Raw genomic sequence first — 109,152 nt, forward strand, 5'->3', positions numbered from 1 at the left:
TGTGTGACTTGGGGCAAGTCACTTAACTTCTCAGTGCCTCAGTGAGCTCATCGGTAAGACTGTGAGCCCCCCATGGGACAACCTGATCACCTTGTAACCTCCCCAGCGCTTAGAACAATGCTTTGCACATAGTAAGCGCTTAATAAATGCCATTATTATTTGCACACAGTAAGTGCTCAGTAAATACAATTGAATGCCTGAATGCTCTCTGATTTCCTGTAACCCAACACTCCAGGTTGACTTCCCCATCCTCTGTGGATGGGGGTAGGTGCGGGGAGCTTCCATGGATTCTCCTGATTTTCCACCAGCATAGGAATACTGCTCAGCACTTAGAACAGTGCTCAGCACATAGTAAGCGCTTAACAAATGCTATTATTATTATTATAATATTATTACCGGGCATAGATGAGGGGGAAGCTCCCTTGTAGTGATCCCGCCTACCCCCATTTTCCCATCCACCCTTTTCAGCACAAGCAACTTCTCCTCTGCCTGTCCCAGATTTGCTGTTTCATCTCTTCCCCACTGTGTCTGTTTATTATCACACTGTACTCTCCCAATCAGTTAGTACAGTTTTTTGCCCATACTAAGTGCTCAGTAAATGTGATTGAATGACCTCAGAAGGATTAAGGGAAACTGAGGGAGCTGGCTGGGCAGCTATTTATTCTATTTATTTTATTTTGTTAATATGTTTTGTTTGGTTGTCTGTCTCCCCCTTCTAGACCGTGAGCCCGCTGTTGGGTAGGGACTGTCTCTGTATGTTGCCAATTTGTACTTCCCAAGAGCTTAGTACAGTGCTCTGCACATAGTAAGCGCTCAATAAATACGATTGATGATGATATGTTGCCAACTTGTACTTCCCAAGTGCTTAGTAAACGCTCAATAAATACGATTGAATGAATGAATGGCAGGAGGGTTAGGGAAGGAGGATGAAGCGGGGTCTCAACTCCATTCATTCAATCGTATTTATTGAGCGCTTACCGTGTGCAGAGCACTGTACTAAGTGCTTGGTCCTAACTCTAGTCCAGGTGCTTCAGGCTGGTGGAGAAGTGCGGCGGGGAATCTCTCTACTCCTCCATTCTTGTCAAGCTGGAGGGTTTGGGGTTGTACTTCACTGTGGCTTTGTAAGGATAACGCTCCCCTCCCTCCTTCTCCGTCACCCACTTCGACTTACCACACAACAGCTGCTCGGGCCTCCCGCTCTCGTCTGTTCCCTTCAAACGAACCACTCGGTGACGATGCTGTGCGGCTTCGGCGCTGGCGGGGTGACTGAGGCCTGGGGACCAGGCCTGCGGGCTGGCATTTGGGCTAATCGACGGGTCCAGTGGGCAGTTTGACGAGTCGGATGGGGCTCCTGGGGTGGGTTCAAGTTTCCCTCGGGTTGAAGGTTGGCACTGAAAAGCACTGGCACTCCATTCCTCTGCCGCTAACCTCCTCACCGTGCCTCGTTCTCGCCCGTCCCGCCGTCGACCCCCGGCCCACGTCCTCCCCCTGGCCCGAAATGCCCTCCCTCCGCACATCCGCCAAGCTAGCTCTCTTCCTCCCTTCAAAGCCCTACTGAGAGCTCACCTCCTCCAGGAGGCCTTCCCACACTGAGCCCCCTCCCCATCCCCCCTCCTTACCTCCTTCACCTCCCCACAGCACCTATATATATGTATATATGTTTGCACGCATTACTCTATTTATTTTACTTGTACATATTTACTCTATTTTATTTTGTTAATATGTTTTGCTTTGTTGTCCGTCTCCCCCTTCTAGACTGTGAACCCTCTGTTGGGTAGGGACCGTCTCTATATGTTGCCAACTTGTACCTTCATTCATTCATTCAATCGCATTTATTGAGCACTTACTGTGTGCAGAGCACTGGACTAAGCGCTTGGGAAGTACAAGTTGGCAACAAATAGAGATGGTTCAATCAATCAATCGCATTTATTGAGCGCTTACTGTGTGCAGAGCACTGGACTAAGCGCTTGGGAAGTACAAGGTGGCAACATATAGAGCCGGGCCCTACCCAACAACGGGCTCACAGTCTAGAAGGGGGAGACTGAGAACAAAACAAAATATAGTAACAAAATAAAATAAATAGAATAGTAAATATGCACAAGTAAAATAAATTCATTCATTCATTCATTCAATCGTATTTATTGAGCCCTTACTGTGTGCAGAGCACTGGACTAGGCGCATGGGAAGTACAAGCTGGCAACATTTAGAGACGGTCCCTACCCAACAGTGGGCTCACAGTCTAGAAGGGGGAGACAGACAACAAAACAAAACATATTAACAAAATAAAATAAATAGAATAGTAAATATGTACAAATAAAATAAATTCATTCATTCAATCGTATTTATTGAGCGCTTACTGTGTGCAGAGCACTGCACTAAGCGCTTGGGAAGTCCAAGTTGGAACATAGAGAGACGGTCCCTACCCAACAGCGGGCTCACAGTCTAGAAGGGGGAGACAGACTACAAAACAAAATATATTAACAAAATAAAATAAACAGAATAGTAAATATGTACAAGTAAAATAAATTCATTCATTCACGCAATCGTATTTATTGAGCGCTTACTGTGTGCAGAGCACTGAACTAAGCGCTTGGGAAGTCCAAGTCGGCAACATCTAGAGACGGGCCCAACCCAACAGCAGGCTCACAGTCTAGAAGGGGGAGACAGAGAACAAAACAAAACATATTAACAAAATAAAATAAATAGAATAAATATGTACAAACAAAATAGAGTAATAAATACGTACCAACATATATACATATATACAGGTGCTGTGGGGAGGGGAAAGAGGTAAGGGGGGGGTGGATGGGGAGGGGGAGAGGAAGGAGGGGGCTCAGTCTGGGATTCCCAAGCGCTTAGTACAGTGCTCTGCACACAGTAAGCGCTCAATAAATACAACTGAATGGATGAATGGAAAGGCTGTACAGACCAAGATCAGTTTGGTGTAAGCCGGAAGCCAGATGGCCTGACACACACTCTGTCCTCCTCCTCCTCCGCCCCCAGCTTCCTTCATTCTGCTTTCTTCTTTTCTTCCATATTTTTCCCCTCCCATCCCCTCCTCTCCCCTCCTCTCCCTTGACCCCTGACCCCTGACCCCTGACCCCTAATCCTGCCCCATGTCCAACTCCCCCAGACGCCCTTGCGCGCCTCGTCCGGCGGAGCGAAGCGGTTGGGCAGAGCCGGCGCCAGGCGCTAGGTGGCGCTCGAGGCCCGGGATGCGAGCGCCCCTCCACGGGGAGAATCTGCCCAGCATCGGGTGACGTCACTGGGACCCGCGCTGTCTGATTGGTCGCCTCCGAGAGCTGCAGGGAGAGGAGGGGGACCCCTCCCGGAGCCTGGGGTCATTCATTCATTCATTCCATCGTATTTATTGAGCGCTTACTGTGTGCAGAGCACTGGACTAAGCGCTTGGGAAGTGCAAGTGGGCAACATATAGAGGCGGTCCCTACCCAACAACGGGCTCACAGTCTAGAAGGGGGAGACGGACAACAAAACAAAATATATTAGCAAAATAAAATAAATAGAATAGTAAATATGTACAAGTAAAATAAATTCTTTCATTCATTCAGTTGTATTTATTCATTCATTCATTCAATCGTATTTATTGAGCGCTTACTGTGTGCAGAGCACTGGACTAAGCGCTTGGGAAGTCCAAGTTGGCAACATATAGAGCCAGTCTCTACCCAACAGCAGGCTCACAGTCTAGAAGGGGGAGACGGACAGCAAAACAAAATATATTAACAAAATAAAATAAATAGAATAGTACATATGGTACAAGTAAAATAAATTCATTCATTCATTCATTCAATTGTATTCATTCATTCATTCATTCAATCGTATTTATTGAGCACTTACTGTGTGCAGAGCACTGGACTAAGCGCTTGGGAAGTACAAGTTGGCAACATAGAGAGGCGGTCCCTACCCGACAACGGGCTCACAGTCTAGAAGGGGGAGACAGACAACTAAACAAAATATATTAACAAAATAAAATAAATAGAATAGTAAATATGTACAAGTAAAATAAATTCATTCATTCATTCAATCGTATTTATTGAGTGCTTACTGTGTGCAGAGCGCTGGGCTAAGCGCTCGGAAAGTACAATTTGGCAACAGATAGATCTGGGTGACCTATTTTGTTAATGATGTGCGTAGAGCTTTAATTCTATTTGTTCTGACGATTTTGACACCCGTTTCCATGTTTTGTTTTGTTGTCTGTCTCCCCCTTCTAGGCTGTGAGCCCGTTGATGGGTAGGGACCGTCTCTATATGTTGCCGACTTGTACTTCCCAAGCGCTTAGTACAGTGCTCTGCACACAGTAAGCGTTCAGTAAATACGATTGAATGAATGAATGAATGATGGCCCGGACAGCGGGGAAAGGGAATTGGCGGGAGACAGTGGTGTCTTCGAACCTCTTTCCCCTGGTGCAATGAGTCCGAGGATGGGGACTGTTAGACACAAAACCCTAGCAGAAAATCAATTTTTTAAAATGCCATTCCATTCATGCAAGTCATTCATTCAATCGTATTTTTGATTGAATATTCATTCATTCATTCAATCGTATTTATTGAGCACTTACGGTGTGCAGAGCACTGTACTAAGCGCTTGGGAAGTACAAGTTGGCAACATATAGAGACGGTCCCTACCCAACAGTGGGCTCACAGTCTAGAAGGGGGAGACAGAGAACAAATACATATTTATGAGCAGGAATGTGCCTGTTTGTTATATTGCATTCTCCCAAGCGCTTGATAGAGTGCTTTGTACACAGTAAGTGCTCAATAAATACGATTGAATGAATGAGCGCTTACTGTGTATAGAGCACTGTACTAAGAGATCGGGAAAGCACAACGCAACAAGAAACAGTGACATTCCCTGCCTACAACGAGCTTACAGTCTAGAGTTGGGGGAGACAGGCAGCAATGCAAATAAATGAAATTACAGATTTGTACATAAGTGCTGTGAGGCTGGGAGGGGGGAAGAGCACGAAGAGCAAGTCGGAGTGATGCAGAAGGGAAGGGGAGATGAGGAAAAGTGGGAGATTCATTCATTCAGTCGTATTTATTGAGCACTTACTGCGTGCAGAGCACTGTACTAAGCACTTGGGAAGTACAAATCGGCAACAGAGACGGTCCCTACCCAACAATGGGCTCACAGTCTGGAAGGGGGAGAAAGCAAAACAAAACACGGGATTGTCTGGAAGGCTTCTTGGAGGAGGTGTGCCTTCAGTAAGGCTTTGAAAGTGGAAAGGGAAGTAATTGTCTGGCGGAATTGAGGAGGGAGGGCTTTCCAGGCCAGAGGCAGGACGTGGGTGAGGTGTCAGGGGCGAGACAGGTGAGATGGAGGCATGGTGAGAAGGTTCGCACTAAAGGACCAAAGCGTGAGGGCTAGGTTGTAAAAGGAGAGAAGCGAGGTGAGGTAGGAGGGGGCACGGTGATGGAGTGTTTTAAGCAATTACTATATGCCAGGCACTGGGGTAGATGCAAGCTAATCAGCTCGGACGCAGTCCGTGTCCCACACGGGGCTAGCAGATTTAATCCCTATTTTGCAGATGAGGTAACTGAGGCACGGAACAGTGAAGTGACTTGTCCAAGGTGGCAAGGTACTTCTGACTCCCAGGCAACGCTGAACCCACTGTCTTTATCCCTGCCTCGTTTCATTTTACCTTTCAGCCCGATTTCCCTTAGCCTTGTCACTGTCACCAGGTTTCCTTCCATCCCTCCGGCCAATTTCCTTTAAATCCCAGTTATGCGATATTGTCAGGAAGAGAAGCCATACTGAAGTCCTGGTAGATACAGCTATCGCATCCTGCTCGCCTCCACTGCCTGTCACTCATTCATAGAAGGAAATTACATTGGTTTGGCTCAATTTTTCCTCTTCACGAAGCCATGTTGTCGGCTTCCTAGTATTTTATGTTCCTCTGGGTGGTAGCAAATTGATTGTTGGATGATTTATTCTAAGCACCGATGTTGAGCTAGTTACTCCATAATTATAAGCTCTGTCCTTTTCAGCCCTTTAAAAAGATAACTCGCCATTTGCCCTTTCCGGTCATCAGAGGCGTTTCGGGTTCTCTGCGGTTTCTCAAAAATGACAGCTACTGGCTCAGGTTGTGAGGACGTAGGGGATCCAGCCTTGTTTGTTGAAATACATCCTTCTTTTTTTTTTTTTTTAGACACTCCGTTCCCTTTTCTCTCTCGTAGATCAGTTTTCTGACCTTTCATCACAAGGCAGGGGAGTGTGAGTGGTTGGGGCAGTGGGCTTGCACGGGTCAAGTTGCTGCATTTGATCTTTTTTGGTAGAGGGAGAAGCACAAAAAAGAAAATTAAAAGGCTTCAGCCGTTTCCCTCTGATCTATTATCTACCTCCCCGAACTATCTATCAGAGGGTGACATTTCTCTGGTCTTCTTTTCCCAAACATAATTGAATTTTTTTTGGTTATCTTTTCTATCTCTCGCTACTTATATCTCTTGCCCAACTTTAGCTGTTCTATCATGCCTGTTCACAGTTGTGCTGTGCCTTTTTATTCCTCTTTCGCTGCCTAACGAGTTTCGGTAGCTTTCCCACTAGTCTTTCGGTTCTCTGCAATTGAGAGTGCTAACCAACTTGACCCCCCTACTTTGATCCTTGATCTTTGGGCCCGGGCCTGCAGGGTTGAATTTCAAAAGAGCAGCATGGCCTGTGAGTCAGGAGGACCTGGGTTCTAATCCCAGCTCTGTCACTCGTCTGCTGCGTGACCTTGGACAAGTCACTTCACTTTCTGTGCCTCAGTTCATCTGTAAAATGGGGATTAAGACTGTGAGCCCCATGGGGGACATGGACTGTGTCTAACCTCTCAACACATTCGGTCGTATTTATTGAGCGCTTATTGTGTGCAGAGCACTGTACTAAGTGCTTGGGAAGTACAAAGCTAACCTGATTAGCTTATAGCTACCCCAGGATTTAGTACAGTGCCTGGCACAGAGTAAGTGCTTAACAAATACCATAATAAAAAAAGAGAGAGCACTCTGCTTTCTTTGGTCTTGTTTGCCTCGGATTTTCTTTTCTTTGGATCCCTCCCTTGAGGATCCCGAAATTTGCTCCGTTAAAATTAATTCTCTTACCTTGGTCACATCTCCCCACCTTTTCTTCAGCACCTTAAATTTTATCATCTGTGATTGCTTCCAACGAAGTGTCTTCCTAACTTCCCTGGGAGTAAGAATCAAGGAAAGAAGAGATTCCTCTACTTCGTGTTACCAAAAAATTGTCCCCAATATCTTCTGAGCATGTGTCACTCTTCTTAATGGACAGGGCGACACAATCTTCATTTTTATCTGGGGGGCTGGAAAAGCCTTTGGGAAATCTCAACTCCTCCAGGAAGAGTTAATTTCTAAACTCTCCAAGTTATGTACCCCAATATTTCGGCACTACCTAATCACCACGTCTTCTCCCAAGGCAAAAATGTCCCTAACTTGTGTTTACCCCAGTAGTTTGCACAGTGCTTGTAATGTGATCTAGTTGATCTTGCCTCTCTAGTTACTTGCTGGGTGATCTTGGGCAAGTCACTATACTTCTCTGTGCCTCAGTTTCCTCTACTATATAATGGGGATTAAACAACCTATTCTCCTTCCTACTTAGACTGTGAGCCCAGTGTGGGACAGGAACAAGCAAATTAAGAGCTTGACACATAGTAAGCGCTTTACAAATACCATAATAATAATACTAGCAATAATAATAATAGCACATGCTTAATAAATAACTGTTATTATTATTAAGAGAAGCAGTGTGGCTCCGTGGAAAGAGCACGGGCTTGGGAGTCAGAGGTCATGGGTCCAAATCCCGGCTCCGCCACTTGTCAGCTGTGTGACTTTGGGCAAGTCACTTCACTTCTCTGTGCCTCAGTTACCTCATCTGTAAAATGGGGATGAAGACTGTGAGCCCCACGTGGGACAAACCTGATCACCTTGTATCTTCCCCAGCGCTTAGAACAGTGCTTTGCACATAGTAAGCACTCAACAAATGCCATCATTATTGTTATTATATTATTTCTCTCTTACCTATCTGATTATTTAAGCACAAACTTATCTATAAACCACATTTTCCCTCTTTCTCTTGTCAACCAATCAGTGGTACTTATTTTGTGCCGACTGCATGCAGAGCACTGTACTAACCTCTTGGGAGATTTCAATACAACAGAGTTGGTAGTTGGCAGCGTTTCCTGCCCACAAGGATCTTACAGTCTAGAGGGCGAGACAGATATTAAAATAAATTACAGTTATGTACGTAAATGCTGTGGGGCTGATTGTGGGGTTAATATCAAGTGTCCGAAGGTTACGGATCCAAGATCACAGGTGCGTCGGCACAGTACTCACCTGTTCCATTGCGACCCCACCTCCTCTCCAACATAATCTGTCTCTGTGAGGTCTCAGTAGCTCTCTGCCTCCTCTCCTCTTGCTCTGCTCCATCTCCCTCCTGCTCAGCCCTGCCTTCTGGGTGAAGCGATGGAAAAAGCATGAGCCTGGGGGTCAGAAGGTCATGGGTTCTAATCCTGGCTCCGCCACTTGTCTGCCGTGTGACCTTAGGCGAGTCACTTCACTTCTCTGGGCCTCAGTTCCCTCATCTGGAAAACGGGGATGAAGACTGTGAGCCCCCCGTGGGACAGCCTGATCACCTTGTAACCTCCCCAGCGCTTAGAACAGTGCTTTGCACATAGTAAGCGCTTAATAAATGCCATTATTATTATTCTCTGGGCCTCAGTTACCTCATCTGGAAAACGAGGGTTGAGACTGTGAGCCCCATCACCATCATCATCATCAATCGTATTTATTGAGCGCTTACTATGTGCAGAGCACTGGACTAAGCGCTTGGGAAGTACAAATTGGCAACATATAGAGACAGTCCCTACCCAACAGTGGGCTCGCAGTCTAAAAGGGGGAGACAGAGAACAAAACCAAACATACTACCAAAATAAAATAAATAGAATAGATATGTACAAGTAAAATAAATAAATACAGTAACAAATATGTACAAACAGCCCCACGTGGGACAGGGACTGAGTCCAACTTGATTTGCTTGTATCCACCCCAGCACTTAGTGCAGTGCCTGGCGCATAGTAAGTGCTTAACAAATACTAGGATTATGATTATTATTATTATTGTTCTTATGAAAGCATCTGTTATTATGAAAGCATTGTTATGTTATTATATGTTATTATCTGTTATTATGAAAGCATTATGAAAGCATATTTATTACTCTATTTATTTATTTATTTATTTATTTATTTATTTATTTATTTTGCTTGTGCATTTCTATCCTATTTATTTTATTTTGTTGGTATGTTTGGTTCTGTTCTCTGTCTCCCCCTTTTAGACTGTGAGCCCACTGTTGGGTAGGGACTGTCTCTATGTGTTGCCGATTTGTACTTCCCAAGCGCTTAGTACAGTGCTCTGCACATAGTAAGCGCTCAATAAATACGATTGATTGATTGATTGATTGATCCAGTGATCCCCTGTCTTCAGCAGATAGGAGAGTGGGGGCCCTGGGTGTGGAGGGCGGGGAGGACCGTTGAGTACCCAGGATGTGGGTACCGGCTTCCTCTGTGCCTGTTGCAAACTCTGGTGGTATTGTTTCTTATCAGAAACTTTCTCAGAAGGAACCATCTGTCCCCCTCCTCCCCCTCTCCATTCCCCCCGCCTTACCTCCTTCCCTTCCCCACAGCACCTGTTTATATGTATATATGTTTGTACGTATTTATTACTCTATTCATTAATTTTTAGACTGTGAGCCCACTGTTGGGTAGGGACTGTCTCTATATGTTGCCAATTTGTACTTCCCAAGCGCTTAGTACAGTGCTCTGCACATAGTAAGCGCTCAATAAATACGATTGATGATGATGATGACGATTTATTTCACTTGTACATATTTATTCTATTCTGTTAATATGTTTTGTTTTGTTCTCTGTCTCCCCCTTCTAGACTGTGAGCCCACTGTTGGGTAGGGACCGTCTCTAGACGTCGCCAACTTGGACTTCCCAAGCGCTTAGTCCAGTGCTCTGCACACAGTAAGCGGTCAATAAATATGATTGAATGAATCTGATGTCATCTCAGTACCCACGTCACGTGGGTCGAGAGTCTTGGGGGAAGTAGCAGCCTCCTCCACTTCAACAACGGAGACCCACAGCTCTCCAGCTTCCCAGAGGGCCTAATCTGAGGGGAGGGCCTGACATTGCAGCAGGAAGAAAGGCGGTCAGACCTCAGAGGAGACTTCGTGACGGGGTTGGGGGGTGGCGGGATAATAATAATAATAATAATGATGGCATTTGTGAAGCGCTTACTATGTGCAAAGCACTGTTCTAAGCGCTAGAGCACTGTTCTAAGTGCGGGACCAGAAGTCTCCCTTTCCCTGAAGATTTCCTAGGAGAGGCCCCATTGTCCAAGGTGGTGGTTGGGGCTTTCTCATTCAAAGGCCACTGTAGAGGGGAAAAGACTGAGGCCCAGTGGGTAGAGGGCCCAGTATAGTGGTCAAACTAGGTGCTCTGGCCCCCAGCTCATTCATTCATTCATTCATTCAATCATATTTATTGAGCGCTTACTGTGTGCAGAGCACTGTACTAAGCGCTTGGGAAGTACAAGTTGGCAACATCTAGAGACGGTCCCTACCCAACAGTGGGCTCACAGTCTAGCAGTCTAGAAGCTCCCAGAGTCTCCTCAAGCATCCTCCCCTCCAGAACCCAGGTGGCCGCGACCTCCAGCCCCGCTCCCCTATCTTTCTGCATCACCCCTTATTCATTCATTCAATCGTAGTTATTGAGCGCTTACTGTGTGCAGAGCACTGTACTAAGCGTTTGGGAAGTACAAGTTGACAACACAGAATGACGGTCCCTACCCAACAACGGGCTCCCTTATCTTGGTCCTCTTCCTGCCGCACTCAGTGTATTCTTTCATTCATGTATTCGTTCATTCAATCGTGTTTATTGAGTGCTTCCTGTGGGCAGAGTGCTGTACTAAGCGCTCGGTAGCAGCAGGAAGCAGTGGAGCCTAGTGGAAAGAACCTGAGCCTGGGAATCAGAGGACCCTGGGTTCTAATCCCTGCTCTACCTCTCGTCTGTCCCTCCATTTCTCCGTCCGTTCCTCTGTCCCTCCATTTCTCCGTCCATTCCTCCTTCCTTTCCTCTGTCCCTCCACTTCTCCATCGTCTGAGCCCCCTCCTTCCTCTTCCCCTCCTTCCCCTCCCCACAGCACCTGTATATATGTTTGTACGTATTTTTTACTCTATTTTACTTGCACATATTTATTCTATTTATTTTATTTTGTTAACATGTTTTGTTCTGTTGTCTGTCTCCCCCTTCTAGACTGTGAGCCTGCTGTTGGGTAGGGACCGTCTCTATATGTTGCCACCTTGTACTTCCCAAGTGCTTAGTACAGTGCTCTGCACACAGTAAGAAGCGTGGCTCAGTGGAAAGAGCACGGGCTTGGGAGTCAGAGGTCATGGGTCCGAATCCAGCTCCACCACTTAGCTATGTGACCTTGGGCAAGCCACTTAACTTCTCTGTGCCTCAGTTCCCTCATCTGGAAAATGGGGATGAAGACTGTGAGCCCCCTGAGGGACAACCTGATCACCTTGTAACCTCCCCAGCACTTAGAACAGTGCTTTGCGCATAGTAAGCGCTTAACAAATACCATCATCATTATTAGTAGTAGTAGTAGTAAGCGCGAAATAAATACTATTGAATGAATGAATGAATGCTGTGTGACCTTGAGCAAGTCATTTCACTTCTCTGTGCCTCCGTTACCTCATCTGTAAAATGGGGATTAAATCCTCCTTCTTTTCACTTAGACTGTGAGTCCCAGGTGCGACAGGGACTATTGTCCCCACTCCCCAAGTCAGTTCATACTTCACTCCTCTGCCTGGATCAGTTTTCTACAGAAATGTTTAGTCCATGTTTCCCTCCTCCTCAAGAACCACCCGGGGTTGCCCATTCCACCTCCGCCTCGGAGACTCCAAACCATCAGCTTGAAAGTATTCAATCGCCTTGCCCCCTCCTACCTTTCCACTCTGCTTCTCTATTACAACCCAGCCCACGCACTTCTTTCCTCTTTTGCAAATCTACTCACTGTACCTCAATCTCATCTATTTCGCTGCCGACCCCTCACCCCCGTCCTGCCTCTGACCTGAAACACCCTCCCTCTTCGTATCTGTCAGACGATCACCCTCCCCATATTCAAAATCTTATAAAAAGCACATCTTCTCCAAAAAACCTTCCCTGACTAATCCCTCATTTCCTCCTCTTCCACTCCCTTCTGCGTCACCCTTGCACATGGATTTGCACGCTTATTCACCCCCTCTCAGCACCACAGGATATATGTACAACTCTGTAATTTATTTATATTTACTACTGTTTATGTTCCCCCTCTAAATTGTAAGCTCATTATGGGCAGAGAGTGTGTCTACCAACTCTGTTATATTGTACTTTTCCAAGGACTTAGTGTGGTGCTCTGCGCCCTGGAAGCGCTCAAAAAAATAAATAATAATGGCATTTATTAAGCACTTACTATGTGCAAAGCACTGCTTTAAGCGCTGGGGAGGTTACAAGGTGATCAGGTTGTCCCACGGAGGGCTCAAAGTCTTTATCCACATTTTACAGATGAGGTAACTGAGGCCCAGAGAAGTTAAGTGACTTGCCCAAAGTCACACAGCTGCCAATTGGCGGAGCCGGGATTTGAACCCATGAACTCTGACTCCAAAGCCAAGGCTCTTTCCACTGAACCGTGCTGGGGGGATACAAACAATCAATCAATCAATCAATTGTATTTATTGAGCGCTTACTGTGTGCAGAGCACTGTACTAAGCGCTTGGGAAGTACAAGTTGGCAACATATAGAGACAGTCCCTACCCAACAGTGGGCTCACAGTCTAAAAGACTAAAAAAAATACAACGGATTGACCGATTCTCCAACCTGATGATCTTGTATTCATCTCAGCTCTTACTGCAATTCCTGGCACGAAGTAAGTTCTTAACAAATACCATTTAAAAAACCAAAAAAAAAACATGGCAAGTGCTCTCCGTCCCGAGAGAAGCAGATGACACAACCAACTGCTCAAGGGCGATGGAAGATGTTACGTAAGAAGGGAGGAAGAGAAGACTTGGAAAGCCGAAGGGGCTGTCTCCTGAACCAGATCCAGAAAACTTTTTGCAAGAATTCTCTGGCAGAAACTAGAATGTTGCTTATTTGGCTTATTTGGTGAAAGGCGAGGGAAGGGATCCGTCAGGATATGGCCAGGTTATTCCCCCTGCCCTCAGCCCCCCAGCTCTTGTGCCCGCCTCCGTACTTTATTTTTATGTCTGCCTCCTTGTCTAATAATCATAATAATAATGGTATTATTATTATTATTATTATTAGCACTGGGGAGGCTACAAAGTGATCAGATTGCCCCACGTGGGGCTCACAGTCTTAATCCCCATTTTACAGACGAGGTGAGGCACAGAAAAGTTAAGTGACTTGCCCAAAGTCACACAGCTGACAATTGGAGGAGCCGGGATTTGAACCCATGACCACTGACTCCAAAGCCCATGCTCTTTCCACCCAGCCACGCTGCTTCTCTGGCTTCTGCTTCTCTAGGCTTTAATAATAATAATAATAATAATGGTATTTGTTAAGCGCTTACTATGTGCAAAGCACTGTTCTAAGCGCTGGGGAGATACAAAGTGATCAAGTTGTCCCACGTGGAGCTCACAATCTTAATCCCCATTTTGCAGATGAGGTAACTGAGGCCCAGAGAAGTGAAGTGACTTGCCCAAAGTCACACAGCTGACAAGTGGCGGAGCCAGGATTTGAACCCATGACCTCTGACTCCAAAGCCCGGGCTCTTTCCATTGAGCCACGCCGCTTCTCCTTGTGGGTGGAAAGCAGCGTGGCCTAATGGAAAAAGCCTGGGTTTAGGAGTCAGAAGATCTGGATTCTAATCCTGCTCCACCACTTTCATTTATTCTTTCATGGCATTTGTTGAGAACTTACTGTGCACAAAGCACTGTACTAAGCTCTTGGAAGAGTCCAATACAGCAATAAACAGACACAATCCCTGCACACAACAATCTTACAGTCTAGAGGGGGAAAACATTAATATAAATAAGTAAATTAAAGATATGGACATAAGTGTTGTGGGGTGGGGGGATGAATAAAGGGAGAAAGTCAGGGTGGTGCAGAAAGAAGTGGGAGATGAGGAAAGGAGGGCTTAATCAAGGAAGGCCTCCTGGAGGAGATGGGCCTTCAATAAGGCTCTGAAGTGGGGGAGAGTCATTGCCCATTGTGTTTGAGGAGGAAGGGCCAGGCCAGAGCGAGGATGTGGGCGAGGGGTTGGTGGTGAGAAGATTAATCTGGGCCTGGGAATCCGAAGGACCTGGGTTCTAATCCTGGCTCTGCCACTTGTCTGCTGTGTGACCTTGGACAATTCACTTCACATCTCTGTGCCATAGTTTCCTCATCTGTACAATGGGGATTAAGGCCGTGAGCACCACGTGGGACATGGACCATATCCGGTCTGATTAGCTTGTATTGTCCCCAGCGCTTATAATAATAATAAAAATGATAATAATACAGTGCTGGGACATAATAATAATAATAATGATGGCATTTGTTAAGCGCTATGTGCAAAGCTGTTCTAAGCACTTGGGGGATACAAGGTGATCAGGTTGTACCATGTGGGGCTCACAGTCTTCATCCCCATTTTACAGATGAGGTAACTGAGGCTCAGAGACATTAAGTGACTTGCCCGAGGTCACACAGCAGACACGGTGGCGGAGCTGGGATTAAAACCCATGCCCTCTGGCTCCCAAGCCCGGGCTCTTTCCACTGAGCCACACTGCTTCTCTAACGAATACCATTAAAAACAAAGAAAACACGTCCACCAACTGTATTGTACTGTACTCTCCCAAGCGCTTAATACAGTGCTCTGCACACACACAGGAAGCACTTAATAAATGCAACTGACTGAATGAATGAATAGGAAGAGGTTAAAGGGCTTGAAAGGCCTTGGGGCTCTTCCATGCAGGGGCCTCTGTTTCTGAGACCCTCACTCCGAGGACTCCCACATCACCATCAAACATCTCTGGCTCCTCCCTTCCAAGGAACGCTTCCCACCCTATCCAACCCCCAAATCTCCCTCATTCCACCCCACCCCTCCCTGAGGGGAAGTGGGCCCCAGGATCTGTATCCCACTTGGGGAAACTCAGCCACCTGCCCACCCCATCCCTGAGATCCATGAATGAGATAATAATAATAATAATGGCATTTATTAAGCACATACTACGTGCAAAGCACTGTTCTAAGCGCTGGGGAGGTTACAAGGTGATCAGGTTGCCCCACGGGGGCGGGGGGCTCACAGTCTTCATCCCCATTTTACAGATGAGGGAACTGAGGCACAGAGAAGTGAAGTGACTTGCCCAAAGTCACACAGCTGACAGTTGGCGGAGCCTGGATTTGAATCCATGACCTCTGACTCCCAAGCCCGGGCTCTTTCCACTGAGCCACACTGCTTCTCTAACGAATACCATTAAAAACAAAGGAAACACGTCCACCAACTCTATTGTACTGTACTCTCCCAAGCGCTTAATACAGTGCTCTGCACACACACAGGAAGCACTTAATAAATGCAACTGACTGAATGAATGAATGAACAGGAAGAGGTTAAAGGGCTTGAAAGGAGAGGCCTTAGGGCTCTTCCATTCAGGGGCTTCTGTTTCTAAGACCCTCACTCCCGAGGACTCCCACATCACCATCAACATCTCTGGCTCCTCCCTTCCAAGGAAGGCCTCCCACCCTATCCGACCCCCAAATCTCCCTCATTCCACCCCACCCCTCCCTGAGGGGAAGTGGGCCCCAGGATCTGTATCCCCCTTGGGGAAACTCAGCCACCTGCCCACCCCATCCCTGAGATCCATGAATGAGATAGTAATAATAATAATAATGGCATTTATTAAGCGCATACTATGTGCAAAGCACTGTTCTAAGCGCTGGGGAGGTTACAAGGTGATCAGGTTGCCCCACGGCGGGGGGGGGGGCTCACAGTCTTCATCCCCATTTTACAGATGAGGGAACTGAGGCACAGAGAAGTGAAGTGACTTGCCCAAAGTCACACAGTTGACAGTTGGCGGAGCCTGGATTTGAACCCATGACCACTGACTCCAAAGCCCGGGCTCTTTCCACTGAGCCACGCTGCTTCTCAGCGTGGGGAGGAGGTGGGGGCAGGGGGCTGATGGGGGATGAGGGGGAGCTGGGAAGGCAGGCACGGCCCACGGGGAGAGGGGCGAGTGACTTTATTAGAGTAGGTGAGGCCCAGGACCGAATCCTTGAGCGGGCAACCATCTTCCCCGGTGGGCTGCTCTCCCCACCGAACCTAGGGTACTTGTCCCCCAGCATCTGGCTTTTCTCTTGACCACCAGTCCCCTCAAAGAGGTTCCACATGCTCCCCAAAGCTGGGACCCTCCCCCTGAGTTCTGAGTGTGCTGGCAACCCCTCACTGCCCAGCAATGACGGCATATAGGCTGGGCTCGGGAGGAGGGGCCGGGGTGCCCGCCGCCCTTGTCCTGAGGGTGTGTGGGTTCAGCTGGGCGTAGGTCACATCCTGGGGGTCTTCAGCCTCGGGATCCGGCGGGTCTGAGGTCTGGAAGGGTGTAATGGTTAGCACTCTGGACTCTGAATCCAGCCCTCCGAGTTCAAATCCCCTCCCCACTGTTGGGTAGGGACTGTCTCTATATGTTGCCAATTTGTACTTCCCAAGCACGTAGTACAGTGCTCTGCACACAGTAAGCGCTCAATAAATACGATTGATGATGAAGAGGCCTTCCTGACCGAGCCCCACTTTCCTCTTCTCCCACTCTCTTCTGCGTCATCCTGACTTGCTCCCTTTATTCATCCCCCCTCCCAGCCCCGCAGCACATAGGTACCTATCTGTCATTTATTGATTTCTATTAATGTCTGTCTCCCCCTCTAGACTGCAAGCTCCTTGTGGGCAGGGAATGTGTGTGTTTATTGTTATATTGTCCTCTCCCAAGTGTTTAGTACAGTCATTATCATCATCATCATCAATCTTATTTATTGAGCGCTTACTGTGTGCAGAGCACTGTACTAAGCGCTTGGGAAGTACAAATTGGCAACATATAGAGACAGTCCCTACCCAGTGGGCTCACAGTCTAAAAGGGGGAGACAAAACCAAACATACTAACAAAATAAAATAAATAGAATAGATATGTACAAGTAAAATAAATAAATAAATAGAGTAATAAATATGTACAGACATATATACATTTATACAGGTGCTGTGGGGAAGGGAAGGAGGTAAGATGGGGGGGATGGAGAGGGGGACGAGGGGGAGAGGAAGGAAGGGGCTCAGTCTGGGAAGGCCTCCTGGAGGAGGTGAGCTCTCAGTAGGGCCTTGAAGGGAGGAAGAGAGCTAGCTTGGCGGATGGGCAGAGGGAGGGCATTCCAGGCCCGGGGGATGACGTGGGCCGGGGGTCGATGGCGGGACAGGCGAGAACGAGGTACAGTGAGGAGATTAGCGGCAGAGCAGCAGAGGGTACGGGCTGGGCTGGACAAGGAGAGAAGGGAGGTGAGGTAGGAGGGGGCGAGGTGATGGACAGCCTTGAAGCCCAGGGTGAGGAATTTCTGCCTAATGCACAGATTGATTGGTAGCCACTGGAGATTTTCTTAGTAAGCTCTCAATATGATTGACTGACTGACTGAAAGACCTTAGTGAGCCCACGGTGAGGAGGCTAGAAGCGCTTCCTGGAGGAGAGGATTGCCGGTGGGGGGGGCGGTCCCCAGGAGCTGGGGCGAGGCAGGGGAGGGTAAGTGAAGCCAACTCACCGGCCTTTCCTGCCTTTCCTGGGCACCCACAGTGGATACTGTAGATGGAACAGGTCAAAGGTCAGTCAACCCAGAGGTCCCTCAGTCAGGCCCAGGCCTGCCCGCTCCCAGTTTCCACCCTCACAACCTCCAAATTTCCCAGCCTCCACCTTCCTCCCCTTCCAGCCTCCAGCTTCCCACCCTCAAGCTTCCCAGCCTCCACTCTCCCACCTTCCCAACCTTCCAGCCTCCACCCTCCACACCTCCAACTTCTCAACCTCCCAGCCTTCCAACCTCCAACCCTCCCACCCTCGCAGCCTCCACACTCCAAACCTCCACCTTCCCAACCTCTCAGCCTCCACTCTCCCACCCTCCAACCTCCCAACCGTCCAAGTTCTACTCAACCAGCCTCCAGCCTCCCAACCTCCCAGCTTCCACTCTCCCGGCCATCAGCTTCCCCAAATTCCAGCCTCCACCCAATGAGTCTCCAGCCTCCCAACCTCCCAGCCAGGCTCCTCTCCACACCCAATCCCCGTCACTCACTCCCGGTCTCCTCCATGGGTTTCCTGGCATCCCTGGAGCGTCGAGAGCTGAGGCAGAGACAGCTGAGGCCGGGGTTCAGGAGAGCATACAGAAATGAGAAGGAGAGAGGCACAGCCTCCTCCTCTGCCTCCCCCACTGGGATCTGGAGCTGCTGGGGGTCTCCGGGGGTGGCTGGGGAACGTGTGAGGTGGGTGGGGGCAGGAGGAAGAGTTAAGGAAAGGAGCAGAAGAGCTGGGAGAATCCAGGGAATTTCCCTACCTCCTCAGGTCCTCTGCCTGGGCTGCCCCTGCTGCCGGAAGGGAGAGACTATTGGCTCCTAAAGAGAAGCAGAAAGGATCAATCTATCTCTCTTCCTCAATCCCTGCCTTTCCTGACCCTCCCCGCCTCTCCCCCCACAACTCACCAGTCCTCCCCATTCTCCCCCACTGGCCTTCCCTGTACCCCCGACTCCCCTCACTTCTCCGGCCCTCCCCGGTCTCCCCCACTAGCCCTCCCTGATCCCCCCGATGCTTTTCAGCCCTCCCTGGCCCTTCCTTTTCCCCCCCACTGGCCTTCCTTGGTCCTCCCAGACTCTCCCCGGCCTTCCCTGACTCTTTGGCCCTCCCCTGTCTCCTCCACTGGCCCTCCCATCTCAGTCCAGCCCGGCCAGTTGGTTTGACCTTCCCTGTCCCTGAACTCACTGGACTGTTTATGTCGGTAGCAGAGGAAGGCTGTGAGGAGGAGGAGGAAGGCTAGGAGGAGGAAGAAGGCACTGCTCAGGGCTGTGAAGAGGAGGTTCCTGTTCCCTGGGTCTGAGGGAAGGAGGTTAGATGGGTCAACAAGCCGTTCTATCAGCGCCCTGCCCCTCCCCTGCTTTCTGGCCACCCCTAATGATGATCTCTTTCTTCCCCTTCTTTTCCCTCCCAACCCCATGACCCAGGCTACTGCTTCCCCTTTACCCTGTCCAACTCCATAATAACAATCATTGCGGAATTTATTACGCACTGACTCGGTGCACTGCACTGTGCTAAGCACTGGTACAGACACAATATAAGCAGTTCAGACACAGTCCCCAGCCCACATGGGACTCACCGCCCAAGGGGTGGAGAGATTTTCTGTCCACTTGGAAACAGGCTGAGGGACTGTGGGGGTAAGCTCTGCCAATTGTATGCTGTGTGACCTTGGGCAAGTCACTTAACCTCTCTGTCCTCAGTTTCCTCAACTGTCAAATGGGGATTCAATACCCGTTCTCGCCTCCTACTTCAGACTGTGAGCCCCATTTGGGACAGGGATTGGGTCTGACCTAATTGGCGGCACATCTCTTCCAAGAAGCCTTCCCTGACTAAGCCCTCCTTTCCTCTCCTCCCTCTCCCTTCTGTGCTGCCCTGACTCGCTCCCTTTATTTATCCCTCCTCCCAGCCCCATGGCACTTATGTCCATAGCTGTCATTTATTTACTTATATTCATGTCTTTCTCCTCCTCTACACTGTAAGCTCATTGTGGGCAGGAATGTCTGCTATATTGTTGCACTATACTCTCCCAAGCGCTTAGTATAGTGCTCTGCACGCAGTAAGTGCTCAACAAATTAACTGACTCATTGTGGGCAGGAATGTCTGCTATATTGTTACATTGTACTCTCCCAAGCGCTTAGTATAGTGCTCTGCACTCAGTAGGCGCTCAATAAATTGACTGACTCACTAAGGGGGAATGGTGGGAAGGAAAGGCAGAGAAGACTCCAGTGCATGTATGTGTGTTTGTGTATGAGAGAGGGAGAGAGCTCATCTTTTTTTCTCTTGTTCTCATTCATTCATTCATTGATTCAGTTGTACTTACTGAGCGCTTACTGTGTGCTGAGCACTGTACTAATAATGATGGCATTTTGTTAAGCGCTTACTATGTGCAGAGCACTGTTCTAAGCGCTGGGGGGGATACAAGGTGATCAGGTTGCCCCTCGTGGGGCTCACAATCAATCCCCATTTTACAGATGAGGTAACTGAGGCTCAGAGAAGTTAAGTGACTTGCCCAAGGTCACACAGCCGTCATGTGGTGGAGTCGGGATTCGAACCCATGACCTCTGACTCCAAAGCCCGTGCTCTTTTCACTGAGCCACGCTGAAGCGCTTGGGCAAGTACAATATAACAATAAACGGACACATTCCCTGCTCACATCAAACTTACAGTCTAGAGAGGGAGCTTGTGTGACCTTGGGCAAGTCATATCACTTCTCTGGGCCTCAGTGACCTCATCTGTAAAATGGGAATTGAGGCTGTGAGTCCCACGTGGGACAGGGACCGTGCCCAACTCGATTTGCTTGTATCCACTCCAACATGTAGTACAGTGCCTGGCACAAAGTAAGGGCTTAACGAATACCATTATTATTATTAGCATTATTAGTTACTGAGTGCTTATTGTGTACAGAGCACTGTACTATGCTCTTGGGAGATTACAGTATAACACTAAAGGGTCACATTTCCTGCCCACAACGAGCTTAGAGACCAGAGCTCTGCCTCCCCACCTTTATTTCATGTGCTGGCAAGGATGGAGGGAGCCAACTCTGACCTCACAGCTCTCCAGATCAGATCCGGCTCCCCGGGGGAGTAGGTGAGTCTGGGCCGGGGGGCGGTCACCGGGAGGGTAAAGTGTGTCAGGGTCACCCGGGAGGTGCGAAGGGGGACGGGAGTGGGGAGGGTTGTCCCTGGGGCATCTCCCCCTCACCTGCCACCACCAGTTGCAGCCAGTCGCTGGGCTCGGCCGGGATGAGGCCGTCGGAGTCCATGTGGTAGCGGCAGCTGTAACGTCCGGCGTGGGCGGCGGTCACTTTGGCGATGGGGAATTGGACCCCATCCGGGCCGGGATACTGGATCTGCAGGGGTCCGGCTTCTCCCTCCCGGAACAGGGCCAAGCCGACGGCCCGCAGCGGCCCCCAGCACCTCAGGGTCACGTTCCCCTCCAAGGCCAACTCGGGGCCCGGCCAGGCCGTCAGGGTCGGTTTGGGGAGAGACTCTGGAACCCAGCCCCGGGCCCGAGTCACTGACCGCCACGTGGACCCTCCCACTCCCTCCGCGGTTCTGTGTTCTATCGTACTCTCCCAAGCGCTCAGTACAGTGCTTTACACGCAGTAAGCGCTCAACAAACAGGACCGACTGAAGGAATGAATGGACTGCCGACTGACAGCAGAGGAGAAGGAGCTTCACTTCTCTGGGCCTCAATCCCCATTTTACAGATGAGGCAGATGAGACTGTGAGCCCCCCGTGGGACAACCTGATCACCTTGTAACCTCCCCAGCCGTTAGAACAGTGCTTTGCACATAGTAGGCGCTTAATAAATGCCATCATCATCATCATATAGCTCTAATTCTATTTGTTCTGATGATTTTGACACCCGTCTCCCTGTTTCGTTTTGTTGTCTGTCTCCCCCTTCTAGACTGTGAGCCCGTTGTTGGGTAGGGACCGGCTCTATAGGTTACCAACTTGTACTTCCCAAGCGCTTAGTACAGTGCTCTGCACACAGTAAGCGCTCAATAAATACGATTGAATGAATGAATGAATCAATGGGCGAGGGCCGGGGATGTACAGAAATGCGGATATTTAAGAGGTGAGAGGGGATTAGGGTCCAAACCTCAGGCTTAGATTTTGGTCATTCTTGCGGAGAGATGGAGAAGGGGTGGGAGAGGTGGGGGACTGGAGATGAAACAGCGGGGCCTGGTGTCTACAGCCCAGGGCCCGAGAGTCAGAAGGACCTGGGTTCTAATGCCGGTGTCACCACTTGGCTGCTGTGTGTCCTTGGGCAAGTCACTTCCCGTCTCTCTGCCTCAGTCCCCTCAGCGGTAAAATGGGGGTGAAGACTGTGGACCTCGTGTGGGACGTGGATTATATCCAATCTAATTAGCTTGTATCTACCTCAGCACTTAGTACAGTGCCCGGCACACAGTAAGTGCTTAATGAATACCACCACTAAAAAATACCATTAAAACAAAATAAAACAGGAATCCTGCAGATCCTTATCCCCCCAGTGGTCTCCCCTCCAGGGCAGCTCCCCGGCCCCCCACCCCAATTCACCATTCCATCCCCTCCCTCAATCCCTTTCCCCCTCTCACCCATCACCCAGATCTCCAGGGCCTCGCTGATCTGTGAGAGCTCCGAGGAAGTCACGTAGTAAGCGCAGCTGTAGTTTCCGGTCTCGTTACCTTTCCCGGTAGAGAGTTTGAAGAGAACCCAGTTCTGGTTCCACCGTGATGGCTTCTGCTGCTGAAGGGGCTCCAGGGTTCTGGCTTTGAGCAGGGCGAATGGGACCCCCTGGAGTGGCCCCTGGCACCGGAGGGTGACGGTCCTGCCCGGAGCCACCACGGGACTGGGCAGGGCTGAGAGGGACGGCTTGAGGTGGGATCCTGGGAGAGACCGAGACCCTGGAGTTACCTGGAGTTTAAGGCCCTACTGAGAGCTCACCTCCTCCAGGAGGCCTTCCCAGACTGAGCCCCTTCCTTCCTCTCCCCCTCGTCCCCCTCTCCATCCCCCCATCTTACCTCCTTCCCTTCCCCACAGCACCTGTATAAATGTCTGTACGTATTTATTACTCTATTTATTTATTTTACTTGTACATATCTATTCTATTTATTTTATTTTATTAGTCTGTTTGGTTTTGTTCTCTGTCTCCCCCTTTTAGACTGTGAGCCCACTGTTGGGTAGGGACTATCTCTATATGTTGCCAACTTGTACTTCCCAAGCGCTTAGTCCAGTGCTCCGCACACAGTAAGCGCTCAATAAATACGATTGATTGATTGATTGATTTGTACATATTTATTCTATTTATTTAATTTTGTTAATATGTTTTTTTTGTTCTCTGTCTCCCCCTTTTAGACTGTGAGCCCACTGTTGGGTAGGGACTGTCTCTATATGTTGCCAACCTGTACTTCCCAAGCGCTTAGTACAGTGCTCTGCACACAGTAAGCGCTCAATAAATACGATTGATTGATTGATTGATTTGTACATATTTATTCTATTTATTTAATTTTGTTGATATGTTTTGTTTTGTTCTCTGTCTCCCCCTTCCAGACTGTGAGCCCACTGTTGGGTAGGGACCGTCTCTATATGTTGCCAACTTGTACTTCCCAAGCGCTTAGTCCAGTGCTCCACACACAGTAAGTGCTCAATAAATACGATTGATTGATTGATTGATTGATTTGTACATATTTATTCTATTTATTTAATTTTGTTAATATGTTTTGTTTTGTTCTCTGTCTCCCCCTTCTAGACTGTGAGCCCACTGTTGGGTAGGGACCGTCTCTATATGTTGCCAACTTGTACTTCCCAGCGCTTAGTACAGTGCTCTGCACACAGTAAGCGCTCAATAAATACGATTGATTGATTGATTGATTGGGGAGGTGGCTCCTCCTCAAACCCCGGGCCCCTGGGTTTCCGCAAGGGGACAGGGAGAGGCAGCCGAGGAGCAGGCCCCATTCCCTGTCCTGGGGGATTAGCCGGCCTGTGACCCCTGCTTTCCTTCCCTTAATAATAATAATGATGGTATTTGTTAAGTGCTTACTATGTGCCAAGCACTGTTCTAAATGCCGGGGAAGATAAAAGTAATCAGGTTGGACGTAGTCCCTGTCTCACATGCGGTTCACACTCTTAATCTCCATTTTAAAGATGAGGGAACTGAGGCACAGAAATGTAAAGTGACTTGTCCAAGGTCACACAGCAGACAAGTGGTGAAGGGATTAGAACCCATATCCTGTGACTCCCAAGCCCACACTCTTGCCACTAGGCCTTGCTGCTTCAAGGGGTCCTTGAAGGGACCCCCACGCCCATATTGCAGCTGAGAGATCTCATGATCTTGTCTTCCCCGCCCACCCCCGGAGTCTCTCCTATTCCCCAAGGTTCCTCTCTGAGGGTTCCCCAGCTCCGGGGAGATTATAATTATATATTATTATTATTATTATGGCATTTGCTAGGAGCTTACTATGTGCCAGGCACCGTTCAAAGCACTGGGGTAGATACAAGTGCTTAGAACTGTGCTTTGCACATAGTAAGCGCTTAATAAATGCCATCATTAATTCCAAGGTAATGGATTGGACACAGTCCTTGTCCCACACAGGGCTCACAGTCTTAATCCCTATTTTACAGATGAGGGAACTGAGGCACAGAGAAGTTAAGTAATTTATTTCACTTGTCCATATCTATTCTATTTATTTTATTTTGTTAATATGTTTGGTTTTGTTCTCTGTCTCCCCCTTCTAGACTGTGAGCCCACTGTTGGGTAGGGACCATGTCTATATGTTGCCAACTTGTACTTCCCAAGCGCTTTAGTCCAGTGCTCTGCACACAGTAAGCGCTCAGTCAATACGATTGATTGATTGATTGATTAATAAATGCCATCATTAATTCCAAGGTAATGGATTGGACACAGTCCCTGTCCCACACAGGGCTCACAGTCTTAATCCCTATTTTACAGATGAGGGAACTGAGGCACAGAGAAGTTGAGTGATTTGACCAAAGGCACGCTGCAGGCAAGTAGCAGAGCCGGGACTTTTAGACTGTGAGCCCACTGTTGGGTAGGGACTGTCTCTATATGTTGCCAACTTGTACTTCCCAAGCGCTTAGTACAGTGCTCTGCACACAGTAAGCGCTCAATAAATACGATCGATGATGATGATGACTAGGACTCATGACTTTCTGACTCTCGGGCCCGTGCTCTATTAATTAATTAATAATGGCATTCGTTAAGCGCTTACTATGTGCAAAGCACTGTTCTAAGCGCTGGGGAGGGGAAACAAGGTAATGAGGTTGTCCCATGTGGGGCTCACAGTCTTCACCCCCCATTTTACAGAGGAGGGAACTGAGGCTCAGAGAAGTGAAGTGACATGACAGCAGACACGTGGCAGAGCCGGGATTCGAACCTATGATCTCTGACTCCAAAGCCCGGGCTCTTTCCACTGAGTCACACTGCTAGCTGGGGTTAGAGGGGCCCTCTCGTCCTCACCTATCAGCACGAGGTGCAGGACATCACTGGGCGTGGACCAGGTGTTCGGAGCCATTGGATGGAAGCAGACACAGCGGTAGCCGTGGGGTTCCCAGGCGCCCGCGGCCGGGAGCAGGAAGTCGGCCCGGTCCCCCGCCGGAGCCTGGCGCTGGAGGAGGTCCCACGTCCGAGCCCGGAGCAGGGAGAAAGTCAGGCCGCCCACCTGCCCCTGGCACTGGAGCGTCACGTTCATCCCAGGACTCAACAGGCGGCCGGGCCGGGCCTGGAAGGAGGGCTTGGCGTAGAATCCTGGAGGAGAACGAGACCCCCACGCAGATCTGAAGGGGAGATGCCCACTCCCCCGACCCTCCGTCACGCCCAACAGGCCCTGCAGCGCAAAGAGCACGGGCTTCGGAGTCAGAGGTCATGGGTTCAAATTGAAGTGACAAGTCACTTCATCATCATCATCATCATCACCATCAATCGTATTTATTGAGCGCTTACTCTGTGCGGAGCACTGTACTAAGCGCTTGGGAAGTACAAATTGGCAACACATAGAGACAGTCCCTACCCAACAGTGGGCTCACAGTCTAAAAGGGGGAGACGGAGAACAAAACCAAACATACCAACAAAACAAAATAAATAGAATAGATATGTACAAGAAAAATAAATAAATAAATAAATCACTTCTCTGGGCCTCGGTTCCCTCCTCCGTAAAATGGGGATTAAGACTGGGAGCCCCCCATGGGACAACCTCATCACCTTGTATCCCCCCAGCACTTAGAACACCATCGTTATTATTATTATTATGGCATTTATAAAAATGGCATTTATTAAATGCTTACTATGTGCAAAGCACTGTTCTAAGCGCTGGGGAGGTTACAAGGTGATCAGGTTGTCCCACAGGGGGCTCACAGTCTTCATCCCCATTTGACAGATGAGGGAACCGAGGCACAGAGAAGTGAAGTGGCTTGCCCAAAATCACACAGCTGACAATTGGCTGGGCTGGGATCTGGATTATTACACAATCCAGCTCCCACACGGGGCTCACAGTCTTCATCCCCATTTTACAGATGAGGGACTGAGGCCCAGGGAAGGGAAGTGGCTTGCTCAAGGTCAACCGGCAGACGAGTGGGATTAGAACCTAGGTCCTTCTGGTTCCCAGGTCATGTTGCTTCCCCACTCAGGCTGACGCTGTCACTTGGGAGTTTGGCTAGAGTCTGGCTCTCCCCTGGGACAACTTACAAACCCCTCCCAGGCAGAGACAAGATAATAATAACACTAGTAACTGTGGTATTTGTTAAGCGCTAACTATTTTACTTGTACCTATCTATTCTATTTATTTTATTTTGTTAGCATGTTTGGTTTTGTTCTCTGTCTCCCCCTTTTAGACTGTGAGCCCACTGTTGGGCAGGGACTGTCTCTACATGTTGCCAATTTGTACTTCCCAAGCGCTTAGTACAGTGCTCTGCGCACAGTAAGCGCTCAATAAATACGATTGATGATGATGATGATGATGTGCCAGGCACTGTATTAAGGCCCTGCTGAGAGCTCACCTCCTCCAGGAGGCCTTCCCAGACTGAGCCCCTTCCCTCCTCTCCCCCTCGTCCCCTCTCCATCCCCCCATCTTACCTCCTTCCCTTCCCCACAGCACCTGTGTATATGTATATATGGTTGTACATATTTATTACTCTATTTATTTATTTATTTATTTTACTTGTACATTTCTATCCTATTTATTTTATTTTGTTGGTATGTTTGGTTCTGTTCTCTGTCTCCCCCTTTTAGACTGTGAGCCCACTGTTGGGTAGGGACTGTCTCTATGTGTTGCCAATTTGTACTTCCCAAGCGCTTAATACAGTGCTCTGCACATAGTAAGCGCCCAATAAATACGATTGATTGATTGATTAAGCACTGGGGTAGATATAAGCAAATCAGGTTGGACACTGTCCCTGTCCCACAGGGGTCTCACAATCTCAATCCCCATTTTACAGGTGAAGTAACTGAGGCCCAGGGAAGTGAAGTGACTTGCCCGAGGTCACACAGCAGACGGGTAGCGGAGCCGGGATTAGAACCCATGACCTTCTGACCCTCAGGCCCGGGGTCTTCCACTGTTCCGTGCTGCTTCTCTGCTGCTTCAGGATAAGCGGATCCGAGAGTCCAGGGCAGTCCCCTGCTTCAGGCCCCCCCGGCTGGAGCCAGCCCTGGTCACGGCTGCGGGCCCGGGCCCACCTTGAGACCTTGACTCTCAGCCCTCTCAGGCTCAAATCCTCCCCTCCAGCCTCTTGTCAGTCAGCCAACTGTATGGACTGAGCGCTTACTGTGTGCAGAGCATTACACTAAGCATTTGGGAGAGTAATAATAATAATAATAATAATAATGATGGCATTTATTAAGCCCTGACTGTGTGCAAAGCACTGGGAAGGTTACAAGGTGACCAGGTTGTCCTATGGGGGGCTCACAGTCTTCATCCCCATTTTACAGATGAGGTAGAGAAGCGGCGTGGCTCAGTGGAAAGAGCCCGGGTCATGGGTTCGAATCCCGGCTCCGCCACGTGTCTGCTGTGTGACCTTGGGCAAGTCACTTAACTTCTCGGAGCCTCAGTTCCCTCATCTGTAAAATGGGGATGATGACTGTGAGCCCCACACGGGACAACCTGATCACCTTGTATCCCCCCCAGCGCTTAGAACAGTGCTTTGCACATAGTAAGCGCTTAACAAATGCCACCATTTTTTTTTCATCCCCATTTTACAGATGAGGTAACTGAGGCCCAGAGAACAAAATCACACAGCTGACAACTGGCGGAGCCGGGATTTCAACCCATGACCTCTGACTCCAAAGCCCGGGCTCTTTCCACTGAGCCACGCTGCTTCACACTATATACTATAGTACACTATAACAATAAATAGACACATTCCCGGACCACAGTCTAGACTGGAAGCCTGTTGCGGCTCCATCCCCTTCACAGACTCTTTACACTGCCGTGCCTCCTCCGCCTGGGAAATGCCTGTCAAGCTCAGATTGCGGGCCCAACCTTCCTCGGTTTGTTGGGTTTTTTTTGATGGCATTTATTAAGCACTATGTGCAAAGCACTGTTCTAAGTCCTGGGGAGGTTACAAGGTGATCAGGTTGTCCCACAGGAGGGCTCACAGTCTTCATCCCCATTTTACAGATGAAGTAACTGAGGCCCAGAGAACAATGTCACACAGCTGACAACTGGCCGGGATTTGAACTCATGACCTCTGACTCCAAAGCCCGGGCTCTTTCCACTGAGCCACGCTGCTTCACACTAGACACTATAGTACACTATAACGATAAATAGACACATTCCCAGACCACAGTCTAGACTGGAAGCCTGTTGCGGCTCCGTCCCCTTCACAGACTCTTTACACTGCGGTGCCTCCTCCGCCCGGGGAAACCCCTGTCAAGCTCATATTGCGGGCCCAACCTTCCTCGGTTTGTTTTTTTTGTTTTTTGATGGGATTTATTCAGCACTTACTATGTGCAAAGCACTGTTCTAAGCCCTGGGGAGGTTACAAGGTGATCAGGTTGCCCCACAGGGGGGCTCACAGTCTTCATCCCCATTTTACAGATGAGGGAACTGAGGCACAGAGAAGTGAAGTGGCTTGCCCAAAGTCATCCAGCTGACAATTGGGGGAGCCGGGATTTGAACCCAGGACCTCTGACTCCAAAGCCACGGTTCTTTTCCACTGAGCCATGCTGCTTCTCATGGCTGAACCCCACAGCCGTCCCTCAGGGAGCCTCCCGACACCCGGAGCGTCGTGGCCCCGGACACAGGCCTCTCCCTCAGCGTCAAGCAGGGGCCAGGAAATAAGGTCACACTGCGGCATCGCCTCCTCACCTGTCACCACCAGCTCCAGGGAATTGCTAGGATAGGATCGCCTGTAACTCATCCCTGCGTAGTAAATGCAGCTGAAGTTCCCAGCATCGCTGGCTCTCACAGAGGAGAGGGAGAAGTAGAGGATGTTTCCGGACTGATGTCGGGTCCAGCGCTCTAAGGGTTCCCAGTTTTCACCCTTACGCAACGCATACTCCATGTCCCCGTATGGGGCCCAACAAGAGAGGGTCACGGTCTGCCCTAGGGCCACCACACGTTCAGGATGGGCTGAGAGAGTGGGTTGAGGGAAATATTCTAGAAGAAAGTAAGATTTCGGAGTTAAAGGGAATGTGTCTGTTTCTTGTACTCTCCCAAGCACTTAGTACCGTCCTCTGCACACAGTAAGCGCTCAATAAATACAATTGAATGAATGACTGGATGAATCCCCCTGCCTCCGTTCCTTAATCTACCAATCAGAACTGACAGTCCAGGGGTTGGGCTGTGGGTTTGCGGCATCCCCCCTCCCCTGTCTCCAACAGTCCCAGAGGGTCGCTGGGCTCTGACTGGTTTTTGCAGTGGCAGCAGGGAATCCCTTCAGTGAAGTCCACCCGACTCCTACCCCCTCTCCCGCCCCTGCCCTCCTCCCCATTCAGTCACAGCCTCTCGGGAACCCTCAGTTCATTCATTCAATCGTATTTATTGAGCACTTACTCTGTGCAGAACACTGCACTAAGCTCTTAGGGGTGTTAATATGTTTTGTTTTGTTGTCTGTCTCCCCCTTCTAGACAGTGAGCCCGCTGTTGGGTAGGGACCGTCTCTATAGGTTGCCAACTTGGACTTCCCAAGCACTTAGTACAGTGCTCTGCACACAGTAAGTACTCAATAAATACGATTGAATGAATGAACGAATAGACAACAGACACATCCCCTGCCCACAGCGCGCTTTAGTTCCTTGTCCAGCACTGTTTCTCCCCTCTAATTGTCCATTTTCCAAAATTCAAAGGTCCCATCTCGGGTGCCCAAAGAGGCTGACGGCACCAGAGTCAGGACAATCCCTGCAGGGACCACCCAGCTGGGCAGAGCTGGGCGGGATACTGGAGAGGGGAGGTGCCCGGTGGGGGGATGGGACTCAGACTCTGGAGTTACAGGGCCCCCCAACACCCTGCTGTCCCCCCCCAGATCTTGCCCTTGAGCCCCCCGGCTCCCTCCTTGGTTATGGTGGGGGCACAGAGAAGGGATGAGGGGGCAAAGGTCAGGAGAAAAGGAGGACTGGACTCACCATTCTGTGCCATGATCCTCTGGCCCAGACAGAGCCCTGGAAGAGAGAGGCCCCTGTTACACAGAGCTCCCTCTACCTGAACTCTCCCCACCATCCCACCCCTGCCCAGCTCTGCCCCCACTGCCCCCAGAGCCAGGCACTGACCCCTCATTGCCAACGGGAACAGTGGCTACTGGCCCCATCTCCCACAGACCCCATGGTCATTGGCCCCTGACGCCGCCCACAAAACCACCCACGACACTATCACCCATATCACCACGGCCCACCCTACTACCCACTGTATTGCCCCCAGAACTGCTTCTGACGCTGTCCACAACACTACCCACGATACTGCCCACAATTCTCACAGGGCAACCGCCCATGACGCTGTTCCTGACACCGCCGCCATGACACTGTTCCTGCCCCTTTCCCTGCTCCTACCTGTACCCCTTCCCCATCCCCTGCCACCGCCTCTGCCCTGTCCCTGTTCCCGTCCTTGCCCCTCTTCCTGCCCCTGACTATGCCCCCGTATCTGCCCCTGTCCCTCACTCTACCCCCACTCAGCTCCCACGCCTCCAGTCCTCCCAGCCTTCTTCCAGCTTCCCAACTCCTATCCTAATTCCTCCCCATCCACCTCTTCCCTTTCACACACACTCCAGCCACACCGCCCTCCTGGACCCCACTGACTGGGGAAGAGCTGGACAGCAGGACATCTGAGTTCATCGCCGGGTTCAGCCCCCAACCTCTGTGGGGCTTCAGAGACTGCTCGCCCCGGCCACAGCCTCTATTATCTCTGCTCCACCTCAACCCCGTCTCCCATCAACACACATCCAACTCCTCCCCGCCAACCCCTTCTTCTCCCCCAACCCCACCCCCAAACCCCACCAGCTCCAGGCCTCACCCAGCCAGAGCACAGCTGGGAGCGTAAGGGACATGGCGACCCCTCAGCCCTGTCCCGAGTTGTCCGGCCTGTGTGGTCAGTGGGAAGGGATGGGGCTAGGAAATCCCCCAGGGTGTGGCCAACACCAGCCTCTTCTGCAGCTTCCTCCCTCTTCCCCGCTCACCCCATTACCCCCGAGCTCTTGACTTCCTGGACGTTGTAATTCCCCCAAATGGGGAACTTCTCCTCAGCTTGCTGCCTCAGTAAGCAATCTTTAGGGAGGCTCCACGGGGAGAGGGCAGGCCCTCCCCGCCGGGTCCCTTCCTCTCTCACCCTGACTCGGGCCCCCCCAGGTATGAGTTTTTGTCCTAAGATGAAACAGAAAGGGAGTTGGGCAGGGAGATAGTAGGTAGTGGGAAAAATAGAACTCTGCCAAGGAATTTTAGAAAATCAGGCCAAAGATCTCATGGAAATCAGGAGGCGGGAAAAGGCCATTCAGGTGGGTGGGCTAAAAAAAGTCTGGCTGTGGGGTTAAGAATGGAGAATTTTCCCTCCGGGCCCTCTTTCCCTCTGAGCCTGGGAGCGGGTTTGCTGTTGCAAGGAGGGGCTAGAGAGGTTTCTGAGCCCAGGGAACTGGAATAATAATAATAATGACACTTATTAAAGCGCTTACTATGTGCAAAGCACTGTTCTAAGCACAGGGGAGGTTACAAGGTGATCAGGTAGTCCCACGGGGCGCTCACAGTCTTAGTCCCCATTTTACAGATGAGATCACTGAGGCACAGAGAAGTCAAGTGACTTGCCCAAAGTCACACAGCTGACAATTGGCGGAGCCGGGATTTGAACCCATGACCTCTGACTCCAAAGCCCGTGCTCTTTTCCACTGAGCCAGGCTGCTTCTCTGTCAGTTATTTACATATCTGTCGTTTATTTATTTGGTAGGGACCGTCTCTATAAGTTGCCAACTTGTACTTCCCAAGCGCTTAGTACAGTGCTCTGCACACAGTAAGCGCTCAATAAATACGATTGACTGATTGATTGATTATTTATTTATATTAATGTGTGTCTCCCCCGCTCTAGATTGTACATTCGTTGTGGGCAAGGAATGTGTCTCCCAAGTGCTTAGTCCAGCGTGTATAGCTTAGCACTGAACTAAGCTATACACACAGTAAGCGCTCAATCAATCATCATCATCAATCGTATTTATTTATTCAATATGACTGAATGAATAAAAAGGGTTGCAAGAAGTCAGACTGCAGGGAAAAGACATAAGAACTCTCCTTACCTGTCTCTGTCCTCTCTCTCTTCCACTCTGGGCCTGGGGGCTGGTGGGAGTGGGTGGGTTAACTGCAGGGAAGGGCTGGGGATGTCTCAGCCCAGGGAATTTGAGAGGCAGAGCTGGGGCTAAAGGTGGGTCAGGGAGCAGGGGTGGGACCTCTGTAGATTAGGCCGTGGCAGTGCATTTTTTTTTACATATTTAATTGTATTTATTAAGCACTTATTATGTGTCCAGCACTGTTTCAAACCATTTGGGTAGACACAAGTTTATCAGTCCCTGATCCGGGTCCTGGCTGTCCACCCCAACACGTACACCCAGGAAACTTCCTTATTTTCTCGTTGCTACAATCCCACCCCCACCTCTCTGCCCCCTCCGGCCTGGGCACCCGGGCACCCAGGCGGGCTGCCCCCAGCCCCCTCGTTGGATAAACCTGCCAAATCCGGCCTGGTCCCCAGGGCTGGCATCTCCCCTCCTTCAATGTCCTACTGAAGGCACAACTCTTCCAAGAGGCCTTCCCTGACTAAACCCCGGTTTCCTCTTTCCCACTCCCTTCTGTGTCCGCCCTGACTTGCTCCCTTTATTCATCACCCCCGTCCCAGCCCCACAGCAGTTATGTTTATATCTGTAATCTATTTATTTATATTAACGTCTGTCTCCCCCTGAAGACCGTAAGCTCATATGGGCAGAGATTGTGCCTTGTTATATCGTTCTATTGTACTCTCCCAAGCGCTTGGTACAGTTCTGCACAAAGTGCTTAATAAATACGACTGACCGGCTGACCGACTGACTGAGGGAGAACGCTAGGAGTGGCGGGAACATAAAAGGAGGACCACACGTTCCTGTCCTTCCTCAGGCCCCCGTGGACATGTTCCTGCTCCCCATCACCTTTGGAGGGGCCTGCTCCCCGGCTCAGGACCGACCTATCACCCACGAGCTGGGGACGCCCAAGGGTCATCTTGCTCTTCTCCCACCCTTCCGCCACACACCGTGGGGTGGTCCGGTCATTTCTCCCCGTCCTTTGCCCCGAACTCCAGCAGTGTGGAGTTCTGGCTGTTTAGGCTTTTCCCCTTCAGCCCATCTCCTCCCCCAGCTATGACCCAGACCCCAGATTTGATCAGGCCAACGTCCAGTGTGGGGGGGCCCTAGAAGCCACTGGCTCCCATACCCTCCCCGCTCGTTGCCCCGGAGGAATAGGATGAGACGGGAATGTCACCTGCCCCCCTCCCCTGGGACCTCCCACCCTTCTCCCAAAAGCGTCCCTCATCAGTCTCCCCCACCCCCACCCCGGATCCTTCCCGCCTTCCCCACAGCCAGAAATGAGCTCAGTCAGATGCGATGGTTTCATTTCCCGAGATTTAACATCAAAATCCCATGCGCGAAGTGCGAGCGGGGGTTGACGGACCAGAAGGCCAGGATCCCTGGGGCCGACGTATCAGCCACGGAAAGCTCTCGACCCCAGATAAATAATCCAGGAGGAAAGTGGGAGGTGAGAGGCCCAGACTGACCTCACCCTGTTAGCCCATCTGCGCTCCAGGAGAGTCTGGGGACCCTCAATCCCCCACCCCGCCCAAATCCAGGAGCTGGAAATCTTATTTCCAAGGGGAAGGGAAGGGGGCGGTCTGGATGAAATAGGGGTGGGGTACCCCAGGGAGAGGAGATATTTCTCCTAGGGAGAGGGGGATTTGGACGAAAGACTCGCGGAGAAGAAGGAGGAAGAAGAAGAAGGGGCAGTTTCTGGGGGACGCTGCCCCGGGACCATGGGTGGGGAAGAGTTAGGTGTCCCCATCCCCCCGCTGAAGGCACGGGGCCTTCCAGGGCCGGGGGGGGCAGGGCGAGGAGCAGGAAGCAGCCGCCCCCCAGGAGCAGCACAGTCCCGGCTGCCAGGGCACAGGCCACAGACCACGAGTACTCATACTCCAGGGCCGGCGCCGCGGTGGGGGTCGCCCCCTCCAGCAGTCCCCTAACTGCGTGCCGGAACACTTCCAGGCTCACGAGCAGCAGCACACCTGAGGAGCAGAGACGGGAGGGGAGGGGATGAGCCGGGGGCCTAGATCTCGCCCTCCCTGCCAGCCCTCCGCCTCATATCCCGAGAGCCGTGATCCCCCGGGCCCGTAAATCCCAGCATGCAAAGGTCCTCGGAAATGTCAAAGCCCAACATGCGAAGGTCTCTGGGGACCACAAGTCCCAGCATGCGATTGTCCCGTGGCTCCTCTGTGCCCAGCCCTCCCCTCTTCTGGCCTGAGACCCTCAGCGGGGTCACCCCGGCACCCTGGATGGGGAGAGGGCTGGGCTGCAGACTCCTCAGGGAGAGGACGGGCGGAAGGGTTGTCTCACCGGCAAGACTGAAGCAGACGGCCGCGGGTTTGAGGAGGAACTCGTCCCCCTTGCTGAGCACCATGATGACACAGAGGCAGCCCAATGTCATCACCCCCAGCCCCAGCACTGCCAGCACTGCCGCTGCCAGGTTCAGCTCTGGGAGGGGCAGCGGGTCAGGGTTTGGGCAAGTCCCCCAGGGACTCCCCCAAGTGCGGATCGACCCTCACAGAGACCACTTAAACCGTCTCTCCCGAGACGCACTTTTCCCCCACCCCTGACCCCTGGACCAACGCCCCCCCATCTCCCGCCTCAACCCCCACAGTTTCTGTGCGCAGACTCACGGATGCCCCCCTCCCCGGGCTCCCATCTCCTCTGGAAGGACAGAGAAGGGGACAAGGTCGGGGAAACCTAGCCTGAGACTCCAAGAACCTCCGGGCCTAGAGGAAGGGTTGACTAAGTCTCCAGCGGAGGTAGTCAGTGAAGATGAAGACAGATCCACAGAAGCAAGGCACAGGGCCCCTCAGCTTCCAGACCCCTGCTCACCTTTCTTGGTTGTCCTCTGGAAGATGTGAGCATTCTCCCCAGTGGTGAAGAACTTGAAATAGGAGCAGTTGGCTTCTGTGGACAGGGAGAGAGAGAGGAAGGTAGAGATGGAGACTGTAAAAGCCCTCTAGACTGTAAGTTCCTTACCAACCAACTCTGTTCAATTGGACTCTCCCAAGAGCTTAGTCCAGTGCTCTGCGCACAGTAGGCTTTCAATAAATACGATTGATTGATTGATTGATTGATGGAGGGATGTGAGCCCTAGCCCCCTCTCCCAGGGGATAAAGGAGACAAGGAAGCCTCATGAATTTCTGCATTCTCGAGGATTCTTCCCCTCTCCGCCCCAGCTTCTCCTCCTCCTCACAACCCCGCCTCCGGGGGTGAATCCACAGCTGGGATGAGAGACAGAGAAAGAGAGAGAGAGAGAGACTGGCAAAAAGCCAGACAGGAAGAGGAGAGGAGGAGAGAGATGGGGAAAGGCAGCGGGACCGACCTCAGAGAGAGGCACGGCGACAGAGACGCGGAGGTAGACACCGAAGCCGAGGGAAACTGCCACTGAAACCGGAGGCAGAGGCCGACTGCCAATCTCCCAACCCCAAAAGACTCCTCCTTGGGTCATCCCACTTCTCCCCGGGTCTCTGCACCAGGGAGACGCTCCCAAGTCCAGCCGGAATGACGAAGGAGGGGGTGTCTCAACTCCCCTGAGAGATTTCCAGGGAAGGAGAGACCCCAGACTTCCTCACTCTCCTCCCTGCCCACATCTGCTCTCCACCCCCTTTCAGGAAGTTCTTTCCGAAGTCTAATTTCCCTCCCTTCCACTGCATTGTCAGCCAAGCCTCCCTAGGACTTGCAGCCTGTTCATTCCAGGCAGGTGTAGAGACAAAGAGAGTGAGTCAGAGGGAGACAGAGGGGGACAGAGACAAAGGCAAATAAATTGAGACAGAGCCATCGACACAGCTCCAGATGGACAGAGAGGCATTTGGGGATAGAGGCGGAAGCAGAGAGAGACAGATAGTGGGAGAGAGGAAAGGGGGTAGACAGGCGGAGAGAGTAGTGGAGCAGAAGGAGGGGGCAGATGGGGGCTGGGGAGGGATCTCCCGTACCTGTATATATATTTATATATATATTTACCTGTATATATGTATATGTTTGTACATATTTATTTCTCTATTTATTTATTTTACTTGTACATATCTATTCTACTTATTTTATTTTCTTGGTATGTTTGGTTTTTCTCTCTGTCTCCCCCTTTTAGACTGTGAGCCCACTATTGGGTAGGGACCGTCTCTATATGTTGCCAACTTGTACTTCCCAAGCACTTAGTACAGTGCTCTGCACACAGTAAGCGCTCAATAAATACGATTGATGATGATGATGATGATCTGTGGGGCAGTGGGCTCCTCTTGGTTGAGGGGGATTGGAGGTCTGAGGGGGGAAGAACTGGCTAAGGGGGAGGTGTCGGAGGGTGAGGTGATTATGAGGCCCATGAAGCCTCCTTGGATTAAGGGAGGGGGTGAAAGAGAGATCTGGGTCCCTGGGAGGAAAGTTCCTGGGGGTGTGGGGGTGTCGGACTTTAGGGCAGGTGGTCTCATCTCCAAGTAGCCATTTGGGTGGAAAAGGAGAGGGTAAGGCTTGGGGAGCAGAGTGGAGATGGGGAGGGTCAAGGGAAGTATCAGCTCAGAGGGGTTTGGGGGCGGTCCGAGGGGCTTGAGGAATTCTCCCCATCAAGGAGGAGCCTGGAGAAGTTGGGGGGTGGGAGGCTTATGGAAGGACGCGGGTTAGGTCTATATGGGAAGGGTTGAAGGGTACAGAGAGTACTGCTTTGTGGGAATGACATACTATACTACTACTACTATGTGGGTTCGTGAGGTGCTATGGGGGAGAGGGGAAAGGCTGCAGGATAATTAGGGAGGAGCAGCATGGCTCGATGGAAAGAGCCCGGACTTGGGAGTCAGAGGTCGTGGGTTCTAATCCCGGCTCCGCCACTTGTTAGGTGGGTGACTTTGGGCAAGTCGCTTCGCACTTCCCCTCAGTTCCTTCATCCGTAAAATGGGGATTACGATTGAGAGCCCCACGTGGGACATCCTGATGACTTTGTATCCCCCCTGGTGCTTAAAACAGTGCTTGGCACATAGTAAGTGCTTAACAAATACCATCATTATTACAGGGAGCTTCAGAGATGAGTGGAGGGTTTCTACTGAGGTTTGGAGAGGAGGCTGGGGGGTGGGTAGGAGGCGAGTCTGAGGATGCCAAGCAAGAGGGCTGGTGGTCAGCGGTGGATGAAGCCCCAGAGTGGGGTCATAGGACAACAGGGGGAGGGGCTTACAGAAAGGGCCCGGATCAGCGTAGCTTAGTGGAAAGAACCCGGGCTTTGGAGTCAGAGGTCGTGGGTTCAAATCCCCGCTCCACCAACTGTCAGCTGTGTGACTCTGGGCAAGTCACTTAACTTCTCTAGGCCTCAGTTCCCTCATCTGTGAAATGGGGATTAAAACTGTGAGCCCCCGTGGGACAACCTGATCACCGTGTAACCTCCCCAGCGCTTAGAACAGTACTTTGCACATAGTAAGCGCTTAACAAATACCATCATTATTCAGCGCTTAAAACAGTGCTTTGCACAGAGTAAGAGCTTAATAAATGCCATTATTATTATTATTATTATCGGTGAGGGCCAGGGCCTGGATTTGAGATCGGGTTTTCTCAGGGGCAATCTGGAAGGGAGGAGAAGTGCTTCCACATAGAACAGTGAACATAGAACAGTGCTCTGTACAGAGTAAGTGCTATATAAATGCCATCATCATTATTATTATTATTATCATCAGTGAGGGCCGGGGCCTGGGTTTGAGATCAGGGTTTCTCAGGGGCAATCTGGAAGGGAAGAGAAGTGCTTCCACATAGAACAGTGGACATAGAACAGTGCTTTGCACATTGTAAGCGCTAAATAAATGCCATCATCATTATTATTATTATTATCAGTGAGGGCCGGGGCCTGGGTTTGAGGTCGGGGTTTCTCAGGGGCAATCTGGAGGGGATGAGAAGTGCTTCCACATAGAACAGTGCTTTGCACATAGTAAGTGCTAAATAAATGCCATCATCATTATTATTATCATTATTATCAGCGAGGGCCGGGGCCTGAGTTTGGGATGGGGGTTTCTCAGGGGTAATCTGGAAGGGAAGAGAAGTGCTTCCACATAGAACAGTGCTTTGCACACAGTAAGCGCTAAGTAAATGCCGCCATCATCATCATCATCATTATTATTATTATTATCAGCGAGGGCCGGGGCCTGAGTTTGGGATGGGGGTTTCTCAGGGGCAGTCTGGAAGGGAAGAGAAGTGCTTCCAGATAGAACAGTGCTTTGCACACAGTAAGCGCTAAGTAAATGCCATCATCATCATCATTATTATTATTATTATTATTATCAACGAGGGCCGGGGCCTGAGTTTGGGATTGGGGTTTCTCAGGGGCAATCTGGAAGGGAATAGAAGTGCTTCCATATAGAACAGTGAACATAGAACAGTGCTTTGCACATTATAAGTGCTTCTAGACTGTGAGCACACTGTTAGGTAGGGACCCTCTCTGTGTGTTGCCAACTTGTACTTCCCAAGTGCTTTAGTACAGTGCTCTGCACACAGTAATCAATCATTTGATTGATTGATTGATTGATTAATTAATAAACGCCATCATTATTATTATTATTATTCGTATTGTCAGCGAGGGCCGGGGCCTGGGTTTGAGACTGGGGTTTCTCAGGGGCAATCTGGAAGGGAAGAGAAGTGCTTCCATATAGAACAGTGAACATAGAACAGTGCTTTGCAAATTGTAAGAACTTCTAGACTGTGAGCCCACTGTTGGGTAGGGACCGCCTCTATGTGTTGCCAACTTGTACTTCCCAAGCGCTTAGTACAGTGCTCTGCACACAGTAAGCGCTCAATAAATACGATTGATTGATTGATTGATTAATAAATGCCATCATCATCATTATTATTATTATCAGTGAGGGCCAGGGCCTGGGTTTGAGACCGGTGTTTCTCAGGGGCAATCTGGAAGGGAAGAGAAGTGCTTCCAGATAGAACAGTGCTTTGTACATTGTAAGCGCCAAATAAATGCCATCATCATTCTTATCATTATTATCAGCGAGGGCCGGGGCCTGAGTTTGGGATGGGGGTTTCTCAGGGGCAATCTGGAAGGGAAGAGAAGTGCTTCCACATAGAACAGTGAGCATAGAACAGTGCTTTGCACACTGTAAGCACTAAATAACTGCCCTCATCATTATTATTATCATTATTATCAGCGAGGGCCGGGGCCTGGGTTTGAGACCGGGGTTTCTCAGGGGCAACCTGGAAGGGAAGAGAAGGGCTTCCAGATAGAACGGTGCTTTGCACAGAGTAAGCGCTTAATAAATGCTATTATTATTATTATTATTATTATTATTATTATTAGCGAGGGCCGGGGCCTGGGTTTGAGATCGGGGTTTCTCAGAGGCAATCTGGAAGGGAAGAGAAGGGCTTCCACATAGAACAGTGAGTATAGAACAGTGCTTTGCACACTGTAAGCGCTAAATAACTGCCATCATCATTATTATCAGCGAGGGCCGGGGCCTGGGTTTGAGACCCGGGTTTCTCAGGGGCAATCTGGAAGGGAAGAGAAGGGCTTCCAGATAGAACACTGCTTTGCATGTTGTAAGCGCTTCTAGACTGTGAGCCCACTGTTGGGTAGGGACCGTCTCTGTGTGTTGCCAACTTGTACTTCCCAAGCACTTAGTACAGTGCTCTGCATGCAGTAAGCGCTCAATAAATATGATTGATTGATTAATTAATACATGCTATCATCATTATTATTATTATTATCAGCGAGGGCCGGGGCCTGAGTTTGGGATGAGGGTTTCTCAGGGGCAATCTGGAAGGGAAGAGAAGTGCTTCCAGATAGAACGGTGCCTTGCACATTGTAAGTGCTAAATAACTGCCATCATCGTTATTATTAGCATTATTATCAGCGAGGGCCGGGGCCTGAGTTTAGGATGGGGGTTTCTCAGGGGCAATCTGGAAGGGAAGACAAGTGCTTCCACATAGAACAGTGCTTTGCACACTGTAAGCGCTAAATAACTGCCATCATCATTATTATTATCATTATTATCAGCGAGGGCCGGGGCCTGGGTTTGAGACTGGGGTTTCTCAGGGGCAATCTGGAAGGGAAGAGAATCAATCAATCAATCAATCAATTGTATTTATTGAGCGCTTACTGTGTGCAGAGCACTGTACTAAGTGCTTGGGAAGTACAAGTTGGCAACATATAGAGACAGTCCCAACCCAACAGTGGGCTCACAGTCTAGAAGGGGGAGACAGAGAACAAAACCAAACACGTTAACAAAATAAAATAAATAGAATAGGTATGTACAAGTAAAATAAACAAATAGAGTAATACATATGTACAAACATATATACATATATACAGGTGAATGTGAATAAATAAATTACAGTTATGTAAGAAGCTGGGAGGGTGGGGTAACGCATCTGTGATGGGGGCCTTTTAGACTGTGAGCCCACTGTTGGGTAGGGACTGTCTCTATATGTTGCCAATTTGTACTTCCCAAGCGCTTAGTCCAGTGCTCTGCACATAGTAAGCGCTCAATAAATACGATTGATGAGGATATAAAGTCCCTACCCAACAGTGGGCTCACAGTCTAAAAGGGGGAGAAGTGCTTCCAATCAATCAATCAATCAATCGTATTTATTGAGCGCTTACTATGTGCAGAGCACTGCACTAAGCGCTTGGGAGGTACAAGTTGGCAACATATAGAGACAGTCCCTACCCAACAGTGGGCTCACAGTCTAAAAGGGGGAGAAGTGCTTCCAATCAATCAATCAATCAATCGTATTTATTGAGTGCTTACTATGTGCAGAGCACTGTACTAAGCGCTTGGGAAGCACAAATTGGCAACATCTAGAGACAGTCCCTACCCAACAGTGGGCTCACAGTCTAAAAGGGGGAGATGTGCTTCCAATCAATCAATCAGTTGTATTTATTGAGCGCTTACTATGTGCAGAGCACTGCACTAAGTGCTTGGGAGGTACAAGTTGGCAACATATAGAGCCAGTCCCTACCCAACAGTGGGCTCACAGTCTAAAAGGGGGAGAAGTGCTTCCAATCAATCAATCAATCAATCAATCGTATATATTGAGCGCTTACTATGTGCAGAGCACTGTACTAAGCGCTTGGGAAGCACAAATTGGCAACATCTAGAGCCAGTCCCTACCCAACAGTGGGCTCCCAGTCTAAAAGGGGGAGAAGTGCTTCCAGATAGTCTTTTAGACTGTGAGCCCGCTGTTGGGTAGGGACTGTCTCTATGTGTTGCCAATTTGTACCTCCCAAGCGCTTAGTCCAGTGCTCTGCACATAGTAAGTCATCAATAAATACGATCGATTGATTGATTCCAGATAGAACAGTGCTTTGCACATTGTAAGCGCTGAATGGATGCCATGATTATTGTTACTACAAGGGAGGCGGGGGTCCAGGGGTGGCGGGGCGGTGTCCAGGCGGGGGACGGGGGGCTTGGTGGGGGGATGGGGGTGGGGGGGTCTCACCTCCAGGCAGCTGGGCAGGGCCGCAGGTGGGCCGGCCGGGGGGCACGTCCTGCAGCCACAGCCGCTTGGCACAGACCTTCCAGAGCCCGAGGTGCGCGGCCTGGCAGACGGAGCTGCCGTTGGGCCGGGGGGGGCTCAGCTCCACCCAGAACTCGGTGCCCACGGCCAGCACGGCCAGGGTGGTCCCCACGGCCGCCAGCAGCAGGGCCAGCTGGAGCGGGCCCCGGCGGGCCGGGCCCAGGCCCGGGCCCCGCTTCCACCGCGCCCCCCGGAGCCCCCCACCGCTGCCCCGCCGCCGCCGCCGCCGCCTCTCCTCCTCCTGAAGGAAGAAGTTGGACCACATCATCGCGCCGGGCCCGTCGGGGGGCAACGGGAGGGAGGACGGGGGAGCCCGGAGGATGGGGCCACGGAGGCCTAGGAGGCTCCGGGGGGCCCACAAGGGGGTCCCTGGGGGGGGGGGGAGGACCGGCCGCCCCCCCTGACCCGGGTGACCTCCACCCACCCCTCGCCCTCCCCTCCTGCTGCTTAGGGGGTCCGGCCCCGGCCCTGCTCGCCCTCTCCGACCCCCCCCCCACCACCACCACCACCACCGCGGTCGAGGCCCCGGGGCTATTTCGGGCGCCACCCGTAAATAACACCCTGCACCTGTCGCCCCGGCCCGTCCCCATGGAGACCGCGGGGCTTTGGAGGGGACCCGGAGACAGAGGCCCCGAAGGAAGGGGGGCTAGGAGCGGCTATGTGATAAAGATGGCATTTGTTAAGCGCTTACTATGTGCAAAGCGCTGGGGGGGGGATGCAAGGTGATCTGCTTGTCCCACGTGGGGCTCGCAGTCTCCATCCCCATTTGACAGATGAGGGAACTGAGGCGCGCAGAAGTGAAGTGACTTCCCCGAGGTCACACAAGCTGACATGTGGAGGAGCTGGGATTCGAACCCGTGATCTCTGACTCCAAAGCCCTATATGTTGCTTAGGGGGCTAGAAGAGGAGCAGCGTGGCTCGGTGGAAAGAGCCCGGGCTTTGGAGTCATCATCATCATCATCATCATCAATCGTATTTATTGAGCGCTTACTATGTACAGAGCACTGTACTAAGCGCTTGGGAAGTACAAATTGGCAACGTATAGAGACTGTCCCTACCCAACAGTGGGCTCACAGTCTAAAAGGAGTCAGAGGTCACGGGTTCGAATTCCGACTCCACCACGTGTCTGCTGTGTGACCCTGGGCAAGGCACTTCACTTCTCTGAGCCTAAGTTACCTCATCTGGAAAATGAGGATTAAGACTGTGAGCCTCACGTGGGACAGCCTGAGGTTACAAGTACAAGTACATATACTTATGTATATATGTTTGTACATATTTATTACTCTATTTATTTATTTTACCTGTACATATCTATTCTATTTATTTTGTTAATATGTTTGGTTTTGTTCTCTGTCTCCCCCTTCTAGACTGTGAGCCCACTGTTGGGTAGGGCCCGTCTCTATATGTTGCCAACTTGTACTTCCCAAGCGCTTAGTACAGTGCTCTGCACACAGTAAGCGCTCAATAAATACGATTGATGATGATGATGATGATACAAGTTGGCAACATATAGAGACAGTCCCTACTCAACAGTGGGCTCACAGTCTAACAGTCACACAGTCACACCTTCACTTCTCTGGGCCTCATCTCTGAAATGGGGATGAAGACTGCGAGCCCCAACGTGCGACCACCTGATGACCTTGGACCTCCCCCGGCGCTTGGAACAGTGCTTGGCACAGAGTAAGCGCCTACAGATACCATCATTATTATTAGGGAGGGACCATCCCTCTATGTTGCCGACTTGGACTCCCAAGCGTGTAGTCCAGTGCTTGACACAGAGTAAGCGCCTAACAGATACCATAATTATTATTAGGGAGGGACCGTCCCTCTATGTTGTCGACTTGGACTTCCCAAGCACGTAGTCCAGTGCTTGGCACAGAGTAAGCACCTAACAGATACCATCATTATTATTAGGGAGGGACTGTCCCTCTATGTTGCCGACTTGGACTTCCCAAGCGCGTAGTCCAGTGCTTGACACAGAGTAAGCGCCTAACAGATACCATCATTATTATTAGATAGGGACCATCCCTCTATGTTGCCGACTTGGACTTCCCAAGCGCGTAGTCCAGTGCTTGACACAGAGTAAGCGCCTAACAGATACCATCATTATTATTGGGGGGGGACCGTCCCTCTATGTTGCCGACTTGGACTTCCCAAGCGCGTAGTCCAGTACTTGACACAGAGTAAGTGCCTAACAGATCCCACCATTATTATTAGATAGGGACCGTCCCTCTATGTTGCCAACTTGGACTTCCCAAGCGCTTAGTCCAGTACTTGGCACAGAGTAAGCGCCTAACAGATACCATCATTATTATTAGGGAGGGACCATCCCTCTACGTTGCCGACTTGGACTTCCCAAGCGCGTAGTCCAGTACTTGGCACAGAGTAAGCGCCTAACAGATACCATCATTATTATTAGATAGGGACCGTCCCTCTATGTTGCCGACTTGGACTTCCCAAGCGCGTAGTCCAGTGCTTGACACAGAGTAAGCGCCTAACAGATACCATCATTATTAGTAGGTAGGGATCGTCCCTCTATGTTGCCCACTTGGACTTCCCAAGCACGTAGTCCAGTGCTTGACACAGAGTAAGCGCCTAACAGATACCACCATTATTATTAGATAGGGACCGTCCCTCTATGTTGCCGACTTGGACTTCCCAAGCGCGTAGTCCAGTGTCCTGCACCATAGTAAGCGCTCAATAAATACGATTGAATGAATGAAGCAAGCAAGGGCCTGGGGCACCGGACGCCTGGGTCCCCGAGGGAGCGATGGTTTGGGCGGCCCGGAGGTGGGGGCCGGTGCACGTGGCGGGGAGGGAAATCGAGCCGTGGCCCGGGGGATGGACTGGACGGCTGGACTCGGGGGCGGGCGGAATGACGGCTCGGCATTCTCTTCATGGACTTTATTAGACAGGCCGCCCCGGGTGCCCTCCATGCAGTTCCAGCCCCCGGGCCTCGGACACGGACAGCAGCACGACACTGGAGGGTGGGGTGGGGATGGGGGCGCGAAGGACAGAGGGAGAGGAGGGGGCCGGCCCCGAGACCCCCGACCCACGAAGGTCCCGCCAGTTTGTGTGTATGTGTGTGTGTGGTTTGTTTTTTTGCAAATAAAATCCCTGGAGCCTGGGGAAGTGGGGGACAGATAGAGGGGGAGGGAAGGGGGTCCTGGAGTCGGGGGGTGAGGGGACGACAACTCCGGGGGGTGTCTTTATTCTGGAGGTCGGAGGGCAGGAGTCCCGGTGGATCATGGCTCATTAGTCTTCTGTGTTGAGACACCGGCAAAGCTCACCGAACGGGATCCCAAGGCCTGGGTGGTCTCCCTTCCCTTCCAGCTCCCCTTCTTTCCGTCCCTCGGTACCTTTCCATCCCTTCTGCTCGTTCCCGTCCCCTCCTCCAGCTATTGGTGCCTCTATCTCTCCCATTCCCGCTCCCGGGGTGTCTCCCTGAGTCTCTGTTTAGGTCCCCTGTCGTTTCTGGCTCCTTCTGCCCTTCGGAGTCTCGCCCCATCTCCCTCTTCTCTCCTTGAGCGTGCGGGTGGGTATCCACCCCCGCATCTCAGCACGGAGCTGGGCTCTCTGGACTTCCCCCGTCCCGGCTTCAAGCCCTCTCCGACCGCGGGCCTCTCTGTTTCTGCGTCTCTCCATCTTCTCCTCACTTCACTTTCTCTGGGCCTCTGATACCTCATCTGTAAAATGGGGTTTGAGACCGTGAGACCCACATGGGACAGGGACTGTGTCCAACCTGATTTGCTGGGCTCCACCCCAGCGCTTAGTACAGTGCATGGCACATGGTAAACGCTGAACAAAAACCACAGTTATTCTTCCAGCGCTTAGCCCAGGGCCTGATACACAGTAAGTGCTGAACAAATACCACAGTTACTCTTCCAACGCCTAGTCCGGGGCTTGGCACACAGTAAGCGCTGAACAAATACCACAGTTACTCTTCCAACGCCTAGTCCGGGGCTTGGCACACAGTAAGCGCTGAACAAATACCACAGTTAGTCTTCCAACGGTTAGTCCAGGGCTTGGCACACAGTAAGCACTGAACAAATACCACAGTTACTCTTCCAACGCTTAGTCCAGGGCTTGGCACACGGTAAGCACTGAACAAATACCACAGTTACTCTTCCAACGCTTAGTCCACGTCCTGGCACACAGTAAGCGCTGAGCAAATACCACTGTTATTCTTCCAGCGCTTAGTTTAGGTCCTGGCACACAGTAAGCACTGAACAAATACCACGGTTATTCTTCCAGCACTTAGACTAGGTCCTGGCACATAGTAAGCGCTGAACAAATACCGCAGTTATTCTTCCAGCGCTTAGTCTAGGTCCTGGCACACAGTAAGCGCTGAACAAATACCACACTTATTCTTCCAGCGCTTAGTCTAGGTCCTGGCACACAGTAAGCGCTGAACAAATACCACGGTTATTCTTCCAGCGCTTAGTCTAGGTCCTGGCACACAGTAAGCGCTGAACAAATACCGCAGTTATCCTTCCAGCGCTTAAGCCAGGGCCTGCTCGTAGCAAGCGCTTACCAAACTACCCCAATGATCCTTCCAGCGCTTCCTGCAGTGCCTGGCAGTGGACTACGCGCTTAAACAAACACCACGGTTATTCTTCCAGCGCTTAGTCTAGGTCCCGGCACACAGTAAGCGCTGAACAAAAACCACGGTTATTCCTCCAGCGCTTAGTCTAGGTCCCGGCACACAGTAAGCGCTGAGCAAATACCACGGTTATCCTTCCAGCGCTTAAGCCAGGGCCCGCTCATAGCAAGCGCTTACCAAACTACCTCAATCTTTTAGACTGCGAGCCCACTGTTGGGTAGGGACTGTCTCTACATGTTGCCAATCTGTACTTCCCAAGCGCTTAGTCCAGTGCTCTGCACATAGTAAGCGCTCAATAAACACGATTGATGATGATGATCCTTCCAGCGCTCACCGCAGTGCCTGGCGGTGGACTAAGCGCTCAACAAACACCACCGTTATTCTTCCAGCGCTTAGTCCAGGGCCCGGCAGTTAGGAAGCGCTCGGCAAACGCCACCACGGCCTTCGTTTTTCTTCTGAGCCTGTCCCCCCCCGCACTCGTTAGAAGCGGGGAGGGAGGGGGGAAAGGAGAAGACCCTCAAAGCGGGAGAGGCCCAGCCGTGTCCCTCGTCCCCGGGCCGTGGTGCGCCCGCGCCCCCGGCCCGTCCCTCCCCCTGCCCGTCGGACGGGCCCGGCCCCGGCGTCCTGGGGGTCCCGGGCTCCTAGACGGGGGTGGTCTTCCTGTTGAGCGTGTTGGTGTTGGAGGCCCCGGCCGCCTCCTTGCCCAGGGTGCCGGTGGCGGGGGGCGCGGGGGCACTGGGGGCACTGGGGGCAGTGGGGGGCCCCGTGACGGTGACCGTGACGGCCCCCTCCTTGGGGAAGGCGTTGTGGAGGGTGAGGAAGCCGCCCCGCTCCCTCTCGGCCGGGCTGAAGGCCGCTCCCCCGGGGCCGGGGCCGGGGCCGGGGCCGGGGCCTTGGCCGGGGCCCGCCCCCTCCCCGCCGGCCGTGGCCCCGACGCTGCCCTTGGACGGGTCCCGGGACAGCGTGTACATGGAGATGTCCGTGGCCGAGAAGCCCTTGCCGCCCGCGGGGGACGCGTCCCGGGACTGCGACGGCTCGGTGGAGCGGGAGCTGGAGCGCGAGCGGCGGCGGGCGCGGAACCGGTAGCTGGGGAGGCGCAGGATGGCGGCCGGCCCCCCGCCCGGCCCGGAGCCCCCGGCCCGCCCGCGCCCGCCCCCGCCGCGGCCCCCGGCCCCGGGGGCCTTCAGCAGGTCCGAGCGCGACTGGCAGTGCGCCTCCCGGTTCTTCTCGATGTAGATGTTGACGGCCAGCACGCCGATCATCTCGGCCAGGATGAAGGACAGGCCGCCGAAGTAGAAGGACCAGCCGTACGAGTAGTGCCACTTCTTCTCGTCGTCGCGCTTCGCCCCCGGGTCCCCCGCGTTGGCCGAGATGTACACGATCACGCCGATGATGTTGCTCAGGCCTGGGGAGGGGGTGGGGGGTGGGGGGCGGCGGCGGGACGGGGGAGGGACCCGCCGCCCCCACCCCTCTCTCCCTTCTCTTCAATCGCCTCCACCCCAGGGCCCTCCTCCTTTTCCCCCCCAGACTGGCCTCCATTCCCCCTCCCAGTTCCTCCCTCTTCCCCCCAGGTCCTCTGTCCCCTCGCAGACCCTCCCCCTCCCCCCCAGACCCCCTCTCCTTTTCCTCCCAGACTCTCCTCCTCCTTTCCCCCTAGATCTTCCTTCCTCCCTCCCCCGGGTGCCCCCGTCCTTCCCCCCCAGGCCTTCCCTCTTCCTTCCCTCTCAGACGCTCCCCCTTCCCCCCCCAGGGCCTCCTCTTTCCCTCCCCCAAGCCCCCTTCCCCTCCTCCCTCTTTCCCCTCAGACCCTGCCGGTCACCATCCTCCCAGCCCCCCCTCCTTCCTCTCCCCAGGCTCTTCTCTCTCCCCCCAACCGGTCCTCCTTCCCTCTCAGACGCTCCCCCTTTCCCCCCCCAGGCCCTCCTCTTTTCCTCCCCCAAGCCCCCTTCCCCTCCTCCCTCTTTCCCCTCAGACCCTGCCGGTCATCATCCTCCCAGACCCCCTCCTTCCCCTCCCCAGGCTCTTCTCTCTCCCGTCTTCCTTCCCTCTCAGACGCTCCCCCTTTCCCCCCCAGGCCCTCCTCTTTTCCTCCCCCAAACCCCCTTCTCCTCCTCCCTCTTTCCCCTCGGACCCTGCCGGTCATCATCCTCCCAGGCTCTTCTCTCTCCCTCCTCCTCTTCCCTCACCCCCAGTCCCGCCTCTCTCTCTCTCTCCCCCCGAAGCTCTCACCTGCAGCCACGAAGAGGATCCCGGCCCCCAGGATGATGTTCCTCTTGGACTTGTAGAAGCGGGAGGCCGCCACGCACACGCCTCCGAGCAACAGCAGGATGGCGCTGAGGATCGGGAAGATGCTGGAGGCCCGGACCACACCTGAGGTGGAGGACGGGAGAAAGGGAGGCGTCGGGTGGGCTCATCACCAGGCAAAGGGTGGAGACGGTGAGGAGGGCGGAGATGGGGACAGTCAGAGCCCCATTCCTTGCCACGCACCCACGACACCCTTCTCCATTCCATCCCTCACCGCCCACAGCTCCCTTGGTCAACCAGCTCTGGACATTTCCCCAAACCGCCTAAACCCGGTGGCCGATCAGGAGAAAGGATTCCCCCAAATTCTAAAGGCCTCCCCTTCCCGCCCATCAGTGCTCTGCGCACAGTAAGCGCTCAATAAATACGATTGATTGATTGATTGATCTTCCAAGTCTACAGGTCAGACGGATTCCAGGATGGCAGCCGGTTCCAGGTTGCCCTCTAGGAGAGCCCCGGTAGCCAATGGAAAACCCCAGGGGATCCAGCTGGTTGGGTGGAGTTGACAGCACGGCAGGGAGGACGAGGAGGGGAACGGGATTGGCTGAAGAGCCAAGCCCTCCCTCCCTCCCACTGAGGCATAGCCCTTCTGGGACCTCCCCCACAATCACCCAGCCCCCGGACCTTCAGCTCCTCAGTTCTCCAGCTCTTCTGGCCCTGCCTCTCTCCAATCTCGCCACCCCTCAATCTTCTGTTCAAGTCTCCCCCCATCCCCCCAACCGGTCTCTCCCCACCGGGTCCCAGTCCCCCCAGCCTCCCACCCAGGCCCCCTCCCGCCACGTACGTAGCAGATACTCTGCACTGTCATGGTCGTAGTCTGTGTCCTCGGGAAAGTGATTGATTTTCACACAGATACCTCTCTTCAGGCCTGGAAAATTGGAGGCGGAGTGGGGACAAGAGTTGGGAGCGAGGGTAAGCGGGGTGGGAGAGAAGGCGGCCAAGAAACTACGTCTCTCATCCGCTCTGGGAGGCACTGCGTGCCACCGGACAGCCCCTGGAATAGAGGTTCGGGTAGAGCCCAACGGGATTCTTCGGCCCTCCTACACTGCTACGAGGAAGCTAGGGAGATCTGAAAGGATGGCGGAGGGAAGGGAGGGGGAAGAAAGAGGAAAGTCCCTGCTCCCAGCGGTATGCGCTTAGTGGGGTGCTCTGCACAGAGCGCTCAATAAACACCACTGATGATGGTGCCTGGTCTTCCTCACTTTTTACCTTCGCTTCCCTTCCCGAGATATATTTTACGGAGGAAGGGGAGACTCTGCCAGCCTTTAGTTCTCCCGTTTCCCCCCACCACCACAACCCCTGACTAGGAAGGTCACCCTCGCTCTGCAGGGTGCCCTTCCGTTCGATGGCCAATCGGAAGGTAAGAGGAGAAGGGTGATGAGTACGGGGTCAAGAGAAGGGAAAAGATGGGGAAGGGGTGAGAGAAGGGTCAGGAGGAAAGAGAGGGGAAGGGATGTAAGGTCTGGAAGAGATGAAGGCCGTAGTTCGAATGCGCCTTACGGTCAGGGATCACGGCGACCAACTGTACCGTATAATGTTCTTCCAAGGGCTCAGTAAGAATAAAAAAAATAGCGGCATTTGTTAAGCACTTTACTACGTGCCTAGCGCTGTTCTAAGCACTGAGGTAGATGACAAGACAATCGGGCTCCACGTGGGACCCACAGTCAAAGCAGGGGGGAGAACAGGTATGAAATCCTCATTTTGCAGATGAGGGAACTGTGGCCCGGAGAAGCAAAGCGACTGGCCCGAGGTCACGCAGCGGACAAGCGGCGGAGCGGAGATTCAGACCCCGGGTCCAACTCCCAGGCCCGCGTTCTAGGTACTGTCGACGGGCCGACTGATGGGGAAGCGTGGAGAGGACCTGGGGGCGGTCGGGGTGGGGGTAGGGGGCCCCGGTACCTTCCAAGCAGCAGATCCTCCAGAGCCCTGAGTGGGTGAGGCCACCGGGATCCTTCTTGTCTCTGTGTGGGGAGGAGGCCTCCTCGCCTCCGCCGGGCCCGGTCAGGTTGGTGGTGTTACAGATGAAGGCACGCGTGTAGAGCCAGTAGTCGGTGCTGATGGCGATGGTCATTAGGCCGAAGGCGGCGAAGGCCCCCACCGTGGTCAGCAACACCTGAACGCCCCGCTCACACCAGGCCACCCGTTCCTCTTGCCACCGCTTCAGTGACTCCAGCTTGCCGGGCCCGGGCAGCCGGGGGGCCGAAGGCCACCACCGGGGGAAGGGGGGGGCCGTGCCGGCGGCCGGTGGGGGGGTCAGCCGCAGAGAAGGGGGCGGGGGAGCTGGGGGAGTGGGTTCCCCCCTGGGGGGAGGGGGGGAGAGGAGGCGAGACGGTGGTAGAGGTGCCAAAGGGGCAGGGGAGGGGTCAGAGGTCAGTCATGGTGAGGGGCTGGGAAGGGGGAGAGAAGAGGGGTTAGCAAAAGGGTTGGGGGGGGGGTCCCTCCTATAGTCCCCAAATGCCGCCGGACCTCTCCGCTCAGGTTCCCCAAACTCTCCACTCGCTCCCTCTCCCGCCCCCCCAACCCCTTCCCCCTCTCTCCCCCTGGCCCATCCCCCCTTCCCTCCTCCCCCCCACCGCCATCCTCATCCCCTCTCCCCTTCTCTCTCCCCACCCAACCCCCTTTCCCTGGTCTCTCCCCCTCATGTTCCCCCTTCTATAGATCCCTCCCCCCTCCCCCCTCCCCCAGTTCGTCCTCTTCCCCCGCTTCCTCTCCGACCCTCAGCCCTTACTCCAGGAGGCGTGCGGGTCACCTGGGTTCTCAGCCGGGTGACCTTGTCTCCCTGCCTCAGTTTCCCCTTCTCCCCATTCTCCACTCCCCGGTCCTCTTTCCCAGAGTCGGGGCTGAGGGGGGAGGGAAGGGGAGGAGAAGGGGGCAGGCCGAGGGCTCTGAATATTGAAAGTGGTGGTGGTGGGGGGGGGTCCTTCCATGGCAACGGAGCCTAATTCTACCCTGTCCTCTGTCCTCCCCCTCACTGGCCCCTCCCCAAACCCTGGGGGAGGGGGATTTGGGCTCAGGCCCCACTCTCATCTTCCTCTATCAATGTTCTCTCCTTGCCCCCCCCCCCGACTCCCCTCCCCACCTCCTCGATTTTTCCGCTTGATCTCTTGATCTTTTGATTCTCCTCCCCCTTCCTCCCCACCACAGTAATCGGTCTCTGGGTGGGGGGTTGATGAGGGGGTCCCGAGGGTCTCCGGAGCTTAGAGAGGGGTTGGGAGGGAATTCTGGAGCCCCGGCCAGCTTCTGCAACCCCCCCCCCCAAATACTAGGGGGGCAGGCCCCCCGACCCCTGGTTCTCTCACCTCTGTCTCCTTTTGAGCGGTCCCTGGTCTGGGGGTGTAGAAAGAAGAGGGGAGATTCCTGGATGCCTCTCTCCCTCTGTTCTCTCAGGCTCTCGGGGCCGTCAGAGACCCAGACATCCACGCTGGATCCAGGGGGTAAGGAACTGGCAGGGAGAGATGCAGCTGGTCGTTCGCCCCGACCAAAAAAAAAAAAAAAAAAAAAAGAACGAGGCAACTGGGTTCGTTATGATTTGGTTCCTTATGTCACTGGAATAAACCACAGCACTGGAGAGGAGAGAGGGAAGGAAGGAGGAGGGGAGGGAGAGAGGAAGCGGGGGAGAGAGGGGAGGGGAGGGGGAGAAAGGAGGGAGGTGGGGAGGAGGGCGATTTTGGAGGGATGGGGGAGCCGGGGATCGGGGGGGGGGGGGGAGGCGGTGGAGGAGAGAGGCGGGGGGGAGGGGAGAGGAGGTCTGGAACTGGGGGATGGGAGTGCTGGGTCTGGATCGGGGAAACGGTGAGGAGGGAGGGAGGGAGGGAGGGAGAGGGAGCCAGAGGGAGAGGGGAGCCGGAAGGGGTCCAGTGGGGGAGGCTGAGTATGGGGTCTTCTGGCCCTTCCTCCCCGCACCTTCTGACTCAGAGTCCTACGACCCTGATGCCCTCCCCTACCCCTCCGTCCCTTTCCCCAGCCTCCACCCGCGCCCCTTCAGCGCCTCCCTTCCCCCGAGCCATTCCAACCTCCTCCCTGCCCCTCTCCCCCAAACCCCAGCCCCCCTAAGTCCACCCGTGTCAACCTCAGCACCCTAGTTCCTTGGCAGGCCTCGCCATTCACTCCGCTCTTGCCTTCCCGCACCCCCCCACCCTCGGGGGTCCCCACCCTGCTCTCCCCTCAGTCTTCCAGGCTCACCCAGTGCCCCCCAGTTTCTCTCCCCACACCCCCTTCTTCCCCCCTCCCATTCCAGCATCTCCGCAGCCACCGCCGCCTCCTCCCGTCTCCATGGCAACCAGCTCTGGGCCCCGCGGAGCAGCCGGGAGAAGAAGAGGCCACAGCCGGAAACACGCCGCGGGTCCTTTAAGAGCGACCCTCGGGTCCCCGCCCCTTCCCCAAATCCGGGGGAACCCCTACCCTGCCCCTTTCAGCCTAGAGTACTGGGGAAGGGGATGAAGGCCCTCCAAGAATTCCCCACCACCACCACCACCGAGCATCCCCTACCCATCCCTGGGGTATGTGGGGAGGCGGGCTGGAAAAGAGGGAACCAGGTTGGAAAAGCAGTGTGGCTGCGTGGAAAGAGCAACTGGCCCGAGAGCCAGAGGATCTGGGTCCTGATCCCGGCTCTGCCAATTGCTTGCTGTGTGACCTTGGGGAAGTCACTCAACTTTTCTGTGCCTAGGCTGTCCTGTTCTCCCTCCCACTTAGACTGTGAGCCCCAAGCGGGACAGGGACTGGGTCCAATCTAACTGACTCGTATCTGCCCCAGCACTTAACAGTGTTTGACACACAGTAAGCGCTTAACAAATATCCTAAAACGAACGAAGCAAGCCAAGGTGTGAAAGTGTGGGTTAGGGGAGTTGGGAGAGGGGATCAGGAGACCTGGAGACATCGGCCTTCCCAGACTGAGCCCCTTCCTTCCTCTCCCCTTCGTCCCCCTCTCCATCCCCCCATCTTACCTCCTTCCCTTCCCCACAGCACCTGTATATATGTATATATGTTTGTACATATTTATTACTCTATTTATTTATTTATTTTACCTGTACATATCTATTCTATTTATTTTATTTTGTTAGTATGTTTGGTTTTGTTCTCTGTCTCCCCCTTTTAGACTGTGAGCCCACTGTTGGGTAGGGACTGTCTCTATATGTTGCCAACTTGTACTTCCCAAGCGCTTAGTACAGTGCTCTGCACACAGTAAGCGCTCAGTCAATACGATTGATTGATTGATTGATCGGGGATGGAGGGAGGTTTCTGGAGAAAGTGTGGGTGAAAGAGAAGTGGAAATATCGAGGGTTCAGGGAGACATTTCATCAGGGTGGAGGCAGAAGTTTCAGAAGCCTTTGAAGGGGCCAGGTTCACCTTAAAGGTTCCAGGCTCATTTTCGAGACAGTTCTAAGGGTATGTATGTTTTTTTTATGGGGCGGCAGCATCCCTCACATACACACACACACACAAATGCCTCAGTGGTCTCAAACAAGGACAAAAAACTGGACTAGTGTTGTCTCCAGTGACAGCTAATTTTGATTTTCCTGAAAGTCATTTTGGAATACCCCACTCCACCCCCAACGTGTTCTAGATCAGTGATTCCCCAAATCTTGCTGCAGCCCCACTTTGGCCAGTATCGGAAAGCCAATCCATCCATCAATCATATTTATTGAACACTTACTGGCCGTAGAGCACTGTACTAAGCGCTTGGGAGAGTACAGTACAAGAAGAATTGGTAGACACATTCCCAGCCCACAGCTGCGAAATATTCTCTTGCCTTCTGTGTTTCGGTTTTCCCCCGTCTCTCTCTAGGTCTCAGGAGGCTAAGTGTCTCTAGAGTCCTTCTCCTTGAAGAGTTCTAGAGCTTCAGCTCTCCTCTCTAATAGAAATTTGGAAACGTTCTAGAGAGGAAACTATTGTTTTGTTTTTTAAGGATCTTATAGGTGTCATCGCTGTAATTTATTTGTAATTTATTTATTTGTTCATCTCCCCCCAGACTTGCCCAGACTGTTCTTCCCACTTCACTTCTCTGTGCCTCAGTTACCTCACCTGTAAAATGGGGATTAAGACACGAGCCCCTTTGGGGACAACCTGATTACCTTGTATCTATCCCAGTGCTGAGAACATTGCTTGGCACACAGTAAGGGCTTAACAAATATCATTATTATTATTATTATTATTCCCTCTTTATCCTTGTTCTTCCTCAGGCATCTCTCTCAGAATCATTCTTTTCTGTTTCCCCGACTAAATTGTAAGTTTCTCGAGGGCAGGGATTATGTCTACTAACTCTATGGTACTCTTCCATGTATTTAGCATAGTGCTCTGCACAGAGTAAGCACTCAAGAAATACAACTGATTGAATAATTGATTGCACTACAGTAGGCATTTAATAAATTCATTCATTTGTTCATTCAATAGTATTTATTGAGCGCTTACTGTGTGCAGAGCACTGTACTGAGCACTTGGGAAGTACAAGTCGGCCACCTATAGAGACGGTCCTACCCAACATCGGGCTCACAGTGTAGAAGGGGGAGACGGACAACAAAACATGTAGACAGGTGTCAAAATCGTCAGAACAAATAGAATTAAAGCTATATGCACATCATTAACAAAATGAATAGAATAGTAAATATGTACAAGTAAAATAGAGTAATAGTAATAGAGTAATAAATCTGTACAAATATATATATATACATACAATATATATATATATATATATAATATATATATATACAAGTGCTGTGGGGAGGGGAAGGAGGTAGGGTGGGGGGGATGGGGAGGAGGAGAGGAAAAAGGGGGCTCAGTCTGGGAAGGCCTCCTGGAGGAGGTGAGCTCTCAGTAGGGCTTTGAAGGGAGGAAGAGGAGCTAGTTTGGTGGATGTGTGGAGGGAGGGTATTCCAGGCCAGGGGAAAGACAGTAAGCGCTCAATAAATACGACTGAATGAATGAATGAATGACATGGGCCTGTAAATACCAGTGATTGGTTGACAGGGACTATTATTTCTGAATCACAAAGGAATGTCTGTGGTATTCCTAAGTGCTGTCAGTGACCACCCTAAATAGAAGTTATTACCATTATTGTATTTATTAAGTGCTCACTATATTCATTCATTCATTCAATCGTATTTATTGAGCACTTACTGTGTGCAGAGCACTGTACTAAGAACTTGGGAAGTACAAGTCGGCAACATGTAGAGATGGTCCCTACCCAACAACAGGATCACAAGCACTGTTCTAAGCACTGGGATGTCATAATAATAACAATAATAATAATAATAATTGTGGCATTTGTTAAGCACTTACTCTATGCCAGATGTTGCACTAAGTGCTGGGGAGATACAAGCAAATTGGGTTGGACACAGTTCCTGTCCCACCTGGGACTCACAGTATAAGTAGGAGGGAAAACAGGGATTGAACCCCTGTTCTATAGATGAGGAAACTGAGGCACAGAGATGCTGAGTGACTTGCCCAAGGTCACCTGGCAAACAAGTGGCGGAGCCAGGATTACCAGTGGGGTCCTCTGATCCCCCAGGCCCGTGCTCTTTCCTCCAGGCCACGCTGCTTCTTCCAGAAGTAAAAAATGTGGTCCCCACCCTTGAGGTGTTTTACATCCAGTAAATAAATAACTAGGTTTTGATGAGCCAAACACTGACCAGTGGAGGGCCAAATAAAAAGAAATTGTTCTTTCAATGAAGTTACAAGTAATAACAGTAGCAGTAACAGTAATAATAGTAGTGGTAGTAATAGCAATAGTAGCCGGGCCCACGTCCTCCCCCTGGCCTGGAATGCCCTCCCCCCACACATCCGCCAAGTGAGCTCTCTTCCTCCCTTCAAAGCCCTACTGAGACCTCACCTCCTCCAAGAGGCCTTCCCAGATTGAGCCCCCTTTTTCCTCTCCTCCTTCTCCTCCCCATCCCCCATCCCTACCTCCTTCCCCTCCCCACAGTACAGATTTATTACTCTATTTATTTTACTTGTACATATTTACTATTCTATTTATTTTGTTAATGATGTGCATTTCGCTTTAATTCTATTTATTCTGACGACTTGACGCCTGTCCACATGTTTTGTTTTGTTGTCTGTCTCCCCTTTCCAGACTGTGAGCCCGTTGTCGGGTAGGGACCGTCTCTATAAGTCGCCAACTTGTACTTCCCAGGCACTTAGTACAGTGCTCTGCACACAGTAAGCGCTCAATAAATTCATTCATTCATTCATTCATATTTATTGAGCGCTTACTGTGTGCAGAGCACTGTACTAAGCGCTTGGGAAGTCCAAGTTGGCAACATCTAGAGACGGTCCCTACCCAACAGTGGGCTCACAGTCTAGAAGGGGGAGACAGATTGAATGAATGAATAGTAATAATAGGAGGAGGAGGAGTAATAGTAGAAATAGTAGTAAGTGCTAATACAGTGCAGTGCACCCAGTTGGTGATGATGATGGCATTTGCTAAGCGCATACCGTGTGCAAAGCACTGTTCTAAGCGCTGGGGGGCATACAAGGTGATCAGGTTGTCCCACGTGGGGCTCACAGTCTTAATCCCCATTTTACAGATGAGGGAACTGAGGCTCAGAGAAGTTAAGTGACTTGCCCAAGGTCACACAGCAGACAATGTGGCAGAGTTGGTCTTCAATAGCTACTACTATTACTACTACTACCACCACCACCCAGCTGCTCTGTCTCTTTCTGCCTCCCTCTATGTCTCAATATCTTTCCTACACACACACTCTCACCCTCTCTCTCTCTCTCTCTGTCTCTCTCTCTCTCTGTCTTCTCTCTTCCTCTTCCAAGTTAACTTGACAGGGCACACAAACCATTTTGTTCTCCCCTTGATCCAGCCAGAGTTCTAGCCCACATAGTGACTATTTCATCCAACATTAGTATTTACTAGAATCCCTTCCATTTACCTGACCTCGCCACAGATCTCTCGCCCACGTCCTGCCTCTGACCTGGAACGCCCTCCCTCTTCATATCCGACAGTCAATTACTCTCCCCGGCTTCAAAGCCTTACTAAAGGCACGTCTCCTCCAAGAAGCCTTCCCTGACTAAGCCCTCCTTTCCTCTTCTCCCACTCCCTTCTGTGTTGCCCTGACTTACTCCCTTTATTCATCGCCCCTCCCAGCCCCTCAGCACTTTTCTGTAATTTTATTTATTCATATTAATGCCCGTCTCCCCCTCTAGACTGAAACCTTGTTGCGGTCGGAGAACGTGTCTGTTATATTGTTATGTTGTACTTTCCCAAGCGCTTAGTACAGTGCTTTGCCCACAGTAAGCGCTCAATAAGTACGATTGGCTGACTGACTGACCTGGGAGATGTGGAGAGGTTCTCTTTTCCATAAATTCATCAAAACGAATGCAAAAATAAAAAGAAATAAATGTCATCTCAAATTCATAGCACAAGATTTCTCAAACGGTTTCATATTAATGATTGATTTCTCTCCATTTCAGTGATGGGGAAACGAGGCCAGCAGGGAACATGACTACCAACTCTGTTGTACTCTCCCAAGTGCTCAGTACAGTGATCTGCACACAATAAGCGTTCAGTATATAATCAATTGTATTTATTGAGTGCTTACCGTGTGCAGAGCACTGTAAAAATGCTTGGGAGAGTACAATATAACAATACAACAGACACATTCCCACAGTGAGCTTACAGTCTGGAGTCTATAGTCTACAATCAATGAATACCATTGATTGATCGATTGATTGATTGTGGGCAGGGAATATTTTTACCAGCTCTGTTGTATTGTACTTTCCCAAGTGCTTAGTACAGTGCTGTGCACACAGTAAGTACTTAATAAATGCCAGTGATTGATTGATGGATTCAGAAAGTGACTTGCCCACAGTCTCTGGAAGCCAGCCATGTGGACTCTTATACCCTCACACCCAACAGCGTCCTTTCAGAAGGGTGCAGAGTGCACCACACAAAGTGGGTGCTCAATACATGTTACTACTGCTGTTACTACTAGGTAGCCACTGATGGCATTCGAGAATTCCGGACAAGGAGGGACACATCCTCTCAGCCCCACAGGACTTATGTCCATATCTGTAATTCGTGTATTTATATTAACGTCTACCTCCCGCTCTAGACGGTAAGCTTGTTGTGGGCAGGGAATGTGTCTAATTATTGCTATATTGTACTCTCTCAAGCGCTTAGTACAGTGCCCTGCACACAGGAAGCTCTCAACAAATACGATTGAATGAATGAATGCGTGAATGTGAAATCACACGCGTCACACTCAGCACACGGCGTAATATGATGATGTCTGATATTTTGACGTCTGTCTCCGCCTCTTGACTGCAAGCTTCTTGTGAGCAGGGAATGTGTCTACCAACTCTGTTTTATTGTAATAATTAGAATAATAATCACTGTGGTATTAGTTAAGCGCTTATTGTGTGCCAGATACTGTACTAAGCACTGGGATGGAGACAAGGTAATCGGTTTGGACACAATCTCTGTCCCACATGGGGCTCACGGTCTTAATTCCCAATCTACAGATGAGGTAACTGAGGCCCAGAGAACTGAAGTGACTTGTCCAAGGCCACACAGCAGACAAGTGTCAGAGCCGGGATTAGAACCCAGGTCCTTCTGACTCCCGGGCCCACGTGCTTATCCACTAGGTCATGCTGCTTCTCAAGCACTTAGTACAGAGCTCTGCAAGCAATGAGCGCTCAATAAATACCATTGATTGATGGTCAATTGATGTCACAAGTACCATTTTGCAGAAGTTTGTCAATGTCACACTATCCTAAAGTATTTCCTCGGGAAATACCTAGTCCTCCAACTTCTTCTCGGGACAGGTAACTTGTGTCTTGGTGTGTTTAAACTCTCCCAAGCGCCTAATACACTGTTAGACATTCTGGAGGTCCTCAGTAAATGCCACTGCTTAAGCAATAGATGTTTATCCGAAAGTCGCCTCTAAATCTCTACAAAAGACCAGTTAAAAATGGAAGGAACTGTTTCTGAAAAAGCTTTCCCCCAGGGTTGCCTTTTCCTTGTAATCTGTGACTTGGAATATAATTATCTGATTCTATTCTTTGCTTTAAAGTTCAGATTTAAAATATTATAGCGACAGCCAGAAATTGACCCTTTAGTACTCACTGAACTATACTTGAATCATTAACAATAATGCCTGTCCACCTACCTGTTCACACCCGGAGGCAGAGGCAGAAAAGTCAGAGAGACAAAGGCAATAGAGAGGAGAGACAGGAAGAGTCAGAGCTCAAGAGAGTAAAATAGAGGAGTCTGTGACTTTGCTGGGTGAAAGTGAGGGAGTGAGCAGACAGGCGGGTGGGAGGAGAGTGGGAGAAAGCGGGTGGGAAACATGATTTACGTTCGTTCTGTAACGTTAATATTTTGTGAGCTCCTGCTGGCATATTCAAAATCCGCCTCATCGGAAAAGAATTTGGTATAACAGAACCAATAGAAAGGAGTATCTGGGAAATAATTCTGAAGTGCCCTGAGTCCTAAGGCTAATGATAACAGTAACAATCGTATTTATTGAGTGTATACGATGTGCCAAGCACTGTAGTAAGCGTTGAGGTAAATAAAGGGAATCGCATCATACAGAGTCCCTGTCCCTCGTGGGGCTCAGAATCTGAAAGGGAAGGAGAAAGGGCATCTTATCCCCATTTGACAGGTGAGGAAATTGAGGCCACACATCAGGCATTGGGAATCACCATTCCTGAGGACCCCTCGGTTCTCCCATTAGGCGTGTTTTCACTAAGGCAACGTGGACTATAGAATGGGGATTAAATACCCGTTCTCCCTCCCCCTTAGACTGAGAGCTCCTCTGAACTGATTATATCTAGCCCAGTGCTCAGCACAGTGCTTGGTATATAGTAAGCGCTTAACAAGTACCACAATTATTATTACAAATAGAACATTTCCTCCATCTCCAGCCCTCAGACACCAAGATGGCAGCTTCTAACTCTGCCCTTCTCCCTCTCCCCTCGGAAGCCCAAACCACTTGCCCTCCTTCTTGTCCGCCCCCCTTACCCCCCGGCCCCAAGAGTCTCCTTTCCTCTAGCAGTATTCATTCATTCAATCGTATCTATTGAGCGCTTACTGTGTGCAAAGCACTGTGGACACTTGTTTGAAATAAAGTTTATTGAAGTTTCTGTCAGTATTTACATATGATACACAGTAGATAACAGAGTCCAGATCCCCCTCCCACCCTTCCCCTTCCCGCCCCCTCCCCCCCAGCTTATTAAAAACCGATGCTTAACAATGCAATTACTGCTGCTGCCCCCGCCCCAGCCCACCCACCCACCCCTCCCCAGGCCTAAGATGCGAACTAAAAGCCCTAACTCCCCCCTTTCCCCAGCCAACACCACCGTCTGTCCCCCTCCCCGGACTTTCCCACCCCAGCCTCCGACTGAGGTCGGCAGGGGTTGGGGGACAGAGGGGCGACGTCGGGGAGAGCTGGTTTGGTTATGGGATGTCAGTGCCAGGGTCAAAGGGCAAGGGCAGAGAGGAAGGGAACTGCTGTTAGAGCTATCCCAGGTGGTTTTCGAAAAGAGGCCGGAGCGGGGAAGGGGACACGGGGGGCACCCCTCCTCCTCTTCTCTTTCCCCCACCTGGGGTTGGCAAATGGAAGACTTCAAGGATTTGGGGGGGTCTGGACCCCCGCTACCAAACCCCCACCCGGGAGGGCGGGGGGAACACACAGATATACCAAGAGAACCCAGGCATCTTGCCCCCAATCCCCTCTCCCCCCAGAGTCCCAGGAGCCCTGGTCCCCCTTAACTCCAGATTCAGGAGCCCCACTGTCTGTGAACCCCGCTTACCCCACCCTTGCCCCATCTCTCCACCACCCATGAGCACCTATCTCCCTCCCAGATGTGACTCTGCCAGGAGGCCAGAAGGCAGGGAGATAGAGGCAGAGCAACTGAGGCGAAGAGAGACAAAAGAGTCCCAGACCGAACGTAAGAAATGAACACTCGAAGGGAAAGAAGAGAAAAGAGAACAATGGCAAGATAGGCGGTGATCAGGCAGAGGTTGGCAGACAGACATCAGCCCCAGAGAGAAACTGAAACGGAGAGAGAGAGAAAGAGAGAGAGAGAAAAAATGCCAGTCAGGGAGAGAAAGACAAGAGAGCCAGAAAACAGACAGACAATGAGAGGGCAGAGACAAGAAACACACACAGAATGAGAAAGACAGAAATAGAGAGAGAGAGAGAAATGAGGGAGAAGGGAAGTATAGGAGAGGGGTAAAAGCAGAGATGTCCCCCCAACACGCATTCCTTCCTTCGTGCCTTGGCCCTGCCTTCCCTGCCACCCAAAATGGTGATCAGGTCACTTCTTGTCTGAGGTCCCAGTATGGCAGAGGGTGCAGGTCCTGTTACAGGGGCTGATGAGGAAAACAAGACTTTTAAGGAGACAGTATGGTGGTAAGAAAGGGGCTGGGGAGTGTTCTGTGCGAGGTGGAAGGAAACTTGGATATAGGGGCACATGCCCAAAGCTGGAAACACGGAAGGGAGACCGAATGGTCACCAGATACGCAGCCCGGGGAAACCAAGTCCCCAGGTAATCGCTGAACCACATTCTGTCACCTGGCAAGACGGGAGCAGACTCCAAGACGGCCTCCCAACCTCTTCCGGCCCGGCCACCAGTGGAACCCAAGGAAGACTGAGGGCCGAATGGCCGCCAAGCCAACTCTGGGGAAATCTGTGAGAAGAAGAGCTGCCCACAAAATGGCCACCTGGTCACATTCTGTAGGGGACCCAAGGTGGCAAAAATATTTTCTCTGAGAAGGGTGAGATAGAGAGAGAGAGAGAGAGAGAGAGAGAGAGAGAGAGAGAGAGAGAGAGAGAGAGAGAGATGGAGAGAGGAAGACCCAGAGAGACAGAGAGAGGGAGACTCAAAGAGAGAGACAGAGAGAAAGGGAGTCATAGGGGGAAAGAACAGCCCCAAATCCAAAGGTTATGGTGATTGATGGGGGAGCTGATTTTCAAGGAGTGAAGAGAACTATGAAGGAAGAAGGGGGGTGAGTCTCGGGGTGTCCTTGTGAGGGGCCTAGCAGGGGGAGGTGGAGATGTGGATGTGGTCAGGATACTTGATGGCCGGTGGGTAGTTCTGGGTCATCTGGATGGAGACGTCGGAGGATATGTCCGAGGGGCTGCGGCCTCGGTGCCAGGCCTCGGGCTGCAGAAACTGGCCAGAGTAGTCAGAACAATCGCTGAGGCGGGGCCGGTAGAAGGCCGGGTGCGGCCGGTACATCTCTTCCTCAGCGTAACGCTTCGTGAACAGGTACACGGACATCACCCCGGCACCCTGCGGGAAGGAGAGGAGGTGGCAAGGCCGGCGGGGCAACCGGCAGGAAGGAATTGGGAGGAGACAAACAATCTATCATAATTGTGGTATCTGTTAGATGCTTACTATGCTTAAGCACTGTACTAAGCACTGGGGCGGGACAAGATAATCAGGTCCCATGTGGGGCTCACAGTATAAATAAGAAGGACAACAGGACGGCCTAGTGGAAAGAGCCTGGGTACCAGGGGTCCTGAATTCTAATCCCAGCTCTGCCACCTGTCTGTTGTGTGACCTTGAGCAAGTCACTTCCTCTCCCCCTCGTCCCCCTCTCCGCCCCCCACATTTTACCTCCTTCCCTTCCCCACGGCACCTGTATATAAGTATATATGTTTGTACATATTTATTACTCTATTTATTTATTTATTTATTTTACTTGTACATATCTATTCTATTTATTTTATTTTGTTAGTATGTTTGGTTCTGTTCTCCGTCTCCCCCTTTTAGACTGTGAGCCCACTGTTGGGTAGGGACTGTCTCTAGATGTTGCCAACTTGGACTTCCCAAGCGCTTAGTCCAGTGCTCTGCACACAGTAAGCGCTCAGTAAATACGATTGATTGATTGATTGATTGATTGATTAACTTCTCTGTGCCTCAGTTCCTTCATCTATAAAGTGGGAATTAAGACTGTGAGCCCCATGTGGAACAGGGACTGTGTCCAACCTGTTTACCTTGTATCTACCCCAGTGCTTAGAACAGTGCTTGTCATGTAGTAAGTGGTTAATAAATACCATAATTATTATTATCATCATCATCGATGGTATTTATGAGTGCTTACTAGGTGAGGAGCACTGTACTAAGCGCTTGGGAGAGTACAGTATGACAGCGTTGGCTAACCACAGCAAGGTCACAGTCGGGAGGATGCTTTCTCGTTGCTCACTGTTTCTGTTTGGCCTTCTCCACTGGGCCCAGAAGGGGAACAAAGCCCCCAGGAACAGATCCTGGCAGAAGCCCCCCATCTCCACGGTTGAGCCACTGAAGACCACATGGGCCCCCTCCCACTCTCCCAAGGGGTCACCTGAGCCCCACCCATCTGCAAGCGTGAAGGCCGGTAGCATTGATCGGTAGCATCGAGCGGTTTGGGAAGGGATTTAGAAGGCCGGGACATGCCTCTTTCTGGACTGGGGAGGAGAGAGAAGGCTAAGATGGGTCCTGAGGTGTAAAAGTCAGTCATTTTTAGGTCTCCTTTAGGTTAGCAAGCCCTTCGTGGACAGTGTGGACAACACAACTCACTTGTACTTTCCCAACCGCTTAGAAACAGACAGTAAGCGCTCAATAAATACCACTGATGGACTAAGGGACTGGAGTGTCTTCAATTTATGTACTTTTTAAAATCGTTCTAATCACCTAGCACAGCGCTATGCAGAAAATAAGAAAATACAGAAAATAACACAGAATAACACATAATAATAATACACAATAACACATAATAATAATACATAATAATAATAATACAGAATAACACATAATAATAATCACAGAAAATAAGTGTTCAACAAATAATAGTGATTCTCCCCCTCTAGACTGTAAACTTGTTGTGGGCAGGGAATGTGTCTGTTTATTATTACACTCTCTGAAGTGCTTAGTACAGTGCTCTGCACAAAGTAAGCACTCAATAAATACAATTTGCTGGCTGACTACTACTACCACTAATAACAGTAGGGTCCAGAGCACTGGAAGACTCCAGCCCTCCCTATTAATCATAGTAATGATTATGGTACTTGTTAAGTGCTTATCTCCATCCCCTGCATCTTACCACCTTCCCTTCCCCATAGCACCTGTATATATGTAGATATGTTTGTACATATTTATTACTCTATTTATTTATTTTACTTGTACCGATCTACTCTATTTTATTTTGTTAGTATGTTTGTTTTTGTTCTCTGTCTCCCCCTTCTAGACTGTGAGCCCACTGTTGGGTAGGGACTGTCTCTATATGTTGCCAGCTTGTACTTCCCAAGCGCTTAGTACAGTGCTCTGCACACAGTAAGCGCTCAATAAATACGACTGATTGATTGATTGATTACTATGTGCCACGCACTGTTCTAAGAGCTGGGGAAGATACAAGTTGTTTGGATACAGTCTCTGTCCCACATGGGACTCACAGTCTTAATCCCCATTTTACAGATGAGGCCCAGAGAAGTTAAGGGACTTACCCAAGGTCTCACAGCAGACATGGGGCAGAGCCCTGAGTCTCCACACACACCCCCCATTAAAAAAATCCCCCTTGAGGACCCCTCCACGGGTTACTGACCAGAGGAGGGGGGAGTCATCTGTGGGGTGTTGCTGACCCCCGGCCCTTTTGGCGCTCACCCTGAGGCTGCTGCTCTGATCTCTAGATGTTGCCAACTTGTACTTCCCAAGCGCTTAGTACAGTGCTCTGCACACAGTAAGCGTTCAATAAATACGATTGAATGAATGAATGAATCTCCCACAGCTCCTGCTCCGGTCAGGGGTCAGAGAGGTCTGAGGCAGATCAACCTGCCCCCCTCAATAACTCTCCTCCTCAGGGAGTCTACCCCCCAACCCCAGGCTCCTCCAGGGGCTGCTCTGCCCCCCTGTCTGGTGAGAAGCAGTGGTGTGGCCTGGAGGAAACAGCACAGGCCTGGGTGTCAAAGGACCTGGGTTCTAATCCCGGCTCTGGGGCTTGCCTGCTGGGTGACCTTGGGCAAATCGCTTCACTTCTCTGGACCTCACTTTCCTCATCCGAAAAATGGGCATAAGATACCCAGAAGTCATACATCACTTAACTTCCCTGTGCCTTAGTTACCTCATCTGTAAAATGGGGATTAAGACTGTGAGGGCTGTATGTATCCCAGCTCCTAGAATAGGGCTTGGCACTTAGTAAGCGCTTAACAAGTACCACAGTTATTATTATTACTATTACCCATTCTCCCTACCAATTAGACTATGAACACCATACGGGGCAGGGACAAGCCTTCCCGATTATTTTTTATCTAACCCCAAGTTTGACAGGGCGCTTAACTCATGGGAAGCACCTAACAAATGCCATTCTGATAACAGACCCTCCCCACCCCAACTTCTCACAACCCCCCTTCCTCACCTCTTTGAGAAGGAACGAGGAGGCCGCAAAGGCAAAGGACCAACCGTAGCGATAGTGGAAATACTGCTCAGAGCTGCTGGGCCGGTTCATGACCTCGTCGTTGATGCTAGAGATGTAGAGCACCAGGCCAACAACCAGAGACAGACCTGGGGGACACAAAGGGGTGGATGGAGGGGCCGGGGGGGTGGTCGGACCCAGGGGGCATGGGGATCCTCAAACATCTGGCCCCAGGAAGAGGTGACTGTGAGCTAGACACAAGGGCAACCCTCCCCGGTGAGAAAGAGGAACAGAAGGGAGGAGCTCCGAGTTGGATTTTTCCCCCGTGCTCCATGACCCTCTGTCCAGAGTCCGCAAAACTTCCCCCCGACTCCCTCTATGGCTCCCTCGGGCCCTCCCTGCCGCTCCCCCTCACCCCGGCGAGCGCCTCACCCGAGAGGATGAAGAAGATGCCGGAGACAAAGGCCAGGATGGTCCTCTGAGGGCGGATGTGACCTATGTTGCTGATGACGAAGGCCGTAAAGACGAGGAAGAGGCTGACCATGGGGAAGGGGGTGGCGGTCCGCACCGTCTCTGGTGAGGGGGAAGGGGGTGATGAGTCAAGGGTCTCCCTCCCAAGACCCTCTCCTCCCTCTTCCTCCAAAGCACGCCCTTCCCATCCTCCAGGCTCTACCCCCGGCCTCACTCAGAATGTTCTCCGTATTCTCCGTCACCAGGTTGATCTCGGGCTCCAGGAAATACTCGGAGGCGACACAGCGGCCTTTCTCCCGGCCTGGGGGTAACGAGAAGGGTCAGGGTCAGTCCAGGAGATTTGCCAGGGCCTAGACATCTTCCCTGACTAAGCCCTCCTTTCCTCTTCTCCCTCTCCCTTCTGTGTCACCCTGACTTTTTTTTTATGGGATTTATTAAGCGCTTACTATGTGCAAAGCACTGTTCTAAGCGCTGGGGAGGTTACAAGGTGATCAGGTTGGCCCACGGGGGGCTTACAGTCTTAATCCCCATTTTACAGATGAGGTAACTGAGACCCAGAGAAGTGAAGTGACTTGCCCAAAGTCACACAGCTGACAATTGGCAGAGCTGGGATTTGAACCCATGACCTCTGACTCCAAAGCCTGGGCTCTTTTCCACTGAGCCACGCTGCTTCTTGACTTGCTCCCTTCATTCATGCACCCCCTCTCAGCACTTATGTCCATCTCTAAAATTTATTTATTTATCAATGTCGATCTGCCCCTCTAGATTGTAAGCTCCTTGTGATCAGGGAATGTGCTTGTTATAAAGCTATCCTGTACTCTCCCAAGTGCTCAATAAATGCAATTGAGTGAGTGAATGAATGAACAAATACGATTGATTGACGAGGGTCAGGGGTCAGGGGTGGGGGCTGGTTGGAAGGGAAGGGGCCAGAGTTTAGGGGGAGGGGGTCAGGCACTGAATGGAGGGGCCGGGGTGAAGGGAGAAGGGATGGGGTGGAAGGGGAGGGTTCATAGGCAGGTACAGAGGGAGGAAATGGTGTGAAAGGGGCAGGGGAAGAAGGGCAGGTCACAGCTGACAATACAGCTGAGTTGGTAGACACATTCCCTGCCCATAACAAGCTTACAGTCTAGTGATTCTGCACCCAGTAAGCGCTTAATAAATACTATTACTACTAGTATTACTCCTCCTCCTATCCCTACTGCTACTACTGCAATTCAATTATACTCTCTGGGCCTCAGTCTCCTCATCTATAAAATGTGGGTAAGCTAGTTCTCATAATCTCACTGCATAGTAAGCTTTTAGGAGATGCCATAATTATTAAGTGAGCCCCCCCCCACCGGACAATCTGTAACCTCCCCAGGGCTTAGAACAGTGCTTTGCACATAGTAAGTGCTTAATAAATGCCATCATTATTATTATTATAATGATTATATAATATAATTATATAATATAATTATAATGGAGAAGCAGCGTGGCTCAGTGGAAAGAGCACGGGCTTTGGAGTCAGAGGTCGTGGGTTCGAATCCCGCTCCACCACATGTCTGCTGTGTGACCTTGGGCAAGGCACTTCACTTCTCTGAGCCTCAGTTACCTCATCTGTAAAATGGGGATTAAGACGGTGAGCCCCACGTGAGACAACTTGATCACCTTGTATTCCTCCTCAGCGCTTAGAATAGTGCTCTGCACATAGTAAGCGCTTAACAAATGCCATTATTATTATTATTATTATTAGAAGGGGGAGACAGAGAACAAAACAACACATATTAACAAAATTAAGTAAATAGAATAAATATGTACAGAAGCAGCATGGCTCAGCGGAAAGAGCCCGGGCTTTGGAGTCAGAGGTCATGGGTTCGAATCCCGGCTCCACCACATGTCTGCTGTTGCTGTGTGACCTTGGGCAAGTCACCTAACTTCTCTGTGCCTCAGTTACCTCAGCTGTCAAATGGGGATTAAGACTGTGAGCCCCACGTGGGGCAACCTGATCACCTTGTATCCTCCCCAGCACTTAGAACAGTGCTTTGCACATAGTAAGCGCTTAACAAATGCCATCATTATTTCTAGACTGTGAGCCCGCCGTTGGGTAGGGACCGTCTCTATATGTTGCCAACTTGTACTTCCCAAGCGTTTGGTCCAGTGCTCTGCATGCAGTAAGCGCTCAATAAATACGATTGAATGACTGAAAAGTCTCTATATGTTGCCAACTTGTACTTCCCAAGCGCTTAGCGTGTTCTGCACGCAGTAAGTGCTCAATAAATACGATTGAATGACTGAAAAGTCTCTATACGTTGCCAACTTGTACTTCCCAAGTGCTTAGCGTGCTCTGCACGCAGTAAGCGCTCAATAAATACGATTGAATGAATGAAAATGAATAAAATCAAATAAACGAAGGGGGACAGTGGGGCTGGCCGGGGGCAGGAGCTGGTCCCTTACCGGCGAAGAAGCAGACCCGCCAGAGCCCGGCGTGCAAGGCCATCTTGACCTCGGTGGTCTGGTTCTGGGGCAGGACGGTGCCCTCCTCCATGTAGAGCCAGTAGTCCGTGCTGACGGCGATGCCCACCAAGAGCAGCCCGCAGGCCCCAAACACGCTGCTCAGCAGGGTCAGCGCCCGGCTGCTGCAGTTACTCATTCTGGGCGGCGGGGGACGCCCTGCTGGACCTGGGGGGTGGGGACCGACACGGGGGGCAGAGAACCCAGGCCGCCCAGCCCCCCAGAACCTCTCCCCTCACCCAGACTCTTCAAAGCCCTACTGAGAGCTCACCTCCTCCAGAAGGCCTTCCCACACTGCGCCCCCTTTTTCCTCTCCTCCTCCCCATCCCCCCGCCCCACCTCCTTCCCCTCCCCACAGCACCTGTATATATATATATATATATATGTTTGTAATAATAATAATAATAATGATGGCATTTGTTAAGCGCTTCCTATGTGCAAAGCACTGTTCTAAGCGCTGGGGAGGTTACAAGGTGATCAGGTTGTCCCACGGGGGGCTCCCAGTCAATCCGCCCCACCTCCTTCCCCTCCCCACAGCACCTGTATATATATATTTGTAATAATAATAATAATGATGGCATTTGTTAAGCGCTTCCTATGTGCAAAGCACTGTTCTAAGCGCTGGGGAGGTTACAAGGTGATCAGGTTGTCCCACGGGGGGCTCCCAGTCAATCCGCCCCACCTCCTTCCCCTCCCCACAGCACCTGTATATATATATTTGTAATAATAATAATAATGATGGCATTTGTTAAGCGCTTCCTATGTGCAAAGCACTGTTCTAAGCGCTGGGGAGGTTACAAGGTGATCAGGTTGTCCCACGGGGGGCTCCCAGTCAATCCGCCCCACCTCCTTCCCCTCCCCACAGCACCTGTATATATATATTTGTAATAATAATAATAATAATAATGATGGCATTTATTAAGCGCTTCCTATGTGCAAAGCACTGCTCTAAGCGCTGGGGAGGTTACAAGGTGATCAGGTTGTCCCACGGGGGGCTCCCAGTCAATCCTCATTTTCCAGATGAGGCAACTGAGGTGCAGAGAAGCTAAGTGACTTGCCCAAAGTCACACAGCTGATTTATTACTCTATTTTACTTGTACGTATTTACTATTCTATTTATATTGTGAATGATGTTCCCAGAGCTTTAATTCTATTTGTTCTGACGATTTTGACACCTATCTACATATTTTGCTTTGTTGTCTGTCTCCCCCCTTCTAGACTGTGGGCCCGTTGTTGGGTAGGGACCGTCTCTATATGTTGCCAACTTGTACTTCCCAAGCTCTTAGTACAGTGCTCCGCACACAGTAAGCGCTCAATAAATACGATTGAATGAATGAATATAGCTTTAATTCTATTTGTTCTGACGATTTTGACACCTATCTACATGTTTTGCTTTGCTGTCTGTCTCTCCCCTTCTGTCTCTCCCCTTCTAGACTGTGAGCCCGTTGTTGGGTAGGGACCGTCTCCATATGTTACCGAGTTGTACTTCCCAAGCGCTTAGTACAGTGCTCCGCACACAGTAAGCGCTCAATAAATACGAGTGAATGAATGAATATAGCTTTAATTCTATTTGTTCTGACGATTTTGACACCTATCTACATGTTTTGCTTTGTCGTCTGTCTTCCCCCCTTCTAGACTGTGAGCCCGTTGTTGGGTACGGACAGTTGTACTTCCCAAGCGCTTAGTACAGTGCTGTGCACACAGTAAGCGCTCAATCAATACGATTGAATGAATGAATGAATATAGCTTTAATTCTATTTGCTCTGACGATTTTGACACCGGTCTACATGTTTTGTTTTGTTGTCTGTCTCCCCCTTCCAGACTGAGCCCGTTGGTGGGTAGGGACCGTCTCTATCTGTTGCCGACTTGGACTTCCCAAGCGCTTAGTACAGCGCTCAGCACACAGTTATTGCTCAATAAATACGAGTGAATGAATGAATTTGCTTGTCTCCCCCCCCAGCGCTTAGCACAGCGTCTGGCACATAGTGAGCGCTGAACGAATACCCGAATTATTAGTATCGTTCTTATTATGGCCCCGCGGTCCCCCGTGCCCCGGTGAGCCCACTCTTTTAGACTGTGAGCCCACTGTTGGGTAGGGACTGTCTCTATATGTTGCCAATTTGTACTTCCCAAGCGCTTAGTACAGTGCTCTGCATATAGTAAGCGCTCAATAAATACGATTGATGAGGATCTTGGGCCCGGCCCCTGGCCCCGTCGTCGTTTCCTCCTCCGTCCCCCCACCCCGGGAAAGACCTGGACGCCCCCTCCCAGCCTTTTCCCGGGACCCAGGAATCCCCGGCCTCCCATCCCCGCACCGGAGCCGAGGATTGGGGCCCCCCTCTCCCCCCGCGGCCTCCGACCATCGGCTCCTCCTCCTCCTCCTCCTCCTCCTCCGGGCTTCCCTCCGTCGTCCTCGGCCTCTCCATCCCCTGACCCCCGGAGCCCCGGCCTCCACCTCCCCCGCCTCCGGGCCTGGGCCTCCGTCCCCCCTCCCCCCCCCCCCCAAGTCCCCAGCGGGCCCCGGCCTCCAGACGCCCCTTACCCGTCCCCCTCCCCCCGGCCCGGGCCTCCAGGATCCTGGACCAAAGCATCCCGGCCTCCCCCTTCCCCCCTCTCCCAGCCCCCCTCCCCCCGGGCCGGGCCTCCAGGATCCTGGACCAAAGCATCCCGGCCTCCCCCTTCCCCCCTCTCCCAGCCCCCCTCCTCGCATCTCCTTCCCTCTCCCAGCCTCGCCCCCTTCTCCCAGGACCCCAGCGTTCCCGCATCCCAGCCCCCTCCCTCTCCCGCCATCCCTGGGACCCAGGCGTCCGGCCCCCCCAACCCCCAGCCCCCCGGGATCCCGACCCGGCCAAGCCTCCCACTTTCTCCCGCCATCCATCCCGGCCCTCCATCCATCCATCCATCCATCCATCCATCCATCCATCCCGGCCCTCCATCATCCATCCCTCCCTCCCTCCATCCCTCCATCCCTCCCTCCCTCCATCCATCCATCCCTCCCTCCCTCCATCTCTCCATCTCTCCATCCCTCCCTCCCTCCCTCCCTCCCTCCCTCCATCCCGGCTCACCTTGCTCAGCGCTGGGTGGGCGCTCCGGACTCCTGGCTCCGCAGCCTCATGTCCGGCCTCTCGGCCCCCCCCGGCCCCCCCGGGCCCCCTCCCCCCGCGATGCCCGCGCCGCCGGACCGGACCCAGGCGTCCCCGGGTCCCCCTCGGCCCCCCCCCAGCCCCTTGCCCCCCGCCGCGGTCCGGGCCTCACTCGGCGGACGGAGACGAGAGCAGCCCCGGCCCCGCGCTCATTGGCTGGGCCGGGATGGGGTGGGGGGGCAGAGGGAGGGAGGGAGGAGAGAGAAAATGGGAGGGGGCGGGGAAGGAGGGAAGTGGAAAAGTGAGGGGGGGGGAGGCGGGGAGAGGAAGGTGGGAGAGGGACCAGAAAGGGGAGAGATGGAGAGAGGAGGATGGAAAGATGCTGACAGCAGGAGGGAAGAGGAGAGGGAGGAGGAGGCCGCTCCAAGAGACAGGTCTGGGACGATGGGAATTGGGGCTGGGGGCAGCGGGAAGAGATGGGGGGTGGGGGTGGGGGGGAGATGGGGGAGTGGGAGCCGGCCTAGGAGGTGGTCGGTCCTCGGATAGAGGAGGGGGATCCGGAATCTAAAGGCGTCGGGATTTCGGATTTTGTGGCCCGGGGTGCAGGCTTTTGGGGAGGGGGCGTTGGGGGGTGGGGGGTGGGGGGTCCCGGAGCGGCTCGGTGCAGAGACCCGGTGCCCGCAACCGCCGCGGAGCCAGGAGCCGGGCCAGCCCGCCACCCCGTGATGTCAGCGAGGCCCCTCTTAAAGGCGCAGCCCGGCCGGTTTGTGGAGGGGCTTTTGGAAGGCCCCCGAGATCATCATCATCATCATCATCATACTGGTATTCGGTAAGCGCTTACTACGCGCCGAGCGCTGCTCTCAGCGCTGGGGTGGATCCAAGGTTGTCCCACGTGGGGCTCACAGGCTTCACCCCCATTTCACAGATGAGATCACTGAGGCCCAAGGTCACACAGCAGACGAGCGGCGGAGTCGGGATTAGAACCCACGTCCTCTGACTCGCGGGCCCGGGCTCTTCCCACTAAGCCACGCTGCTTCTCGTTAGTCCCCGGCCTGGTCCCGGGTTAGGACCGGGAGGTGGGTGGAGTGGGAGGAGGCGGAGCAGCTAAATCCCTTCAAAGGGAAGGGAAGGGTGAGGGAGGATGGGAGAGCCCAGGATAAACGGGGAATTCATGTTTCCCCCAATTCCACGACACCTGGAATAGAGGGCACCCGTGGAAGCTTGAAGGTGGTAGGGTCGAGTCTGGCAAAAAGGAAACGCTCCTTCACACAGAGGTGGAAAGAATATCTTGGGGGGTGTAGGCGGGATTCGTGGAGCAGAAGTCCACAGCGAAGGCACAGCGTTCCTTCTTTGGCTGCTTCGGTCCTCCGGGGCTGAACGGACTGCAGGTTAGACCCCCGAGGGGCGTTACTTAAGTACCTAAGGGCCTAGGGAGGTGGGAGGGGGTGTGAGCGCTAAGATCCCCGAGGGCAGTAGAGCCTGGGAGGAGGAGATTCCCGAGTCTCCCATCAGAGTCTCTTCAGTCTCCTGAGTCTCTGAAGTAAATTGGTGTGGAAGGGGAGACTAGGAGGCTGGGAGACAGGATGTGGAGACCGTCTGGGCAGACTAGACTGGCGGGGAATATATCTACCAACCCTTTCGTACTTTCCCAGGCGCTTAATACGGTGCTCTGCACACAGGAAGCACTCAATAAATATGATTAATTGGGAAAATGAGAGAAGCAATGTGGCTCAGTGGAAAGAGCCCGGGCTTGGGAGTTAGAGGTCATGGGTTCAAATCCCGGCTCTGCCAATTGTCAGCTGTGTGACTTTGGGCAAGTCACTTAGCTTCTCTGTGCCTCAGATACCTCATTTGTAAAATGGGGATGAAGACTGTGAGCCCCCAGCGGGACAACCTGATCTCCTTATAACCTCCCCAGCGCTTAGAACAGTGCTTGCACATAGTAAGTGCATAGTAAATGCCATCATTGTTATTAAAGGAGGCCTAGAGAGACCAGAAGCAGTGCAGCCTAGCAGCAAGAGCAAGGGCCTGGGAATCACGCCTGGGTTCTAATCCCATCTAGGCCATTTGCCTGCAGCTGGTCTTGGGGAAAATACTTCTCTTGGCCTCAGTTTCCTTCTCTGTAAAAATGGGGATTGACTCTGCGCTCTCCGCCTTAGACCATGAGTCCCTCGTGGGACAGAGACTGCTTCTGAGCTACCTCTTTATCTACCTCAGGACTTGGCACATAGCGTTTAACCAATGCCACTATTTTTATTATCATAGACCCAGAGCTGATGAGAGGGTCTAAGGGAGGCGACACACTAGAGTTTCCAGCATCAAAATCCCAATTTTATTTCCAGCTGTGCACGGGGGAAGGGGGCCAAAGCCACGTGAAGTCAGGAGGGAGCATGTCTCCGGTGTGATATGACACATGTTCCTGACCTGACTGGAGCCATGCACATGGGAAGCTGGGGGGCAGTGAAGCCAGGGTCTCTGCTGTTGCCGTGAGATAAGCCACAGTGTCCCGGCCCTCCTGAGGGAGAAGGGTGGATGTTCCCCCCCCCCCCCCCAATCCCTGGTGGGCTGCTTCTGGTCCCAGAGGCCATGGCCACTTAGCCCGGAGGAAGGGACTCCCTGAGCATCTCCCTGGGCTCTCTCGGGGTAACGGGGGCAAATCCAGGCAAACTGGGGAGAGTGATGCCGGCCTAGAGTCTGAGGCTGTGTGAAACCCAACAGCTCTAGAACATGCAGAAGAATATAGAACCCGAAGCACAACTTAAGCGCTTGGTTCTGGGTTGGGATCTAGAGCAGGAAGGGGGGAGTTTCTAGAACGCAGACCGCTACAGTGGGCCAGTCGGGCGTCTGGGGGAGAGGAAGATCTAAGCTCCTGAGGCAAATGGAAGCCCAGAGGGGCCACAGAAGGGGAAGATCCCTGACCCAAAGGAGAGACCTGAATCCCAAAAGGGCCCCGGGGAGGGGTTGGAACGTCAGGGGATGGGAACCCAACCCGGAAGAGCTCCTAGAATTGCTAAGGCCAACTTAAAACTGGGAGAAAGAACCCGCTCCCAGTAGAAGAACCATCAGCTGATAAGTGGGTACCCTTGGAACGGGTTGGGGGCGGAACCCCGAAGTCATAAGGGGACCTAATATCAATGAGGAGAACAAAGCTGGCAGGAATCACAATTGGGGGGTGAGGGAGGGGTGCTTGGAGCTGTCAAGGATACCTAAGACAGGGAAGGAAGCCGAGAATGGCCAGGGGCACCTAGAACTAGGAGATATATAGGATCTGTTGGGTACCTAAGACTGGCAGAGGGAGCGGAACCAGGAGATACGGAGAACTGACAGGGACAACTAGTACCAGGAGAGATATGGAACCAGGAGGGACAATCTAGAACTGGAAGAAGCCAGTATGAGGAGGAGGGGGTCTCAGGACCACGGAGGGTGGGGGTCAAATGGCAGGTAGGGGGCTGCTGGGGTGGAGATGTTCAGGATGCAAGAAGTCGGGATTGACGTAGGTGAAACCCTGGAAGTCAGACTGATCGATGCTGGCTAGGACGAGTCGGTCCGGCGGCGTCAGTGCCGGTGCTGCCCGAGTGAAGAACTTGTCAAAATTCTCGCCACTCCGACCGCACTGGGGAGGACAGGAAGTTGAGGTCAGTTCAGGGCTCTCCTTCTCCCCACCGCCATTCCTCCTACAATCTCACTTCCTTTCCCAGTTCATTCCCCAACCCCAAATCATATCAACCCAACCGTCACCGCTAACACTTTCATACTTATTTAAACTCATCTTTACCACTTGTATATATTCAATTATTTATTATTCAATATTTATTCTGATGTGTCTGTTTAATGTTACATTGTACTCTCCCAAGCTCTTAGTACAGTGCTCCACACACAATAAGGGCTTAATAAATACGATTGAATGAATAAATCATTTCTCCTGATTCCACTAATGCTAGCTGGTTCTCTTAATAATATAGTAACTCTCTTGTAGAAAATATTTTTGTGTCTGTCTTTCTCCCCTTGAGAGGAAGCTGTTTTCAGGCAGGGAATTTAGTTCGTGCTTCTATTGTACCTTCCCAAGTCCTTAGTACAGTGCACTACACCCAATAAATACTACATTGCTAGTACTACTGCAACTATTACTGCTACTACTACTATTACTACCTGCAATTTCATTCACACTTGTCTCTCCCATATCCCCTACCCCCAGTGCTCCCCACTGGGGTTGGGGGGGGGATCATGAGCTGGAACCTCCTGGGGTCAGAATGGGGAGGGGGCTTTGGAAAGATAGGGAGTCTGGGGTCATTTCGTATGCTTGGAGGGCTAGGGAGAAGGGACAGGAAAGGGCAAGTGGCTAGAAATCAGTCAGCAGGGAGGTAAAAGGGGATAAGAAGGAATGGGTGGGGGACATATGTGGGGTAAAGGGGGAGTGGACTTGTGGAGAAGTCAACGTGAGGGGGTCAGGAACTACTGACCGGGCGAGGGCGGAAGGGTGGAACCACCTCCAGTCGCTCCAGCCGCTCCCAGTCAATCCAGCGGAAGAAGCCATGACTGCGGATCGTGGCCTCACCTTCTGGACCCGAGCCCAGCCGCTTCACTGGATGCTTGGTCAGGAACTGGGGGAGGGGGCAAAGAGGGATCAGAGATTAGGGGGGGAGAGAGAGAGAGAGAGAGAGAGAGAGAGAGAGAGAGAGAGAGAGAGAGAGAGAGAGAGAGAGAGAGAAGAGACATGAGAAGAAACCAAAACAGGCAGAGGAATTAGTGGTCCAGAGGGACTCAGGTGACTTGCAGACCTCAGAGGTAAAGGGATTGGGCTTGAATCCCCCTCACCTCAGGGGCAGGAGACCCCACCCCTCAACCATATCATTGTTCCCCCCGACCCATCAACCCAGCTTCCAGGGGCAGGGCTGGGGCTCCCTGAATTTCGGTGCCTGTCGGGGGAAGAGGGGTCCAGACAGCTAGGTTTCTTGGTGCAGGGCATTATGGGGGTGTTTCTGGGCTGGGGGGCAGGTAGATTTTAGGGTCCTTGGAGGGTGGTGGTTCCAGTCTCACCCCCTTGCAGACAGCCACGGCTTCCCGACTCAGGGCTTTGGGGTAGGAGACCGTCTGCTCCACAATGGCCTGGAAAAGCTCTTCCTCATCCTCCCCATCAAATGGGGGCTGTGGGGGGGGAACGGAAAGATATGAGGGAGACCAGGGGATTGTGAGGTCCCCTCAAACCCCCACCAATATTCTCCCTAACCCTCAGACCACCCCTCCCCATCCCCTAGCTCTCTCTACCCCCAGCCTTCATTTCCCCCTTCTCACCCAGAAGCCCCATCTTTTCTCCATTCCCCATCCGTCAGCTCCCCTCCGTCTCTTCTGACTGCCCCAGTCTCCCATCTTTGTCCCCTGGTTCCTCAGCTCCCTCTTCGCAACCTCTCCTCTGCCTTCTGCCCATGTGGCCCTAGTGGAACGAACCCAGGAGTCAGAAGACCTGGGCTCGAATCCTGGCTCCGCCACTTGCCTGACACATAACCTCGGTCAAATCACTTAATTTCTCTGTGTCTCAGTTTCCTCATCATCAAATGGGGATTCAATGCCTGTTCTCCCTCCGACTTGGGCTGTGACCCCCAAGTAGGACAGGGTTTCATCCAAGTGTATTGTTTCTACCCCTGGTGCTTAACAAATACCACTATCTTTGCTAACATTGTTATTATTATTATTACCAGCCCTCCGACTATCCTTCCTTTCCCATGTTATCCTGACTCCCCCCCCGTCATCCTTCCTCTTCCCCGTTCCCCCCACCCTTTCAAATGTCCCACCCCATTTTTAGGCCTCTACCTGTCCAGCCAACATCTCATACAGCAGGACTCCAAATGACCACCAGTCCACAGACTTGCCATACGGCTGATACGCAATAATCTGGAGAGGCAGGAAGGAGGAAGGTGATTGGTCACGAGGTTCGGGGAAGATGGAAGCTCCTTTCATCCCCCCAAACACACAGGTCCTAGCTGTTGCTTCGAGTGTGGGTGGGGGGCAAAACCAGGGCAGGGGAGACCTGAACCCTTAAGGGGAGTGGGATGGTGGTTGTGGAGGTTGCAGGGGACCGGTTGGATGAGCCCCTGAGGGAAGTGGCCCTGAGTCAAAGGCTAGAGGCAGGACGCCTGGGTCCTGGGAGAGGAGACCTCCGGGGCAATGTAGTCCGGGGTGCCACAGAAGGTGCGGGTGGTGGTCCCGGGGAAGACGTTCTCCTTGCACATCCCGAAATCCGTGATCTTGATGTGGCCATCGGCATCCAGCATCACGTTATCTAGCTTGAGGTCCCTGTTGTGGGGCGGGGTGGGTCAGGGGAGTGGGGTGGGGGCAGAGAGAAGAAAAGACACAGAGAAAGAGAAAGGAAGAGAGCTGGCTGGGGGAAAGACAGATTCGAAAGGGTTGAGTGGTATATGGGGATAGAGTGGTGGCAGAGAGGGACGGGGAGCAGTGGTTTGGGGGACAGGAGGCTAGAGGGGGCGAGGGATCGGCATTAGAGAATGGGGGGAGACTGGTTTGGGGGGGACGGAAGGAGAACTGGGGATTGATTCTGAGAGGCAGGAGAGTGGTGGAGGCAGAAATCAGGGGCGGGGGCAGAACCTAGAGAAGGTGGGGGGCTGGAATTGGTTTGGGGGAAGAACTAGGGCTTCTGGGCCCTTCCACCTGTAGATGATGCCCTGGTTGTGCAGGAAGAACAGCCCAATGGCGATCTCAGCTGCGTAGAACCTGCCAGCGGAAGTTGCACAGTGAAACTGTCAATCTCCTACAGTTCCCTGCTTCCTTCCCCCTACCCACCATGAACTAACCCCAATCCCTCTGGGGAACCCAGACCCCTGTGGTGAGTAAGCAGTGGGTCCAGAAGCTGCTGGGAGCTGTTGTAGTTCCTGTAACTCCCCTTAGAGCCCCCTAACCCTCTCTCCACGTCCTTCCCCCTGGCCCTTCTTTGACCCCTCTAAGCCTCCCGGCATTTGCCTAACTCTTCCCCACTTCCCCCTCCCAGTTCCACGCAGCCCCTCTGCCTCCCACCTAGTGAACTCCACTCCCACTTGTGCCCCTTCCCTCTTCCCAGCTGCGGGTTCCTGCTCTCCCATCTTGCCTTCCAACACTCCCTTCTTGGCCTCCTCTGACTCCCACGACCCCCTGGGTTCCGTTCCTGAACAGATGTCTGGAAGGTGGGGGTGAGGGGACCACCCCAGGGGGGGCCTGGGAGTGGTGGTGCTGTGGTTGTCGTTGCCATTGTGGTGGCAGTTCACTCACGCAGCATGAGGTTCCTTGAATTTGCCGACCTGCTGGATGTGGTACATGAGGTCCCCGCCATTCACGTATTCCATCACGAAATATAGGCGGTCCTGGAGAAGGAAATGCGAGGGGGAGGAGCTTAGGGGGATGGCTATGCCTACCACCTAACCCAAGAGGGCAGAGAGTCAATCCCTAATCTTCCAACCCCCTGGTATTCCCAGAGGGACCAAGCCGGCTCTAGTCCTCGTTCTCCTTTGGCCCCCACTTTCCCAGGGCCCATTTCCCTCCGAAATCCAGCTGGGCCTAAGGCCTTCTCTTCAATTAATTATCCAGTGGTGTTTATTGAGCGCTTACTGTTGTGCAGAGCACTGTTCTAAGCGCTTCGGAGAGTACAGCGCAACCATAAACAGACACGTTCCCTGCTACCAACCCTCTCCATCCTCATCCCTTCTTCTCAAACCATCTCTAGCCTGGCCCCTTGTAATTATAATAATGATAATAGTAATAATAAAATTGGGGTATTTGTTGAGTGCTTACTATGTGCCAGGCACCGTACTAAGCAATGGGATGGATACAAGTAAATCGTGTTGGACAGAGTCCCTGTCTCACATGGGGCTCACTGGTCTTAATCCCCAATTTACAGATGAGGGAACGGAGGCACAGAGAAGTTAAGTGACTTGCCCAAGGTCTCCCAGCAGAATGAACGAATGACTCCCAGGCCCGGGCTCTATCCACCAGGCTATCCTGCTTCTTGTAGCCCTGCCTTAATCTGGCCCTGCTCAGATCTTGCCCCACACGCAGTGTACCCCTCTGGCCCTCCCCTTGCCATCTCCTCTCAGCCTCATCTCCCATCAGGGGCTGATTTTCCTCCCGGTACTTCGCCCCCAGTGCTTAGCACAGTGCTTTACATGAAGTAGGCGGTTAACGAACGGTCTCACTACCATGACTATCTCCCCAAGCCCTCGCCCCTCGCCCCAGCCCTCGACCCGGGCCTTACCGGGGTCTGGAAGGTGGAATGCAGCTGGGTGAGGAAGTGAGGTCTCCCCCCGGGACCGCGGCCACCCAGCGCCAGCACGCGTTTCTCTACGAGGGTGCAGTCCACGTCGTCGTCCTGCACGATCACATCCTTCTTCAGGATCTTGATGGCGTACAGCTCGTCCGAGCCACGGCGTTCCGCCAGCATCACCTGCGTGGGGCAAGGGACCCTGAGGCCAAGGCCGGCCCGCCCACTTCGCTCCTCTAATGCTGACCGTCTCACTGGCCCTCCGTCTCGTCTATCTCACCCTCGACCTTTGTACCTATTTATTCTATTTATTTTATTTTGTTACTATGTTTTGTTTTGTTGTCTGTCTCCCCCTTCTAGACTGTGAGCCCGCTGTTAGGTAAGGACCGTCTCTATATGTTGCCAACTTGTACTTCCCAAGTGCTTAGTACAGTGCTCTGCACACAGTAAGAGCTCAATAAATACGATTGAATCTGGAATCTGGATTGCACACCCCACTTGTGGCCTGGAACACCCTCCCTCCTCATATCCGGCAGAAGATGACTCTCCCAGTCTTTAAAGTCTCTCCAAGAGGCCTTCCCTGACTAAGCTCTCCTTTCCTCTTCTCCCACTCCCTTCTGTGTCAGCCTGACTTGCTCCCTTTGTTCATCCCCCCATCCCAGCCCCACAGCACTTATGTACATATTTGTAATTTATTTATTCATTCATATTAATGTCTGTCTCCCCCTCTAACTATGAGCTCGCTGTGGGCAGAGAATGTATCTTGGGGCTCTGAGAGACTCCATCAAAGGTCAACCTGAGGAACTGCTAGATCAGAATCCAAAAAAGTTAATTAGAACGAATGGAAAAACTTTAGCAGCCTTTTAGTGGTCCTCAGACATAGCTCTTTCTAGGCATAGGCCTTAATACATAACTAGAAAATCACTGGCCCTGAGGCCAGGCAGAAGGAGATAAAACACCTGTCTACATGTTTTGTTTTGTTTTCTGTCTTCCCCTTCTAGACTGTGAGCCTATTGTTGGGTAGGGGCCATCTCTATATGTTGCCGATTTGTACTTCCCAAGCGCTTAGTACAGTGCTCTGCACACAGTAAGCATTAATAAATACGATTGAATGAATCTGTTTATTGTTATACTGTGCTCTTCGAAGCCCTTAAAACAGTGCTTTGCGCACAGTAAGCACTCAATAAACACGATTGAATGAATGAATGAGCTCCAACCAGTGAGTGCGGCCACCCTGCCCCCGATGCCTGCCCCCTCAGACTCACTCTCGCCCGTAGGCACGCAGCTCCCCGGCCCCCCCACAGGTTCCCTCCGAGACCCAGGTGTCCTGTCTCCCAGCCTAACAACTCCTCCTCCCTTGTCCCTAACCCCACTCAGCCCCATCTTACCTTGCCGAAACTGCCTTTGCCCAGAACCATGAGGAAGCTGAAGTCCGAGATGTGCAGGCGGCCGGGGCCCGGGCCGAAGAAACAGCGCTTGGAGTCCGTGGGGCTTGGGGACGGGGAGGGGGTGGGACCCATTCGGACCCTCTGGGAGGGAAAGAAGCAACACGGTAACAGTGATTGTAATTGCGGTATTGGTTAAGGGCTTGCTATGTGCCGAGCCCTGGGCTAAGCACTGGGGTAGAGACAATCCAATCAGATCAGATGCTGTCCCTGTCCTATATCGTCATCGCCAACAGGATCATCGATGGCATTTATTGAGTGCTTGCCAGGTGCAGAGCACTGAACCAAGCGTTTGGGAGAGTACACTTACAAGAGTTAACAGATACGTTTGCTGCTCATAAGCTTACGGTCTAGAGGGGGAAATAGACGTAATATAAATAAATAAAATTTAATAAATAATCAGCTGAGCTTGGGGCTTCTTCCATCATCTGAGAGGGGATCAATGCCCTAAGCGCTCATCTCTCAATATCTATCTATCATCTATTCTATCAGTTAATAGATAAGTCTCAGAAAAATATGGAACACTTCACACTCATAGTCTATGGAGGAAGGAGGGAGGAGGGAGGACAGGTATTGAATCCCCATTTTACAGATGAGGCCACCGAGGCCGGAGAAGTTATGTGACTTGCCCGAGGTCACAAAGCAGACAAGTGGCAGAGCCGGGATTAGAATCCAGGTCTCCTGAGTCCCAGGCCTATACTCTTTCCACTACGGCATGTTGCTTGACAGAGAAATAGAGAGACAGACTCAGTGACAGAGAGAAGCGGGGCCACAGAGAGGCAGAGATAGTGAGAGAACAGGAGAGGAAAATAAACCCAAAGAACTGTAAATAGAGAGAGAACCCAGGGTCACTCCAGGCTCCACTCCCTCATGACCAGATAGACTCTCCCTCGCCCTTACCCTCTTCCCTCCCATCAATCAATCAATCAATCGTATTTATTGAGTGCTTACTGTGTGCAGAGCACTGTACTAAGCGCTTGGGAAGTACAAACTGGCAACATATAGAGACAGTCCCTACCCAACAGTGGGCTCACAGTCTAGAAGGGGGAGACAGAGAACAAAACCAAACATACTAACAAAGTAAAATAAATAGAAGCCCCCCTCCCCTCACCTCATACAGCTCCAAGGGGTAGTTACAAGCCTGAGGATGAGAGAGACAGAGACAGGGAGAGACAGAGAGAGAGAGACAGAGAGAAAAGAGAGAGACCAGTTGGGTTATACCAACTCAGGAAATCGAACAGCCCCAGGCCCCCCAGCCTCCCGCCCCCCTCAGCCCTATAAACAACAACTCCAATTAGTCTCAGGAGCTTCTGGGAGTTGTAGTCCAAGGATAAAGGCGAGGCAGCAGGAAAACAAGCTGGAAGACATAGTGAGGGGCTGATGGGGTGGGGAACAGTAGACGGGGAGGGGTTAGATCTCCCCTCAGTCCAGAGAGGAAAGGAGTGTCCCAGGAGGCAGGAAGCCAAGTACCTCAAATTTCTGCAGCAGGCCACAGTTGTCAGCATCTGCGACCGGGACATTGTAATACTCTCCCTCCTCCTGGTTCAGTAACTTGTACCTGACATATAGACGCAGACCGGGGCGGCGGGGGCAGGTTGGCCATGGGGCACGGGGTGGGGAGATGGAGGTACAGAGAGAGAAATCGAGGCAGGCGGAGAGAGACACAGATGCAGAAACACCACAGGGAGACGGAGGCGGAGAAGAAGAAAGAGAAAAAAGAGTAAGAGCGAGAGGAGAAGGATCAGAGCAGAAGCACAAGAGAGAAAATTGGGGGTGAGGGGAAGATTGGAGCAGACGCACAGGAGGAGAAAGAGAGCTAATGAGGCCGAGGTAAAAGAGGGGGACAGGAAGGGGAGATTGAGTCGAGGTCTCTGGCTCCCTCCCGCTGGTCCACAGCCCACCCTTACCAGCCGTCCACAGGTGCCTTGAGCAGCTCTGAAACCCCGAAGGACATGGCGCCCATGAAATCATTGCGGGATGTCCGATCCCAATCCCAGACTTCGACGGACAGCCGCCTCTCTAGGTCCCCCGGCTTCAGGGCACTGGGAGAGATGGGACGGGAAGCCCTCAGTCAGGGACAGCAGCCCAGAGAGAGAGGGTCTGGGGTTTCCGCAGGCGTTGGGTTAGATGAGGGAAGACAGGGAGAAGGGCATCGCGTGGGAGGATGCACTGTGGAAGAATGGCAGGCCTGGGAAGATGGGATGCAGCAGCATTGAGGGTTTTCTTTCCTGCCTCTTCCCCGCCCTCTCCCAATTCTCTATCTCTGGGCCTCTAGCACTTCTCTCTACCTCTCTATATCTCGATGTCTCTGTCCCAAATCCTGATCCCCTTCCTCTGCCCCTTTCTCCTTTAGCCTAAGATTCCCCACACCCCCTATTTCCTAGTAGGAAATAGTAGTAATAATAACAATAATGATGGTATTTGTTAAGTGCTTACTATGTGCAAAGCACTGTTCTAAGCACTGGGGAGGTTACAAGGTGATCAGGTTGTCCCACAGGGCACTCACAGTTTTAATTCCCATTTTACAGATTAGGGAACTGAGGCCCAGAGAAGTTAAGTGACTTGCCCAAAGTCACACAGCTGACAGTTGGCGGAGCCGGGATTTGAACCCATGACCTCTGACTCTAAAGCCCGTGCTCTTTCCACTGAGCCATGCTGTAGTAGTAATAGTAGTAGTAGTAGTAGCAGCAGCAGCTCAGGACAGGGGAGTCAGCAGAACTGGGTCCTAATCTCTGTCCTACCAGCTGTCATGAGCCCCTGGACAAGTCACTTAACTTCTCTGTGCCTCAGTTTCCTCCTCTATAAAATAGGGATTAAATACCTGTTCTCCCCCACTCAGACTGTGAGTTCCATGTGGGACAGGGACTGTGGTAAATCTGTTTATTTTGTGACTACCCCAGTGCTTAGTTCAGTGCTTGGCACACAGTAAGCACTGTACAAATGCCCCAGGTATGGCAAGAATCTACTCCCCAGCCCTCTCCCTCTCAACCCCCTCCCACCCTCCATCTGTCCCTTCCCTCATTCTCCGGGGACCCACCATCTCCTCCCCTCAACCACTGCTGGTTCGGCTCATCCTTGTCCACCTCCATCCTGTACCCGACACCCTCCCCTCGATCTCTCTCCCCACTTTCCCCATCCACCCAGTCCCCTCCACATCCTCCCAGTGGCTCACAAGATGAAGGTCTCGTTCCAGACGGGGTTGAGGGTGGCCTTGACCGTCCGCGTCTTCTGCTTGCTTAGGTTCCGGGGGTCGGGGATCAACTTGAGCTTGACGTACGGATCAGAGAGGCCGTTGGGATCCATGGGGATGAGGTTTCGGGCCTCACCCACTGCAGAATGGGGGAGGTGGTCAGACATCCAACCATCCTGACCTCAGCTCTCCTCGCCATATCCACATTCCTCTAAGGGGTACTAGGACACTGCTCCTCGAAGCCCTCCATCTGCCAGGTCACTAATTGCCCAGGAAATCTCACACCCTCCAGCAATCCAAGGGTCCAGTACTTCAGCCTCAATTTAAGGGTGCAGAAGACAGCATCTCTGAGTGAGAGGGGATGGCGAGGAGGCCTCTGTGACGAAGCCAGCTTGCTGTCAAAGGATAGCATCTCTGAGTGAGAGGGGATGGAGGGGGGCCTCTGTGATGATGCCAGCTTGCTGACAGAGTTCAAAATATCTGACTGAAGGGATAGAGGGGGATCTCCGTGATGATGCCAACTCGCTGTCAGAGGACAGGATCTCTGAGCGAGAGGAGATGGAGAGGGGGCCTCAGTGATGATGCCAACTCACTGGCAGAGTTCCAAATCTCTGAGTGAAGGGATGGAGAGGGGGTCTCCGTGGCGATGCCAGCTCATTGGCAAAGGACAGCATCTCTGAGTGAGAGGGGATGGAGAGGAGGCCTCTGTGGTGATGCCAGCTTGCTGGCAAAGGACTGCATCTCTGAGTGAGAGGGGATGAAGAGTGGGCCTCCGTGGCGATGCCAGCTCGTTGGCAAAGGACAGCGTCTCTGAGTGAGAGGGGATGGAGAGGGGACTCCATGGTGATGCTAGCTCGCTAGCAAAGGACAGCATCTCTGAGAGAGAGGGGATGGAAAGGGAGCCTCTGTGGCGAAGCCAGCTCACTGTCTCAGGATTTGAGCTAATCTCTTCTCTCCCCTTTCTATTTTCCCTTCCTATGCAAGCTTGTACCACCTAAGCACTTAAATACTCAGTCCACCTCCCACCCCCACAGTACCTATGCATGTATCCTTTTACTCAGTTTCTTCCCCAATCTATAGTTGATTTTAGTATCTGTCTCCGCCCCCTCCACCCCCAGACTGTAAACTCTTTGAGAGCAGGGATCGTGTCTGCCCTCTGTCGCATTTTGATTGAATCCTCCCAAGCGCTTAGTATAGTGCTCTGCACATGATAAGCATTTAATAATTGATAAATAGATTGATTGATTGTGAATACAGGTTTTGGTGTCCCTAGGGGAAGGAGATCTGGTCATGGAATCGGGGAGAGGGCAGGGGGACAGGTAAAGCTCAGGTTGGGTGAGAGGGATGCCCGTGGGCTGAAAGAACAGTGTGGGCTAGTGGAAAGAGGAGGGGCCTTGGAGTCAGAGGATCTGGGTTCTAATGCCACTCTGCCGCTTGTCTGTCGTGAGACCTTGGGACAGCTCACTTGACTTCTCTGGGTCTCAGTTACCTCATCTGCAAAATGGGGATTAAGACTGTGAGCCGCAGGTGGGACATGGACTGTGTCCAACCTGATGAGCTCGTATCTACCCTGGCACTTGGTAAAGTGCCTGGCACAAACACTATTTAATAAAAAAAAAAAAGAAGAGGTGGTCCGCGTGGGATGGCTGGCGCCTCACCGGTGACATGCAGCTCATCCCCGTCGGGGGCCTGGATCTCTAGCTGAAGCCGGCCTCGCCGCTCCGTGTGGTCCACGCCACAGAGCGAGGGAACACTCCGGACACAGCGCCGGTGCACATTCATCTCGCAGCCTGTAGAAGATGGGGAGGAGGGCGGCCTCAGGATCTCCCACCCCCCAACCTCCCCGCCTCCCACTTCCTCACAAATCAACACCCACCACAACCTCTCTTGCTCCTCCCCCCAGGCCCAGATTACCAGATTTCCCAAAAGCCTCCTGGGCCAGGGTTGCCCATGGTGGCGTGGTTGGAAAGAAGTGTGGGAGCTACAGTTCTGAATGAGGTGGCCACCATCAGTATTAAAGAATTCTGGCATCCCTTTGGCAGTATCTGGGCTGGATGAGGGACAGACCAGCTGAGAACTAGACTGTCCAGTATGAAACCTGATCAATGCCCCCCTCCTAATTCCCAAGCCACGGGGTGGGAACTGCTTTCCAGACTCTCCCAACTGTCCAGGTGTCAGCAAACAGCCTCTTCCATCAGCCTCCCACCTCCCAGTTACAGGTGAAATGGCAGTCAGCTGACCCCGGGGCTCATTAAGAGAAGCAGGTGGCTCAGTGGAAAGGGCATGGGCTTTGGAGTCAGAGATCATGGGTTCAAATCCCAGCTCCACCAACTGTCAGCTGTGTGACTTTGGGCAAGTCACTTAACTTCTCTGGGCCTCAGTTACCTCATCTGTAAAATGGGGATGAAGACTGTGAGCCCCACATGGGACAACCTGATCACCTTGTGTCCAACCCAGCGCTTAGAACAGTGCTTTGTACATAGTAAGCACTTAACAAATGACATTATTATTATTATTATTATTCAAGACACAGCCCTTAGCCCCTTGGGGCCCTTAAAGGAAACAGGAGCCTCTGCACTCTTCCATCCAAAGACAACACCCAGACTCCAGAACATAGGTGAACTTCATTTCTCTAATCTCTACCCCACTAGAGCTAGGATATTGTAGTTCTGGGTCACCGGGTTTCCAGTGCGAGGGGAACTTGTCCCCATAGCCTGGGTCAGAGCCCCCCCAGAACACCTCCTTGTTTCCCGGGAGGACGTCTGCGTACTCACAGGAACATTTCATGCCCTGGTGGACCAGGCCATACAGCAAGGAGCCGCAGTGGTCACAGAAAGTCGGGCTGCTGTAGCTGTGGAGCTTGAACTTGTGCTTATTGCGGGGGTCCTGAGAGAGGAGGAGGGGTCAGGGGTCAGTCTCCTCTTCCCCCTGCTGCGGCCAAGATGTCCAACTGCCTAGCCCTGGCTATTCCCCAACCCTAAATCCTCATCTGGCTCAAGGACTCACCAACATTTGCTCCCCTTTGACCCTCCTCAGCTGCTGCACCTCTCTCAGGCTCCTCCTGTAGCCCCATTTCCCTCTCTGCAGTTCTTCAGATTGCTACGTTCCTGTTTTTGCTCTCTGCTGCTGAATTTCTTTTCCTTCCTTCCTTCCTTCCTTTCTTTTCCTTCCTTTCTTTCTATTTATTAAGCACTCACTATGTGCCAGGCACTGTACTAAGTGCTAGGGTAGATACAAGCAAATCAGGTTGGACACAGTTCATGTCCCACATAGGGCTCACAATCTTAATCCCCATTTTATAATAATAATAATGATGGCATTTGTTAAGCGCTTGCTATGTGCGAGGCACTGTTCTAAGCGCTGGGGGGATATAAGGTGATCTTGATGTCCCACGTGGGGCTCACAGTCTTAATCCCCATTTTACAGATGAGGTAACTGAGGCTCAGAGAAGTTAAGTGACTTGCCCAAGGTCACACAGCAGACATGTGACAGAGCCAGGATTAGAACCCATGACCTCTGACTCCCAAGCCTGTGCTCTTTCCACTGAGCCACGCTGTAGACGTGGTAACTGAAGCACAGAGAAGTTAAGTGACTTGCCCAAGGTCACACAGCAGACAAGGGGTAGAGCCAGGATTAGAACCCGGGTCCTTCTAACTCACAGGCCCATGCTCTCTCACTAGGCCACATAGTTTATATGAACTGAACCTGTCTCTTTGTGACTCCATTCTTCTGTCTGCTTCTGCGTCACTTTCTTTCTTTGCTCTCTGACTTCTTCCTTCCCGTCTCTTCTTCCCTTTTCCTTCCTCTCTTCCCTCTGCCCCTCCACACACCACCTCCCTTCACTTTCTCCATCTCCTCAGACCCTCGATTTCTCCTCAATCCCCTAGTCCTTCCCCTCCCTTTATCTCCTCTTTCATCTGTTCCCATTTTGTTCCTCTCCTTTACCCCCTCTCTCTCCCCCTTCTCCTGGGGCACCTCTCTTCCCTCTCTCCCTCTTCTCCACCTTCCATTCCTTCCTCCCTTTTTTCTCACCCTTCTCTCCTCTTCACTTTTTTCTCTCACTCCCTCTTCCCTTTTTCTCCCCTCTTTCCTTCCCCCCAATGACCAACCCCTCCCTTCTCTTTTTCCCTCTCCCTTTCCCCCATCCCATCCTGGCTCCTGTCCTCCCTCTCTCCTTCCTATCTCCTTCTCCCCACTCTCTCTCTCTTTCCAGGCCAAGGGCAGCTGGAATCTGGGCCGCCACTGGCCTCACCCCGGCCCCTCCCGGCTGTAAAAATAGCAGGAAAAACTGGGACAGGAGCCTGGGGGAGGGGGGTGAGGGCCCTCGGGAGGGGATGAGATGGGGCCACGGGAGGAGAAATGAACCGGGCGTCCAGACTCCTAGCCCTTGGCTCTCCCTGCTCTAGCCCCCCTCACCTCTCAGGAACACCCCACCTCTCCTCGCCACTCACATCCGTCTGGGGTCCCTTCCCAGCTCCTGGGCACTCAAAGGTCACAAACTCGTGGCATCGCCTGTGAACTACAAAGCTGCAGACTGGGGGAGAGACAGAGAATCAGAGACAGACAAGAAGAGAAACAGAGAATACAGAAGCAGAAAGATACCTGGGGTGTGTGTGGGTGTTTGTGTGCGTGTATTCGTGTACATATGGCCGCGTGTTGCATAAGGGTCTGTGCCCCCCACCCCAGCATCAGTTGTGTGAAGTCTAACTTTCTGCTGACCCTCTGCCCCAACCCCTCAAACTTCCTGGCTCCCTTCCGCCTCTTTCCTCCCCCCATGCACTTTACTCCCCTCAACAATCCCCCTCCCAGTTACCTCCCAAGGACCCCGTGACCTTCCTTCCTTTCCAATCTTTGCCCCCATCCCTCGCCCCTGTTCTTACCCCAGGGTCCCTAGCCCCACCCCCGGCCCACTCAGACCCTTCCCCTCGGCCCCGCCTCCTCCTCTCCAGCAAAGTGAAGAGAGGAGGTGGGGATTCGGTTGCTATGGAAATGGGTGGCTGGACCAGATTGCAGGGGGGAGGGGGTACGGGGGAGGGGTCAGGGGGGAGGGAGGGACACTCAGGGAATTCCCGGGAAAGCGAAGTGGGAAGAGCTGAGCCCCCGCCACAGACCGGAGGATCTACATTCCCACCCACCCATCACTTTTCTCATCTCCTCGACTCTCTGGCTCTCTTTCCGTCTCTCTCACTTTGTCTCCCTCTGTCTCCCTGAGTGTCTTCCTGTCTCCAAGTCTCTCCGCTTCTTTTTCTCCGTCCCTGTCTTTCCCTCCCCCAAAATCTCTTCCAGTTTCCGTGGTAACAAATTCCCCAAATATCCATCCCTCAGCTGGAGCCGATTGGCGGAAAGGTGGGGAAGGGACGGGGGAGTAGTGGAGAAGGGATGAAAACAGAGAGGCCCTTGGCCCTAGGCGCCCCTGCCCCCCAATCCTCCCTCCCCCACTGCACACGCCCCCAGCACATGCGTGCGCTCTCCTCTTCCCCAAGACCAAGAACACGCGTGGCTAGCACACGGGGAGCCACTCCCGGAGGACACCGCCAGCACGCGTGTGTGCATGTGGACCCTACTACCCATCTCGGCCCTCGACTCTCCCTCCCTTCTCCCCAGACGCCTCCCTCCCATCTTTCCCCAGGGACCCAGGCGTTTTCCCTGCTTACCTTGACACTGTAGGCCCTGCTTGCCAATCCCCCTAAAATGAACCAGACGCTAAATCAGCTGAGGCTTCGGCTTCATCATGCCAAACTCTCCCACCCCCCTCCCTCATCCCCTGTCCCCTCAGAGTCCCTAATGTCCAGCCCCTGAACTCCCAGCTCTCTCCACCCTCCCAAATCCCCCCCTTCTCCCCTAGCCCCTTGAGGTCCCGCCACCCCCATCCCACCCAGTTCCACAGCTGTTCTTTCAGAAGTCTCCATCAGCCCCCCAAACCCAGGAGTCCCGGTGCCCCCTCACCAGATAAAGTCAGTGCAGTGACTACAGAAGGTCGGCTGTTTGAAGAATCGCGCTGTGAACTTGTGGCTCTTGACCTCATGGATGACCTTCTGCCTGAGGGCCCCTTTACGGCAAAAGAGGGGTCGGGGAACCCCCTCGGGGTCCCCCCCAGGTCCTAAGCCCGCCATGCCCCCCAGATGAGATTCCCCAAGGGAGAGGAGATGGTAACGGATGGGAAGGGACAGTGGGAAATGGGGATTAAGGAAGGAAAGGGGAAGGGACAGGGAGACAGAAGGCAGGGAGGAAAGAAAAGAGAAGATGAGACGGAATAAGAAAGGGAAAGGGGGAGAGCGAGAGAGGTGGGGCGACGGGGCACAGGGAGAGACAGAAGGGAAGGTGGGAAGAAAGAAGAGGGAGAGAGGAAGCAGGTAAAACAGGAAGGGAGCGGGAGATAGGGCAGGGAAAAGAGGGACAGGGAAGGGAAAAAGAGAGAGAAAAGGGAGATGGAGGGCGGGAGGAAAGGAGAATAGAGAGTGGGGAAAGAAGGACGGGCACAGAAGGGGAGAGGGAGAAAGAAGTGGAGACCGGGAAGAGAAGGAAAGATACAGGGAGAGAAGAAGCGCTGAGTGGGAGGGAGGAGAGAATGGGGAAAAGAAGGAAAAAGGCAGGAAATGAAGAGATGGGAAGAGGGGAGCGGGGAGCAAGGAAGGGGGGAAGTAGCGAAGGAATGGGAGAGACTGGAAGGGAGACGAAGAGACTGGGGAGAGGGGAAAGAAGCCAGAGAGATGTGAGGATGGGAGAGGCCGGGGCCCCGACTCTGGCCGCAGTGGCAGCAGCAGCTGAAATGTGGGAGCCCTAAGGCGGGAGCTGGGGTGGGGAGGGGGCGGGAAGTGTTGTCATGACAACTCTGGAGGCGGGGTCTCTCTTAAAGGCAGCCGAGCTCACCTCCCCACCAAACCACCTGGCTTCTCCTAGGGATTCCCCCCCTCCCCTCCTCGGGGACTCCTGGGTGTGGGGCATGAATTGACACCCAAATTCCTGTCTGCCTTTCTCGACGTCTCATTCCTCTGGCTCTGTTGCTTTCCCTCACTCATTTCAATCAATCAAAAAAAATCAATCAATCAATGGTATTTATTGAGCACTTATGCAGAGCACTGTACCAAGTGCTTGGGAGAGGACAGTACAGCAGAGATGGGAGACACTTTCTGTGTCTATAAGGAGATTACAATCTAGAGGGGAAGCTTACACGCTAACTACGTTTCCCCTTCTGTTCACTCCCAAGAGGCCCTTCATGCTCCTACACCTCCAGTCCATACTCTTCTATCCCCACCTCTCTGGGTCTTTCTTTACATATATCTCTATTTCTCTCTCTTTCTGATTGTCTTTCTTCTACTATTTCTGATTCATTACGTTCCCCTCTCCCTTTCCTTTGCCTGTGTCTCTGACTCCTCATATTTCCCTTTCCTCTCTGTCTCTGTTTCCGTCTCACTCTGTCTCTGCTCTCTATTTCTCATTCATTCATCCATTCAATCGTATTTATTGAGCACTTACTGTGTGCAGAGCACTATACTAAGCGCTTGGGAAGTACAAGTTGGCAACATATAGAGACGGTCCCTATCCAACAGCGGGCTCACAGTCTAGAAGGGGGAGACGGACAACAAAACAAAACATATTAACAAAATAAAGTAAATAGAATAGTAAATATGTACAAGTAAAATAAATAGAGTAATAAATAGGTACCAACACTTGCTAAATTCTGCCTCCCCACCATCTCCCTACGTTCCCTCCACCTCATCCCTCCCTCTTTCTGCCCTTCAGCCCTTGCCCCTTTTTCTTCAAATTCCCAATTCCCCTGTCTGGCGCCTCTCTAATCCTCACCCCTAAAACTCCAGGCCTACATCCTGAGTACCAGCCGCATGTTCTAGCGGAAAGAGTCCGGGCTTGGGAGTCAGAGGACCTGTGTTCTAATGTCAGCGCCGCTGCTGGTCTGCTGTGCAATCTTGAGCAAATCACCTCCCTTCTCTGTGCATCAGTTACCTCTTCTGTAAAATGAAGATTAAGAATGTGAGCCCCATGTGGGACATGGACTGTGCCCAACCTGATTATCTTATGTCTACTCCAGTGCTTAGAAATAATAATAATAAGAATGGTGGTATTTGTTTGGGATGAAGAAAGGCTGCCACACCCCAGTATCGCTGCTGCTGCTTCTAGTGGCCCCCGGTGCAGGGAGGGCGAGGGTCAGGTGATGGGGGAAAGAGAAGAGGAGCTTGGAGGATCAGGAGGAAGAAGAGGAGGAGGAGGAGGCAGGAGGAAGGACCCCGGAGTTCCTACTCCTTCTTTAATCTTCCTTCTGCAGCATCTCCCGCTCACCCTCACAGCCCCTGGGACCATTTGTCCCCATCTAGGGCCTCGTCTGTATGTGTCACAAAGATTGCCGGCCCAGTTATGGCTCCAAAAGTGTTGCCAGGAGCCAGGACTCCCGGGGGTGGGCGGGGGCAAAATGCCTGAATTCCTGAAAGAGGAGGGTTAGGAATGGGGGGTGAGGGGAACCCTGGAAGCCAGGAGTTCCCAAGGATGCAGAAGCTGATGGAGGGGCATTGTTGGCAGCTTGGAGGGCTGGAGGCATGGGTCAAGGGAGGGAGGCCCCACACTTCCTCCACAACAGCGTCCTGCCCACCCTCTGGGGCCGTAGCCAGCAGCTGCCTGGTGGCAGTGGAGAAGCCACACTAAGCCGTGGGCGAGGATCTGTGTTCTTCAAATGCGACTCTGACTTCGTTCACCTGCCTCCATCCCGGGAGCTGGAGCAGCCCACCAATCTGGCGTGCAAAGATCCCACAAATCCCCACCCCTCCTCCTGCTCCCTGGTTCTCCACAATCCCCATACACGCTTCCAACCCTCCCCAGCTCCAGCCAGCCTGCCCTCCCAGGGGCCCAAGAAGCAGCGTGGCCTAGTGGATAGAACACAGGCTGGGAGTCAGAGGACATGGGTTCTCACTCCGGCCGTGCCCCTTGTCTGCTGTGTGACCTTGGGCAAGTCGCTTAACTGCTGTGTGCCTCAGTTACCTCATCTGTAAAATGGGGATTGACTGTGAGCCCCATGGGGGACGTGGACTGTTCAATAATAATAATGATGACGATGGCATTTATTAAGCGCTTACTATGTGCAAAGCACTGTTCTAAGTGCTGGGGAGGTTACATGGTGATCAGGTTGTCCCACGGGGGGCTCACAGTCTTAATCCCCATTTTGCAGATGAGGTCACTGAGGCACAGAGCAGTTAAGCGACTTGCCCAAAGTCACACAGCTGACAGTTGGCGGAGCCGGGATTTGAACCCTTGATCTCTGACTCCAAAGCCTGCGCTCTTTCCACAGAGCCACGCCGCTGTTTTCAACCTGAGCTAGCTTGTATCTACCCCAGGCCTTGGTACAGTGCCAGGCATATAGTAAGCACTTAACAAATACCAAAAAAAGACCTTTGCAGCCCCAAGCCGCATCCCAGTCTGCCGCTCCCACGCGCTGCTTCGAGACCAGAAACTCTGGGATGCTGCTTTCCAGGGTGGCTCCATTCCCCCAGTCACCTCCATCTCCTTCTTGGGGTCTGCTGCCACTGAAGCCCCCCTTAGCCAAAGCGGCCTGTGCAGATGGAAGCGTCGACCTCCCTCCCTACAACCATCATCATCAATCGTATTTATTGAGCGCTTACTATATGCAGAGCACTGTACTAAGTGCTTGGGAAGTACAAATTGGCAACATATAGAGACAGTCCCTACCCAACAGTGGGCTCACAGTCTAAAAGGGGGAGACAGAGAACAAAACCAAACATACTAACAAAATAAAATGAATAGATATGTACAAGTAAAATAAATAAATAAATAAATAAATAGAGTAATAAATATGTACAAACATATATACATATATACAGGTGCTGTGGGGAAGGGAAGAGGTAAGATGGGGGATGGAGAGGGGGACGAGGGGGAGAGGAAGGAACCAGCGCTTGGAACAGTGCTCCAGCGCTTAGAACAGTGCCTTGCACATAGTAAGCGTTTAATAAATGCCATTATTATTATTATTACAATCGTGACTGCTTGAAGGGCAGGGAGGAGCATGGGGGAAAGGGATTTCTGGAGGGCTTACCAGGGGATGTGAAAGATGTGGGGGATATTGGGTAGTGGAGCTATGGAGCAGGATCAATCAGTGGTATTTATTGAGGGTTTACTGTTTGCAGAGCACTGTACTAAGCGCTTGGGAGAGTACGATGCAACAGTTAGCAGACACGTTCCCTGCCCATAACAAGGACTGAGAGGAAGAGACAGGGTGGTGGGGAGACGGGGGCATAAAAAGCACCGAAAGTCAATTAGGGGTGGGTTTTGGGTGGAGGGAAGCCCCTCTAGACTGTGAGCCCGTTGTGGGCAGGGATTGTCTCTCTTGCTGTATTGCACTTTCTGAGCGCTTACTACAGTGCTCTGCACACAGTAAGCACTCAATAAATTCGATTGAATGAATGAAGAAGAGGTGTGGAGGGGGTGGACCAGGGGAGTCATTAGGGTCGGACCCAGAGGAGAAATAATGGGGAGAAGGAGCGAGCGGTAGAAAAGATGACACTGGAGCAGGGAGACTCCCTCCCTCTGCTCCCCTCCCCACAGCACTTGTGTACATATTTATTATTCTATTTATTAATAATGTGTATACATTATTATATAATAATACTGAGAAGCACTGAGAAGCAGTGTGCTCAGTAGAAAGAGCATGGGCTTTGGAGTCAGAGGTCATGGGTTCAAATCCCAGCTCCGCCAATTGTCAGCTGTGTGACCTTGGGCAAGTCGCTTAACTTCTCTGGGCCTCAGTTCCCTCATCTGTAAAATGGGGAATAAGACTGTGAGCCCCCCGTGGGACAACCTGATCACCTTGCAACCTCCCCAGCACTTAGAACAGTGCTTTGCACATAGTAAGCGCTTAATAAATGCCATCATTATACATCTATAATTCTAATTATCTATTTTGAGGCTATTGATGCCTGTCTACTTGTTTTGTTCATCTCCCCGTTCTAGACTGTGAGCCCGTTGTTGGGTAGGGACTGTCTCTATCTGTTGCCGAATTGTACTTTCCAAGCGCTTAGTACAGTGTTCTGCACACAGTAACGATTGAATGAATGATTGAATGAGAGAGCCCCTCGTGTCGACCCCCGCCCATATTCATTTATCGGGTCTCTCCCCGAGAGCCCACCTGGCTGCAGAACACATTTTTTCCTTCCTTTCACCTGGTCTCCAAAATCCCACCCCGCTGACCTCCCTAGGAGAAGCAGCGTGGCTCAGTGGAAAGAGCCCGGGCTTTGGAGTCAGAGGTCATGGGTTCAAATCCCGGCTCTGCCAACTGTCAGCTGTGTGACTTTGGGCAGGTCACTTCACTTCTCTGTGCCTCAGTTGCCTCATCTGTAAAAATGGGGATGGAAACTGTGAGCCCCGCCCTGGGAACAACCTGATCACCTTGTAACCTCCCCAGTGCTTAGAACAGTGCTTTGCACATAGTAAGCGCTTAACAAATACCATTATTATTATTATTATTATTATTATTATTATGCAGCTGCTACCCACTCCCGACCCCCCTTCTGGGCCCTGCCCCCCGCCACTGCCGTGCGGAATAAAGCAAAGGAAACATTGAGGCTCAGTTGACTGGGGACCCAGAGGGGACTCGGAGGGACTAGAGGAAGGGATGCGAGGAGGGAGTGGGAAGGGGCTGTCACTAGGGGAGAGGAGGAACGGGAAGGGATTGTAATAATAATGATAATAATAATAATAATGATGGTATTTGTTGAGCGCTTACTATGTGCAAAGCACTGTTCTAAGAGCTGGGGGGGTTACAAGGTGATCAAGTTGTCCCCCGGCTTACCTCCTTCCCTTCCCCACAGCACCTGTATATATGTATGTACGCATTTATTACTCTATTTTCCTTTACATATTTATTCTACTAATTTTATTTTGTTAATATGTTTTGTTTTGTTCTCTGTCTCCCCCTTCTAGACTGTGAGCCAACTGTTGGGTAGGGACCGTCTCTATATATTGCCAACTTGTACTTCCCAAGTACTTACTACAGTGCTCTGCACACAGTAAGCACTCAATAAATACGATTGAATGAATGAATGAATGGGGGGCTCACAGTCTTAATCCCCATTTTACAGATGAGGGAACTGAGGCACAGAGAAGTTATGTGAATTACCCAAAGTCACACAGCTGACAATTGGCAGAGCTGGGATTAGAACCCATGACCTCTGACTCCAAAGCCTGGGCTCTTTCCACTGAGCCACGCTGCTTCTCTAGTGATGGCATTTGTTAAGTGCTTACTACGTGCCAAGCACTGTTCTAATCGCTGGGGGCAATACAAGGTGATCAGGTTGTCCTACATGGGGCTCACAGTCTTAGTCCCCATTTTACAGATGAGGGAACTGAGGCTCAGAGAAGTTAAGTGATTTGCCCAAGGCTTTGGAGTCAGAGGTCATGGGTTCAATTCCCGGCTCTACCAATTGTCAGCTGTGTGACTTTGGGTAAGTCGCTTCACTTCTTTGGGCCTCAGTTCCCTCATCTGTAAAATGGGGATGAAGACTATGAGCCCCCCGTGGGACAACCTGATCACCTTGTAACCTCCCCAGCACTTAGAACAGTGCTTTGCACATAGTAAGTGCTTAATAAATGCCATTATTATTATTATTATTATTATTATGTGGCGGATACGGGATTAGAACCCATGACCTCTGACTGCCAAGCCCGGGCTCTTTCCACTGGGCCACGCAGCTTGTCCCCCGCCTTACCTCCTTCCCTTCCCCACAGCACCTGTATATATGTATGTACGTATTTATTACTCTATTTTACTTATACATATTTATTCTACTTATTTTATTTTGTTAATGTTTTGTTTTGTAACCTCCCCAGCGCTTAGAACAGTGCTTTGCACATAGCAAGCGCTTAATAAATGCCATTATTATTATTATTATTATTATTATGTGGCGGATACAGGATTAGAACCCATGACCTCTGACTGCCAAGCCCGGGGGCAGGGGACTCAGAGGGGTCTATCCCTTGGGGAGGGGGCACAAGGGGCCTCGGAGGGGCCGGAGGAGACTGTCCCTTAGGGAAGGGACACAAGGGGGACTGTGAGCCCACTGTTGGGTAGGGACTGTCTCTATATGTTGCCCACTTGTACTTCCCAAGCGCTTAGTACAGTGCTCAGCACACAGTAAGCGCTCAATAAATACGATTGATTGATTGATTGAGTGGGAGGGGGCTGTCACTAGGGGAGGGGTGGCGAGGGGACCCTGAGGGATAGGAAAGGATTGTCCCCTGGGGAGGGGGCTACATGTCTACATGTCACCTGCCTACATGTTTTGTTTCGTTGTCTGTCTCCCCCTTCTAGACTGTGAGCCCATTGTTGGGTAGGGACCATCTCTATATTCAGTATTCCCCTCTGGACTGTGAGCTCGTTGTGGCCAGGGAATGTGTCTGTTATATTGTTGGGGCGTACTCTCCCAAGCGCTTAGTACTGTGCTTTGCACACAGTAAGCGCTCAATAAATATAATTGAATGAATGAATGAAAGGGAAGAGAGGGAGTGTTTCGTTTTGTTGTCCATCTCCCCCTTCTAGACTGTGAGCCAGCTGTTGGGTAGGAACCGTCTCTATATGTTGCTGACTTGGACTTCCCAAGCGCTTAGTACAGTGCTAAGCACACAGTAAGTGCTCAATAAATACGATTGAATGAATGAATTTAGCGAGGCTCGATATAAAAAGCACGGGCTTGGGAATCAGAGATCATGAGTTCAAATCCCTGCTCCGCCGCTTGTCAGCTGTGTGACTTTGGGCAAGTCACTTCACTTCTCTGGGCCTCAGTTACCTCATCTGTAAAATGGGGATTAAGATTGTGAGCCCCACATGGGACTACCCGATCACCTTGTATCCTCCGTGGCGCTTAGAACAGTGCTTTGCACATAGTAAGCGCTTAACAAATACCAAAAGTATTAGTATTGAGCACGTACTGTGAACAGTGCTTTGCACATAGTAAGCGCCTAACAAATACCAAAAGTATTAGTATTGAGCACTTACTGTGTGCACAGCACTGTACTAAGCGCTTGGGAAGTACAAGTCAGCAACAGTGAGCCCGCTGTTGGGTAGGGACCGTCTCTATATGTTGCCAACTTGTACTTCCCAAGCGCTTAGTACAGTGCTCTGCACACAGTAAGCGCTCCATAAATACGATTGATTGATTGATTGAAGTACAAGTTCACTCTCCCTTGGGAAGTCCAAGTTGGCAACATATAGAGACGGTCCCTACCCAACAACGGGCTCACTGTTGCCGGCTTGTACTTCCCAAGCGCTTAGTACAGTGCTCTGCACACAATAACTGCTCAATAAATACGATGAATGAAGGAATGAGGGGGTGACAGGGGACTTGGAGGGACTGGCCCTACTGAGAGCTCACCTCCTCCAGGAGGCCTTCGCAGACTGAGCCCCCTCCTTCCTTTCCCCCTCGTCCCCCTCTCCATCCTCCCTGCCTTACCTCCTTCCCTTCCCCACAGCACCTGTATATATGTATATATGTTTGTACAGATTTATTACTCCATTTATTTATTTATTTTATTTTGTTAGTATGTTTGGTTCTGTTCTCTGTCTCCCCCTTCTAGACTGTGAGCCCACTGTTGGGTAGGGACCGTCTCTATGTTGCCAACTTGTACTTCCCAAGCACTTAGTACAGTGCTCTGCACACAGTAAGTGCTCAATAAATACGATTGATAGGAGAGAAGCAGCAGTGGAAAGAGCCCAGGCTTTGGAGTCAGAGGTCATGGGTTCAAATCCCGACTCCGCCACATGTCTGCTGTGACCTTGGGCAAGTCACTTAACTTCTCTGAGCCTGTTACCTCATCTGTAAAATGGGGATTAAGGCTGTGAGCCCCACGTGGGACAACTTGATCACCTTGTATCCCCCCCAGCGCTTGGAACAGTGCTCTGCACATAGTAAGCGCTTAACAAATGCCATCACTATTATTATTATTGATTGATTGATTGGAGGGGACTGCCCCTTAGGGAAGGGCCGCGAGGGGACTTGGAGGGAGTGGGAGGGGGTTGTCACTAGTGGAGGGGGCTCTCCCCTAAAGAGGGGTTGCAGCCAATGGTTCTCTTCTTCGCCCTCCCTCCTCCCAGGGCCCGTCCAGTCCTGGCCCCGCCATCTTCCAGGCCTGGACTGAGGGCAGGGATCCCGCGCGGCTCGGCGCCTCAAGAAGACACACCACAAAGACACGCTTTTCTTTTTTTCTCGTTTACATCTTCATGTTATAATAATAATAAAAAAAAAAACAAACAAACGAACCGACGAACGAGGCTGTGAGGGGCGAGGAAGGGGGTGGGTGGGGAGGCCCAGGAGGTGGCCGCCTTCCCCCTACGTGACCAGAAGCAAGGCTTGGCGGGGGGAACGCGAAGTTCGAGAAAACCCAATTTCCCTCTATAAATTCCAGCGAGCAGGGAGGAGCAAAGCGTACAATTCGGACGGGGCTGCGAGCTGGCAGTGTCGGAAGGAGAAAAAGACAACTAAAATTGTATTTAAGATCATGGCAACCACGACCCTTTTTTTTGCCACCTTCCAGATATTCCAAAACATATCCTGCCCCTCGGAAAATGAAAACTGGGGCGATTTGTAACAGCCAGATAAATAAGCCGTTGGCAGTGCCTTTATGATCGCCGTGGCGAGGATGTTTGTCTTCCAGATAAATATTTCGAAAGATCACACTGGATCAGACATTGCCTTTAAGACTTGGCAGCGGCGATGGTGCTTTTATCCACCAGATAAATATCTTTTTAAAGACCGCATTGGATCAGACTTTGCCTTTAAGATGAGCGTGGCTAAATCCATTTCTTCATCTTTCTGATAAAGAATTAATCAGATCAAACATCACTTTTTAAACGATGCCTGTCATTCTTTCACATTATTGATCACCTACCAGGGCTACCTTCAGGCATTACCCTTAATACCATAACCCCCCCCCCGCCCCCTCCCCATTATTTTTTAACTTTGCGCAAATATAATCACTACCTCATTATGCAGACGTAGATTTCAGGACAATGGCCACTAGTTTTTTTTTTATTTTCCCTGATAATCGGGACAAACCCTTAATCTAGATCTAGAAGCTAATCTAGATGCTAGTTTGAAGATTACCTCCTCCTCCTGGGACTCTTCTGTTCGGACCAAAATCTGAGAACCAAAATTATCTCAGGCCTCTGGGGGAGGAGAAGGGGAGTTTGGGTACCAAGATTGGGCCTGGATTTTAAATTGCCGCTCTTGGTCGCGGGCGGGGAGGGGGGTTGACTTCCAGCCAGATATTCTCAACAGGGAGAGTGAATTTAAAACTCCTCCCCATTGCCCTGGGCCCCAGCTCCCAATCCAGATCACACCCACCCAACACACACGTGCACATGCGCGCGAACACCCAGACACACACATACAGACCACACACATATTCACAGAAGCCCAGAGGGGGTAGAAATGCTTTGGCGTCATTGGGTTCAAATCCCAGCCAGGAGGGTGGAACCTGAATCCCGGCCGAGGGGGGCAGGTAACACTGATACAAGGATGTGAACAGCGATATAAGTGAGGGGTGGAGACAGCTCAGCACCTCAAGAAGAGAAAAGAGGAGAGACAGGAAGGGAAGGACCAGAAAGTGGGAAAAGTGATCGAGCCTGTAGGGTATATGGCACTGCACTATGCATTTGAAAGAGAAAGAGGAAAAGAAGGAAGGAGGGGAAGGAGGGAGAAAGCCGGAGGTGCCCACGGAGACCCAGGTAGCATAGCCACCCCACCCACCGAACCCCCAGAGGGGCCTCGTCTCCTTGTCTCGCACGTGCCATCCTCCAACATCCCTTTCTCTTCACTGCCCGCTCCCCCAGCTGCTCACACGTGGACGAAGATGAGCCGGGCAGAGTGGATCAGGTCAGCCAAGTAGGCCAGCAGGTTGATGGCGGTCAGCACAGCCACCGCCAATAGCCTGTCCCAGAGGCACGGGTTACCGTAGTTCTGAGGGCAGTAGCTCGGCCGGCTGTGGCCCCCGTACCGACTGCTGAATTGGTACAGTGGCCAGAGGACCGTGGCTGTGGCATAGGCCAGGACCGCCAGGAGCGTGTAGCCACTGAGGAAAGTGTGGAAGGAGCACGGGAGCCAGCTGGTGCATTCGCCCACACAGAGCAGAATGGCCGCCAGAGAAAGGATGAAGAAGATGCAGTAGACGGCCAGGCACCACTTGAGAGCTCCGTGGCGCTCGTAGGAATTGGTGTTGCTGATGAAGACGAAGATGACGCAAGCCACGAAGGTCTCCACCACCTTCAGGAGGCCCGGCACGGTCGCCATGTAGCCCGTCACCTCACCCGGGCGGGCCCGGGTCCAGCAGACCTCGGTGGTGTAGGCCAGAAAGGCGAGGATGGAGAAGACCGTGGCGGCAATCCCACAGTCCTTCTGCTCGCCCTTATGGAGGTACTGGACGAAGGCGACCGGGTAGATGATAGAGGCGGACAGGCAGAAGAGGGCCGCGTAGCAGGCGAAGGTGATGGGAAAGTTGCGCCAGGACACGGGGACCCGCGGCTGGAGCCCGCCCACCTCCACCAGGAGGATGACGAGCGTCATGGCGAAGCAAAAGCACCAGGAGAACATGCACCAGTCTCCCATGGAGCCAAACCACCCACCAATGTGGGCCACCAGGGAGAAGGCGACGCAGGTGAAGAGCAGCTGGAGCAGGCGGACGATGCCCAGCGGAGTCGTCAGAGCCCGGGGGGAGCCCACGATAGTGTGGTTGCCGCCACCGGGCGACATACTGGTGGTGGTGATGGTCGTGCGGGTGACCGTGATTGGCATGGCTTGGGTGGGAGGAGAAAAGAGGAGAAAGAAGGAGGTTGGGACTCCTCAGCCAATCGTCCCAGACTTTTCATCTCCGGCTTCCCCACTTCAAACTACAAATAAGTCATTGTGCGTTCCTCCCATGACTCCCCTCATAAACCGTAGATGACCCACCCAGGGCGGCCAGTTTGCTTTGGGGCTGGCTTATGTGGCAGCCCTGTCATAAACTCAACCTGTTCAACCACCTCCCCTCCCTCTCATCCTCCCCCTTCCCCCTCCCCCCCCACCCCCAGTAGATGGCATCTGCTTCCTAGTTACTTACTTATTTTACTTGTACATATTTATTCTGTTTATTTTATTTGGTTTATATGTTTTGTTTTGTTGTCCGTCTCCCCCTTCTAGACTGTGAGCCCACTGTTGGGTAGGGACCGTCTCTATATGTTGCCAACTTGTACTTCCCAAGCGCTGAGTACAGTGCTCTGCACACAGTAAGTGCTCAATAAATACGATTGAATGACCGAATGAATGAAAGTGTGGCTTTGGGCAAGTCACTTCACTTCTCTGGGCCTCAGTGACCTCATCTGTAAAATGGGGATGAAGACTGTGAGCCCCCCATGGGACCACCTGATCATCTTGTAACCTCCCCAGCGCTTAGAACAGTGCCTTGCACATAGTAAGCGCTTAATAAATGCCATTATTATTATTATTACTCCCTTGGTCTGGCATGACTCGGGTGCTATCTGGCCCCTGAGAGGGATTTGATTCAAACCATTAAAGATGTTCACAACCCTTGAACCCACTGCCATGGTCTGGGTGGGGCAGGGAAGAAATAATAACAATAATAATAATGGTATTTGTTAAGCGCTTACTATGTGCAAAGCACTGTTCTAAGCGCTGGGGGGATACAAGGTAATCAGGTTGTCCCACCTGGGGCTCACAATCTCAATCTCCATTTTACAGATGAGGTAACTGAGGCACAGAGAAAGACCTGAGGTTATTATTCTGGAAAGGAAGGGGAAAATCCAGGGAGGTGCGGTGGTGGGGTATATGACTGTTTATTGTTGTACTCTCCCAAGCGCTAAGGGCTCAAGAAATACGACTGAATGAATGAATGGGGGCTTTCCCAATAATTTAAAAACGGTCGCATGGCTGACACCGGGAGACCAGACGCCCAAAGTCTAAGAAGGGAAAAGGGTGGGGCGGTTGTGACACCAAATCTCAAAACCAGACAGGCTCTGTAGACCAGATCCCTCCCTACTCGGCTGCTCGGCCATCTGTCCATCGGGTCACTGCTCCCTTGGGCCTGGGCCTGCCTCTGGCCGAACCGAATTCGGGAGCCCACTGTCGGGTAGGGACCGTCTCTATATGTTGCCAACTTGTACTTCCCAAGTGCTTAGTACAGTGCTCTGCACACAGTAAGCGCTCAATAAATACGATTGATTGATTGATTGATGAGCTGAATATACGTATATATGTTGGTTCGTATTTACTACTCTATTTTGTTTGTACATATTTATTCTATTTATTTTATTTTGTTAATATGTTTTGTTTTGTTGTCTGTCTCCCCCTTCTAAACTGTGAGCCCACTGTTGGGTAGGGCCCGTCTATGTTGCCAACTTGTACTTCCCAAGCGCTTAGTCCAGTGCTCTGCACACACAGTAAGCGCTCAATAAATACGATTGAATGAATGAATGAATGACCCAGGGTGCCTGCCCCGCCCCGCTTCGGGCAGAGAAAGGGTGGTGGTGTGGGAGGGGGAGAAGGGAGAAAAGGGGGAGAGGGAGGAAGACGGGGAGAAATCAATCGATCGTATTTATTGAGCGCTTACTGTGTGCAGAGTACTGTACTAAGCGCTTGGGAAATACAAGTTGGCAACATACTGGAAGGAAAGGAAGGAGGGGAAGGGGACAGAGGGAGAGAAGGGGAAAGAAACTACGGGGCTGTTTCGCGCTTGGGAAATACAAGTTGGCAACATATTGGAAGGAAAGGAAGGAGGGGAAGGGGATAGAGGGAGAGAAGGGGAAAGAAACTACGGGGCTGTTTCGCGCTTGGGAAATACAAGTTGGCAACATATTGGAAGGAAAGGAAGGAGGGGAAGGGGATAGAGGGAGAGAAGGGGAAAGAAATTACGGGGCTGTTTCGCGCTTGGGAAATACAAGTTAGCAACATATTGGAAGGAAAGGAAGGAGGGGAAGGGGATAGAGGGAGAGAAGGGGAAAGAAACTACGGGGCTGTTTCGCGCTTGGGAAATACGAGTTGGCAACATATTGGAAGGAAAGGAAGGAGGGGAAGGGGATAGAGGGAGAGAAGGGGGAAGAAACTACGGGGCTGTTTCGCGCTTGGGAAATACGAGTTGGCAACATATTGGAAGGAAAGGAAGGAGTGGAAGGGGAGAGAGGGAGAGAAGGGGAAAGAAGCTACGGGGCTGTTTGTCTCCATTTCCTCCCACGCCCAGGATGTCCGACCCCCTTGGGCTCCAACTTACCTCCAGTCTCCGCTCACAACCAAATGGAGCGACTATTCGGGCGCGTCCCGGGCCTGGAAAAGGCTGTGCAGAGGCAGGGAAGGGAACCAAATGTGAGTAATCCTCCCCGTCCACCTGGGCAGCGGCTCAACCCTGGAGAGGCGGGAGCGCTAAGCAAGCAGGCCCGCCCCCAGGCCTCTGAACCCACTGTTGGGTAGGGACCGTCTCTAGATATTGCCAGCTTGGACTTCCCAAGCGCTCAGCACAGTGCTCTGCACACAGTAATCGCTCAATAAATACGATTGATTGATTGATTGCCCCCGGGGTCCTGCCCCCCAGCCCCATCCGGGGAGTTTCCCGCCCCCTCCCCTACCTCCTCTTCCCACGCCCGGCCTAGGCCACGCGGACAAAGTTCAGGCCCGGGAGCTGAACGGGCGCTTAGTCCAGTGTTCTGCACACAGTCGGCGTTCAATAAGTAAGGCTGAATGAAGAAATGAACGAGGGAGCGAGCAGGAGAGGGGCCACACCCCCGGGAGCCCCGGCTCCCCCGCAGGGACCCAGGCGTCCCCCCGGCTGGAAAATTTGAGGGCGGACCCGCCGCTCCTCTCTCCTTATATGGTCCCCAAGCTTTCCCGACCCCAAGAATGTGGATGTGACGAGGAAACGGGAGGCGGAGATCCAAGCCCACCCCCACCCGGATTCCCCCGATTTAAATCCTGGGGGAGGGGGATGCCCCAAGGGACACCCCCGGGGGAGCTGCAAAATCTCGCCTCGCCTCCCCGCCAGGACCAACCCTGGTGTCCTCGGTCCCCCCCCTTCCCGCCCCCTACCACCTCGGAAATCCTCCATTCCCGATTTTGCAACCGCTGGGCGTTCCCAAACTCTCAGGCCGCTCACCTCGCCAGCCCCAGCCCGAGGACCTGGAAAAAGGGACGCCTGGATCCTCGGGGGGCCCGCATTCTAGACTGTGAGCCCGCTGTTGGGTAGGGCCCGTCTCTATATGTTGCCAACTTGGACTTCCCAAGCGCTTAGTACAGTGCTCTGCGCACCGTAAGCGCTCAATAAATACGACTGAATGAATGAATGAATCAGGGGGAGGCGAAAGGGTGTCCCTGCCCCCTCCTCCCCCCCACCAAGCACACACCCCAGCTGCGCATACCAAAGAGATGGTCTCAACCTGGAAGGCGTCAGAAGTAAAGGGGTGGGGGGGAAAGAGGGGGAAAAAGAGGGGGGGAAAGAGGAGGGAAAAGTGGGGTGAAAGAGGAGGGAAAAGTGGGGGGAAAGAGGAGGAAAAAGTGGGGGGAAGAGGAGAAAAAAAGTGGGAGAAAAGTGGAGGAAAAAGTGGTGGGAAAGAGGAGGAAGAAGTGGGGAGAAGAGGAAAAAGGGGAGAGAAGAGAGGGTGGGGGCAGCAGACCCTGAATCGATTCACCTCCACCCCTCCCTTAACTCAGGAGAAGGAAGAGAAGGGAATTAAGGGAAACACCGGAACGCGAGGGGAAAGAGATGGAGGAACAGAGGATATGGAAAGTGGCCGTTGGGGAAGGAGAGGGGTGGGGGCAACAGGGAAGTGGAGAAAACCACCTTCAATCTATTTACCCCCTCTGACTCTGGTTTGCAGGGTCGTAACTGGAAATCGCCTGCAGATTCAAAAATCTGACTCTTCGAATCCGGACCGCCGGCGTCCCGCTGCCCCTAACTCTTCCTCGGGACCCTGCCCACCCCCTCCCATTCATTCATTCATTCAGTCGCCCACCCCGCAGACCGCAGGTCGGTGCCCACCTCTGGCACGGGGAGCGGGGTCCCGGGCCTCACCTCGGGGTGGGAGCAGGATGCGGAGGGACCCGAGCCCAGGCGGTGGGAGAGGCGGTGTGGGTTTGGGTGGGGTCCCGGGCCGGAGGGGGCCGGAGGGGGCCGGAGGGGGCCGGAGGGGGCGGGCCCGGGCTGGGGCGGGGAGGGGGCGGGCCCGAGCGACGGGCCTCTTGCAAACTCGGAGCTCGAGGCAGGAACGCACAAAGACGGAGAGGGAAGGGGAAGTAGGGAGGACTGGAAAATAATAATAATAATGATGATGGCATTTATTAAGCGCTTACTATGTGCAAAGCACTGTTCTAACCGCTGGGGAGGTCAGAAAGGAGAAGAAAAGACTGGGAGAGGAGGAGGAAGGTGGGAGGCTGGGTTTTCTTGAGCCCCTTCCCTGCCCCCGGATGGTGGCTGGCCCCCTTGGGAGGGGGGAAAACTGAAGCTGGGGATGTGGCCAGGGGGAGGACTCCCCCTCCCTAGGAGCCCCCGGCTCCCAAACCTCCGCCCCCAGCTCTCTTCGGGCCCAGGTGACCGCAGGCGGAGGGAGGGGCGGGGCGGCCCGAGACTAGGCCCGAGGAAGGAAGGGGGAGGAAGGGAGGGGAAACAAAAGATAAACAACTCCGTGGCCATGGAAACCGGCCCCCCCCCCGTCCACCCCAAACCTCCCCCATTTCCCTCCCTTCTCCCTCATGGTTGACCCCGGCCTGTGGCTGGAGTAGAGGTGAGGGCCAGAGGAGGGGAGCCTGAGCCCACTGTTGGGTAGGGACTGTCTCTATATGTTGCCAACTTGTACTTCCCAAGCGCTTAGTCCAGTGCTCTGCACACAGTAAGCGCTCAGTAAATACGATTGATGATGATGATGATTGAAACAGGGGGGTGGGGAGAAGGAAGTCAGGAAGGGGGAGGAAGACGGACCCGGGGAGCCTGAGCCCGCTGTTGGGTAGGGACTGTCTCTATATGTTGCCAACTTGTACTTCCCAAGCGCTTAGTCCAGTGCTGTGCACACAGTAAGCGCTCAGTAAATACGACTGATGATTGATGATGATGATGAGTGAAACAGGGGGGCGGGGAGAAGGAAGTCAGGGAGGGGGAGGAAGACGGACCCCTGGGCCCCTCCCCACACTGTTGTCCTCGGCTGTTGGCTGTTTCCAAGACAACGATGACCTCAGCCTCCGGTCTACCTCATCCCCCCCCCGCCCCACCACCACCACCACCACCACCACATCTGGATGAGAGAGGATGGGGTGGGGCGCCTGGGCCCTCGGCCCCCTCCATCCCGTCACTCACTGTCTGTCTGTCTGTCTGTCTGCCCCTCTCCCTTCTCCGCGTCTCCGTTCCCGGCGGGGGCTGGGCCCAGGGCGGGGACTGCGGCAGGCTGTTGGGCTGGGGACGGCCGAGGAGGAGGAGGAGGAGCGACTCCAAGCTAACGGGATCAATCGGGATAACGGTCCCAGCCCCGCCCTGCGGCAGCCTCCACTCACGGGGGAGGGAGCCGGATGACACAGAGGCGTTGTGGTGGAGAAACAGCAGCAAGGCTCCGTGGAAAGAGCCCGGACTTTGGAGTCAGAGGTCGTGGGTTCTAATCCCGCCTCCTTCACTTAGCTGTGTGACTTCGGAAAAGCCACTTCAATCAATCAATCAATCAATCAATCGCATTTATTGAGCGCTTACTATGTGCAGAGCACTGTACTAAGCGCTTGGGAAGCACAAATTGGCAACATATAGAGACAGTCCCTACCCAACAGTGGGCTCACAGTCTAAAAGGGGGAGATAGAGAACAAAACATACTAACAAAATAAAATAAATAGAATAGATATGTACAAATAAAATAAATAAATAGAGTAATAAATATGTACAAACAACTTCATTCTCTGGGCCTCA

The 109,152-nt window shown here is 52.2% G+C and overlaps 6 protein-coding genes across 12 annotated transcripts; all 6 read right to left on the reverse strand.

Annotated features, from left to right (window-relative positions):
* Nucleotides 1-16,218: 16,218 nt before the first annotated feature.
* On the reverse strand, nucleotides 16,219-31,355 carry LOC119933448 (immunoglobulin superfamily member 1-like). Its single transcript, XM_038752979.1, has 11 exons — nucleotides 31,285-31,355; nucleotides 30,405-30,440; nucleotides 29,150-29,440; nucleotides 25,309-25,596; nucleotides 22,427-22,717; nucleotides 21,046-21,333; nucleotides 19,033-19,143; nucleotides 18,611-18,668; nucleotides 18,353-18,414; nucleotides 17,831-17,868; nucleotides 16,219-16,628 (listed from the first exon to the last, which is right to left on the reverse strand). The coding sequence occupies exons 1-11, from the start codon at nucleotides 31,316-31,318 to the stop codon at nucleotides 16,482-16,484; spliced, it is 1,644 nt and encodes a 547-aa protein (XP_038608907.1). The 5' UTR covers nucleotides 31,319-31,355; the 3' UTR covers nucleotides 16,219-16,481.
* Nucleotides 31,356-34,234: 2,879 nt separating this feature from the next.
* On the reverse strand, nucleotides 34,235-42,326 carry CACNG6 (calcium voltage-gated channel auxiliary subunit gamma 6). The gene is given in 5 exon segments (XM_038753121.1): nucleotides 34,235-34,368; nucleotides 34,370-34,548; nucleotides 34,877-35,014; nucleotides 35,402-35,476; nucleotides 41,981-42,326. Coding segments are annotated over 5 exon segments (792 nt in total). The 3' UTR covers nucleotides 34,235-34,314.
* A 4,590-nt stretch (nucleotides 42,327-46,916) lies between these two features.
* On the reverse strand, nucleotides 46,917-53,236 carry CACNG8 (calcium voltage-gated channel auxiliary subunit gamma 8). The gene is made up of 7 exons (XM_038751998.1): nucleotides 53,145-53,236; nucleotides 52,262-52,404; nucleotides 52,042-52,116; nucleotides 50,862-51,242; nucleotides 49,747-49,830; nucleotides 48,891-49,031; nucleotides 46,917-48,066 (listed from the first exon to the last, which is right to left on the reverse strand). The coding sequence occupies exons 1-7, from the start codon at nucleotides 53,234-53,236 to the stop codon at nucleotides 47,303-47,305; spliced, it is 1,680 nt and encodes a 559-aa protein (XP_038607926.1). The 3' UTR covers nucleotides 46,917-47,302.
* On the reverse strand, nucleotides 51,244-72,385 carry CACNG7 (calcium voltage-gated channel auxiliary subunit gamma 7). 4 transcript variants are annotated; one of them, XR_005452536.1, is made up of 8 exons: nucleotides 69,208-69,503; nucleotides 66,989-67,075; nucleotides 66,736-66,876; nucleotides 66,307-66,452; nucleotides 62,486-63,206; nucleotides 58,238-58,259; nucleotides 52,262-52,404; nucleotides 51,244-51,349 (listed from the first exon to the last, which is right to left on the reverse strand). XR_005452536.1 is itself a non-coding variant. In XM_038752645.1 (7 exons), exons 2-7 carry the CDS (start codon nucleotides 69,401-69,403, stop codon nucleotides 62,229-62,231), a joined length of 831 nt encoding a protein of 276 aa, XP_038608573.1. In that variant the 5' UTR covers nucleotides 69,404-69,432; nucleotides 72,330-72,385; the 3' UTR covers nucleotides 62,062-62,228. The 4 variants fall into 4 exon arrangements, 2 of the variants coding, with proteins under 2 accessions (XP_038608573.1, XP_038608574.1); XR_005452537.1 differs by having other exon boundaries at nucleotides 52,262-52,423; XM_038752645.1 differs by lacking the exons at nucleotides 51,244-51,349; nucleotides 52,262-52,404; nucleotides 58,238-58,259 and adding exons at nucleotides 62,062-62,271; nucleotides 72,330-72,385 and having other exon boundaries at nucleotides 62,989-63,206; nucleotides 69,208-69,432.
* Nucleotides 72,386-74,656: 2,271 nt separating this feature from the next.
* Nucleotides 74,657-91,337, reverse strand: PRKCG (protein kinase C gamma). Its single transcript, XM_038753105.1, has 18 exons — nucleotides 91,171-91,337; nucleotides 90,879-90,910; nucleotides 89,676-89,758; nucleotides 87,999-88,110; nucleotides 86,883-87,014; nucleotides 85,207-85,363; nucleotides 83,942-84,076; nucleotides 83,505-83,592; nucleotides 83,146-83,175; nucleotides 81,978-82,118; nucleotides 80,584-80,772; nucleotides 79,605-79,696; nucleotides 79,011-79,073; nucleotides 78,500-78,638; nucleotides 78,156-78,236; nucleotides 77,385-77,492; nucleotides 76,808-76,948; nucleotides 74,657-75,960 (listed from the first exon to the last, which is right to left on the reverse strand). The coding sequence occupies exons 1-18, from the start codon at nucleotides 91,335-91,337 to the stop codon at nucleotides 75,778-75,780; spliced, it is 2,073 nt and encodes a 690-aa protein (XP_038609033.1). The 3' UTR covers nucleotides 74,657-75,777.
* A 9,422-nt stretch (nucleotides 91,338-100,759) lies between these two features.
* MYADM (myeloid associated differentiation marker) lies at nucleotides 100,760-108,584 on the reverse strand. 4 transcript variants are annotated; one of them, XM_038753073.1, is made up of 3 exons: nucleotides 108,559-108,584; nucleotides 105,493-105,555; nucleotides 100,760-103,027 (listed from the first exon to the last, which is right to left on the reverse strand). In XM_038753073.1, the coding sequence occupies exon 3, from the start codon at nucleotides 103,023-103,025 to the stop codon at nucleotides 102,072-102,074; it is 954 nt and encodes a 317-aa protein (XP_038609001.1). In that variant the 5' UTR covers nucleotides 103,026-103,027; nucleotides 105,493-105,555; nucleotides 108,559-108,584; the 3' UTR covers nucleotides 100,760-102,071. The 4 variants fall into 4 exon arrangements, with proteins under 4 accessions (XP_038609001.1, XP_038608999.1, XP_038609002.1 ...); XM_038753071.1 differs by lacking the exon at nucleotides 108,559-108,584 and adding an exon at nucleotides 107,251-107,332; XM_038753074.1 differs by lacking the exon at nucleotides 108,559-108,584 and adding an exon at nucleotides 107,068-107,091.
* Between the last annotated feature and the right edge of the window lie 568 nt (nucleotides 108,585-109,152).

The sequence above is a fragment of the Tachyglossus aculeatus genome, chromosome 10 (genome assembly GCF_015852505.1).
Source record: "Tachyglossus aculeatus isolate mTacAcu1 chromosome 10, mTacAcu1.pri, whole genome shotgun sequence".
Classification (NCBI taxonomy): Eukaryota; Metazoa; Chordata; class Mammalia; order Monotremata; family Tachyglossidae; genus Tachyglossus; species Tachyglossus aculeatus.

Excerpts from the sequence above, each read along its gene's own strand:
- LOC119933448 (XM_038752979.1), bottom strand. The coding sequence starts at position 31,318 with ATGTCCCTTACGCTCCCAGCTGTGCTCTGGCTGG. Across the intron at positions 30,441-31,284 it reads CCCAGCTGTGCTCTGGCTGG|GGCTCTGTCTGGGCCAGAGG; the intron begins GTGAGGCCTGGA and ends TCTCTCTTCCAG. Across the intron at positions 25,597-29,149 it reads CCTGGAGCTGGTGGTGACAG|GATTCTACGCCAAGCCCTCC; the intron begins GTGAGGAGGCGA and ends GTTCTCCTCCAG.
- CACNG8 (XM_038751998.1), bottom strand. The coding sequence starts at position 53,236 with ATGGAGACGGGAGGAGGCGGCGGTGGCTGCGGAGATGCTGGAATGGGA. Across the intron at positions 52,117-52,261 it reads CCGCTCAAAAGGAGACAGAG|AGACCGATTACTGTGGTGGG; the intron begins GTGAGAGAACCA and ends CCCCCCACCCAG. Across the intron at positions 48,067-48,890 it reads GATCCTCTTCGTGGCTGCAG|GCCTGAGCAACATCATCGGC; the intron begins GTGAGAGCTTCG and ends CCCCCTCCCCAG.
- CACNG7 (XM_038752645.1), bottom strand. The coding sequence starts at position 69,403 with ATGAGTAACTGCAGCAGCCGGGCGCTGACCCTGCTGAGCAGCGTGTTT. Across the intron at positions 67,076-69,207 it reads GCGGGTCTGCTTCTTCGCCG|GCCGGGAGAAAGGCCGCTGT; the intron begins GTAAGGGACCAG and ends CGTTACCCCCAG. Across the intron at positions 66,877-66,988 it reads GAATACGGAGAACATTCTGA|AGACGGTGCGGACCGCCACC; the intron begins GTGAGGCCGGGG and ends CCCCCTCACCAG.
- PRKCG (XM_038753105.1), bottom strand. The coding sequence starts at position 91,337 with ATGGCGGGCTTAGGACCTGGGGGGGACCCCGAGGGGGTTCCCCGACCC. Across the intron at positions 80,773-81,977 it reads GCAAAGGCAGTTTCGGCAAG|GTGATGCTGGCGGAACGCCG; the intron begins GTAAGATGGGGC and ends TGCCCCACGCAG. Across the intron at positions 76,949-77,384 it reads CCGTGGCTGTCTGCAAGGGG|TTCCTGACCAAGCATCCAGT; the intron begins GTGAGACTGGAA and ends CCCCTCCCCCAG.
- MYADM (XM_038753073.1), bottom strand. The coding sequence starts at position 103,025 with ATGCCAATCACGGTCACCCGCACGACCATCACCACCACCAGTATGTCG.